The sequence below is a fragment of the Camelus ferus genome, chromosome 7 (assembly GCF_009834535.1).
Source record: "Camelus ferus isolate YT-003-E chromosome 7, BCGSAC_Cfer_1.0, whole genome shotgun sequence".
In the NCBI taxonomy this organism is placed as follows: domain Eukaryota; kingdom Metazoa; phylum Chordata; class Mammalia; order Artiodactyla; family Camelidae; genus Camelus; species Camelus ferus.
This window is the reverse complement of record NC_045702.1, coordinates 19,979,327-20,123,505: the sequence shown is the minus strand read 5'-3', so window position 1 is coordinate 20,123,505 and position 144,179 is coordinate 19,979,327. Positions and strand designations below refer to the sequence as shown.

Genomic DNA, 144,179 nt, shown 5'->3' with positions numbered 1-144,179 from the left:
AAATGGAAATTTTGTATTTTCTAAGTATTGTGCATTTAAGATGTGAGTTTTTAAGGTACATTTAAAGTTACAGTTTTATATGCTGTTTGACCTCATGCACCCAAGATGAAAGCATCGAAACAATTGATTTTAAGCATTTCATTGTTCTAACATTTAATTTTTTTGCACAATTTCCATATCTGTGCATTTAACACTATTTTTCTCTTAACCAATACAATTAACCTGCAGAAATTGTACCAAAAAAAAAAAAAAATCAAAGAATCTACTCAAAAGACTGTTATAAGGATCAGTCACTTTCAAACTTATGAATCTATAGAGCAGTTAATAAAACTGTATTGTGGGGGAAAAAATCCAAAATCACCAGAAGAGAATTTAAGATTGTAGAACATCAGATTATTCATGTACAAGCCGAGTGTGTGTATATTAAAATGTCAAAAACAAATATGCTTTTCCCCCTGCAATTGCATAGTTACCAGTTGCCATTTGTTAAACATAAAACTTTTTAAAATGTATTTTTATATTTTTACCTCTGAAGTTAACATTTCCAGTTCTCTTTATTCTAAGTTTTTTGTTTGTCTGTTTCTGAGGGGTGGGAGATAATGAGGTTTGTTTGTTTGTTTGTTTGTTTGTTTTGACAGAGGTACTGGGGATTGAACCCAGGACCTCATGCATGCTAAGCACTTCTTTCATTGAGCTATACCCTCCCCCAAGATAAAATTTTAATATGATACAAATAATGGAACTAATACTGAATGCACAGTACTATGCTATGAACAGCAAAATATGATCCAGTTTTAAATGACTGACTGACTGATTGATAAAGTACACTTGCAGGGAGATATGTCTTTAATTAAAATAGAGACTTAGCAAACATTTATGAGAATAAAATTATATCAAGTCTCTTGAGTGGTTATAAAATTGATACAATGAGATATTGAGTGAAGATGATAGATCCTAACTAACCCTGATGCAATGAAAACTCCCTTCAGCTATGGAAAGGAAGATACATGATTTAGGAAACCCAGGTATAGAGGAGAAGAGAGATGAGATTACAGGCTGCCTGGTGATAAAGACCTAGCATTGTTGTCTTCCTGTCCCTCTTGCAACTGGGGCACTGACATGCACGGTGGAACTTCAGTAAATGTCTATTGTAATAAACCAAATTTGTGATTGATAAAAAGCAGCCTTTGAGATATTTGAGAGCTTGTTCAGGCCCAGTAATGATGCAATACCTCAACTTCTTTATTAAGTCAGGAGAAGAGAAGTGATTAGAAAATCATAGGTTTTTACTGGTTTATGTCTTCAGTCATTCAAAAAAAAATTTACCAAACTCATCCAGAGTTCCAGAAAATATCCCCACTTCTGGATACTTAACAGATGAGTCCTTAACCTCAAGGACCTTATGAGGTCCAAGATTCACCTAGGCTCTGAGCACCTAAGCTGAGGGGTAGCCTGAGAAAGCAGGAGTGTTGAAATGTCTAATCTGAAATCTATTGTCTTTGCTTAAAATCTTTCCTGGTTTTCCCAGTTTTTAGGATAAAGTTTAAACTTCTTAGCATTGCTCACAAAGCCCTTCTGGAGTCAGCTTCTGCACACCTCCTGGCCTCATTCTACCTCAGCCCTTGTGTTAGAGCAGGCAGACAGCTAGATATGAGCAGAGAAAGGGGGATGCAGGCCAACCGGCAAGAATTAGGCAAAAACAGAGGGGCATGGGCCAAATGCAGGAAACCATAAACCACGTAAACAACAGGGGTCCCTGGGCAGAGAAAGAAAAACAGGAACCTCTGGGCTGATAAGTGGTCACACATTTTGGGGTGAGGAGTATTCTGGAGGCGGACAAAGAAAGGTGGGAAAAGGCAGGACTCGCCAGTGTCCAAATGTAACCTTTTGCTCATTATGCCCTCATTACCATAAAATTAGCCTTGCAGATTAGAAGTACCCATCATGCACCAATACCATGACACTTCTGATCCAGACTAAATACGGGCAAAAATCCCTCCTCCCTTCGGGAAGGTGACGTTGGGATAAAAATCAGGGAATACGACCCCAAACCCCTCCCTCCCTAATGAATATTCTGCCCATCTATTTTTACATTCTTTGTAAACAACTTGCCAAAGAAACTCAGCACAGCTGCTCTCCTGAGCCTGCCCGCTCTCCCCTTGGGAGTGTGCTATCTATCCCTTAATAAATCCTCACTTTACTTTCTTAACTTCCCTGAATTCTTTCTGCGATGAGACAAGAACCTGGTCACCAGCAACACTTTCAAACCCTCTGAAGGAGCGACGCAGCTCACCCACTTGCTCCTGTTCTCTGCCCTCAGCTGGGCCCTCGGTCTGGAATGCCTTTGCCTGGATTACTCACCAGATTAAATGGAACAAATCCAATCAACATTTCAAGTTTGATTTCAGTGTCTCCTTCCTGTGGATGAGTACGTGTGTGCACACAAACACACACACACTTACACCACAGCCAAGCCTGAGTCAACTGCCTCTTTTCAGTGTTCTTTCTCTTTACTCTCACATCCTCTGAGCATCTTCATAGAGGTTTATCAGTTAGGTTTATAATCATTGATTGTTTTGCCTCAACTGAGTTGCAAGAGGAAATCTATCTTATTAAAGTTGTATGAACAGCCGTTACTATGTCACCTGGCCATGAAAAAGTTCTCAATAAAAATCCTTACGATATCATAGATACCAAAATATAAAAGATTATTCTGGAAATAAGAACCTGACATCTGGACTCTACATACTCTAATTAGACCTTTTCCCATCTATGTGCACTTTACTTTGTTGAGTTAAATATTTCCATAAACCGTAGTCTAAAAGTCACAACATAATCTCATTCAAATTGAGGAAGAGACCAGATATTTGCACCAAAGTCATAGAGTGAGAAATAGATTCGATGCTCAGTGACTCCTAAATGTATTTCTCTTCGCCCCTCAATGCTCAGGCAGGGTTCTAAGTGACCTCGCCTGCCTGTTGGTCACTCCGAAAAGGAAAGCACACACATTCTCTACTGAGTTGATTAAACTCCCTCCTTGCAGAAGCCTGGATGAAAAATAACAAGTTAGAAAGCCTAGAGACATCATGCAGCGAAAGAAAGAAGTTGTTAAACCATAGAGATTGATTTACTTTAGATGAACTATTCTTAATATTTCCTTTGTGTTGCATAAATTCACAAGAATGTCATTAATTGAATAGAGGAGATAGTTTCTGTAATTCTTTTCAGCAATCATAAATGTGGCCCAGAGCTAAATTAAGACATCCTTTCACTACTCTGGGCATAGCATTTTTTTTCTGAACAGCTGGTTTCTCTTAATAGGCATATCCTTCCTGCCAGAGCAAGCAAATTTGTAATCCCCATCATGCTTGCTGTGGAACAGCCCCAGAGCACATAATCACGGAGTACATTCCCGTTGGTTTACAAGGATTTTTTTTCCTTTCAAAGTTTTACTTTTGGGAGACACACCATCTATTTTGTACTCCAGTTTTATGCCTTTCTTTAATTATAGCATCTGATATTTATGGTGAGGAGAAGAAAATACAGTCAAAGGTGTACACACTGCCTATTAAAAGTAGGTGCACTCACAAATCCTCAAAATATACCAAGTTCTCCGAGAGGCGATAGAAACGTATTTCAAATTACAGCAGTCTCTCCTACCACACAATGAGGGGACATTAAAAAATGGACGATGGCGGTAATAGATTTAAGATCTGATAAGCCCTGAAAGGCACTGACTAAGAGTGACGTGGCTGCCTGACTGTGACTTCATCACTTTGTTTCATGTTCATCACGAGCATTAGGTAATTCATTAGGACTTGGCTTTTTGAGTTTTCATTGGTTTTATTTTTCATTTTAGATAACGATGCTATTCATAATCTAGTTACGGAGAAGCAATATTTGGGCTTAATACTTAATTTTCCAAGTAAACATGGTTCATTGCAGGTTCGGATTGTGAGTTGTTGGCCCACAGGTTCCATTTGTTTGAGTTGGTCCCTCTGGGAAGGCATACGCTTACTTTGTAAAGGTGAAAACAGCATGCAGTGGAAAGGATATTGACTTCCGAGTACGACATATATTTGAATCTTAGCTTTGCCGTGAATATTGTTACCTCGAGGGGGTTAGGGAGTCTGATCTAATGGTCCGTGCTTTTTAAAGAGTGTCTGTTTTTTAAGTAAATGGCATAGGCATCTTGAGAGACATGGATGATTGTTTTGTGTCTGTGTGACAATAGATAAGCCTAAAAGTAAAATGTAGCAATGAAGAAAAATGTATGATTATTTGAAATGAGAATATATAGAAAATTACCTTTTCCACAAATGAAAGGAAAAAAAATTTAAACAGAATTTGCACATGAATGTTTAATCTGTTAAGAGGCAAATAAAAATGTTTCGTATCACTTAAAATACACAGTGTGATTTTTGAAGTATTTAGGAAAGGTTTATTTTTCAAAATACCTTCAAAAGTCAGAAAGAGAGCTGAAAAGAGTTTGATCAGCAAGTGCAGGTGAGATCAGGCAGGAATAAATGGAAAACATGCACAGTGGTGAGACGAAAACAGGTGATTAAAAAATGGATTTACTCTCTGCCCTTCTCTGGATAAGCCGATCTCAGAATGAGGTCTCTGGAGGTAAAGCAAAAGGCATTGTCAGAGATAAAGAGGGCAGTTCCTAAAGATAAAAGTTTTAATTAACAGAAAGAGAAAAACAGTCCTAAATTTGCATTACCTAATAAGATTCAGAAACTATAAACCAAAAACTCACATAAGGAAGAGGAAACGTGATTAAATCAACCATCATATTGGGATACCCTTTAATAAAACAAAATTTCTGTAAGGATAGAAGATTTGAATAGCATGATTAATAAAATTCAACTAAATTATATAAAGCAATCTGTTTATAAGTTGCCAAATACATATTATTTTTACATACACAGGAACATGAATCATAGGGAACAAATTCTGGGATATTAAACAAAAATTAAATTATACAGATTGTTCTCTGATCGCAGAGTAAATAGGTTAGAATTTTTTTTAAAAAAGTAACTGTACAATCACCATATAATTAGAAATTAACAAGCACATTTCTAAATAACTCATGAGTTATAGCAGAAACCACAATAGAAATTAGAAAGTATTTTTAACTGAATGCTTATGCAAATTCAATATATCAAATCTGAAGAATGTAGAAAAGGCTGTGCTTATGAAGAAACGTATATCTTTTCATAAACATTAGAAAATTCACTAAACAAAGTAGGTTAGCCTTAACCCAGAGATGGCCCCATTCTGAAACAAATGTCTCCTGGCATTCACATCTTTGTGCAGTCCTCTCCCTTGAATTAGACTGGTCCTTTGACTCGCTTTTAACCAGCAGAATGAAGCAGAAGTGAATTTGCATAATTTCTGAGCTCAGGTCATGGAAAGTCGTAGAACTCTCTTAGAACTCTCCCATCTCACACTTTTAGCTTGCTCACTCTGAGGCAAGCCAGCCACTGTGTAAAAAGTTTAACTATCTTGAAACCACCATGCTGTGAACAAGCCCAAACATCCACAGTGAAGACACAGGGTGGAGAGAGAGTAGGATTTGTGTCAGTAAAAGATTGAGTAGGTTTGTTTGACGTTACTTGTTCTTGGTGAGCCCATGATGGCTCTTAATCTTCACTTCTTCATTTTCCATCTCCTTTCACAGCGTTTATAGGATAATTCATCATGTCATTTAGGGGATATTGATCCCAAGGCTTCCTAATTTGCATTTTCCAAATTTAGTTTGATGATTCTGATAAGATTTCCAATTTGAATTCATAATTTTATAAATTAGAACATTTCATTTTTTCCCGTATTAAAACAACACTTCCAGTTACCGTGATCTCTCAGATTTCAAGAGTTTCTGAGAACACGTGTTTACAAGCTTGGAATCCCCCTACATAAGGGATCTGGGCTTAGGAAAAGGAACAGTTAAAAGTAATTAACTCAGTATATTTTGTGTGATTCTCCTATTTGATTATTTTTTATTGATGTAGGATTTAAATCTTTGTTCTTTTTTAATCACTTACTTTGGTGGAAAAAAGAGAAGGAAAATCAGAATTGATTACTTTTACATTCTCTTTGTCAACAGCACTGGGCTTTTGTTAAGCATACACCTGTGTTAAATAAATAAAATCTGTAAATCTATGCTAACTACCCTTTCCTCATTCATCTTAATGCTTAAAAAGAACCATAATATGTATAGTAATAAACTTTTCTTACTTTTGACATTGTTCTCAAGTGTCAAATAATTTGCTTTTTTTTAAACTTTAGGCACTAGTCACAGATAATTTTGATACTTTTTCTTCATTTTTTGTTGTATATATAGCCTTCCATCCTGTACTTTGATTTTTTTATAGCCACGTTTGTCAAAGACTTTCCTATGCAGTTCACCCCTATACTTCTGATCTTCCTAGAAGAGAGCATTTGGAGGAAGACCAGAACGCTGCCGTCTCAACGCATGAATAATTCATGCGGTACAACTTCAACCTGACCTTCGCTGGTGCTCAGTCATCTCTCTATTCAACCTTCATTGATTTTATGGAGAAAACTGAGGCCACATACACTTTCTTCTTCACATCCAAGAATTAATGTCCCTACATTTATACAACTTCCAGACTCAGAGAAAGAATAGAGCTATTATTATAATCATAGGGTGATAGAAATAAAGGAAACTTTGACGGTCATTTAGTCTGAGTCCTTTCAGTTTACAGCTGACCAACCTGAAGCCCAAAACCCTGAAGACCAGAGATGTCTATTCCATTATCCTTTTAGTTCATTCTTTCCTTAAAAACACAAACAAACAAACAAAAACCCTGTTATTTAGTTCTACCCTTTCTGGTCTTTACAAGATGCTTCTTTATCAAAAATCTCTTCCCTCTTTAATATATTTTCAGTGTGTTCGATTGAACTGGTAAATTTGTTCACTCTGTATGTCACTGTATCAACCAGAGATGCATTAAACCATAAGCAAGAAAAAACCTAATAGTTGCATTAATATATAAGACTTGTTTTTCTCACATTTCAGACTGTCTGAAGTGAGGGGGCCTCTCACATTGGTTCAGCAGCATGAGAAAGTCAGGACTGACTACCTGCAATTATTCAGTCTTTTCTTCATGGTCGTAAGACAATGAATGGCCTAGCTGCTGGTACCAAGGGTCTTCAAGGTGCAAGGAAGGGTAAGGCACAGTACTACTCATATCTGTACCTTCTTCCAGAAAGCAAAGTTCTCCTGCAGACTCCATTCGAACATCTTCTACTTGTATCTTGTCGGACAGAAGTACACCCTCTGGTAGTCCTGGATGCAGGAAGGCTGAGGACTGTAGTGGGTTTTGCTTTTGTTTTTCTTTCTTTTCTTTCTTTCTTTTTTTTTTTTTTTAACACAATCTGTGTGGTTTCATTTCTATAGACTTATCACAATAAAAATGGTTTTTCATAAGAATATTTCTCATTCAACTTTACACTGAATAGCCATTATGTGCTTAGCTTTGTGTTGCAATTACAAAAGCAGTGTGCTTTTTTCATTACTTGGACCATTGCTAAAATTGTCAGTGATACCACGTGATCTGTCAATAAATGAAAAATAATAGTTTTGCACAATCAGACCTTCTATAGATATTCACATCCTTGGCCACAGAAACTCTTGCTTTGGGACTTTGGTCTCTGCTATGTGATGTGAACTTATAGAAGATGTGCTCATAGTAGAGAAAATCTGCCCAGGAGACATGCTTTCAGAATGAGTAATTCAGTCAGATACGTCTCCACAAATCTTTTTCCTATTTAAAAAGGAGGGGAGAGGAGGATGTGGGTATAAAGGCCAGAAATAGCAACATACCAATTCAAATGCAAGATTCACAACTTGCTTGCAGAAAATTCTGATGATCATCCATTCTACATTCAACAGTTTCTACCACACATACTGAATTTTCCGTGGAAGCTTTGATTCATTTTCTCTAGTATAAATGTATGAATGATAAGGCAGTGCTCTTTGAGATAAAACATGCTTAATCCCTGAAAATATATTCACGTCTTTCATTCAAATCAGAGATGAATGCACACATCTGGGCCACTTCCTTGTCATCAAGAGGAAAAGAGAAAAACAGTTTCTTCTTTCTCATCTCCTAAATATATGTAGATAATGATACAGACATATAGATGTACATATAAATACATGTTTATATATTTTAGTGAATCCTGATATTTTTATTCTCTACTTTTTTGTTTAATTCTGTGGTAACCATAAACTTTTCATCTTTATGTGCTTCTTATTTACTAAGTAACATGCCTTGCTGACTGCACATATGTTCAGCGAATTTCTTCCCCCCCGGGTGCCAATGCTAACCTGTTTATTATATGATACAGTGTTATTCACTGTGGTCAGCATGCTGCAGATTAGAATGCGAGAACGTACTCATCCAACATAACTGCCACTTTGTACCCCTTTGACTGACATCTACCCATCTTCCCCCACCTCCACACCCCTGGGGACCATCATTCTACTCTCTGCTCCTATGAATTTGAGTTTTTTAGATTCTACATACAGATAAGGTGATGGAGTATTTTCCTTTGTGTTTCTGGCTTACTTCACTTAGCATAATCTCCCAGGTTCATCCAAGGTGTCACAAATGATGGTGTGTGTGTGTGTGTGTATGTATATATATATATATATATATATATGCAATGGAATATATATATATATATATATATATGCAATGGAATATTATTCAGCCTTAAAAATGATTTTTTTCCTTTTCATTATAGGCTATTAAGAGGTATTGAATATAGTTCCCTGTGCTATACAGTAGGACTTTGTTGTTTACCTATTTTATGTATAGTAGTAACTGCAAATCCCAAACTCCTACTTTGTCCCTCCAGCCCCCCTCCTTTTCCCCCTGGTAACCATAAGTTTGTTTTCTATGTCTATGAGTCTGTTTCTGTTTTGTAAATATGTTCATTTTATGTCTTTTTTTTCAGATTCCATATATAAATATCAAATGCTATTATTCTTTCTCTTTCTGGCTTATTTCGCTTAGTATGACAATCTCTAGATGCATCCATGTTGCTGCAAAAGGCATTATTTTATTCTTAAAAAACGGAACTTTTAAATACAAAAAGAACTATAGACATAAGTCTCACAAGGTTTACTGTTCTTGTGTATGAGAAATAAATAAATCAAAAAGGTTTGCCTGGAGGTTTTCTTCCTTCCAGAAACATTTCCTATTCCTTAGCCTAATGTGTGGATGCATTTGTGAAAATGTGACAGTAGAAGGATTTGGAACCATTGCGTCTTTCTTCTAAGACATAAACAAAAATCCAAAAGACATATCAAATGATACCCTCACTACTGCCAGGCAGCGCTGAATATAATCAACATTGGAAGGTAGTTTTTTACTCTGTTGATCACATTTCTTGAAAACAAAAGCATCTTTGTTATCTAAAACAATCTCTCATCTGAATAAGTTTTAATGATCTACAACTATAAAATGAGAAATTTTTCATAATGTTTCACTTGAATGCTCTTTATTTGGTTTAGGAAACCAAAGAAAGATATCTTCATAATTCATTTACATATTTTAATTTTCTATACTCAAATTCCTTCTGCCAACCCCAACAAATACACACACACAATCATTTATTCTCTCTGAATTTGAGTAGTTTTTTTCTTATTGAGGCTACTGTATAAGACTATAATCACAATTTCCATTTTTCTTTGCACCTTGTTTACTTTGCAATTTCTCAAGATAGTAATTGATGCTGAAAGTGGTCCTGGAATGCTTTAATTTTACCAGCTGGAGAATGAGACTGCCTCATTTATAATTCAGAAAAGAAGAAACTGCATGGTACAGTAGAAACAGTATGAAGCTTGGAGGAAGACCCTAGAATGTTAAGGTTATCGGTAGAACTAGAGTAAGTCTCTTCACTTCTCTCTATCTACATCTACCTTAGTAAAATATTGTAGCATTGAAAAGTGTTTTGCAAACTCTAAGAACTATGTAGTATCCATGCAGTACCTAGCATTTGCCTAAAAATATCCAAAGTATTGGAAAATAAAAGCAAAATATGCTATTTTCTTTCTGTAATCTTAGATCTTATTTTCTATGTAATAAAAAATGTATACATAAAACCTAGCCTCTTAACAATTTTTAAGTATATAGTACAGCACTGATTTACATGCAGATCACTGTACAGCAGCTCTCTAGAATTTTTTCATCCTGCATGACTGAAACACTATACCCATTAAACAGCAACTCCCCTTTCCCCCTTTCCCACTTCTCTAACTCCTAGCAACCACCATTCTACTTTCTGCTTCTGTAAGTTTGACTACTTTAGATAAATGGAATCATGCAATATTTGTCCTTCTGCAATTGGCTTATTTCAGTCAAGTTGTCCGTGTTTTGATAGTGTATGACAGGATTTCCATCTTCTTAAATCTGAATATTCCATTGTATGTGTGTATCACATTTTCCTTATTCATTCATACATCAATGGACATTTAGATTTTCACCTCTTGGCTTTTGTGAATAATGCTGCAATGACATGGGAGTACACATATCTCTCAAAGATCCTAATTTCAGTCCTTTTGGATTAAAATTTAAAGTGGGATCATTTAATCAAATGGCAGTTCTACTTTTAATTTTTTTTGTAATCTCTATACTGTTTTCCATACTGGCTGCACCATTTTATATAACTACTAACAGTGTACAAGGGTTCCAATTTCTGCACATCTTCCCCAACACTTGTTATTTCCTATTTTTAATATATATTACATGGTAATATAATTATTATACACTATATATATGTATGTATAATGGCCATTGAATGGGTGTGAGGTGATATCTCACTCTGGTTTTTATTTGTAGAGCCCTGATGTTTAGTGATATTGAACATTTTTTTCATATACCTGCTGGTCATCTTTATGTCTTCTTTGGAAAAGAAGGCCTTTTGCCCATTTATTAATCAGTTTTTTTTTTTTCCTTCTTTTTGCTATTGAGCTTAGGAGTTCCTTACATATTTTGAGTATTAACTCCTCATCAAGTATATGGTTTGCAAATATTTTCTCCCATTCCATACTTTGCATTTTCACTCTGTCATTTGTTTTCTTTGCTAAGCAGAAGCTTTTTGGCTTGATGTCGTCCCACTTGTCAATCTCTGCTATTGTTACCTGAGCTTTTGGTGTTATATCCAAGAAATCATTACCAAAGCCAATAGTGTGAAATTTTCCTGTGTTTTCTTCTAGGAATTTTATAGTCTCAGGTCTTACATTTAAGTCTTTAATCTATTTTGATTTTATTTTTGTGGATGGTGTAAATAAGTAGCTAATTTCATTCTTTTGCGTGTGAATATCCGGTTTTCCCAGCACCATTTGTTGAAGGGACTATCCTTTCTCCTTTATGTAGCCTTGATACACTTGTCAAAGATCATTTGACTATGTATGTGTGGGTTTATTTCTAGATTCTCAATTTTGTTCCACTGGTCTGTATGTCTATTTTTATGCCAGTACCATACTGTTTTGATTACTGTAGTTTTATAATGTTTTGAAGTCAGAAGTCAGTGTTTGTAGAGTTTAATTGGTGACATAAGTTTGCAAACATTCAAAAATAATAGATCAATATAATTAAAGATTGAGAGGAAATGAAAAATGCTGCAGAGATCAATACAAATCTATTATTATTACTTGGAAAAACATTATAGAAAACATGGATCCTACAATATGTGGAGAACTATGTTAAGTAAAACCCACTGAAGGTTAAAAGAGGATAGTGTTACAGAAGTTCAGAGATGGGTGTGAGAATCACAGATATAAGAGACAAAAGAAGATGTGTCAACAGAGGCATGGCCCCCTTTCTTTAGAGCATGTTCATAATTAACACACTCCATGGAATACTTGTCTTCTCTACATGTTTGTTCCTCCTGTTCCATACGTTGAAACATCACTCTCCTCATGGGCACAGCTTCAAGTGCAGTACTCTCAAGTTGAGACAGGTTCTCCTACATTCCAAATCACTCAGAAGAAAGAAGTGATATTGACTCCTTCATTGCTCACTATTTGCTTCTTATATTCTCTTTTTAAAAATCCAAACTCTCCTGAAGCTCATGCCACCAGGCTATGTCCCCTGACATGTTTTAGTCTTTGGTCCCTTAGTGTCTGCTACACTGTATTAGTCTACTAGCACTGCCATAACAAAACAGCACCATTTGGGGGGCTTAAACAACAGATATTTGGAATTCACAGTTCTGGAGGCTGGAAATCCTCAATCAAAGTGTGGGCAGATCTGATATCTCTTGGGGCCTCCCTCCTTGGCTTGCACATGGCCCCCTTCTCACTGAGTCATCACATGGACTTTTCTCTGTGTATGTATCCCTGGTGTTTCTTCCTCTTCTTCTAAAAGACAACAGTCATACTGGATTGAGACTGACCTTATTTAACCTTAATTTTTTAAAAAAATATTGAAAGAAGCAAGAAAACAACACAATACATATGAGGAGTAGTAGGGGAAAGGACTATTTGAGTTACTGTGGATCGCTCGTCAAAGATCATGGAGGCCATAAGACAGGAGAATAACACTCTCAAACCATAATTCCATATCCAGAATTTTTTTTAGAAATTAAGACATAGTAAAAATATTTTTCATGAAAGGAAACCAAGATAATTTATTACAATAGTTAAATATAAAAAACTATTTTTCCCTCTTCACAATATATACAACTATTTTAAAAGAAACTAATTATTGAGTTGATAATAAAAATATTTGTAGATGGCATACATATGAAAACTATAATAAAGTCAGTAGAGTATGGGGGTGAAAGAACCTACCTATCTGGTTGCAAAGTTTTTACATTTTAAATGAAGTGTTACAATGTTAATGCCAAGTAGATAGCACTTGTTTAGTTATGCAGATTGCAATATAATACAAAAAATTAACAAAAGTGTCCAATAGATAAGTTAAAATAGAATACCAAAATACTCAAATAATTCAAGAGAAGGCAGTAAAATGAGAACAAGAGGAAAAATTAGAGGATACAAATGGAAAATAAAGAATCATAAACCTAAACCCAGCCATATCAAAAATTACATTAAGTGTTATTGGTCTAAATACTTCCATTAAAAGGCAGAGATTGGCAGAGTTTTTTAAAAAACAACCCATTCACAAGCTGCCTACAAGGGACACATTTTAATATAAAATGAAAATAGATTGACAGTAAAGAGATAGTAAAAGAGTATACAAACGCAAACTATAAACACACGAAGGCTAGAGTAGCTATATTAATAGTAAATGAAATTGACTTCAATACAAAAGGTGACACCAGAAATAAAGAGTGACATGTAGTAATCATAGATGGTATAATTTATGAAGAAATCACAGAAATTATAAATTTTATGCCTACTTAAAAGAGCCCCAAACTACAAGAAAGATAAAAATGAAAAAACAAAGGGAAAAATAGACAATCTCACAACCATAGCAGAAGACTGCAACACCACTCATTCAGCAACGCAGGGAAATGCAGAACACCCATTCATTTCAAGAGCACATTGTAAATTCACCAAAAGAGACTGGAAAAAAAAAAAAAAAAAACTCTCCAAAATAAAATTTCAGGCCCAGGTAGTTACGCTGGTTAATTCTATCAAATATTCAAGGAAAAGTTCTACATAAACTTTTACAGAAAGAAAAAAAAAAAAAAAAAGGAGGGGACCTAAGCTGAATACCAAAATCCATCAACTATAATAAAATATAAAATTTTCAAAATAAGGTGAGTGCTGCAATGAATAATCTGTTTCCTATGCTATAAAACATGACTGATATCTGAAAAAGAGACTGAAATGTGGAGGGTATGGGATTCAAACTGTAGAAAATCAGAAATGAGACTCTTGAACATTCTCACGAGAATGTTTCCAACAAAATGAGGGATGTTGAAAAGGGTGGCAAAAAGCATGACAAATGTCCATTAAAATGGAAACGTTATTAGATTTTTTTCTAGTTATTTGTACTTTTGTCATATTTATTCCGTATTAGATGTTAAATTATTTCTAATTTATAGTTTAGAATTAGTTCATTATTGTAGATTATATCAATAAAGATAATATTGTAAATACACATATTCCTTCTCTCTTGTTTATTTATATCATTAATTCAGTCAACCAAAAATATTTATTGAGGGGGGTGGGTATAGTTAGTTCAGTTGTAGAGTGTGTGCTCAGCATGCATGAGGTCCTGGGTTCAATCCCCAGTACCTCCATTAAAAAAATAATAATAAATAAACCAAATTACCCCAAAAAAGTTTTTTTAAATTTTAAACTATTTGTTGAGCATTTGCTATGAGCCAGGTACTGTTTGATACATTGAGATACACAGGAAATAAAATAAACAAAATCTCTGCCCTCATGGAGCTTATGTTCTGGCAAGAAACTTAGCCATGGGAGCATAGCTTGTTATTCAGAAATCACACTGAGTTTAAAGAATAGTGGCAAACAGGAAATAAAAATCAATGATCATCAAATTTAATGACATGTCAGCAGCTGTCAATAGGGTGTTGAGAGAAACATGGATAATTATTACAGCCCATTACCAAAGAGCCTGAGTGTGCAGAATTCTGCTGGCAATATGTGCCTAGTTAAGGGAAAAAAATTAACCTCTACAAGTCAAGATAAGACTGTTATATTTACTGAACTACATACTGAATGTATCACAGTTACTTAAGGATGGTGTTGCAGTGCTGAATAAAGCAATCTTAAATATGTCAAGTGGCGATGTAAAATGGGTTCATTGCACCCTGGAAAATGCTTCGTAATAAAAGATGTACAAATCTAAGTTCTTTCTTGGGCAAGTAATTTATATTCATGAAGAGGATGCATAGCAATGATCATTAAATTAACAAATACAGAGGATTCTAAAGAGAAATGATCCTTCCCTTATGCCAAATGTGTCACCCAGCATCAGTGTCACCGCAGAGGTATCAGGAACGCCAGATAAATCTTCAGATGCCTCATCGTCTATGCAGTGGAAGCAATTTCACTTGGGGATAAAACTGCCATTTGGCTCAATTAGCTTCATACAGTCTAATTCTAGAAGGCAAGCAGGTTCTTTTTTCTACACTCCTTTAAACTTCAGAGGGTTTCATCACCAGAATGATTTCCCTGGACTTGGAGTATGTTTCATTTCAGCACTGAATGCAGTTTAAAACCAAACAATCTTTGAGGAAGATTTTAGCGGGCAGTTTAGGTCGCCCTGTTAGTGGGGATTTTTTAAAGCATGCATAGGAAAGAGGAGATGCAGCCATTGCATTGTGTACCATGCAGGATTTTAAAATAACCTGCAGAGGAGAACTGATATTTTGTCAATGGACCGTGGGATGAGTAATTTATATAAGGTCAACAAAGGTTTATAGTGAGCAGAAGACAGATATTTAAAATACCCTAGGACTTGCCATGTTTACTGTTCATTTCTCTATGAATTTTGATGTTCCTTGTAATGTTTACACATTAAGTTTTCCATTTATAGAAAGCACCATATACAAAGAGGGAAATTTAAGTTCATACTCAAATGTGTTTCAAGTCATAGGTAAATAATGTCTTGTTTTAAAAAATACAGTCTTGTTATCACAAGGTTTATGTAAAATACAACGTGAATTCCATTTTAAAGAAATATTAAGTAATATTTTGGACAAAATAGTTGAATTCTAACAGGCCAAAGAAATCAGATTATTTAATCAACATTATTAGTTTTACTTCTAATGGTTTTTAACTAAATATTCAAACATAATATTTTAATATTAAGAAACTAAATTTAGAAGTATACTCTCAAATGCAACTGTTTGTGCATCTGTTACTACTTTGCTAAGTTAAACAAAACTTTAAATATATATTTAAGGAGTGAAAAAGCAAAAGGCAGTAATGCAAGTTCAGTTATGTCTAGTGTCTCTGATTTTGAATTTCTAACTGAATACTTCCTGATATTGTTTAGTAAGAACGTCTTTCATAGTATATGTAAGTGTGGTCAGCTTTAAGAACATATATTTCATTTTCCAGGATATGCTCAATTTCAACTTGTGTTTAGCCTCCATTTTGACCATTAGCAATGTAATTTGTTCTTTGGATCCATTTACAATTATAGTAATTATCTTTTGAATGGAATAATTACTTAGTCATATGAAAGTTTTAAAATATTATGTGATGATATGTTTTCACCTATTTCTAGGGGAAAATTGATCTTTATTTTGTACTAAGAGCCTCTCATATTGTGTATGCCTTGTCATCCCAAGTTGTTCGCAGCAGTAAAACACTTCTGGATTTTCTCATTTCCTACATAATTCAGAAGAAGGAGGAAGGAAGCAGGGAAAAACACAGTCAGCTCGAAGACAGTTCATTCCGGCTACTCAATTAAGGAAAATAAAAAAATTGTCTACCTTGTTTCAATATGACCTCAAATGGAAAAAATAAATAAAAGACAGGAATTCACTTTGATGAGCAGACAAAAGAGATCACAGAATAGTTTTCCATATTTTTCACCTAAGTTTTTTTTTCCAATAAATTCAAATTCAATGATCATTTTAGTTTCTTTTACGTACAATACTGATAATGTGTTACTGCTAGTATTCTTATTGTGCCAAGTTTATTTAGGTATACAATAACAAAAAATGGACCAACTGTAAACTTTGTATTATAAATTATTAGCAGCAACTCATAATTTATACACAGGAAAATTATTCATAAATTACAAGAAATCATCACCATCTGCTTGCCCTATGAAAATTAAATTCACCATTCAACTGTCAGCCAAAAGGAAACTTTCCATGAAGAAAGTGCATATCACCTGCATATCATATTATCACAATCCTTCATTATGTCTCTTGTCTCTGAACTTCTTTATGAACTTCTGTGGGGAAATAAAACTTCCTTGGACCCTGTTCTTCCAAGTATACGTGTGTCTAGAACAGCCTCAAGGAAGCACTTGCAGAGAGAGGCCACGCCACACCGCCCGAGAGGAGACCTGGTGGTGTTCTAAGTACAGTCCCGCAGAAAAGACTCTTAATGGTCTCCAAAAGTCACTCCTCTTTTCTTAGCATCAAAGTAAGCTTTTACAACAAACATTCTATATAGAAAAATGCAAGTCTTTAATTGGGGAACCATCCTTGGGTTACTTATCTATTCCTAACTCAGGAATTTAAAGGTTTTTAAATGCACTTAAAATTATAATTAGTCTTTTATTGTATTAATTTTTGTCTTGTATAGTGCATCGATGCGGGAAAGGGTTGGTTGCATTCTTTTCTGTTTTATCTCCCTCTGATATCACTACTGTGAAACAAAAAAGGACAAAGAGTGTACCGAGCAGGGAGGGAGATCCACCTGTGTGCAGGCTCTGAGGAAGAGCAACGCAGCTGGGTTCTGGGGAGAGAGGGGAAGAGGGAAGCAGATGCTACAAGGCTAAAAAGCTAAGCCAGAGCCTCAGGGCTGGTAGGTCATGTTAAGTAAGACTCATGTCGGAAGAACAAGGGTGATGTCACTAAGTATTAAAAAAAAAAAAAAAAGACTTTTTATTTGGAAGTAATTTCAAACTTAAACAAGAGTTGCAAGAATTATACAAAGATTTTACCCTTGACTCATATTTCAGTCATTCACATTTTTGTCACGTGTATGACACCATCTCAGTGTAAACTGCAATACATCCTTCCCATTCCCCTAAATATCTCAGCGTATTTCCAAAGAACAAAAGAACTATCTTGCACAACCACAGTACAGTGTCAAACTCCAGGAACAGTAAGCGTTACAAAGACCACAGCCTGTATTCCAATTTAGCCAATTAACACGCTGTGAGCTGTATTCATTTTCTATTACTGCTGTAACAAGTTACCACATATGCAGTAGGTTAAAACAATGCACATGTATTTCTCAGAGTTCTGTAGGTCACAAATCAGGTAAGAGTCTCATGGGACCATAGTCAAGGCATGGGGAGACTCAGTTTCTTTCTGGAGGCTCTAGGAAGGAATTCTTACCTTGCTCATTTGGGTTGTTGGCCGAATTCAGTTCCTTGATATTGCAGGACTCAGATCCCTGTTTCCTGGCTGGCTTCAGGATGACAGCCATCCCCAGATTACAGAGACCGCTGCCATCTGTTAGCTTGTAGCCCCCTTTCTCCATCTTTGAGGCCAGCAATGATGGGTCGAGAATTGTTGTACGGAAGTTCCCCCACTTTTAAGGACTCATATGATGACATTAAGCCCACCCAGATAATCCAGTATAATCTCTCCTCATCAAGACCTATAACCTTAATCACATCTTAAAAGTCTCTGAGCCACGTAACATAATACATTCACAGGCCTGGGATTAGGAGTTAGCCATCATGGGGGTGAGAGGGGAGCATTACTATGCCTGCAACATAGGGCAGGAGCTCTGCCGCGTGGCAGCCAAACACCTTGCATGTCTCCACACAGTCCCTGCAGGCAAGGCTTGACCAAGGTCTCACCTGAGCCCTGGCAGACACCCGAGGATCCTCCTGGATGGCGGAGGGCTATCCAGCCTTGGGAGGCGCTGCCATGGGGGGTGTTCCTCATCCTTCTCCTTAGTTTCATCTGAGCCCAGGATTGTCTTCTCCCCAACCCCCACAACACAGCTGCAGGCTTTTGAGTGAGTTTACATAACTCCTTCACTCTAGCTTACAATGGGCTCGTCAGCAAGCATCACTCATGCCACCTACCTGGCCCCTTCAACTGGCTTCGTCTTGTGAGAAGAGGGACGTGGAGTGCCGACACACCATGATAACCTTGCACAAGCTGTGTGGATAATAAACCGCCGGAATCCGTTTGGGCTTCTTGTCTCCTTACTGGCCAAATCCCTGGAGGTGGGGCAGGTCACCTCAGTAGCTGCAGGAGTGATTCTTTCGGCCTCAGCACCCACTGTGCTGCAGCATAGGGTCTGCTTGACCACTGGGCATCCAACAACGTCCTGTGTAACGCTCAGTCCAGGATCATGCATTGTGTTTATCATGTCTCCTTAGTATCATTTAATCTGAAATAATTCTTTCACTTTCCTTTTCCCTGAAACATTAATATTTTTGGAGGATAGTTCTGTTTATCTTAGGTCTCCTTACGATTCGAGTGGGGTTATGCATTTGCGGCTGCAGTACTGAATAACTGATGTGTCTTCTCATCACATTACATCAGGATATACATGATGTCCATGTAGCCTTTATCAGAGATAGACGTTAATTTCGATCCCTAGGTTAAAGTGGTCCCCACTACGTTCCTCTACCATGTTACCATTTTTCCTTATGTGATGAGTAAGTGCCTTTGTGTAGCAATATCTTAATTCTATGCAAATACCCTTCTCCTCATCAACATTTTTACCTATAAGTTTAACACCTGCTGAACATTCATGCCTGAATTGTAACTGTGATGGTTGCAAAACTGCAATTTTCTACTTTGATCGTTGTTATTTGGAATTCTACCGAAAGAGCTGTTCCTTCCTAGTTAGTTAGTTAGGTGCTTGGTTATTTTCAGTTAAAGAAATCATGAGATGCTTGTTTCAGGCTATTTCATTCTGCTTTGTGCTTGGGACTTGTGGGGGAGTCTCAGCAGATTTGGTGTTTCGGTTTTCATCTTCTCTTCTTACAGTAACTGTATGGATGTGATATGCTTTTTCCTGCTCCAATGCATTTTCTGGGCAGAATTCCTTTTCCATGGACTTCTCTTTCCTGCCACTCACTACATGTTTATAAAGGATGCTTCCCCTTTCTATTTATTATCTACTTTCTGTTGCTTTTCTGAAGCAGCCAGTCAGGTGCACACTTTTTTGAGACTCTTCCCTGCAGCCAGAGTTATGCCTAGTATTTGAACAGTTAGTGTTGGGCTTTTTCTGGGATGATTTTGACTGTGCTTGGTCTCTGTCCTCAGCTTCCCAGGCTCCTGCTTGCCATTTTTCAGTTCACCCTCTCGTGCTTGCCATGTGTGCTGGCTGGCAGAGGCATCTTGGCTCCAGCGATACTTCTGTTGCTATTTGTGCAGTGGATTTTTGTGTGTGCCCCTTCACGTTATTGAATGGTTTTTAGGAGAATGTGCACAAAAATTGGATATAGATGGCCTGTGAACTTAGGAACAACCAGAAATTCACATAAGAACTTTAAGTAGAAAGCTGACATGATTCGGTTTGCATTTTGAAAAGATCCTTATTTCTTGAAGGAAATCAATTATAAAAGTCAAGAATGGATTCAAGAGATGGTTTCAGAGATAGTTATATTAGTCCACATAAAAGATTATTGTGTTTTGATCAGAGGTTCTGAAAGTGAAGATGGAAAGAAACGTACAAAATCAAGGAATGTTTTGAAGTTTTTATTCAGAAGATTCAATAAGACACCCATGTTCCTAGCAAAAACCAAAAGCCCCAAACATGCTCTTACCTCAAAGCTTTGGCATGGATTCTCCCACTGCCTGCAATGCATATTAACGTGTACAGGAGACAGAATAATAATCTCCCACAAAAAAGAAAGAGAAAGAAAAATACCATATGAGATCACTCATATGAGGACTCTAAAAAAAAAGAAACAAAACAGAAATACAAAACAGGAACAGACTCATAGACATAGAATACAAACTTGTGGTTGCCAAGGGGGCGGGGGGTGGGAAGGGACAGACTGGCATTTTAAAATGCAGAATAGATAAACACGATTATACTGTATAGCACAGGGAAATATATACAAGATCTTGTGGTAGCTCACAGAGAAAAAAAATGTGACAATGAATATATGTATGTTCATGTATAACTGAAAAATTGTGCTCTACACTGGAATTTGATACAACATTGTAAAATGACTATTACTCAATAAAAAATGTAAAATGAAAAAAAAAAAACTCCCACAAAAAGATACTCATATCCTAATCCCCCAAGCCTGTGAACACCTAACGTAGCAAACGCTAGTTTGCAGATTCAATTAGGTCAAGGATCTTCACCTGGGGAGGGTACTGTGGCTTTTTCAGGTGGAACCAATATAGTCACGAGTCCTTATAAGAAAGAAGCAGGAGGCATGATGGAAAGAGAAAGAAGAACAAGCCAAGGAATGTGCTTAACGTCTAAAAGTGGAAAAGGCAGGAACACCTTTTCCCTTTAGGACCAATGCCATTCTATACGCACTTGATTTTAGCCCATCAGAGCCAGTTTGGACTTCCGACCTCCAGAACTGTAAGATAATGTATTTGTGTTGTATTTGTGTTGTTTTAAGCCACTAAACTTTTGGTGTTCTGTTAAAACAGCCATAAGAAACCAATACTGCGTGCATCCCACAAGTTAACCCCTTCTTCACCTTCTCTCCAGCATTCTGCTGGAACCTTACCTCATCAGAGAAAGTTTCCCTGATGATCTGATCTCAGACACCCCTCTCATGCTCTATCCCTCTAAGCCGGCTTTATTTTTCATAATAGCTGTTATCAATTAATCTCTTGGGGTTTTTTTTTTAATTTTTTATTCAAGTGTAGTTGATTTACAATGTTAATTTCAGGTGTACAGCCAAGTGATTCAGTTATACATATATATAAAAGTATAGGTTTTCTTTTCAGATTCTTTTTCATTTTATTTTTATTATAAGAAATTGAATCTAGGTCCCTGTGCTATACAGTAGGTTCTTGTTTATCTGTTTTACATATAGTAATGTGTGTCTGTTAATCTCCAGCTGCTAATTTATCCCTCCCCGCCCTTTGTTCACTTTACCTTTTTTTTTGCAAGTGAGAACAGACTTGCTTTTGATCACCACTGCTTTTCAGCATCCTAAAACAGTGTCTGACACAGGGTAGTAAATATTTCTTGAATAAACTTAGAAAATAAATAAACTGTTGAATGGTAATGCCATTTTTTTGTATTAGATTTTTTATTGAAGTACAGTCAGTCTAAAATGTGTCAATTTCTGGTGTACAGCACAATGCTTCAGTCATACATGAACATATGTATATTCATTTTCATATTCTTTTTCAGTATGAGTTACCACAAGATATTGAATGTGGTTCCTTGTGCTATACGGTATGAACAGACTGTTTATGTATTATATATATTAGTTAGTATCTGCAAATCTCAAACTCCTAATTTATCCCTCCCCATCCCCCCTACCCCCAGTAACCATAAGTTTGTTTTCTATGTCTGTGAGTTTGTTTCTGTTTTGTAAATAAGTTTTTTTGGCTTTTTTTTTTTTTTTTAGATTCCACATGTGAGTGATATCATATGGTATTTTTCTTCCTCTTTCTGGCTTACTTCCCTTAGAATGACGATCTCCAGGTCCATCCATGTTGCTGCAAATGGCATTATTTTATTATTTTTTATGGCTGGGTAGTATTCCAGAGATTTTCTAATATAAATAACACTGGATAAAGAGAGGATTTGTAGGGAAATAGGTTTAGTTTGGGATATGATGAATCTGAGATGTTTGGCAGACACTGTTTTGAACTCAGAAGGGCTTTTTGTCCTGGACATACAATTATGGTGGTCTTAATCATATAGTTGGTAATTGAAATCCTGGAAGAAGATGAGCTTTCAAGAAACATGATGTGGACCCTTATTGGGCATCACCAAAGGCATTACCCCACTTGTACTTTCACACTTCTCCAAAATGACTCATTTTCCCCTCACCTCCACATAGGGATTTCCCCTTGATGTCTCATTCTTAGTTAATAGCACTACCTATCAGTCTTGCCAATAGAAACTTTTCCTCTCCTTCTTCCATACTTTAATATAGAATTATTGAGATTAGGGTAAAATAGGGCAGGAGTCCTTGTAAAAGGGAGCCAGGAGAATCAGCCAATTAATTAAGCACATTCTGTTGTCTCTACCTTAATGTATCTCAGATTGCCATCCATCATTTTGTGTTACTGTCCTCACCCCAGTTTCTGTATCTTCTCTTACTTGACTTATTATAATAAGTTTCTAACAGTCTCCTAGCTCCAACCTTCTTCTCGAATTTATCTTCCTATCACAAAGCTAAAATTTAAATCTGTCATTTCTTGACAATGAAAGAACTCCCTAATACACTGTACAAGATCTGTCACAACCCATTTCTAACCTCCCTTGCCATATTTTATTTCAAATCTCTCATTTCTTTCCTCACCAGATACCACCCCAAAGCTATTGCCTCAGTCCCCACATTGTGAGCATGACACACTTCTCGACACTTCTGTGCTTTTGCAAATGTCCTTGTAATTTCTCTCTCTACCCAGGCTCAACTTCTTCAAAATCCACCTCCAATTTGAGCTCTTCCATGAAAACTTCTTTCTACTTTTTAAGCCAATGTTGGTTTCTCCTTCCTCTCTCATCCCACAGCATTGCATACATTTGTCTAATAGGAATTCTCACACTCCTCTGAAATGGTTTATTTGCATGCCCACATACATGCCTTACTGTATCTCTGGCACTGCCAGTTTTTGTTCTTTTATTTAACTGGTCTTTGGGCTCATGTGTCTGGCATTGTGCCTACCCTATGTTAGGTTCAAAATAAAAATGTGATGAATGAATACAATCTCACTAAACTACAGCTTGGGAAATAATAATATAAAGGAACTCTAAATGTATTTCCTAAATAGCTCCTGATGCCAAGTTCTATATATTAATGTTTTATTACCTCTCTTTATTATCAAGAGACATTATACTCTGCAATATTGGTTAAAAAATACTTTGCAATAATCAGAGAGTAGGAAATGGGAGCTGGATATTTCAGGGTAAGGCAGATATAGATGAAGGCAATGTCCAGTTCATGGCCACGGTCACAAGAGACAGAAGTGGAAAAAATTCAAGATCATTAAAGTTGAGATCATGTATTGAACAACCATTGCGCCCCACCTCTCATCCTCTCATTCATTCCACCGTGTGACCCAGCCGTCAGTGCTGCCCCTGTTCTTAGGCTGGGTAGTTCTGAGGATACCTGCCCTTAGGACAAGTAATTTGTCTCAACTGTACAGCACTCTTTACTCCTGAGTCTGGAACCATGCTGCTCGGGGAGTCTGTGTGAGCGACTCCAGGCACGGAGCAAGTTCAAACTGTGTCTGTGCGTAACCAGTGGTGTGTGCTGGTCCTCAAGTAGATAACTTGAGGCTCATTATACACAGTTGCTTGGAAGACCCCAGCATGGTCTAGCCTCAGTTACCCAGGTGGAAACACAGGCAGAATGGACCCAGAATTGGCTTTCCGTACTGCTCTGGCTACTCTGCCCAATTTCCCACTCCAGTTCCCTGAAAACACTTCCTCCAGAATAAACTACCTGCTTACAAGCCCTTGTCTTAGTTTAAGCTCTCTGACAGAAACTCTGACCGGGAAAATTCGTATCAAAATTGGCCCTAGAAAGCAGACTCTTGAGAGGGAATTCTTGTCCTGGTCAGACAGTGGTAACTCGGGTAGTGACAACCCCTGGCACACAGTAGCCAGTGGTAAGCACTAAGATTCTCACAGATGGTTACCTGGGGTGATATATGGGTGGAAGGTGAGTGCAGGGGCTGTGGCAATGAACAATATGGGACAAAAGTAATTCGAAGAGTGTAGAATTGGCTGCTTTTGTTAACTGCTTCAGAAGTCTTGGGAAAAAATTGATAGGCTCAAAGTTAGTGTATTATAACCCAATGTATTCTGTGAAAATCAGAAAACTTGATAGAAGTGTAAAAAGTAATCTTTATCTTGAGGACCCATGAGGCAGACTTTGCTGAAAATCCTGCCCAGGATGTAATACTAATGTAAGATGGCATGTATGAGATCTACAGCTGACAGGAAAGTAATGGGTGCCTGAGATGAGAGGCCTTTGGGTAGATTAACTTAAGATGTGTGAGCCCCTAAGATCCTCTGGAATCCATCAAGTCAGCAGAATTAACTGTCTTCCCATTGCAAGAAGAGGAAGTGTACCTCATTTGGACACCCTGAAAGAACCTTACCTGAGGCAGATGTCTTGCTACGTGATCCTTGTCCTTCTCTAGAGCTACCTATGTGGAAACTTCATTGACTCCAAAGCAATAATGTGGTTGGATCATAGCACTACCTGCACAGGGAAATTCAGTGCTCGCTCTAAGAGAAAACAGCAGACATACCCCTAGTTATAAGACATGACTAATACGCTTTTGTTGCACACAGAACACGGTGGCAGTGGCTGTTGAGGATGTCAGACCAAGAGGGACTGAAATCCAAGTAGACAATAACACATTGACATGATTCAGAGTTTAACATCTTAACAAGGACACTTAGTGCCAGCCCGAATTTGTTTCTGAGATGGCTCCTTCAAGTTAGGACATAACATTGGCATATAGTAAATGTTGTAGAAGTGCCAGAATTGTCTTGGCAGGGTTATCAATGAGAAGCCCAGGGTTGTAAGAATGTTCGAATGGATTTATTATACAAGATTGGAGAACCTGCCATCTGACCACACTTCCCAGGAGGGCCCATAGAGCAAACCCTTCACTAACACGATGACGGAAGCACAGGGGCAGATGACTTGTCCATTTTGATGGTTTGCGTATGGCCATCCTAGAACTAAGATCACTAGTGTCAGCAGGAATAATAGGATTCTGGAATGGCAGAGGCTAGGTGCAAGACATTAACTGACAAAGGTAACATGCACGTAATGACTGGAATAGGCAGCAAGACTTAATTGACAACCAGGTAACTTGATCCATAAAGATCTATGACCAAGGATAATAGAGTATGGTGTTCCTATGGATTAAAATATGGGAAACCAATTATTTATCTTATTTAAAAAAAAAAACTTGAGACTTGTTTAGCAGAATGTTAATATAAGCTATCACACTGAAAAGTTGTGATCTCTCATTCTGTTATCAAATCTGAGGGAGTTCACAGAACCAGAATGCATTAATTATCAAGGAGGCAAGTTTCTGTAAAGTTTCTACAAGTATGTAAAGTATAGAACATCAGCATTGCCCCAATCTTTCCCCCAGAGTGGCCTTCAGCTGTTTCCAGAGGAACTGAGAAGGGGAATATCCATCTTGAGGGTCATCAGATACAAGGTCTGGTCTGACTTTGACACCTGGGAATCCCAAAGGCCATCATGGTGCCCATCAGGGTAGGGGCTTATGGAGGCCAGAAGATAAATCAAATCCTGGCCTAAGAAGCTATCACAGTGGGTCAATGCATCTGTAGACCTTTTCCCTCGTCTCCCAGTGTACAACTGGAATGGATATACTTTGGATCTGGCCAAACTCAGACCTGCACAGTAAGAGTCATTAAAGGAGAAAAGACCAACCAGAAGTTCCTAACATATACCATATGGGTACTCAGTCTGTTGTAGTGTGACATTTTAGTGGAAGTAGTTAAAGAAATATACTCTGCTTCACACAGATATATAATTGGAAAAGGCAGAAATATTTTTATATCCTTTCAGATAGTTACAGTGGCTGTTCTTTGATACTACACCAGAAGTCAGCAAGGAGTGGATTTTAAAATGTTAGCTGCAATGTGGAATCTGAAACCGTATCAATGGACTCTTCCTACTTAGATACTTAAAATTCCATTTGTCTGTATTGCACTTCAAATGGATCTTTTTACCCACTCTTGATTTTATAACATCTTCCAAATACTGACACATTTCATTATGTGGTATTTTAAAAATCCCATTCATGACCATCACCACCAGTCTCCTCAGAAAGGTCTTGAAGTTTTGAGAAGCTGTCAAGTGCCCGGCGCAGTTAAATGTTTTCCAGAATTCTAATCGTTGCATACAGGCTTGAATTTTCTCATTGGCAACAAATTCTTTCAACTACTTTTCTTAAAGTGACAGGCTCACTCCATTCTTTCTCGAGAAAATATCTGCCAAATACCCACCTCTTAGTAACCATAGAGGGTCTAATCCGTTGTTCTTTCAAGCAAAGCTGAGATTCTATGAAAAAGTGACTGGAGTGACTCAGTCTCACAGCACTTTACCTAGAGACAATCTTCATAGTTGGATATACAGCAGAAGTACTTCATGCATACTTCCCCTTTCATCACACAGATTATGGAAAATACTCATTAACACAAATAACATCTTATGGAAAGTAACCCTATTTTCAAAACACAGCAAAAGGAGTGACACTGTTTTACCAGATCAAAATGAATACTCCTGCTAATTCATCAGGACATCCTTAAGTGCTTATGCTATTTCATCAAGATGTTCCTAACTTTTTTTTTTTTCACTCTGAGTGCACAGTGGGGAGGAATATAATGTCAACAGGTGAAGTGCAGGCTGGGGCTGCTGCTTTGATCTGTGCAACCACACCAGCAGCGTTGCCCCTTGAAGTTGCGTCACTGGTGCAAATATCATCAGAGTGAAAAGGGAAAATAGTGCTTTATATTATTATGAAAATAGTTTGGGCCCAGAGACTCCCAGGGACGCACAAACTCCACTTTGAGGACCACTGTCTTAAAACCAGTGAAGGCTGAGGCACCAGATAGAAACAGAGTTGATGAGAGCCCACATGTGATCTTTATGAAGGAACCACACAGAATAATGATCAGAAATTGCAACAACACTTGTCAAGAATCCCAATGTGCAAGCAAAGGACATTTAGTCCCCAGCATTTTTTCCACCAAGATAGAAACAGACCTAGGTCCTAGTAGGCAAAAAAGGCAGTTACCTTTGAGAGGAGGCCAGTCACAGCTCTCCCTCTAAGTAATCTTCAACTTGGAGGCCCCGGGAAATTCATGTACAGCCATTCCTCCGTATCTGTGGAGAACTGATTCCAGAAACAACCACAGACCACGAAATCTGTGGATGCTCAACTCCCTTAAATAAAATGGCATAGCATTTTTATATAACCTATGTACAGCCTCCGGTATGTTTTCAATAATCTCTAGGCTATTTATAATGCCTAATACATTGTAAATGCTATGTAAATAGTTCTAAGTGGAATGTAAATGCTATGTAAATAGTCTCTGGAGCATGACAAATTCAAATTTTGCTTTTTGGAAATTTCTGGAAGTTTTTTTTTTTCAAATTTTTTTAACATTTTTTTATTGATTTATAATCATTTTACAATGCTGTGTCAAATTCCAGTGTAGAGCACAATTTTTCAGTTATACATGAACATACATATATTCATTGTCACATTTTTTCTCTGTGAGCTACCATAAGATCTTGTGTATATTTCCCTGTGCTTTACAGTATAATCTTGTTTATCTATTCTACAATTTAAAAATCCCATCTATCGCTTCCCACCCTCCACCCCCTTGGCAACCGTAAGTTTGTATTCTATGTCTATGAGTCTATTTCTGTTTTGTATTTATGCTTTGTTTTTTTTGTTTTTGTTTTTAGATTCCACATATGAGCGATCTCATATGGTATTTTTCTTTCTCTTTCTGGCTTACTTCACTTAGAATGACATTCTCCAGGCCCATCCATATTGCTGCAAATGGCATTATGTTGTCGGTTTTTATGGCTGAATAGTATTCCATTGTATAAATATACCACCTCTTCTTTATCCAGTCATCCATTGATGGACATTTAGGCTGTTTCCATGTCTTGGCTATTGTAAATAGTGCTGCTATGAACATTAGGGTGCAGGTGTCATCCTGAAGTAGGATTCCTTCTGGATATAAGCCCAGGAGTGGGATTTCTGGGTCATATGGTAAGTCTATTCCTAGTCTTTTGAGGAATCTCCACACTGTTTTCCACAGTGGCTGCACCAAACTGCATTCCCACCAGCAGTGTAGGAGGGTTCCCCTTTCTCCACAGCCTCTCCAGCATTTGTCATTTGTGGATTTTTGAATGATGGCCATTCTGACTGGTGTGAGGTGATACCTCATTGTAGTTTTGATTTGCATTTCTCTGATAATTAGTGATATTGAGCATTTTTTCATGTGCTTATTGATCATTTGTATGTCTTCCTTGGAGAATTGCTTGTTCAGGTCTTTTGCCCATCTTTGGATTGGGTTGTTTGGTTGTTTCTTATTAAGTCGTATGAGCTGCTTATATATTCTGGAAATCAAGCCTTTGTTGGTTTCATTTGCAAAAATTTTCTCCCATTCCGTAGGTTGTCTTTTTGTTTTACTTCTGGTTTCCTTTGCTGTGCAGAAGCTTGTAAGTTTCATTAGGTCCCATTTGTTTATTCTTGCTTTTATTTCTTCTAGGAGAAAATTTTTGAGATGTATGTTAGATAATGTTTTGCCTATATTTTCCTCTAGGAGGTTTATTCTATCTTGTCTTGTGTTTAAGTCTTTGATCCATTTTGAGTTGATTTTCATGTATGATGTAAGGGAGTGTTCTAGCTTCATTGCTTTACATTCTCCTGTCCAGTTTTCCCAACACCATTTGCTGAAGAAACTGTCTTTATTCCATTGTATGTTCTTGCCTCTTTTGTCGAAGATGAGTTGACCAAAAGTTTGTGGGTTCATTTCTGGGCTCTCTATTCTGTTCCATTGGTCTATATGTCTCTTTTTGTACCAATACCATGCTGTCTTGATGACTGTAGCTCTATAGTATTGTCTGATGCCTGGGAGAGTTATTCCTCTAGTCTCTTTCTTTCTCTTCAGTAATGCTTTGGAAATTCTAGGTCTTTGATGGTTCCATATGAATTTTATTATGATTTGTTCTAGTTCTGTGAAATATGTCCTGTGTAATTTGATAGGGATTGCATTAAATCTGTAGATTGCCTTGGGCAGTGTGACCATTGTAACAATATTGATTCTTCCAATCCAAGAGCATGGGATATCTTTCCACTTTTTAAAGTCTTCTTTAATTTCCTTTATCAATGGTTTATAGTTTTCTGTGTATAATTCTTTCACCTCCTTGGTTAGATTTATTCCTAGATATTTTATTACTTTGGGTGCTATTTTAAAGGGGATTGTTTCTTTACTTTCTTTTCCTGTTGATTCATCATTAGTATAAAGAAATGCAACTGATTTTTGAACGTTAATCTTGTAACCTGCTACCTTGCTGAATTCTTTGATCAGCTCTAGTAGTTTTTGTGTGGACCTTTTACGGTTTTCTATATATAGTAACATGTCGTCGGCATTTAGTGACACTTTTACCTCTTCTTTTCCAATTTGGATCCTTTTTGTTTCTCTCTCTTGCCTGACTGCTGTGGCCAGGACTTCCAGGACTATGTTGAATAGGAGTGGTGATAGTGGGCATCCTTGTCTTGTACCAGATTTTAGTGGGAAGCTTTTGAGTTTTTCACCATTGAGTACTATGCTGGCTGTAGGTTTGTCATATATAGCTTTTATTATGTTGAGATATGTTCCCTCTATACCCACTTTGGTGAGAGTTTTTATCATTAGTGGGTGCTGAATTTTATCAGATGCTTTTTCTGCATCTATTGAGATGATCATGTGGTTTTTGTCCTTTCTCTTGTTGATGTGATGTATTACATTGATTGATTTGTGTATGTTGAACCACCCGTGTGTCCATGGGATGCACCCCACTTGGTCATGATGTATAATCTTTTTTAAGTGTTGTTGGATTCTATTTGCTAATATTTTGGTGAGGATTTTGGCATCTATGTTCATCAGTGATATTGGCCTATAATTCTCTTTTTTGGTAGTGTCTTTGCTTGGTTTTGGTATCAGGGTGATGGTGGCTTCGTAGATAGAGTTTGGGAGTATTCCCTCCTTTTCAATCATCTGGAAGAGTTTGAGAAGGACTGGTATGAGTTCTTGTTTGTATATTTGGTAGAATTCCCCGGTGAAGCCGTCTGGTCCTGGACTTTTATTTGTAGGGAGGTTTTTAATTGCTATTTCTATTTCCTTTCTAGTGATCAGATTGTTCAAGTGTTCAGATTCTTCTTGATTCAGTCTTGGTGGACAGTATGTTTCCAGAAACTTGTCCATCTCCTCTAGGTTATCCAGTTTGGTTCCATATAGTTTTTCATAATATTCTCGTATGATATTCTGTATTTCTATTTTATTTGTTGTAATTTCTCCATTTTCCTTTCTTATTTTGCTAATTTGTGTTCTCTCTTTTTTCTTCTTTGTGAGTTTGGCCAGAGGTTTGTCGATTTTATTTACTTTTTCAAAAAACCAGCTTTTGGTTTGGTTGATTTTTTTCTATGGTCTTGTTAATCTCTATTGTATTTATTTCCTCCCTAATCTTTATAATTTCCTTCCTTCTGCTGCCTTTTGGGGATTTTTATTTTTCTTTTTCTAGTTCATTCAGCTGGTGGGTTAAATTGTTTATTTGAGATTGTTCTTCTTTTTTGAGGAAGGCCTGTATCACTATAAACTTCCCTCTTAGCATTGCCTTCGCTGTGTCCCATAGATTTTGAGTGGTTATGCTTTCATTGTCATTTGTCTCAAGGTATTTTTTAATTTCAGCTTTGATTTCCTCATTGACCCATTGTTTTTTTTAATAACATATTGTTTAATCTCCATGCTTTCCTTTTTTTCTCCTTTGTTTCTCTGTTGTTGATTTCTAGTTTCATGGCATTGTGGTCAGTAAAGATGCTTGAGATAATTTCTATCTTCTTAAATTTGTTGAGGTTTCTTTTGTGCCCAAGTACATGATTGATCCTGGAAAATGTTCCATGTGCACTTGAAAAGAATGTATATCCTATTTTTTGGGGGTGTAATGCTCTGAAAATATCCACCAAATCTAATTTTTTATTGTTTTATTTGATTTCTCTGTTGCCTTATTTATTTTCTGTCTGGAAGATCTGTCTAGCGATGTTAATGTGGTGTTAAAATCTCCAACCATGATTGTATTCCCATCAATATCCCCCTTTATCTCTGTTAGTAATTGTTCTATGTACTTACGTGCTCCAATATTGGGTGCATATATATTAATGAGTGTAATATCCTCATCTTGTATCACTCCTATAATCATTATAAAATGTCCTTCTTTATCTTTCTTTATGGCCTTTGTTTTAAAGTCTATTTTGTCTGAAATCAGTACTGCAACACCTGCTTTTTAGGCTTTTCTATTTGCATGAAATATCCTCTTCCATCCTTTCACTCTCAATCTATATGTGTCCTTCTCCCTAAAGTGGGTCTCTTGTATGCAGCATATTGAAGGTTCTTGCTTTATTATCCAGTCTGCCAGTCTAATGTCTTTTGACTGGAGCATTTAGTCCATTAACATTTACAGTAATTAATGATAGATGTGTGTTTATTGCCATTTTGAACTTATCTTTGCAGTTGAATTGGTATTTCGTCTTTGTTCCTTTCTTCTTCCTTTTGTGGTTTGGTAATTTTCCTTTGTGTTATCATGGATTTTATTTAATTTTTGTGACTCCCTTGTAAGTTTTTGGCTTGTGGTTACCCTTTTTCGTAAATCTATTAGCCCATTACTATAACTGTTTTTATTAAACTGATAGTAACATGATCTCAAACCCATCCTACCGAGAACAAAAAATTTTAAAAAGAAAAAAAAATTCTATATTTCCCTGCCTCCCTCTCCCACTCTCAATGATTTGTATGTCTTCTTTTATAATTTCGGGTTTATTTTATTTGTAATTCATGAGTTATCACCTTTCCAGTTGTGAATTTCTCATTTCTGTAGCATCCTGCTGCTTTTCTATTTAGAGTAGACCTTTCAATATTTCTTTTAGCATGGGTTTAGTGTTGCTAAACTCCTGCAGCTTTTTCTTGTCTGTGAAATTCTTTCTCTCTCCTTCTATCCTAAAGAATAGCCTTGCTGGGTAAAGTATCCTAGGCTGCATTTTTTTTTTTTTCCATTTAGGACTTTGAATATATCTTGCCACTCCCTTCTGGCCTGTAGTGTTTGTGCAGAGAAATCAGCTGAGAGCCTTATGGGGGTTCCCTTGTAACTTACTCTTTGCTTTTCTCTTTCTGCCTTTAGGATCATTTCTTTATCCTTGACTCTGGCCATCTTGATTACTATATGTCTTGGTGTGGGTCTATTTGGGTTCTTCCTATTTGGGACCCTCTGAGCTTCCTGTACTTGGATATCTGATTCCTTCTTTAAGTTTGGGAAGTTTTCAGTCATGATTTCTGCAAAAACCTTTTCAATCCCCTTTAATCTTTCTTCCCCTTCTGGGACCCCTATTATGTGAAGATTGGCACTCTTTATATTATCCCATAGGTCCCTTATGCTATTTTCATTTGTTTTTATTTGTTTATCTTGTAGCTCTTCTGATTGGGTGCTTTCTATTGTCCTGTCTTCTAGGTCACCAATTTTTTCCTCTGCATTATCTAGTCGGTTTTGCACAGCTTTTAGATCATTCCTCATCTCAGTCAATGAGTTTACCCATTCTACTTGGCTCTTCTTCATAGCTTCAGTTTCATTTTTGACATATTTTATATCTCTAAACACTATCTCTTTTAGTTCCTTCAGCACTTTGATCACTCCTTTTTTGAACTCTTGATCTAGTAGGCTATCGATGTCTATTTCATTGATCATTCTTTCAAGGGATTTCGCTCGTTCTTTTAATTGGGAAAGGTTTCTCTGCTTCTTCATCTTGCTCATATGTCTCTGGTACTGTGGCTTATGGAGTATCAGTTATCTATTGTGGTCCTTAAAGGAGTTTATTTATCTATCTAATGACTATGTAGGAATAAAACTTAAAAAGTAAAAAAAAAAAAAAAAAAGAAAGAAAGAAAAAAGGAGAGAGAGAGAAAGAGAATTTTAAAAGAAGCAAGAAAAAAAGGTTTGAAAACAGTGCATAATCAATTATAGAAGCGCAGTTTGAATCGGACTAGCTTTCGAGTTGAGACGTCTTTTTTTTCCCTAAAATCCCTTAAAAAAAAAAAAAAGAAAAAAGATCCAAGAACGATATTTGAAACCTATTTATAATCTATAACAGGAGATCAAAACCAAAAGAAATGAAAATGAAATAGGTGGATTTTGTTTTTAAGAAAATAATAATAATATAACTACTTTAACAGAGAAATTTAAAGTGGAATTAAAACTAGAAGCATATACAATTGTTTAGAAAGTAGAAATTAAGAAGGTAATAGAAAATAGAACAGATAAAAAAAAGATAAAATAAAGAGATATTTTAAGAGAAGGGAGGGGAAAAAAAGGCCTGAAAATAGTGTATAGTCAAATATAGAAGAGCAATTTGAATTAGACTAGCATTCGAATTGAGATCTTTTTAAAAACCCTCAAAAAAACTAAAAGGAAAAAAGATCCAAAAATGACACCTGAAACCCATTTATAATCAACAGCAGATCAAACCCAAAAGAAGTGAAAATGCAATCAAGTGGATTGTCTTTAAAAAACAATAATATAACTACTTTAAGAGAAATACCCAAAAGGAAACAAAACTAGAAGCACACACAATTGTCTAGAAAGAAAAATTCAAAAAGGAACCAAAAGTAGAAGCATACACAACCTTCCAGAAATTAGAAATCAAAAAGGTAATAAAAAATAGGAGAGACAGAAAAAAAAGATATGATAAAGAGAGAATTCCGAAAAAGGGGAGAAAAAAAAATAAGGCCTGAAAACAGCGCACAATGAACCACTTAAGAGTAAATTGAAGCAGAACTGCAATCGGGTTGAGACGTCTCCTCAAAAGCTCCAAAATAGGACAAAAACACATTTCAAACCTGTGTACAATCAACAGCAGGCGATCAAAACTAAGAGATAAATGAGACGACGTGGATCTTTCAAAATAACAACCATATCATTTTAAAAGCAAAATTCAAAAGGGACCAAAACTGGGAGGACACAACTGTTTAAAAAGCAAAAATCAAAAAGGTAACAGAGAATACAACAGGCAAAAACAGATAAAAAAAGTAAAGAACTAAAAAGGGGAGGGGGTGTTCTCCTGGAGACTGTGTTTTCTTAATGAGAAGTCTTTCTGTCTTCCCCCTGTTTCAAGAGCTCCGCTTGTTTCCCCGAGGCCCTCCGTTGGCGTGCCCGTCTGTGCTGCTCCCAGTGCCTGTCGGCAAGCAGATCGCGCCCCCTCCCAGCACAGCGTTCCTGCCGGAAAGGGGCGGGAGGGGCGGGGCGGGGGGCACCCGCCCTCTCCCGGGGGCAGGTCGCTCTCCGGCTCCCTGCAGCTGCGCGCTCCGTCTCGGGGGCGGGGTCACCCGCCGTCTCCCGGCGCCGGGCGCTCCGCAGCTCCGCACCGCCTCGCGCTCCACCCCTGGTCGGCGCTCCGCAGGCGGGAGCCAGGAAGACTGCAGAACAGTCCCGCCCTTGCTCTGTGTCCAAACTCAGCTCCTTGTTTGTTCTGGCGGCAGGAACTTTGCGAGGCAGCAGGGCGGAAGGATTCTGTCTGATTCGGACAGAGTTTTGGCATCTTTGTCTTTTGAAGAGGACAGTGTTCCGTGGGAGCCCCGCAGGTGCTCTGGTTGGCTGAGTGGGTCCGCAGACGTGAGTCTTGGTGTGTCTGTGGGAGAGGGTGAGCTACGTGCGTCCTCCGACTCCGCCATCTTGGCCTCCTTCCCCCTCAGATATTTTGGATCTGCATTTGGTTGAATCCAAAGACACGGAAACGGCAGATACAGAGGGCAACTGTATACTCTGTCCCCAGCCTTGTCCCATCCCTCTTAGGGCAGGGAACAGTAATGTGAATAAACAGTCACGAGCCACTCAACTGTCACAGTGTCCCCAAAGGTCAACCGGCAAAATAAGATCTAACATGAGGTAATGGCTCTGTCTTCCCCCCAGCAGGCTTGTAATTTCCTTAGCAAGAAAATGGATCATTTGACTTTCTAAAATGCCTCCACAGTCCCCAGCACAGCACTGGCCCTGTAATACGCCTTAAATAAAAACCTGATTCACTGATTTATCGATACAATAAGCAGCCGAGTTAACATGTGCATGGGGTGATGCCGGGGAGCATAACTGAGCAAGTAAGTCCCCAGGAAGAGATACTTAATGGGAACTCCCGCATAACAAAGATACGTGCTTACGATAAAATTCTCTTAATTCCATTTCCTTCATGTTTTTACTTGCAAATTGAATATTTTGTTAATGTATTTTCACAGGCACGCTAGACCACTTGTCCTGACCTGTAAGCACTGCTGTCGTTGCTCTTTCTTAGCTCAGCCTCACTCTGAGCCTTACAACCCTCTGATGTCCCAAAGCAGAGCAGGCAGGAGGGGGCTGGCGGCATCTCTCAGGCACCCTGGGCAGGGGAGGAGATTTGGGAAGCTGTTGGCAGGGCTGTGATGAAGAATGAGATGCAGGAGTCCAATGTTTCTCGTGTGGGACAGCAAGGACTCGAAATCTGTTTCCTAAGCATTAAGTGCTTCATGAGTGCCTCCCTCGAAGCCCCATTTTGCTGTTATGACACCTAAGACGCATTTCAAACTTGAGAATACATTCAGCGGTTTCATTCAGAGGAGTGTGTTTGTTGGCATTGAACATACCACTCAAAAACTGGTGCCAAATGGAAGTCAGACAATTCTTCAGCTAAGCTTCTTGCCTCCGCAGATCACCATGATAGATGTCTAGGACCCCGAGAAACTAACTTGTTCAATTTAATCCTCTGTGCAAACCACCTAGAATACCAGCTTGCCATTGTATGTATGTATCTGCGTACATATACCTGCCCACACATACATGACACATCCATGTTTACATATGTATACATACATCTACCTGCATATGTATACACACATAGAGTATATATACTGTATATATTATACCTTATATTTATTTATGTAATAACCTTCTGATTTTTCTTGTTTGTTTAATTTTCAGACAGTTCTCATTACGGGCCGTCATCATGGACAAAATAAGCTCTTTGAGGTGTGGTTTTAGGTGTGATGGAAATGCCCTCAGTTTCCTGAAATTCCCTCTGCTCAACCGCTCATAGGTGAGTGAAAGCTCTTTAACAGAAGCAAATATTTTATTTACAAAAGCCCGTGTCTTAAAATACAGAGTTGAGTTGGTCATTTCTAACTCCTTCGTACAAAGAGAAAAATGATGGCTGAAAGTGAATTCTCTGTTTGGGGGAGGGCAGGCTACTAAGGACTAAGATCTTGAGGGCACTGGGTACCATGATGCAGCGTGGAGGAGGATGGAATATCCCCAAGGGGACCAAGAAGCTTAAAAAAAGGAAAGGTCAGAGCTGCCAAGCAGCAGCTGCATGGATTTCACAGTTGTGTCAGGTTCTTTGAGAAAATGTAAGTTCTCTTATTTCAGACTTTCTACAGAACAGCCTTGCTGAAAGAATTCTGATATGTGTATGCCTTCTGCTAATTGCTTATTACACAGAACTGTCCAAATGCTGTAGTTATGGGGTTTTTCTCCTTGTTCACTGCTTTCAGGAAAGAAAAAAAAATGTTAGTGATTGGCGCGATTTTGATTTCTACATGCACACCACAGATTTGTGGGTTTGCTCACTCCTCTGCAACAAATTCTGCAAACGAACTGAAAAAATCCTCATTCCCTGGTAGCGCCGCCGGAAAGTGCAACCATGTGCTTGTTCACCTGCATTGGGAAACCAGGGCCACTTCCCTCCCTCCCTCTCACCCACCTTCCCATCAAATCTCAGCCCTGATCTTTATAAATAACTGATGCCAAGGGCCGGAGGCCTTTAAGAACAAAACACAGCATAAGAAAGCCAAGACATGTAACTGCCGCAGGGCCTCTGCGCTTTCTCCTTCCACAAATATCTCCGAGTGTAGATGTCAGAGGCATCCAGGGAACTTGCTTGGAAAGTCTTGGCCCAGTTCTATTTGCAGGACTTTATTGGTTTCTCTCTCCTTCTCTCTTCATCTCTTTCTTTGCTTTTCTCTCTTTCCGCCTCTTAGACAGCCTGCGCCTCTGCCTGACTGTGGCTTTCTGATAATCTCCCTCATCTTCCAGCTCTCAGCTTGTCCAGTTGCAAACTCTTAACCCACAATGTCTGGAATTGACTTCTGCTTTACCGACACCTCTGGAGTTTAGGGATCAGCTCCAAAGGGGCGCAGTCATAGGAAACGAGACACGAGCGAGCCAAGCACATTCTAGGCATGTCCTAGATGTTACCTCTATTTTTCTTTCCATGGTACGAACTAAGAAATGGAATGCATATGTAGACTATAAAAAATAGAATATATATTTGCATTAAAATTAGTATTTAATGGCCACAGAGTATAAAATCAATCAACAGTTACCACAAAGTCAGTCTTTCCCAGAAGACTCCAGGGTGTCCCCTCTGCCCGCTTTGTGGCTCTGCTTGGATCCCACTGCCCAGTCTGCACAGATGGAGTCGGGGCCATGACATCTGTGACCTCACATTCACAGCCCAGTGGCTCACAGCATCTGTGAGCAAATCATCCTTCTGTTACTGCACTCTGAAATTTTTTTAAGGTTGGCCATTTGACAAATCCTCGTGGAATTACCCCATTTTGAAGAATAATTCTGGTGATGTTATGCCCAAGTGATTTTTTTTTCTACTTCATTTAAAATATTCTCACAATCTTTTTTTTTTTCTCCTTTTAACTTTTTGTTTTTCCACTTTCGCATTTTTTTAGCTCTAATTCTTCCTTATCCTCAATTCCATCTTGAAGAACAGTTTAAGGTTTCCATCTCATTACTTTCTATCATTTTGCTTAAACCTTTTACTGCTTCTATACTAATGTTTTCAGGATTCGGTTTTAGCTCTCATTTTAAATTGAACCTCTTTTGTCTGAAACTTCAGAGTTGACCTTTAATGTTGAACTTTCTTATTCTTAACTCTGCTGTGTTTATGGGAATATGAGTTAATATCATAATCTCATTTAACTTTTCTTCTCTTAACGTTTTGTTCTCACACATTTTTAGAATTTATTTTCCCAATTGCTCCCCTTCTCTCATTCTTTTCTATACTGCTTCATAATATTTGGTGAGAACCTTGGTCCACTCTCGTGTAAATTGCATAATGAATCTAAATTATAAAAAATAAAATAAAATAAGGGAAGGGGAAGGTTTTACTACAAGAGTTCTCCTTATGTTTACTTCTCTGGCTTTTCCAAACAGATTTCCTAGACTTCACATCTCATAATAATGAATGTTAAACAAACACACTTTAAGACACCCAGTTTAACCTATGTGTTAACTCTTAAAAGATTTAAGTTCTTTCCAGTAGGCTTTCCATCTGGCCATCCAAGCCTTATGCAGAAAGAGGCACGTCTTGACACTTAGCTCTGCTCATATTGCACACACAGAACAATAGCCTGGGGGTTCTGCCAATTCAGAGCGCAGACAAGATCCTCGATTCATTGCCCCTGGCCTGAAACCTGAGGACACCAGGCGAGAGTGAACCTACTGGTGGTTACTTGTGATTAGGAACCCAGTAGAGGCACCAGAGACAAATTCTAGTTACACTTGTAAGAGCAATGGATTTTCTGGGTTGTGCCAGTTTCCTTCTCAGAAGAGTCACCCAGGAGTCGTCCGTGTGTCGGAGTCCGCTGACTCTTTTCACTCATTAGGAGAGTTAAGGCCGTCAAGCTTCTAATGAAAACTGTATCCAAATTCTTGCACACGGGTGTCTTAGTTTTACTTGGAATTATATTAGACAATCACAGGATGGAAAATATATCAGACCCTAAAGAGAGGAGAGGAGAGAAACATGTCACATCAGGCCCCGCTTGGTGGCTCTCTCTAGAAAAATGCCGAGATCTCAGCTGAGTGCAGATGTTTGCTCTAAAGGAGGACAGGATAGTCTTCCGGGGAGAAGAGAATTTATGAAAGGCAACCCCATCTACCAGGACCTAGATGAATAACCAGGTTATTATTCATCTCATGTCCCACTCTTTGTCTCCCCTGTGGGACCTGCTGTGCAGTTGTGTTTTATCATGGGCTTGACTTGAATTTCCATCATGGCCAATGGCATGGAACATCTTTCCTGGTGCTGCTTGGCCATTTGTGCATCTTCTTGAATGAAGTGTCTGTTCAAATTGTTTGCACATTTTAATTGGGGTTTTTGTCTTATTACCGAGTTGGAAGAGTTCTTAATACATTCTTAACATGAGTGATTTGCTAAATACATGATTTGAAAACGTATTTTCCAACCTGTGGCTTTTCAGTTTATTAAAAATCCAAAGAGGGTATATATTTTGGCCAGAATCCACAACAAGCCAGCTTGATTCTAATTTCACCATTATTTCCAACAAGGAGTAACAGAGGCAGAGTTCCCTCTGTAGAAAATTTACGGAATATTTAGGAAACATACCATGGATGAGGGGCTCATAGCGGGGTGATAAGAATCAGTAAGCATTGTGTTGCCTCTTAAGAAGGAACCCCTGGAGAAGATTACCAGCCCCAAGTGTTAATAGTGATCCTTTTGTTTTTTTAAACAGTTTGTAATGTAATGAATAAATCTTATTTTTTTTTAAAAAGCCCTCAATGCACTAAAATATTGACTGTACATGTAAACAAATTTAAGCTTTAATAGAATGCAAAAAAAGTAGCTTTTCAAAAATTTCAGTGGGCTGGTTCCTATGAACAATAGTTTATACATAAGCATGGATTTTGCTACATTAACAAAATCAGTCGTTCAAGACCATAACAATGACCTCGAAGTTGTTCTCATTTCTGCAGGGACATACCTGCAATCCATGAAGGGTACTGATATATTTGTGCTGATCTGTTTATATTCTTGTACTTCATTCCCCCTGAAGTAACTGGCAGGGCATAGCTGGGGATGCAGAGTGACATAGATTCAATCTACACCTTTGGCCTAATGCTTCTAACGTACTTACTGGATTTTTTTCCCCTCCAAAAACAAAATTTGTTAAAATGTTTTCTAATGCTCTGAAAGAACTTATATTCACAGTAACTGATTTATTTAAGAGAGTCCACAAATTAATTACTGGGGAAAATCCTATTTCCTAAATAATTAACTATAAAGGATATTGGAACTTATGATTTAGCAAGAAATTGTCACATTACAAAGAGAGAAGGTTTTACAATACATTCATTTTTTCCTCCTTGACTGAGACAAATGTGTATTTTTTCAATTTTATAGATGCAAGTTGCTTTTTAAGTCTCTGCAATGCTCTCTAATTTTATAAAATTTTATTTAAAAACCTAAAAAAAGAAAAAGCACCTGGGTACCTAACACAAGAACTGATCCAGGAGTTCTCTGCTTTCTGGGCTTGATGGTTGACTGGTCATTGCTTTTATCCACAATATTGGCATGGTTCCAGCTGCCTAGATGCAAAGGATAGCCTATCACAAGTTTTAAAAGGGCAGCTCATTGCTTCCCTCCACCGAAGTTGTAGACTCATTAATTTATTATATAGTCTGTCTGAAACAGCGTGCCACTGTTTGGGCCTCCTCAAGCTTATGGGTCATTAGAACTACATGCAGACTTTGGATGTGGCTATTCTTCAGATGACCCCAGGTCTACTTTTTTGTTGTTTAGTTATGTTTTTCTTTATTAAGATTATATATGCCTACATTTTAAATATTTTCATAATGTGGTTACATGAACTAGTCATTTCTCTGATCAATTCCTTTGCCCCATTTCCTTCTCTCCATAAGCAGCCACATTCAATTATTTCTTTTGTTGTTGTTGTTTGCAATGTCTTGTCTGTTAAGTTTGATATTGGATGCATAGTTGCTACATTATTCTTTATACATTATTCTTTATACTGTTTCTATGGCTGAAATATTCCATAACAGATTTAAAAAAAAAAAAACAACCATTAGAAAGGTCTACATGGAAGGGTAATATTTGACAGTTGTCTAAGACCATCTTCTACTTGCCTGATGAACAGAGGCTGATACAGTGATGTACATCAAGGGGTACAAATAGGAGAATCTGATCCTTCATCTTCTCCAGGGGATCATGTACCACTATCTTTATGTGCCTGGGTCCCCCTTCTAGTAACTAAACTTTTTTACAAAGTGCTATAAAGATGCCTATGGATTTGAGGCCAGTTGAAATTGTAACAGTCTGATCTCCTTTCTTATAAGTAAGTAATCTGAGGCCCAGAGAAGTGAGTTTATTAGCTCAAGACAAAGCTAGATGAGATATAACTGAAAGGCCCAAACCCAGGACTTCTGAGTTAGTAGCCTTTCTGCTATACTGTGGTGACATCTACAGATTTGCCCTCCACCATTCAGCTTCCCCTCATCCATCTAGCAACATCACTCTGACCACCTTGTTCTTTCTTTTTTACTGAAGTACAGTTAATTTGTAATATTATGTAAGTATTAGGTGTAGAGCATAATGATTCAGTATTTCTGCATTTTATACTCCATTAATCATTATTACAAAATAATGGCTGTAATTTGCTCTGCTATCTATTATATCCTTGTTGTTAATCTATATTGTATGTAGTAATTTATCTCTCTTAATCCCATTACTCCTAATGTGCCCCTCCACCTCCCTCTCCCCACTGGTAAGCACTAGTTTGTTTTCTGTATCTGTGAGTCTGTTTCTGTTTTGATATATACTTTTGTTTGTATTATATTTTAGATTTTGCATGTAAGTGATATCATACAGTATATGTCTTTCTCTTTCTGACTTATTTCACTAAGTTTAGTATACTCTAGTTTCATCCGCGTTGCTTCTGATGGAAAAGTTTGATTCTTTTTATGGCTGAGTAATATTCCTGTGTGTGTGTGTGTGTGTGTGTGTGTGTGTGTGTGTGTGTGTACACACATACATACATACCAAGTCTTCTTTATTGACTTGTCTCTTGATGGACACTTGGGTTGCTTTCATTTCTTGTCTGTTATAACTAGTGCTGCTATGAACATTGGGGTGCAAGTATCTTTTCCAATTAGTGTTTTCAACTATTCCAGGTACATACCCAGGAATGGAATTGCTAGGTTAATGGTAGCTCTGTTTTAAGTTTGAGCAACCTCCATACAGTTTTCCATAGTGGCTGTACCAATTCACATTCCCACCAACAGTGTACAAATATTCCCTGTTCTCCTAACCATTTATTATTTGTAGACATTTTGATGGTACCATTCTAACAGGTATGAAGTGATATTCCATTGTTTGGATTTGCTTTTCTCTGGTAATTGGCAACGGTGAGCATCTTTGCTGTTCTGACTGGTTGATTTCCATTATTCTATCTCCAAGATCACTTATGCGTTCTTCTGTATGACTTAGTCGGCTATTCATTCCTTCTAGTGTGTTTGTCTCAGCTTTTGAATTCTTCATTTCTGATTGGGTCTTTTTATATTCTAGTTTCTTGTTAGTGTTCCTTATTTTGGTAGATGATAATATTTTACCATATCTTCCAAGATAGGATTCATTCAAAGTAAATTTTTGAGAACTTACACCTCTAAGAATGTCTTTACTTTTTTCATACTCACTTGATGATTTCTAATCTATAATTCTATACTCAGACAAATTATGTCTTTCAGAATTTTGCTTTCTAGCTTCCAAGGTCATAGAAAATTCATAAGATTCCTGATCCTTTGTTTGTGATTTTTATTTTTAATTTTTCTAGGACTCATTGCTCAACAGGAATTTCTGTGACCCATAAATGTTAGCCACACATATAATTTTAAAGGTTCAATAGCCCCATTTAAAACATTTTTTAAAATAGGTGAAATTTAATATTTTATTTAATCAAATATATCCAGAATATTACCATTTTAATAAATAATAACATAAAACATAATGTACTTTACAATGTTTTTTTTTAATCCAAGTTTTTTTAAATCTGCAAAACGTGCATTGATAGTGTATGTCAGTTTGAAGTAGCTACATGTCAAGTATTCAATAGCCATGTGTGGGCAGTGATACTGGACAGTGCAATTCAAAAAGGATTTAGAATAAGTTCTTTGCTTCCAGTGTTACAGTATGTCTTAATGATTCACCTTGGTGGGAGCCACATTTCACCCATTTTTCTAGGCCTATTTTCTTGACAGTTAATGTGCACCAATCCTGAAAAAAGTCATTTAAATTATTGCCTTGATAATTCCTCTTTCCCTACACTTCCTTCTTTGTCTCTTTCTGAAGCGTCTGTTATTCGGGTAATGTGTCTGCTGTGCTAGTCCTCTTGTTTATTCTTCTGTTTTCCCATTTCTTTTTCTTAGTTCTGCTTCCTGGGAAATTTATTGAATTTTATTTTCAACACTTCTGTGTTTCTATTCCTTTCTTCTATCATATTTTTAATTTTGAGAAACTCTGTTTCCTGCATGACCATTTTAACTGCCTATGTTCTTGTTTCATGATTGGTAATAGCCGCATGAGCTCTTTAAGGATGTTCATAATGGCGTGTTTTAATCATCTCCTTTCTGTATAATTGGTTTCCTCCAAGTTTCTTTTTTCCCTTCATTTGTTTAGTCTCGAATTTTTCTTATGTAAGAAGCTTTCCTCAATTATCTGGCAACTCTCAGTTATCCATATTTAAGAGTAAGAAGTTAAGAGTTGACTCATTGAGTATGTGAGTTAAGCCTCTCAAACATTAACTTTACTGTAGAGTGAGGTGACAGACTCATTTAATTGGAGAACCAGTGATGTTGGTACATTTAAAGCTTTCCTCTTGGATTAGTCAGATTCTCCAGAGAAGATTCATCTATTCTCCTGTTCTAAGGGTAAAAGACTTGCTGTTAATTCTAGGAGCCAAGTAAGAGAGCAGGACTAGAGATTATTAGCGTCATACGTGCCCACATTTACTTAATCGAATTGTGATCAGTATGGGATTTCCATTTTCAATAGCAGCTGGTGTCCCCCATTTCAAAAACCCACTGTTTTACCCACTAAAAAAAACCAAATCTTTAGTATTCTGCTGTGGTAGGGGAAGCTGTATTATTTTTGCACTCTTTAGAAGTTCTTTTACTGTGTTCCACTTTGGCGTGGTGCTGTAAACATATATTGAGAAATGCTGTATAAATAAGCAATGTCTTTAGTTCCACATTAATCAATTAATTACATCACTGTGTAAAAGTTTGGCATTTGGAAAACTAGTTGGGGCCAGAATAGTTGTCAAAAGTATTTACGTGTGAATGTTCACTGTGTCTTCAGCATGCTTTGTCTGGTCAGATAGAGGCAGCCTAGCTAACCACAACCAGCTAGCGTGACGTGTGTGCTACCTCCGAACTTTAAGTTCAGCAAGTTTACATCTCACAGGACGGGGCTGCCACCCTCCTGCCCCACTCCCAGCGCCCACCCAGCAGGCAGTAGATCTTGAAATCATTCCTGATGTCTCAACAATAAATTATACCTTGTGAAGGAGTTTCAAGGTTTATCTATCAATGTCTATATTCATATTACTTTTGAAAAGAAGTGTTTTTTTTGAAGAGTCTAAATATTTAGATATGTCATAGTAAGGAATACAATTCATATAAGTGAGCGTTTTTCTTCAAAAAGTAATTTCTAAGGGAAACATGACATCCTTCTTACTATTATTTGTTATCAAAAACAGCTTAATCTAATCCTGTTCTTCATGCTTATAGAATACCTTTTCTAATACTTTCTGAATTCTAAATCTCAAAGCAAGATTGGTTGTAAATACTTACATACGACTTTTTATCTTCCAAGTACTTTAGCCTCACAAGCCTGAAAGATTTTTAAATATAGCTCCACTTTGCCTGGTATTTTGTTTCTGCTGGCTACTGTGTGCCTCTGATGTGTTAGTGATAAATCTAGGTAAATTTTCCTATGCTTCATTAGAGCAAGAGAGACCATGTCTGGGACCAAAATGTGGATCAGCCAAAAGCCATTGTGAAAACAAGTGAATCTCTACTCAGCAAGAAAAATGAGCAAACTATTGATAGACACAACCCAGGTGGATCTCAGGGACATTATGCTGAGTGCAAAGTCCACCCCCAAAAGGTCATATACTGTTTGATTGCATTTGTATGGCATTCCAAAAATAATGAAATTATAGAGACAAGAAGCAATTCATAATTGTCAAGGGTTGGGGTAGTCAGGGAGGGAGATGGGTGTGACTACAAAGGTATAACAAGAAGGGAGTCTTTGTAGTGATGGAATAGTTTTATGTTTTGATTGCACTGGGGCTTACATGAATCTACATATGTGATAAAATGACATAAAACGATATACACACTGGGTACCAATTTTAAATTACTGGTTTTAATAATATATTATAATTATGTAAGATGGAACCATTGGGGGAAACTGGATGAAGTTACCTAAAATGCTCTGTACTATCTTTGAAATTTCCTGTGAATTTATAATAATTGCAAAGTAAAAAAATTTTTAAATAATAAATCAATTTTTAGTAATTAAAACTTAAATGTATGAAACATAGACATTAGAAATACCTTTGAAATGTGCCATCAGTTGTGGGTAAATTGACTAATATTGTATCTAGAAAGAAAGTAACAAAACTCCAAAATTCTAGGTAGGAACAAATTTTTTTTTAATTTCACTACATCATGGTCCCCATTACCATGGTGCAATTCATTTATACAGTTTAAGAATCTCTGTATCATAATGTCTATATTAAATTTGGTTTCATGAGTTTTCTGAATTTGTGCCTCTTTTTGGTTTATTTTCTTGCTGTTGCAATGGTGAGGTTTCTGAAGGCTTTAAACTTGAATATTTGTACTCCGTAATGTGGCATCTTAGGATCCTGCACTTTTTAATTTATTACTTGTCATATAGTTTTATTACTTCTTGAAAGATTGTTTTCTTTTTCTTATTGTTTTGAGCTAAAGACTGTTAAAAATGGCAGCAAGCAGTCGTTCAGAATAATAACAACATTTTATGGAGAAGTTTGGAACCTTTATTCCATGCAGAAAAGTTATTCTGAAGTTTTAATGATACCCCCATCAATCATTATAATTATGTTATTGTTTGAACCTGCACCACTGGAAAACAACGCATGATATTTTCCCAAATCAAATTTTAATGAATAACAACCTGATATTTATTACATTGTTATTCTTGTAGCTTTGATTTAAACTTGAACCACATCAATCGTATATCTAACTGATAACTAAAGACATTCCCAGCTTAAAAACTGACTGTATTCCCTGTATAAATTGATTTTTAAACATGAAACTTACTCTCTCATAGCAACACTGTTACTTATACTTGACTCACAGATTAATCCACAAAGTCAGATTTAAAGCCATAGGTAGATGAATTATCATTAGAATGGACATGTATGCTATCATTAAGCTCTTTTGTTGATGTTTCAAAAATCAAAGAAATGTATAGTTTTCTCACCAAGATGTATTCAAACAAAGCAAACTGCCTCTCATATTTTCTCATATTCTGTTCTCTGTGTAACTTTCAAATTTCTTCCAGTCTTGTTCACACTTTGTTCAATTCTGGCCTCATTGTGCTGACCTCGAACTTTCACCGGAGGTAGGGCTTCCAGCCCATACCCCTGACTCTGGGCAAGATCGCCAGGCAAGGCCAGAGGTCGACTTGCCTCTTTCTGTCTCATTTTCTTCACCAGTTACCAAATCGCTGGCTCAGCTCGGAATGCACCCTTTGATGCCTGCTCTGTAGTAAATGGTGAACCCTCTTGAACACTTCTCCTTTAGAGTGAGCAGTGTTCCAAGGATGTTGGGGGTGCAGTGCCTCTTCTGGGGTGCCTGCAGCTTGGGGTCCTCAGCGTAGGCGCTAGGACCTACAGGGCTCTGCCAGAGACGCCTCCCAGAGTGCTGCCTGGACCACCTGGCAGCCTCCACCTGGCATGAACTTTTTGCAGAAACCTGCACCCCTCGAAGGCTGCCCGCCAGCAAAAGTGCTGCAGGAGCCTCACACCCAAGTTCGCTCTGGAGCACCTCCATCCCCATGCCCTTCTTGTGCCCTGGGGGATTCCTGCTGAGCATAGAAACCTCACCACTCTGCAGTCCATGCCACCAAATCACTTGTCCCTCCCTGCACTCCAGAGGTTGCCACGTGTCAGGCCAGCTCCTGCAGATCAGCTCCTGCTGAGCCAAAACTGTACACTTCTCTACTGTCCCAGGGAGGAGGGGGACCAGGAGAATGGGCACAATGAACTGTACCTGAAGATGCAGTTAGTCCTAAAAGTAGGGTGACACTCAGGCATATTTGTACATCGTTACCCTCTTCTTCCTGCCCAAGAACAAAGAAGCTGATATATCTGGGAAAAGAAGACTCAAAGGGAGTTTGCCTGGGCTAAGATGAGGGAGCAGCCGTTGGTATCCACATAGCTTGTCCAGCAGGCACTAAAGAGGTGGTGGTTACTGTGTTTAAGAGGGAATGTGGAATGCCCTCCAAGAAGCACTGATGGTTCCCTGGTCCTTTTGAGGGGTGTCCTTGGTTTGACTAGAGCAATATTTATTTCAAATGATGGGTGTCTCAACCGCATGTGTATTTAATGGGAGAGGAAGCTTTGTTTGGTCAAATCTGTTGGCCTCCTTTAGCATTATTTATACAATATAATGTTGACTATCTATCCAGTCCCCAGGTAAGTCCACAATTTTCTTTGTGTTGTATCTTCTTTCAGTCCCAGAGCAGAAAAAGGACCTATGATGTGTCTCTAAGATTAAATAAAATCCCAATTAGACAACGAATTGGTCAATGATAAAAAATAATACAAGCAGAAATTTTTTAAATGCAGAGTGTTTGAAGAGGGGAAGACCTGTTTAAGAACGCCTCAGTTTCCCATCACTAAAGATGTCCCAGCAGAAGCTGGACAACAACTAACCTGGAAAACTGTAGAAAGGATGCAAATCACAGAGGTCATGTCAACCCATGTGGTCTATGATTCTAAAAGCTGGGAGAAATTTAGACGTTAAAATGATGAAAGTGTAATTCATTGAGTTGTATTTTAGCCGATAACTCCACTTTCTGTCTGTGTAGCACAGATGAAGGTTCATTCTTTTCCTAAGAGTCAGCCTAAGCCCTTCGATCAAAATGTAATTCGTGTACATGGAGTAGACATTCAGAAAACATTAGATGACCTGAGAAAACAGTGCACCAAAAATTCTAAAACACAAAGGGATACCTACCCCTGAATTTTGACATTGACCTCTGGATATTATTCTATAGGATGAAGGTTTGGGATGGGAAATGGAAACATGAGTTAAGCTCTGAGGGAAATACTACTGTGTTTATAAGCATTTGAATTAAAGCAAGGGCTTTTTAAAGAGTTTTAAAACAGCAGTCAATGTGTACAATAGACGACAAAAGTTAAAAAAAAATTTAACTCCCAACATATTGTCTATTAAGTTTGATACTTAATTTTTTAACAGAAATAATTTCAACACAACCTTTTGAGACAAACTGCTAAAAGTTAAAGTTTCTTATAAAGTTCAAAGGGTTAGACAGGAACTAATCGTAAATCATTTACATCTGAACTTTATTGTCTATGTCATCCATATATTTTTCAGAGTTCACCAATGACCTGCCTTGGTATTTACAAAGCCCAGCACCTGCGTACGCTTAGAACTTTAGATTGCTGCAAGAGAAGATGTGATCACAGATTCAGAAGTGAGTTTGAATTCATTTTCTTTTGTAACATTTATCCCTCTTTTGCAATTGGCTTCAATCTTCTTGTTCTCCAAAATTCTTAGATGATGACATTTTATCTCTTTGTCTATTCAAGTGTGGCAGGTTTGTATTCAATTCTACATGAAATTAAAATGTGTCCCCACTCTCCTATGGACATCTATTGCTTTTATAAATGTGTACATCTGTCATGAATAGGTGAGCACTGGTTCATCCTTGAATAGATGGTATTGATTCACTAAACCCTAAAGATTTTTGACCTTTTTAAATAGTGATTCCCACTGCACAAGATATTTTATAAAGTGACAGGGATTTCTGTGCTTTGAGATTAAATCAGTACCATTGAAACTGAGCATGTTTCCTCGGGAAATTGTTGACTACATAGTATTCAAAAATTGTATCATGTTAAATAAGGGACATTTTGACTAATTTCAGTTGTGCTTTTTCTGAAAAGGAAATAGTGTAAAAATAAAACTCTGTGCTATTAATTGAAACTAAAATCAGCAAAGGGATTAATAACTTAAGTTGATATTGATATAAATGAGCTGTAAAACTGAAAAATGCTTTTAGGTATAAAGGAGGGATTAAACCAGAAAGTAATTAGGCTATGAATGATCCAAACCACTATGTAGAATTAAGACTTGAAAGTATATGTGATTTAGAGTCAAAAAGACCTGAATTCTATTCCCACCTCTGCCACCTGGTGAAATTGACTTTCCCTCCAAACACACAATTTCTTCTCAAAAAGAAAAGTATGCGTTGAATTAGATAATGGATAGAATCTTTTCTAGATTTGAAATCTGTGATTAACCAGGTCCACACTTCATTAAATAATAACCTATGGTACAGGTAGATTAATTTAAACAGAAGTTTTACATTCATTTATTCAAGCACTATTTATAAAGCAAGTATTGTGTAAAAAGCATTCTAATGGACATTTGAGATGCAAAGTTTGATAAAGGAAATTTGAGTTTGATATACCTGCACATCCTCCCAGCAGAGGTCTTCTGAAAATCTGTGAAAATGCAGGTACAGAGTTTTGGAGAAAGGTTGGACCAGAGGCTATAGACATGTGGGTGATCAGCATGTACATCTCTTTTGCAATCCAAATGCTTTAGAATAGTACTACAGTAAGCATCAAGGGTCACATTTAGTGAAGTAACTCAAGGACCCATGTTCTCTTAAAGTGGCTGAATCTGATAGCACACAGCATTGCCATAGGTTCTTCATTCTCAAGTACATATGACCTTTCTTCTACTCTTTTCTGTATTCTCCTTAACTATCATCATACTTCTGTCTCCCATTTTAAAAGTCTTGCCATTAATGATTTCTCAAGAGCATATGTATTTCGAAAAGAAAGAGTTGTTTTAGTAACTAAAGGGATTGGGTTAACTGACAAAGGTGGAATGTCAGTCATCAGTGATAAGCTCTTGAAGGAGGATTTCTATGAAAGGGGTATGGCCAAGGCCTTAAAATTATATCATCCAGGTTGACATAAACTATGTCAATGTGAAGAGCACTCTTGAGTTTGCATTTGCAAGTTGCAGTAAATCATGCTGTTCTCAAGATCAACTTGGTCTCTTCCCATTTACTTCCACTTTTAATACTGACATGCATGGGCAAATCACGTATATTCACTACACTGCTCAAGAATTTTCACTTTTCATGAAGGTTTATGTGCAAATATGACCAAAAATTATTTTCATATTTATTGGTACCACTACCAGATTGTTGTTATTAATATATTCTTTATATTCAAATCAATATAGTAGAGTATAATTCCTTTTCCCTCTCTATATCTCCTGTTAAATCAATCTGTCTCTATCTCACTGAGCATTTAGTTAAATATTCTCAACAGAGTTTACCAGATAAGTGAGAGTTATTCATTTATTAAACACATATAAGTTGAGGTCCTAATATGTACTAGGTACAGCTTAACCTTTTAATGATATAAAACTGGGTATATCAAGAATACAAAGAGTTGCATCACTGTTTATAAAAATTACATTGAAAAGTTAAATACAACCTAAAGGAAATAAATAGAAAATGAGTTAAATAATAAAATATCCATGAAGTGACGTTCTCCACCGTAAGTAAAATTGATGTATATTTAATAACTAGGAAAATTTACATGATACACTGTTTTGGAAATGTATCATGTTACTTAAGCAAGTATATGTAAATAGTCAAATATATTAAAAATATTTCATCAATTCGAAAATAAAAGTAAATAGAGATAACACACTCTTTAATAATAGACTAATGTTTTGAATTACAAGCATATATTTTTCCTTGTTCATAACTGGAATTTTTTTCCTCCCCCATGTGGTACTCCATTATTAAAACCAGGATGTGAGGCTAATATGGGGAAAGGGAAGGGCAGAAACCAATAGATTTATTAAATCACAGCACAAAGTTTTTAATTGGATTCTTTTAATTTCAGAGAGAGACAATGACCTAGAAAATCAAACTTGAGGGAAAGAAAATATTTTTCAGGGATTTATAAGGCTTGGTTTTTACTAACCAAGAATCAGACTTGAGGAATCAACCATAGCATAAATAAGGAACTCACAATATGATGTAAATTTCCATTCCACAGGCAGAAAGAAAGTCTTTCCAATCCTTGACATTGGATATGTCCTTAATGTCAAGATATGTCAGGATAAAACCTTAAAAATGGGACAGAGCATAAGGTACAAAAACCCTGATCTAAAAGGAATCAATATACCAAACCTTACAAGATGCACCAGAAGTAATTCTAGTAGGGAAGTTTAAATCAATAAATGCCTGTGTTAAGAGAAGAAAAAACTCAAATAAAAGAGAATAAACTAAGCCCAATATTAGTAGAAAAAAAAATAATAACAAAATCAGAGCAGAAATGAATGAAAGAGAGAGTAAAAACAATAGAAAAGATAAATAAAATGAAGAGCTGGTTTTTTGAAAGCATAAACAAAATAGACAAAACTTGAGCTAGGCTCACCAAGAGAAAAAGAGATGGGATTCAGTGAAATAAAAGTAGAAATGAAAGAGGAGACATTACAACTGATACTATAAAAATATAAAGGATAATAAGAAACTACTATGAAAATGTTTACACCAACATAGTGGACAAACTAAAAGAAATGGCTACATTTATAGAAATATCAACCTACCAAGACTGAATCATGAAAAATAGAAAATCTGAATAGACCAATTGCTAGTAAGAAGACTCAATCAGTAATTGAAGAAGAAAAATCCAAGGACCAGATGGCTTCACTGGTGAATTCTACCAATCATTTAAAGAACTAATGACAATTCTCAAAATCTCCCAAAAAATTAAAGAAGACAGAATACATTCAAATTCATTGTATGAGGCCAGTATTATCCTGATACCAAAACCAGATAAGGACACTACAAGAAAAGAAAGTTACAAGCCAAAATTCTGATGAACATAGTTGTAAAAATCCTCAACAAAATGTGAGTAAACTAAATTTAACGATACAATAAAAGGATTATACACCATGATCAAGTGGAATTTTTTTTCTGCAACAATCCATGTGATGAACCATACTAACAAAATTAAGGATAAAAATTGTATGTTCATCTCAATAGATACAGAAAAAAAATTTGATAAAATTTCACATCCATTTGTGATAAGTACTCTCAGCAAAGTGAATATAAAGGAAACATCCCCTACATGGTAAAGGTCATAAATGACAAGTCCACAACTAACATCATACTCAAGGATAAGAAGCTGGAAGTTCTTTTTTTCCCAAAGGTCAGAAACAAAACAAGGATGCCCACTCTTGCCACTTTTATTCAACATAGTACAGGAAGTCCTAGCCAGAGAAATTAGTCAAGCAAAATAAATAAAAAGCATCTAAATTATAAAGGAAGAGGAAAATTGTCTCTATTTGCAGATAATGGGAACTTACATGTAAAAACTCCTGTAGACTACCCCCCAAAACTGTTAAAAGCAATAAACAAAGTCAGTAAAGTTGAAAGATACAAAATCAATGTACAAAAATAAGTTGCATCTTTCTATACTGCCAATGAACTATCTCAAAAAGAAATAGAAAAAAACCCATTTACAATAGCGTGAAAAAGAATAAAATACTTAGGAATAAACTTAAACAAGGAGGTGAAAGATCTGTACAGTGAAAACTGTGACATTGAAAGAAATTGAAGATACAAATAAATGGAAAGATATTCCATGTCCTAGGATCAGAAAAAGTAAAAATTTTAAATCTCCATACTTCCCAAAACTATCTATGGGTTCAATGCAATATCTGTAAAAGATTTAATGACATTTTTCACAGAAATAGAAAAATAATCCAAAAATCCATATGTAACCACAAAAGTCCCTGAATAGCCATAGCAACCTTGAGAAAGAACAAAGTTAGAGGCATTTACTGCCTGATTTCAAACACTGTAATGAAGCTATAGTAATTAAAACAGCAATGCATTGGCACAAAAACAGACTTCGGCAAAAATAAATCAATGGAACAAAATCAAGAGCCCAGAAATAAACATATACACTAATATATGACAAGGAAGCCAAGAATACTCAATGGGAAAAGGATGGTGTCTTCAACAAATGATGTAAATGTAAGACCTGAAGCTATAAAACTCCTAGAAGAAAACGGGAAATCTCCTTGATGTTGGTCTTGGCAATGATATTTTGGATAAGAAACCAAAAGTATAGCAGCAAAAAGAAAAATCAGCAAGTGGGACTACAACAAACTAAAATGCTTCTGCACAGCAAAATAAACAACATGAAAAGGCAGCTTACAGAATGGGAGAAAATATTTGCAAACCATGTGTCTGATAAGGGGTTAATATCCAAAATGTTTAAGAACTCAACCTCAGTAGCAAAAAAAAAAAAAAAAAAAAAAAAATCTGACTTAAAAAATGGGCAGAAGAACAAGACCTTTTTCCAAAGAAGACATACAAATCATCAGTAGGGTACATGAAAAGGTGCTCAGCATCACTAATGATCTGGAAAATGCAAATCAAAACCACAATGAAGTGTCACCTCACACCTATGAGGAGAGTTTTATCAAAAAGACAGGAAGTAACAAGTATTAGCAAGGATGTGAAGGAAAGGAAACCGCATGCCCTGTTACTGGGAATGTAAATTGGCTCAGCCACAATAGGAAAACAGTGTGGAGGGTCTTCAAAAAAATTAAAAATAGAATTGCCATATGATCCAGCAATCTCACATCTGGGTATGTATCCAAAGGAAATGAAATCACTGTCTGTAAGAGATGTCTGCACACATATTCACAGTAGTATTAGTCATAATAGCCAAGATGTGGAAATCCAAGTGTACATAGACAGATGAATAAAGAAATAGATGAAGAAAATGTGATTTATATGTAATGGATTTATAATTAAGCCGTGAATAGGAAGGAAAATCCTGCCATTTGCAACAACACGGACGGGGGCATTATACTAAGTGAAATAAGTCAGACAGAGAAGGACAAATACTGTAAGAGCTCCCTTACATGGAGAATCTAAAAAAGCCAAACTCATAGAAACAAAGAGTAGATTGGTAGTTGCCAGGGACTGGGAGAGGGAAGAAATGAGGAATGTTGGGGAAAAGGGTACAAGCTTTCAATTATAAGATTAATTAAAGTTCTGGAGATCTAATGTACAAAGTGATGACTATAGTTAACAATACTGTATTTTATACTTGAAGTACTAAGAGAATAGATCTTAAATATTCTCACCACCAAAAAAGGGAACTTTTGTGAGATGATGGTTGTATTAACTAACTTTATCATGGTAATCATTTCACAACATATACATCTATCAAATCATCACATTGTACAACTTAAACTTAAAAAATATTATATGTCAATGAAACTAAATAAAGCTGGAAAAATAAAATACTAACTTCACTGATTCCCATTGCAGTAAAACTTTCAGTGACTTCCGATATTTACTAAATAGCATACAAGTCCCTCTGAAAACTGTGTACAATAACCTCATCTAAAATTAGATGTAAAATAATGCTGTGTTTTGATCTGGCCAAATAAATTAGAAAATATATTTTAATTGATGTATGTGAAGATTTCTTTGAAGATCCTGATTTGAAGAATATCACATGAAATAAATAGAACAAGTTAAGAAACTGGCACTATGAATGGAAATATGAGTCATATCAGAGAAAAGAACTATATTTGATTAAAATACCAGAGGCAAGTTTCTCTAAAACTGTAGTATTAAATAGAAATGCGTATGTCTAAAAATAAAAGAAGATAAGAAATTAATTATATCATGAAAAAGTATTTTATTTTTAAAATGTTTTATATTTCTCATTTTAGTGACTTTGAGTTTGACATAAAAATGTTTACAGGATGTGTTTTGTTTCTTGAATTTATATCAATTTATAATTTTGCACCCTCCTGCTATCTGTTCGCATTGTGTAGATTACACAGAAGAATTCTGTGTATGTGAGTTTCTCTTTATAGAGTCTTCCATCTCAATAGATTATTTTTCCTCTTAGTCCCTGAAGCCTTAGGATTGCTTAGTAGTCAATGTATATTTAAAATAACTGCCAAGTGTGAGTTTATCTTTGATCTAATATTTGATTTCTCCAATTAAACGACTCACATTTAGAAGAATGGGTTTTTGTGCCTTGATTGAAAGGTGAAGGTCATTTCAAACCCTCAGGAATAGCAAAGACAAAACTACAACTTCACTCATAGACTTTCTTCCGTAGAGATCAAAGTCCTTATTATCAATATCTTACTAAAGAGACTTTATGAAAATAGCTAAAATATAACAGTATGAGTTGAGACTTTCAGGCAATTGAAATATTCATCCTCAGATCAAGAAAGGTTTTATTATTGACTTATGTGTAGGAGCAGACATCTCTGATGAAAATAACTGACACGCTTGGGCATTAAATCCCTTAAAAGGAAAAGGAAAACTATTTTGTAATTTCCTCATAGGAATTTATAAGAACTGAACCTATCTGGTTGAATTCTTTCTCATTACTGCCCATTCTTAGTTACAAGCATCCATTATATATTTGTAAGTGGAATTTTCAGTAGCCTCATTTGGATGTTTAATGATATTTGCCTTATTTTCTTGCTCATGTTTGTGTCTGTGTGTATATGTGTGTGTTTCCACGTTCTTCACCAAATTGCAAGCCAGAAGACAAAGTACAATTTTTCTATTAATTGAGATTTCTTTGTTTTGTAATTCCATTAACAAATATGATACAAAAACAAAGCAGTCTTCCAAAAATTACATTGCTTCTTTGCCCTCTTTTTTTTAACATTCATTTTGTATTTTTTTAATTGTAGTATAGTCAGTTTACAATGTTGTATCAATTTCTGATGTACAGCATAATGTTTCAGTTATACATATACATACAGATATTTGTTTTCATACTTTTTTTCATTATAGGTTACTACAGGATCTTGAATATAGTTCCCTGTGCTATGCAGAAGAAACTTGTTTGTCTATTTTATATATAGTAGTTAGTATCTGCAAATCTTGAAATCCCAGTTTATCCCTTCCCACCCCTTTCGCATCCTGCTAACTATAAGTTTGTTTTCTATGTCTGTGAGTCTGTTTCTGTTTTGTAAATGAGTTCACTTGTGTCCTTTTTTTTTTTTTTTAGATTCCACATATGAGTGATATCATATGGTAGTTGTCTTTCTCTTTCTGGCTTACTTCACTTAGAATGACGATCTCCAGGTCTACCCATGTTGCTGCAAATGGCATTATTTTATTCTTTTTTATGGCTGAGTAGTATTCCGTTGTAGAAATATTCCATAGGTTACATTGATTCTTTGCCCTCTTTTATCATAACCCTCATCAGAATCTGAAAACCTACCAGAAGGTGATACAAGTGATAAACCTCATTGGAAAAAATGCTAACTTGGGTAAAATTGCATCTTTATGCTTGATTTTCCACAAAAAACCTGGCATTTTCTCTCCCCTAAAAAACCTAGTAAGTTGATAAAACCCCAGGTAAATTACCTCTGCATAACCTGCTCTCCTCGCAAAAATTTTAGAGGCAAACAACCTACGGTAAAAAAAATAAATAAATAAAATAAAACACCTCAGCAATGCAACTTTTTCCAGATTATTAGATATGTCAATTTCTTTAGGCCCTATTTTTCTTATCTTTAAGACAGAGAAAATAATCAACCACAGTGATTTTTGTAAGGCTTAAATAAGAGAACTGAAGTATCAATCACAAACTGTGCATTAACTAAGTGATTACCTGGCCGTGCACTGGGATCTTCTGGAAAGCATTAAAATTCGTAGACTCTGTTCTCAGAGATATAATTAAATAGATCTAGCTTGGAGCCCAGAATCTGTAGTCCTAAACTCTTACCCAGAAGTTCTGATGTGGTAACCAAGAAGCTCAGTAAAAATTCTCCTACTGCTTTCTGTGTTCCAAGTTCCCATTTATTTGATGTACACTCTTCTCAGCTTCTGATAGAAGTAGATTATTCTGATTGTATGTTTAAGCTGATTCACTCCCACAGCTTGCACTTTTTTGTATCCTTTTCACTTGCCCCTTCTGACCCAGAAGGATTATGACAGCGTCGGCCCTTGAAGCCTAAAGTTGCCTTCTGGGTGATCAATGCTGCTTTATCTTTGCAATTGACTTGAAAAACATGACCTGAAATTGAACATTCCTAGGGAATTTTGTGACAAAATTAATCAAGGCTCTGATCTACTGACAGCCTTGGTGTATTCCACACTTTCATTAAAATTGTGCCGTGAGTTACTGGGGTCAATATCATATTTTTTCAAATCTGTTTTACTCTTCTGAGAAAATACCTGACAAATTTAAATACCTCTTCCTCACTTCTGACAAGCCTTCAAACTGTAGAATTTAAGGAAGTGGAAATGTATCAGTTATATGAGGTATGGTTGTACATAACAAGGATCCCCAAGATAAGAATAGCCTGAGTGATAACAGCTGCTTTCTTTCTGTGTCAGAGACATCCAGACATAGGCTTCACTGAGCTGGTCTGGCAGCTTCATTATAAAAAAGAGCATAGGGACCTTAGAACTTTGCGTCCCATCACGCCAGCAAGTGGCTTTTGTTTGTAGGATTATCTCATCCTGTAAGATCGTTGGAGTTCCAGCATTTGCATAAGCATTTCTGTTACCTGAAAAGAGAGGGGAAAGCTGGAGAAGTGTTTCTCCCAGGTGAGCTGGTTCTCCTTAGGTAGCCTTAAGGAAGTCGCTTATAACAATTTCACATAGTTCAAGGCCATCATACTGAAAGAGAGGTTGGGCAGGGTGGTCATTTAGCTGGGCCCAATGCCATGCAGAATAAAACTGGAATTCTTTTACTAAAGATAAAGGAATAACGGATATTAGGGAGAAAACAGCAGTCTCTGCCTACAAGCCATTGTTAATCAAATACTGTTAACGACCCCATCACAGCAAGATTCCCAACCCAGCTATTCCATTCACTCTCTTCCACATAATACCTGGCCATTAAAGCTGGTACCATGGGGGCGGGGGTGGGAAATATGGATGGGAACTTACCCTGAATTCTTGTCTAAGAAATTGTTGGAGATACAACTGGGGGAACAGAATAAACCTATGTCTCAGTGATAATGGCTATTATTTTCTGATCATTTTCTATGTGTCAAGTGGATTACATACATTACTTTATTGAATCCCTACAACAAAACGAGGTATTGTCATCCCCCTCTTACAGATAAATGGGAACGTAGAGAGATTAAGTAACTAAAGCAGTGCTCTTGACCCCAGACTGTACTGCTATTGCTGGAAACAGCTGCTGAGTGGCTTGTTTTAGGGTTAGGAGTCACTCTGAGGCTGAAAGGCATACGCAAGTCTATACCTAAGAAATATTAATGAATGCCTCTTAGTTTAGGGATTTCTCTTGGAATTTGGGCATATGGGGAAAGCACCACGTAATCACCACTTTCCAGAGCAGTGTTTTCAGCAGGATGCTCTGCAACTGGATATTATGTGTTATTTTTTTTTTTTTAAGATGCTGGAATGAAAGAAATTTGAGAAATATTGGCTTAAGTCAAATTAACTTAGAGTTTTCAATGTACAAAAAAGCTCAGAGCTTTAAACATGCTATTGGTCTCTGTTTCCTCATTTTATACCTTATAGTCTTTGTTCAAATGCACATAAGGGAGTTAAGTATAGGCACAATTTCCACTTCTTAGTATTATGCCATTTCTTTCCATTTGACTAAAGCATTTTTCCTTTCTTTGCCTTCCGCTCTCTTTTCCTGGCCCCCACTTCTGTGTCTAGTTTTCTTTTTATCTTCTGTATTTACCATAAGATGATATGATACTCATTTCTCTGTTATTTACACTGTTCCTATTCAAAAACATATTATGGGCCTCCTTCCAGATCAATAAATATAGATCAAACTCACTTTATTACGATAACTGTGTAACACCCCATAGAATTACTGATAACATTCGAAATACTCAGAAATGGTTATGTGTCAGTTGCATCTCACTAAAGCTGGGGGTGGTGGGAAGCGATTGTTATGGCCTGAACATTGATTGGTTAGAATGGTTTCCACTCTAAAAAACAAACAAACAAGCAAACCACAAAAACAAAAGCAAAAAAAAAACTGGTTTACTCCAATTGACCCTCAAATCTGCTGAGCAATTTTCTAACTATTCCCATATGAATGGGTATTAATGTTTCCAGTTTTCTGTCACCACAAAAATAGGGCAATAAATATTATTATAGGGTAATATCCTTAGCTACTAGTGCTTTTATTTCTGTAAGAAATGACTAACAGAAATAGGATTGCTATATCAAATATATATATAATATATGTATATATATATTTTTAGTTACTATGTTTAATTATTACCTGACAACCTACAACTACCAGTGATGCAGGAGTGCCCTTTGCCCCTCTTTTTTGACAGCAGTAAGTTTTATCTCTATTTTTTGACAATCTAAAAGGCAAAATGTAGATTCTACGTTTTTTAATTTACATTTTCCTGCTACAATAGAGGTTACGCATTTTTTCGCTAATGTACTGGCATTTGGATTTCCTCTTAGCTGAGCTGCCTCATTATGTACTTTGCCTTTTTTTTTTTTTTTTTTTGGATGGATTTCTCTTCTTCTCATCAGTACATCAAAGCTCTTTGTAAGTTTTGTCACAAATGCTGTAAATGTTTCCCCCACGCTGTTGTTTTCAACTTCGCTTGTACTTTCTTTGGATTTATGTTCATTTTAATCATTACGTAGTCAAATATACCTCTTGTTTCAAAGTTTTTGGCTTTTCTTGCTTGCTTGAAAAAGATATTCTTCACTCTACAATTTTAAAATGTTTTTCTGTTTTCTTCCAAACTTTTTGTTTCAATGTTTATTATCTATGCTACATTTCATTATCTCTATAATGTGAGGAAAGAGCCTGTGCTTCTGTTTTTCCAAATGGATAAACTTTCTTGCCAGCAACACTTTATTAAATGATTCACTTTCTTCTGTAACAGAATTAAAATATCACGTTTTCTCATATGTTACCTTTCTGTATATACTGGACATACTTCTGGGTATTGCTCTATTCTACTGATCTGTTTATCTAGTCCTTTGCTATTATTATACTTCTTTGTTACAGGGCCTTTGTAGACAACTTTAACATCTGACAGGTCAAGAACCCTTTCACTACTTGATTTTTTCATAATTCATAATAACCGTAAGTCTCTAATATTTATTTGTCCATTTGATTTAGATTTGGTGTCCTGTTTCAAAAACAAACCAAAAAAAAAAAAAAAAAAACAACTAAAAAGCAGAAACATGTGAAGGGGTATTTTGTTAAATGTATATATTTATTTAGGAATCAAAAATTAATTTTTCACATCCTGGAACTTGGCATGACTTGAACTTTGTTCACAGCTCTTTATATCCCTTAGCACAAGGTGTAGATTTCAGTATGGAGGTAATAAACTGTCTTTTTAAGTTTATCCCAAAATCTTATATACTTTTGTCACTGTTTTATTTATTTTTTCATTTTCAATATAAATTGTTTCCAATGTAGATAGAGCCTAATGAATCTTGTAAGGTTATTTCTTAATCCAGTTAGCTTACCGTCTTTTCCCACTAATCTTAGTAGATTTATACCAAAGTATATAACCATATTAAGTCAAAACAAACTAGGAGAAGAAAATAACTTGTAACAAAAATGACAGATAACAGATACATTTCTTGACATATAAAAGACTCTCACAAACCAATAAGAAAAAACCCAGAAATGCAATAGGAAACATTATAAAGAATATGAAAAAGTAACCACAAAAGGCAAATACAAAGAAAAACAGCAATGGCCTATAAACATTTGAAAAGATGTGAAAACTCTTGACTTTAAAGAAATGCAAATTGAAATGAATTACTATCAGAATGGTAAACATTTTACAGTTTGCAACTGCATAGCTTTAAAAATGTCAGTAAAACCAAGATATTCTCATGGGCACCCTTAATGGTAAAATCAATTTAAATTAAACTTAATGTCAGTTGGTACGACCTATTTGGTTGCTGGTCACCTTGGTCCGAGCATGACCATCCCTGTACGGCAAGGGTAAAACACAAGATTGAAGACGCAGACAGGAATGAGATTGTACAATGGAAGAAGAGAGGTATATTCCTCTTTTAGTTTAAAAAATTCTGGAGGGACCTGCAGCGCGATGCATGACCAGAAGAACAGACACCTTTGCTATTAGATTGTCACGGAAACGCGGAGTAATGAGAATGTGCAGCTGTCTTCTTCATACAAATGCACCTCTGATGCCCAAATGTTATTTACATCAGTCAGATCCTTCTCCATCCTCTCGCTTTGTTTCGTGTTTCTGAGTCCTTTCTATTATTTCTCCTTGACCCTAGGACCTCAGGGCTCCATCTTGAATGAGTTACCTAGGGGCTCTGCTGTTGGATCCATTCAATGAGTTACTAGGTAGGATGAGGTACTCTGATACTAAAAAATAGACCATCTTTAAAACATAAAATCTTTCTTGACAGCATTAAATCAACTACATTCTTCTAGGAAATTTTTTTCAATTTTTTTCCAAAGCTACTCCTCACTTCAGAAATGAACATGGATCAGGAAGGGAGAGTGGAAATGAACCTTGTCTTGCCACATCATACGCCGTGAAATACGATATAAAAATGATGTTAGAGATCAGAATCTGGTGGTTCTTCTCTGGCTGTTTCCATGTATGTCAGCTCCTGATCTTAAAAATCTTGTGGCCCTAGGAAGATAAGTTATATTCTTTTTAGTAACTGAGCCAAGTATTGACCAAGGAAAATCTAAAAATCTAGCAGGAAAGGAAACCAGGGAAATCGGGACTAAGGAAATCTGGAAATCACCAAAGGGCAATGGCGTGGACAGGGCAGTTGGTGCTGACTGTTGAGGGGTTGTGGTGATTCCTTCTCATCTGGGAACAGCTCCATAGACGATAAGAGATGGAAAGTCGGGCAGGGTAGAGCAGAGGACCCAGTTTGCAAAAGCTGCAGTGCTCACTCTCTGAGGCCAATGACCCCCCCCTAGAAGAACCTCAAGTTCCCAACAATTAGGACAATAGTGGGGTAAATTGGAAATTCTTTCATTTTAAAATGCTTGGTTTTCTACAGGTACTGAAAGAAAACGTGATATTTCAAAACTTAAAAATTAGATCTACAGAGGGTATGATGGAGAACACTTGTGTGGGTTTTTCTCTTTTCACTCCTGTAGATACAAAATGCACTCACTGTTCAAATCACTATGGTGATTTGACTTATTTCCTGGATTTTGTGCCTTCCCAGAACCCATCATTCAGGTTCAGGTCAGTAATTCCATGTAATGAATGCTTGGAGCTTTTTTTGTTTGTTTTTTCCTTTTAAAGCCATTTTTTTTTTCTCAGTACTCTTGTCTACATACCCAGGAATGTAATAATTCAGGTTAAGGATATTAAGGATGAGCAGATGGAAGAGTACAGGGTCCCTAAATCATTATATAAAGCTGTGGGTCTTTGCTTTTCTATCCAATTGTCTTCAGAATTCTCTTCCCCACTTTCCAGTCTGTCCACCTGATAAACACTACTCATCATTCAAAACTCAGCTAACATCAAAATCTTGCCCATCTTTCATCTCTCACTCCTGTTAAATTGATAACAGTATCCCTTTTGCTATCTCTTCCATTCTGGACAGGACCTGAATCATGGTATTTATTATTTGAGGCTTTCCAATTGCAGAGTCAAAAAAAGCAAATTCAGCATATTTGAAAGAGTAATTATAAAATTATATATATACATAGTATAATAAAATAGAAAAGGCATGAATGTAGCCACTTTCAGAATAAAATCTGAGCTTAAAAAAAAAGATACTGAAGTCTCTCATCTGGGCTTCTTTTTCGTTTCTGTTTATTTTCTATCTCTGTGGACCAATCTTGTCTTTTTCTCCGTCCACACACTGCAGTATGACTGCCACACATTTCTAGTGGTTACTTTCACAGCCTAGCCACAGGGAGAGATTCGCTAGCATTCAGAGTTCAATGCCATCTTGAGCGTGACTGAACCATCTAGAATCAGTGGGGACACCAGGATCAACCAACAGTAGACAAACAGCAAAGTCACAATGTAAGTGCCAGGGCCCAAACCCTGTGAATAAAGGAAAAGTTTCAGAAAAATGGGTAACATTTTAAGCAAGAGACACACCCCAGGATTGTTTATGTAGTCTATAATATTTTTTAAACTTACCTAACTAACCTAAATAGAACAGAAATACTTTGAGGACCGGTACTGTATTTTATCATTAATATTTCACCACATCATTCTCAGTTTGTGCCACGTCTTAAGTGCCTAGGATTGTTTATAAAACAAAACTCTTTTTATTAAATGCTTTTGAATGAAACATTCATCAGAGTGCAAATGGATAGTCATGTTATCAGAGCTGTAAAAAAAATATTAATAAACAGAAACCTCAACTAAATAGAGTTGGGAGACCAGAAGGGGGAGCTCTGACACCCTCAACAGTAACAGAGCCCAGCAGGACTTCTTCTTTCATGGCAAGGACTCAACCAACAAAAAGCCATGGACGCTTTGTGTACTGAAGTCCTCCCAACTTCCTTTTCTTCTCTATGAAAAGTGTTCTCCTTCCACGTAGGGACTTGCATGTGGCTCGCCCTGGCTGCAGACGCTGAATTGCAATTTTCTGCCAATCCCAAATAAACCCATCTTTGCTATAGAAATATCTAGCAGTCTATTTGTTCCAGGTCAACAGAGTCTTAAGAAACTTGGGTCCATATAATAACCTTACATAGAACATTTGTGGGAGATGGGGCAAGACAGTATACATACCCACAAGACAGCAAACCCACAGAAGAGCATCTATGACCATGTACTGCAAAGCAAAGTATTTTATTTTATTGACATATAGTCGATTACAGTGTTGTGTTAGTTTCTGGTGTACAGCACAGTGATTCAGTTATATGTACAAATATATATATATTGTTTTTCATATTCTTTTTCATTATAGGTTATTACAATCTATTGAATATAGTTCCCTGTGCTAGACAGTAGGACCTTATTTATCTACCAAAGTGATTTTTTTTTAATGGGCTTTGGATTCAAGCAGACTGGAGTTTGAATAGAGGCTCTGACACTTTCTGTTTATATGATGTGGGCTATATTATTTAACTTGAAAACCTCGACAGTGTCATCTATAAAATAAAGATGATAATAATGTTCCACAGGTATATCTCAATATCAAATGAGAAAGTGTATGTAAAATGCTTTACTAGTAAGTAAAAAATCAATTTTTTCCCCTCTTCTTAACCTCCAATATAGCTTTCCTAAGTAAATTGCCCACTATGATGCTATGAAATGCTTAGAAAAATATGAGACTTACAAATTAAAGAGCAATAAGGCGATTACTGAGATTGAAAACAAATTAAGCATAAAGAATTTAAACACTTAGAACATGATGACCCTAAAATCAGTTGGTTCAAGTTCCTCATTTAAAAGAGGTATGTGACATTTACAGAACTGAAACAAAGCTCACAAAGATGCGTACTAGCTAGTGGTGGAGCTGGATTTCCTAGTGACCAATTCAGTGTTGTTTCTAAGAGTAAGTGAGGATAAAAATTGAACCTATAGAGGATGACTTTGGTAGTCAATTTGTCCTATTAATCTATATTGCCAAAATTCCGGGTTCATTTGGATGACTCAACCCAATACCCACCATTCTTAATTTTTTTAACTGAGCTGAATCCACTCTGCATCCACTTTGGTCATCCAGTCTGGTGGTTACACAGTTGACTTTTCCATCACTCAAAACTGCTCTGAAACCTTTAATCCTATAACCAACTCCACGATCATACCTTCTGATCCTTTCAGAGCTCTGATTCCCTTACCTCCACTTCATGTGTTCTTAGAGTCACCGACGTGTCCAGTGCAACAGTTCTTTCCATTTTTACCCCAGTCAGCATCTTCCCAATGTTTTCCATTCTTTCTCTTGTAGCCCAGATTCCATGAAGCTCTACAGAGTGTTTGCCAGTAATCTCAAAGTACTGTAATCAAGTCTTCCCTTATTGCTCTTTAATTTCTCATTTCCCACAGTGCTATTTCAAAAAACAGCAAACAACAAAAATAGAATCAACCTAGGAATATTCCTTCTCTGCCCCAATTCTTGGCTTCTGAGCTTTCTGGATAAAAACTCAAAATTAGGTAGATTAGTTCTGTTTGAAATGTATAGATTATAGCCTTAACGGGCCCTTTCAAGTTTCCCCTAAAAACTACTTCAAAGTCATATATCCAACTGTCCTTTCTGCAACCTCCGAGAAGCATCAAGCTTCCTGTATCATAGAGAAAGAGGCCATTAGCACAACCACTTCAATTCTCGCTGTTCCCCTCCCACCACATGTGACGTTTTCCCTCTCACGGGATGAGGTGTTTTTCCATTCAGTTTCCCCTACTGTGCTCTGTACCACATCTCTTTTGATTCTTTGAAAACCTCAGTCAGTTTTCCATCCAATGCCATGGAGAAATTATATAGCATGTAAACACAGTTAATATTTCTCATCTTAGAAATGAGATTATAGTTTCCTTTAAATCCTCTCTTTAATACCTTATTAATATGACATCAAGGAATATTACTCAACTATAAACAGGCATGAAATACTGATATGTGCTACAACGTGGATGAACCTTGAAAACATGGTGCTCAGGGAAAGAAGCCAGACACAAAAGCCACATATTAATGTGATTCCATTTATACAAAATTTCAAGAATAGGCAAATCCATTGAGACAGAAAGTGGTGGCCAGGGGCTAGAGGTAGGGAGGAATGGAAAGTGACTACTAGTGGATATGGATATTTGTGGGAGAAATAACCATGATCTAGAATTCACAGTGTTGTAAATATATTAAAAATCATTGAATAGTATACTTTAAAAGGATGAATTGTAGAGTATATGAATTCTAACTCACTAACACTTATTTTTAAAAAGTCATTACTCACAGATATAGAGAACAAACTGGTGGTTACAAGTAGGGAGAGGGAAGGGGGAGGGGCAATTAAAGAGGTAGGGGATTAACGGGTACAAACTATTATGTATAAAATGAGCCACAGGGATATATTGTACAACGTGGGGAATGCAGTCAATATTTTACAATAACTATGAATGGACTACAACACTTCAAATTGTGTATTGATACCTATAACTTACAAAACTGTACATCAACTGTACTTCAATTTTTTTAAAACAAAAAGAATCAGATAAACAGGAAAAAAAAAAGGGTCATTAGAACTTCTAATACCAATATCTTCAGACCAGCTTAGTAAATGGAACATTATTGTTTCCATCTGTAAGGAACAGACCCTTAACCAGCTTGCAACAGAACTGGCAGTAGAAAACATGACTACAATGAATCATTCAATAACTACCTAAAGAAAAATGAATCCAAGTAATAATAGACAATGAATACAATGTAAAAAATTAAAACCATTTCATTTTCCATGTCAAAATTAGACAACCATTTTATATATAAAAATTAAAACAGATACACCATATGCTATTTGAGCTTTGGGGAAAGATTATTATCTGTCATCTACATAATTCTTAGAAAAAGTTAAAACGATTACTTTAAATGAAGTATAATTTTAAACAATAGGACCTAAATAAGGTGAAATGTCTAACTAATAAAGTCCCCAGGATATTACATTGGACTTTATGTAAACTAACAGTTTTTATGAACCTACGTAAAAAGATAAAGTTTCTAGATGATGAAAATGATGATTAACTCAAAGAAATGAACTTGTTTTTTAGCATTCATTTGCATATTTATACATTTGAGACACCATTGAATGCCACTGTATACCTAGCACTGCACTGAATTCTGTTACTTACTAATGCTGCTTGTTCAGTGCATCATAGCTTCAAGGAGATAAAGTAATGAAGGGGGCCTCTTCCACAATGTAGACTCTCCTAACTGAGGGACATAGATTTCTTTTTGGCTTGGGAAATGAGGGACCACTTGTCCAATAAAACAGACATCAAGACTTCAAGGAATACAAGGCTGTATTCAAGTGAATCGATTTGCCATTATAGAAAACTGTAATGGAAAAGATTTTTTATATTTTACTCCAGCCCAAATGTCTTGAAAAAGTTTGTGTGTGTGTGTGTGTGTGTGTGTGTTTGAATTGTAGTATTCTCAATTCTGCCAGGAGGTTGAAATGAAGAGTTACCTTTTTAATCAGTGAAGCTTATAAAGTATTCATTCTCAGAACCTCCCTGTTCAACACGCTTCCCTTTTCCATATCTGTTCACTGATTCAACATGGGATTTAAACCTGGAATTATTTTTAGTTTACAAGATTTTTTTCTCCCTCAAGACTTTTTTTCCAACCTATAACTCTCAGTTCTCTTTCTTAGGCAAAGATTACATTTTCTTTTTTTGTCTGTTATTGATAGAATAGTGAGTACCTTAACCCAAGCAGATCAGACGTTCTCTTCTGTGCTGCAGGCATGTGTTCCTCAGGGCTTTCTGCAATCATGCTGGTGCCTGTGAACCAGTGATATTGTGAGGTAGAAAGAAGAATCATTTGGCCATCAAATGTTGAATCTGTACCCAAAATTTCACCGACAGTTTTGCCCATACAGAAACTATGTATATATAAACTGATTATACTTCAATAAAATAAGTTAAACACAAAATAAAATAAAAACAAAATAAAAACAAATTAATTCATCAGATGGTAACACAAGAAGACTTATTCATAAGCAAACAAACAAACAAACAAAAAACAACAACCCAGAAACTATATTTTAATCCACATAAAATTTGGACCTCAAGGGCTCATTGACTTAACATCAAAACCCCCCAAAAAAGATTTATAAATTAAAATGTGAACATATTTATCTATGACAAGAAAAGTCTTTGTCCCGTAATCTCAGATCAGTCATCACTCAGTTCTATCCCAGAAGAGAAAGAAAATATTAAAAATTAAAACTATCCAGTGAATAAAAACACAGGGAAATAAGGAAGTTTACTTTAATTCAGTTTTCTGATTGTAAAAGTGATACTTGGCTTCTGGGCAAGACATAATATACAAGGGTCAGATTTACCTTCCTTTCCTGTGTATTTCCTACATGTCATTCAAAGCTGCATTGGGATATAACTTCCCAAAATCCTCCTTATAAAGCCCATATTCTTCTTATCTCAAAGTATTTATTTTTATTTTACTGTTATAATTCTCCATTCATTTACCTTTCCCTAGCTAGGTTATGAGGTCTCTGAAGGTAAAGACCTTATCACTTACATAGTTGTGATGCTGGCATGGAGTTGGCTCTCAGTAAATATTAAATAGAGGAAGGGATGGAGGAAGGAAGGGAGAGAGGAAGGAACGGTAGAAGGAAAGAAACTATATATGTACAGTAATGCCAAAAAAAATTCATAGTCAACAATTGTACTTTTTCTAGATTCCATCATAATTTTTCCTTCTTTTGACCTTTATATAGCTCTAAAAATTACTAACTTTTCTAACAATGACTTTAATTTAGGCTAATTCTTGCTGACATTTAGGGAAGCACATTAATCAAGAAACTATCTTTAAATCTCAATTTAGAATGGGTTGCTTCTAGAAAGGTTTCCTGAGAACTGCTGATATAATTTTTATACATGGATTTTTTTGCAATTCAACTGCAAACAAAAATTTCCTTTGGGCTTTTTGTCTTTACTCATCTCCTCTTAATAAATCTCTCAATATGTGTGATAGACTGCCATTTCCAAATTACTGCTTTTCATTCAAGCCACACATCCTTTAGCGCGCACACACACACACACAAAAGCTCTTCTTACTTTCAAATTGTTATTTTTCTGAATTCCATAGGAGTATTTTTGCATTTAAAAATTGGCATTGAGATAGAGGAGTTCATGCTAAAATTCCTGAAAAAAATTAAATGGTTAACCATAAAATTTAAAATCCTAAACCACTAGAAGATAAATTTAACATTTAATATTTTAAAAGACAACTTTCTTAGCTTTGATGGTAAATTATTGAAAGAAATAATAAGAAAATGTTTAACATTTAGATGAAAAATAATAAAGAACTTCTTGAGAAAATTTCTTTATAAGTACATCAGACGGATATTTAATAATCAAAATGTAAATGTGATCAAATTAAATCCCAAAAGTTGATTTGATAAAAATTTTAAGAGGTGGGTGGGTATAGCTCAGTGGTAGAGCAGGTGCTTAGCATACATGAGGTACTGGGTTCAATCCCCAGTACCTCCATTAAAATAAATAAATAAACCTAATTACTCCCCCTAAAAAAATTAAAAGCATAATTACAAAACATACATAACATCAGTCAGTCTACATATAAAAAGTATATATATGTGAACTGAAATGCTTATAATGCAGGTAGAACTGAAAATTAGTGTAGCACTTCAGGAGACAATCTAGAAAGAGTTATTCTCCAGTGAAGACATACAAATGGCCAACAGGCACATGAAAAAATGCTCAATATTGCTAATTATCAGAGAAATGCAAATGAAAACTACAATGAGGTATCACCTCACACCAGTCAGAATGGCCATCATTGAAAAGTCCACAAATGATAAATACTAGAGAGGCTGTGGAGAAAAGGGAACACTCTTACACTTTTGGTGGGAATGTAGTTTGGTGCAGCTGTCATGGAAAACAGTATGGAGATTCCTCAAAAAATTAAAAACTTACCATCAGATCCAGCAATCCCACTCCTAGGCATATATCCAGAGGCATATAACCTTAGTTCAAAAAGACACATGCACCCCAATGTTCATAGCAGCCCTATTTATAATAGCCGAGACATCGAAACAACCTAAATGTCCATCAACAGATGACTGGATAAGGAAGAATCGTGGTATAATTATACAATGGAATACTGCTCAGCCATAAAAAAGAACAAAATAATGCCATTTTCAGCAATGTGGATGGACCTGGAGATTGTCATTCTAAGGGAAGTAGGCCAGAAAGAAAAAGAAAAATATCATATGATATCACTCATATATGGAATTTAAAAAAAAATACAAATGAATTTATTTACAAAACAGAAAGAGACTCACAGATATAGAAAACAAACTTATGGTTACCAACGGGGGAAGGAGGTGGGAAGGGATAAATTGGGAGTTCGAGGTTTGCAGGATACTAATATATATATAATAGATAAACAACAAGTTTATACTGCACAGCACAGGGAACCATATTCAGTATCTTAACTATAAGATATGTAACTTACTGTGAAAATGAATATGAAAATGATTATATGTATGTTCCTATACGACTGAAGTATTGTGCTGTACACCAGAAATTGACAAAACACTGTAAACTGACTATGCTTCAATAAAAATATAAATGACTAACTCAATAAATAAAATGAAAAAAAAACCTCTTCAGCAAAGTGAAAAATAATGTAATGTTAATTGAAAAAGTTGGATATGCCAAGTTCTACAGTGTTATACTGAAACACCATTATATATCTATGTTGAAATTATATATGACCATGGGCAAGATCTAGAAGAAAACATGAGAAATCTAAACGTTTGATTTGTTGGAACAGCATAATCATAGGTTATTTTTCAATTGATACATTGGTTTAGATTCCTGGTTATACAGTATACTTTGTGCAAGTTTTTTTAAACAACAGAAAGCTAAACTTAAAGAATTCTTGCTTGGTGAATTTCTTGATGTCAGGCTAGACGGTTTGTATGGCTATGGTTGCCAGATTTAGCAAATAAAACTTCAGGACTCCCAGTTAGATCTGAGTTTGAGATAAACTAAATATATTTTGTTTGTAGATTTTTTTAAATTTGGTTGACTTTTACAGCTGTTCACAAAAATGCCTCAAAAAGAATTGAATGCCCTACTTTTTTACTATAAATATTCCCCTTTAAATATTTGGGACATGATTTTACTACAAAAGTATTTGTTGTTTATCTCAAATTCAAGTTGAACTGAGTGTTCTGGATTTTATCTGGCAGCCCACCTTGTGTAGTTTAGGACCCTTTACCCACTCTAACCATTAACCATTCTTATTAAACAGTTATGCTCCAGTATGAGAAGTGAAGTTGGGGAGGGGGCAGATGAAGCAATCATTAGAAGAAGCAACTTTGGCTTTTTAGAAGATATAAAAATGTTTAATTTAACGTCATAACACATCGTCTAGGAAATCCTGACTTTATCCGTGAGGGTCAGGACTAAGAACAGATCCTGAAACAAAATAGAGATAAAGATGGACGAGATCAGAGTAGACAACAGGGACCATTATTTCCCAAATTTTCAAGCACAGGTCAACTGCCTACAGCTAATCTACAGAATAGAATCTGGTCTATCCCCAGTAACAATTCCTCATATTGTACAGTTTATATTTTTAAAACACCCAGCTAGAGAAAGAAATGGGAGAAGATCCAGAATGGTCCAGGAACCACTGTCACTGATGGATCTAATCAATTCTTGCCATATTTTTCACTTTTATCAACAATATGTTCATGGTCCTCTATGGCTGGATAAATGGCAGTGCATAAGTCTTTCTGGATTATAGCTTTATTAGCTAATGAGATGTTTTATTGAAATTTTATGTCCATTTCCTTCCTGATATATTATAAATCTCAGCATTTTTACTTAGAGATGTAAATGGCCCAGGCAAAAGGATCAGCTACAAGAAGAACTCTAAAGCAATAATCAGCTTGTGATGTTGAAAGCCTGGAATGAATGCTAGTGTAACTGAAGCTTAGGAAACGAAAGGAAGAGTGACAGAAGATGAGCATGGAGAGGTAGATGGGGGCTAAAATCCTGGACAAAGTGTTTTGATACCATCTAAAGAGCCATGGGCAGCCTCTGGAAGGATACAGAGAAAGGATTGATATAGTCTGATTTTGGAGAGCTGGCATGGATTAATTTCCATTAATTACGAGTGATTTTTACCATTCTCTTTTGTAACTATTGCCATGAACAAGGGCTACAGAGCAGTTATTCTAAACATGGAATTGTGAGTTTTTGGCAGACATCCCTCAACATTCAACTGGCTTGTATTTAATAGTCCTGTGCAGTATTTGAACTCAACTTGATACTTAGGCCAACATTTTGCAAATAACGTGTTGCTGAGTCCAAACTACTACAATAGCCTCTTAAATTAATTCGTGTTTCCATTTTGGCTTTTGCCCGCATACAACCCAGTCAACACCCATGAGTCAGTATAATTTTTAAACATCAGTCAATCAAATCACATAATTTTCCTGCTTAAAACTTCCAATGTGGAGACTTCCGGGTTTCTTCCCAGGATGTGAAGACCTGGAAAGAACATCACTCTCAACCATACATTGCAAAAAAAAACTAAGCAAACTTGAAGTTCATGGCTTTGAACCCATCAGGTGTAGAAGGCAAGGTATATTCATTGTTAGGCTTAAAACTGAATTATCTCAGTCTCTACTGTCCTACAGAAACTATCCAGCTTTCCACAAAATTATGAGGCATATTAAACAGCAACAAGGTACAACATATTGCCAAAAGGCAAAGCAATCAATACAACCATACCCAGGTATGACACAGATGTTGAAACTACTTGACAGGGAACTTAAAATAACTATATGACTAATGTGTTAATGGCTTCTTATTAATTCAAGATCAGATGGGAAATGTCACCAAGGAGTGGAAGGAAAGAAGGGAGCGAGGGAGGAAGGAAGGAAGGAGAGAAGGAAGGAAGGGATGAGGGGAGAGAGGGAGGTAGAGAGGGAGGGAGGGAAGGAGGGAGAAATGAAGTGAGAGAGAAAGAAAGAAATGCTAGAAGTGAAAAGTGGTAAGATCAATAAAGAATGCCTTTGTAGACATGACACAACTGAGAATAAATTCAGTAAATTTGAAGTCAGTAAACATCTAAAATTTTTAAAAGCCCTCAAAACTCAACAATAAAAAAGCAAACAACCCAATAAAAAATGTAATAAATGTTTGGACATTTCACCAAGGAAGATACACTGATGGCAAATAAGCACATAAAAAGAGGCTGGATATTTTTAACATAAATTAAAACCACAATAAGGATACTACCAAGTACATTTTAGAATGGCTCATATTTTTTTTAATTGAGAATGTCATGTACTTGGAAGGACAATGAATAGCTGGAACTCTCATGCATTGCTAGTGAGAGTACAAAATGCTACAGCTACTTTGGAAAATAGTTTGACATTTTCTTAAAAGTTAAGCACATACTTACCATATGACCAGCAATCCCATTTCTAGGTATTTACCTCAGAAAAATGAAAACTATGTTCATATAAATACCTTTCCATGAATATTCATCGTTTTTATTTTTAAACTGTAAAAACTGGAACTAACAGATATTCTTCAAATGGTAAATTGGTGAACTTTCATCCATTCAATACAATACTACTCAGCAATCAAAAGGAATGGACTCGATTCACACAGTATGGATGAATTTCACATGCATTATGCCAAGTAAAAGAAGCCATATCTAAAAGCTACATAATATGTGACACCATTTATATGGCATTCTGTAAAAGGCAAAACTACAGGTAGGGAAGTAGATCAAAGGTTGTCAGAGGCTGAAAGAGAAGGAAGGAGTTGATTCCAAATGGGCAGTGTGAGGCATCTGGGGGATGATGAAGTGTTGTGCTTCATGACTGCAGAGGTCAACACAGGACTTCATCCATTTGCCAAAATCCACAGGACTGTATACCACAAAGAGTATATTTTACAGTATCTAAATTAAAAAAAAAAAAAAACTTTCCAATAGCCTCTACAACACTTTAAATAAAATTTAAGTTCATTTTCACGTCCTATAAGGCTTTGCACATTGTTTCTTCTGCCTGTCTTCAACCTCATCTCATTGTTCACTAAGCTACTGTCTCACAGTTCTTAGTAAACTGCATCCTTTTCCATTTCATGCTGTTGCACGTGCTATCAAATCCCTGGAACATCCTTTATCGCAGGTCTTTGGTGGGTCCCTTCCTTCCCTCCACATCTCAACTTTAACGTCAACTCCAGAGACCTTCCTCAACATCCAGTTAAAGCGGGCTTTTCACGTATCTTTCCTTCCCTCTATGACATTTCCCTGTTTAGTAAACATCACACAGCTATCAGAATCTGAAATTATCTTGCTCATTTGTTTACTGAGTTCTGTTTTGCCTTATTTGTTGATTGTCTCTACCTCTAGAATACAAGCTCCAGGGAGGAAGGGGTTACTTTCCTTTTTCACAAATAGAAAATGCCTGGAATATAATTGGTACTTGATAAGTATTTGTTAAGTGAATGACTGAATTTTAAAGCTATTATGTAAAACCTTCTGACCCAGTTCCTCCAAATGTCTCCCAGGCAACCCTAGACTTTTATAAAAAACAAAGAAAAAAGAAGAAAAAGAATTGGCTTGTATGTAAGTACAGCATTTCTGGAATGGGGTGGATTGTTAATTAATTGAGCAAATCATTTTTAAAAAGGCTATTGAGCAAGATCGTAAATCTCTACAGTAGCCTTAAGGCACAGGGTTTTGCTATAATTTTGTCTGAACATGGATTCATTCATTATTGGACTGTGGGAGTGCTTGCTTGAGAACAAATACACTCAGATACAGATTACTTTTTATCTGAAAAAACAATAATACTATAAATCTCATTGTGAGAGACGTAAGAGCAGAAACTATTTTGTTTTCCCTATCATGGCATTTCAGATGTTTAGCACAGACCCATGCACACAGTAGTAGCACAATAAATGTTTGATGCATGCATTAAATAATGGATTAACACAATCCCTCTATAGACAAACCCAATGTACAAATGTACAGCATGATATAAAGAAATCACATTAGAAGAGATGGGTTCTCCTGCCAGGCTTTCCACTAATTAGTGGTGTGACCTTAACCTTTCTGATCCCCAGTTTCTGGAGAATAAAGGAGCTGAGTTAGATGGCTTCTCATGTCCTTTCCTTTTTTTTTTTTTTTTTTCTATGTTGTGTTCAGAAATTCATTGTAAGACAGCATTTAGAACCAGAAAGCTTTTTCCCAGCAGTCAATATTTTCAAGTGAAACAAAATCTCTCAACTACCCCCAAAGAAAAACCTGGTTTATCCTGAATTTAATGTGTTAAAACAAAGTAAAATGTATGTGTGTGTTAAAGAAAAAACAAAAAAACAAACAAGCATTACAACTATAGAATTGAATAAAACTGAAAAACAATAGAATTGAATATAGCTTATCTCATTGAACATAGTGTATCTTGAAAGCAGCTCCTAGAGGCAAAGTAATTTTAATTAGTAGAGAATGAATTGGTAGACGAAAACTATTTTAGGAATTCTGAAAATGTTCTGAGCATTTTCAAGGCCTTTTACATCCTGATGACACTGTTTTGCTTATTATATTATTATACCTACTGTTTCAAAATGTGTGACTTTTCTTCTTCTAATAATAATGTACCTGTCATAAATTTTATGCTTAACAATTGTGTTAAGTTCTTCTTTGACCTTCTAAATTGAAGAGAGAAAGATGAAGATGATTATACATTTTCCCAAGGCGGGAGGCAGGAGTGTGAAATGGGCAAGGAAGAAGGGATTAAAGACACAGTAACAGCACGTGTTGGGCTTAAGAGAAAGTGACTGTTAAACGAGGAATGAACTCAGCCTTGGGCTTTGGGGGAAAAGCAGTGGGATCAGTGGGATTACTGGGGACAAAGGAAACAAAAGGTAGGAAGGAGACATTGAGTCAAATCATTCACCCCTCCAGTGTCCATTTGCTGAGGACACCTTGGGTGGTTTCTAAGTGGACTAGAAGGTGGTACAGAGCTGCTTCAGGGCAGGTGATCAGAAACAATTCTCCCTTTCTTGTTCTTTAAACATGTGTACCTGATCCCTGCAAAGCTGGGCTTCCTGTCTTCCTGTGCTGTTAGTTTGGTCTGTTTGTCATCTCATCGATTCATAATAGCACTACCTCCTATTTACTTTGATATCATATAAAATATAGCCAACTTCCAGAGTCAGATAGCATTTTTGTTAACTTTTGAAAAATTTAAATTCTTGCGTTATCTCCCTCTAATAGATTATATGATGTAAATAGACAGAGTTCATTTACATCGTATAATTATGACTGTACAGCTGCCAGGCTACTGTGACTTCTAGAAGAAAACAGCCCTGAACAGTCTAAATGACAACCTCTTTGTTGACAAAGTAGCTTCTGATGATATGGAAATAATAGCCATGGTCCAAATAATACATCATTTGGTTGGAAATGTATTCCAAATGAAAATAAAAACAGTGCTACGTGGTCTGGTAAAAACCATAAGGAATCTAAATTTTGTCAGCTCCCTCCCTCCTCTTTGAAGGAGTCTCAGGTGATATTCCTCCCTGTGTGGACCACAGATCACCTGCACCCAAATCACCTGGGACCTTGTTAAATGCAGATTCCTGAAATCTACCCTCAGTTGCAGAATCAGAGTCTTTGCAGACGAGCCCGATAGTCTGAATTTCAGCAAGCTTCCTGCAGTCCATTTGTGTTCACGAAAATGTCAGCATCTCTAGTGGAAGGCAGGATCCCATTGTGTCAGAGTTTGGCAACCACAAAGAACACTGTCCTTCCTCTCTCCCCTCCACCCCTCGCGGTGCTTCCAGGCTTCTCTTGCCAATGACATAGATCAGATGCTTCCAAGTACTCGAAAGCCCAAAGGTTAATGAGGCATCTCATTCATATTTCATGATTGCTGTTTGCCCTTCTCTGCCTCTGGGACGCACAATGGAAAAGTGCAATCAATAGAATAATATCAGAAGCACCAGACAATTAGAAGATACTAGAAATAATCCATGGACTCCTCCTGTGTTTAAAGCAAATGCCCTGAATTAACAAATGATCTACAGAGATCGTTATTTCGCTAGAATTTCCCAGTGTGTGTGGAGGAGGCGGAGTAAGGGGTTGGAATAAATATACCAAACCCTAGGAATAAATAGCACCTACCAATTTCCTTTTTCAATATCCCATTCTCCAAACACCTGTTTTCATACTGTCTCCCTGTTCCTTGTCATTGAGACCATCATTCTGTGACTTTGTTCTTTGTGTTTACAGACTAGTCAGAGCTCTTTACTCGCAGGCTAATATGCTCACACATGCGACCATTATGGAAAAGACAGGAGAAATTCAATATGTCTGTAGTGAAAACTAATGCCTCTGACATTCACTTGCTAAACTCTCTAAACCGTTGCTACATTTTAAAGCTCATTTATTGGGTGAGATTTTTTTCTAAAACCTTTTGGGAGAGGGGTTCTTTATTAATTACTGTTCTTTGCATTTCGTCTTCTCTGGTTTCCTTTAGCTGATCTATAGAGCCATTTGTTTCCTGTTTTTAAGTTGATTTATAATAGTAATAGAAACCACTGTGGAGTAGATAAAGTATTCCAGAAATTTTGTATGCATTATTTTTAAACCTTAAACAGGTATTTTCCAAAAATATAGTATTTGGAGCTCTAAAAGTTTTTTAAAAAAATAGGATTTGGGGATTAGGTAATTTAGGAACTGCTTCCAACTGCTTCCTGCCTTTAGGATTCTCAAAACACATGCACATATTAAATCATCGGAGGAAGTCTACAGTGGAAATAAAAAGCTGCAAAACTATTTATCCTGGAGTTTCTTATGTTAACTTGACCGTGGAACTTTTTTTTTTTTTTTAAGTGAAATCACTTTGGAAAATGCTGCATTAGATCATATTTGAAAAAACCATATTATTGTTATTATAATCTTACTTTAAATAAGGAACACTGAGGCAGTAAAAAGATAAGATGTTTTGCCCAAAGCCATACAACCGAGTGGCAAAGCTGAATTCAAATAAATCCAACCCAAATATCCTCTTTGTTTCTGTCACTTCCACTATGTTCTTTCTCTTTAATTCCCAAATCATTTCTAAAATTCTGCGAATTCAAAGAAGGAAACTCATCTCTGCCAAAAGATATTGTATACCAAGGGAAAATTCTCATTTAGCAATTATCCATAATACCTGTAAGATAAAGCAATTTAAAATATTTTTCCTTGTTAGATATTGTTTATATAATAATGAAATGTAAGCCATTAGTATACAACATCATTTTGCTCTAGAGTCATTTTTAGTGTTAAATTTTAGGACAAAATTTCTGAAGTCACAGTTCATCCCAAGCAATTTTTAAAGAGTTGGAGACATTGAGGCAGAATTTAGCAAGAAAGCATACCTCAGAGCAGGTCATCAAGGAAAAGCTTCCTCAAAAAAAAAAAAAAAAAAAAAAAGGTTTGGGAGGAAGGAAGTTGGGAAGGCAGGGGAGGGAGGGATGAAAGAGAACAGAAAAGTTAAGTAATTAAATTTGGGATAAGTGAGATGGGGAGAATAAGATTTGGACTTCATGAGATCAGAGGACACAGTTCCTCACTTGTAGGAAACTCTCCTGCAGACATTTTTGCCCAGGGAGGTCAAAGTGACAATTACAAAAGTGTCAATACTGCATCGTTCATAATAAAAAAATTAGAAACAACTTATGCCCCAAATAAGGAAAAGTTTAAATAAATTAAGGTATGGAATATCGAGGCAGGTTTATATGAACAGATAGGAAATAACTACACGATAGTTTATTTCCCATTAAAACAGGGTCGCAGAATAATATGTAGAGCATGATCCCAAATTGTGAAGGGGGAAGGTGGAAGCACGGATGTGAAGGAGGTTGGGAGGGAGCACCTTGCTCGCACTCCCATATTTGTCATTGTTTATATTTAATAGCAATAGGCATGTAATCCCAGATTAACTTTACTTATTTAAAAGGGATTTTAAGGTGGAGGGATATAGCTCAGTGGTACAGAACAGTGCTCAGCATGCGTGAGGTCCCAGGTTCAATCCCCAGGACCTCCACTGAAAAAAAAAAAAAGGTGATGTGAAAAATAATTTTAAGAAACCAACCAAGCAGAAATTGTATGTAATGCAGGCAGTCGACTGTAGAAAACAAAGCATCATTTGTATCCAGACAACCCAAATTAAACTATAATCCTGCAACCCATTATCTGGATAGCTTTAATATTTCCCTAAATTTATCCAAGCCTTTACTTCATCAACATAAAATAGGGACAATTAACATATGTCTTTCAGTATTCCAAGGCTTGGAGGTGATGTATATAAAAAGTGCCCAAGAGATGGTATTTAATAATAACAGCAAATCACTTTGATGAATTAACAGTATATTGCATATTTTATTGTATGTTTTTCGGTATCTCGTTTCATTTATCCATTGCTAGATGCAAGTCCTTTAAAAAATACGTTGTGACTCGTACTCAGTTCTCTGTCTCCTTTGCCATATTTACTATCCACTACCTGGTATCATAGAATATTGCACATTGGGGAAATAAAATAGAATTATGCAAATTTTAGAGCTGGAAAGTATCTAAGTTTACCTAGTTCAGTTTCCAAATTTGCTACAGAGAGAGCAGTTGCTTGTCACAATTAGCTCATTTAATTCTTCAGATTTATAGTGTGTATCCGAAAGTATTGGCTCACATAAGTGTATACAACCATTATGCGATGCTTGAAATCTGTCCTCTTGGGAAATCTTTGCACTTAATTCACACGGGTGAGCTTCATTTCCTGGTAAGGAGGTGACAGTGTCAGAACACAGAATATTTGAGAGTAGGCATGTCTGAGAACTACCACTGCTTAAACAAACTTTGAGAAGGACAGAGTTGTTGGGGGTGGGACAGATGAGAAGACTGGTACAAGAAACAAACTTCCCTTATTTGGCTGTTCTCCAAATTCATTGCATCATGTGACCTAAAAATAACCTCTTGCGCCTGCTTCGGTGCACATGTATGTTAGACTGTGATGCTGTCCAAAGCCGTGAGGGTGGGGAGCGCTAAGGTGATGAAAAAAATCTACCTTCTTGGCGTTCCTGGTACCCACATCGATGCAGGGTCATTGGAATAGTATGGAATATTTTTCGGTAGCAGCATTTCAGTGTTACATTAGTACACTTCAGGTTTTGTGCATTTCACTGCAGATAAAAATGACAATGGAGGTAAATCTCTTAACAAAGTAGGTGTTTCATATTTAAGGGCCAGAGGGTTAACTCCCTATGAAGTGAATTGTTTTACTTTGGGCAATGAGCAGTATAGAAAGCATAGCCTTTTCTACTGTAAGATATTTTTAGTAATACAAAATACGTATAGAAAATAACGTAACGGACCAGGTGTGCTGAAAGAACAAACAAAATATTACAGATATAAATGTTGCTCCTCTCTCCTTTTCCAGTGGTAATCACTACCCTGAATTTGGCATTATTCATCTCTTTCGTGTTTTAATACTTTGACTATAAAGTGTATATCTTTAAACTACATAGTGACGTTTGCAAGTAGCCAAAGTACATATAAATTATATCATTCTTTATAGGGGCTTATATGTCTTGTATTATTTGTTTAAAGCTTTGTTTTCGAGATTTGTACAATATTAATACACATAGTTCCGATTTATTCACTTTAATTGCTATTAGTATTAAACACTTGTAAGAATATATTGCAATTTTTCCATTCTTTTATGGATGGGTATCTGTTATTTTCAGTTTAATTGCAAACAACTTAGTAATTCATATAAATTCATATATGTAGTTCTTATACATATAATTCTTATGTATATTTCTTACATATATAAAATTCTTTACATATGAGAACTATATTTTTATATATATATCAATACATATTGATATATAAATATATATATCTCCTTCAACTCATATATAAATAAATATCTTTATCTATATATCTATATCTATATCTATAGATCTATATCTCCTTCAGCTCATAGGCATGAGTTATCTAATTGCTAGTTTTAGGGTCATCTTGAGCCTTGCTAGATATTGCAAAATTGTTCTTCAAACTCATATTCTGATTTATACTCTAATTATATACATAAGAATTTTTTTGTTGTTCTAACATCTTCACCAATACATGACAGGGTCCAACTTTATAATTTTAAAAGAGTCAGTTTTCCTTTTCCTTAAGTATTTATTATGTTACTGAAATTTATTTTGGTTTTTTGCCATATATTTTGCAGATAACATCAGGTAAAAGAGAAATGAAAAAGGAAATTGGGATAAAGTACAAAATAATAATGATAAAACTTTGAAGGACTTCTAAGTATAAAAATGAGGAAATATTAGACATCTATCTTAAGGACTTTAACATAAGTTGAAATATAAATTCCCATTGCAAATTCAGACCAAAAGAACTCTCCCAGATGAAGTCCCTTAATGCTTTGTACACGGTACACACTTCCATGATAATTACAAATCTCTTATGACATTATACAATACAGACTAGCTAAAAATGGTAAAAGTAATTTTTTCCTGTGCTTACTATTTTAAAAACATGTTAGAACGTAATGATATGTTTGGGGTTTTATCTGAACGCTTTTTGTTTACTGACTTTGAATAGCTTTTTAGGCAACACTCACATTTCTTGTTTTCATCCTTCGTTTGTTATTCACAGTTACAAAACTCTTCTAAAGCTCTGTGATCTAAAGAAGGTCGAGAATAAGTATCTCCTTTCGCTGGACAATTAGGAGCCCATAACTGTGAACTTCCTATTGAATGCCAGACTTCATTCAAGGTGTTCTCACTTGGGTTTTTCACAGACTGATACTGATTTCCGTCTCCAATGCAGTGTCTTTTCATGTAGTAACACCTTAAGCAGAGGAGAGATTCGGAAAGAATTTGAATTTTTATCCGTTGAATACTTGTTTTCAAAACTTTCACATACTATCATTCCTTTCCTTCATCTCAACTGAGCAGGGCTAAATCATTTTCCCTCAGAATTATGTTTCATATTGTAGGTTCAGGATTTCAAATAAGAAAGGGAATGCGTCAACCATCACAATAATTTAGAGGAAGAAGTGTCAAGGAAGGTAAAAGACAGCCCCTCCCAACTTCCCAGGGGTTCTATGGGGGTGGGGGCAGGTAACCCTTTCATTAGTTTGCCATAGTCTATGGCCTTGCAGGTTGACAGTGTTGGTTTCTCAGCACAAAGATGGGGACAATCACATTAACCGAGCTTATAAAGCTAACATAAAAATAAGAATATGGAATAAGTGAAGAAATTCAAAATTGATACAGGCTCAAGCTTGAGCATCACAAAAATGTCAGGGGTAAGAAGAAACCATTTAAGAATCCTAATTATCTTCCAAGAGGTCCTGCAAGATGCTGTATCTATTGAAGAAATTAAAGTTAAATATAAAGTCCCTCCCATAAATAAAACTTCATGATATCTTCATAGATGAACTGTACCACCCAATTAAGGAGCACATAATACCAATGCTACACTCACTTCCAAAAGATCGAAGAGGCGGGAACACTTCCTGACTTATTTTATAAAGTCAGCATTATCAAAATACTAAAACTATACAAAAACATTACAAGGAAGGAGAACTAGAGACTAACATCACTCATAGCATAGATGAAAAAGTTCTAAATGAATTTCAGCAAATTGAGTCCAACAATATATAAAAAAAGATAATCCATCCTGGTTAAGTGGGGATTCTTCCAGAAATTCAAAGCTGGTTTATGTTCAAAAGTCAGTTGATGTATCAACTGATGAGTGGTAAGTAAAATGTGGTGTATCCACACAATGGAAAATTACTCAGCCAGGAAAAGAAATGAGGTTCATGCTACAACATGGATGAAACTTAAAGATGTTATGCTAAGATAAATAATCCAGTCACAAAAGACCAGTGTATTATATTATTCCATTTATAGGAAATATCCAGAAGAGGCAAACATGGACACAGGAAATAGATTAGTCATTGCCTAGGACTGGGGACTCAGTTGAGAGGGAATTGGAAGGAAATGGGGAGTGATTGCTAAAGGGTACAGGATTTATTTTTGGAGTGATAAAAATGGTCTAAAATTGGCAAGGGTCACACAGTTCTGTGAATGTGCTAAAAACCATTAAATTATATGCTTTAAATGGCTGAACTGTGTGACATGTAAGTTGCATCTCAACAAAGCTGGTTAAAAGTGATCAGCGTAATTTCCCATATTAACAAACTAAAAGAGAAAATCATGTGATCATCTCAATAGAGGAAGAACAAGCATTTGCCAAAACTCATTTCTCATAAAAACTTCAGCAAACTAGGACTAGGAGGGAATTTTCCTGCTTGATAAAAGGCACTTAGGAGAAAGCTACAGTTAACATCCTACCGAATGTATTCCCCCTAAGATTACATCTGTGTCTGTCATACACACCAGTGAGGAGAAAGTTAAGTCAAGAGCTGCACGTTGTCTGCTTAGAATCTTGATCCAGTTGGATGAGTTTTGAAAAGATGACACTGGATTTCTACTTCAAAAATATAATCGAGAATATTAGCATTTTAGGAACAACAAATACTTACAATCTGCTAACTGACATTCTTCTATTAATAAGTTAAGTGGTCTAAGTTGCCCAAACAAGTATACATTTTTCCCACTAGTTTGCAATGGAAGTATTTTTGATTGAAGTATAAAACACATACTTTGAAAAATTTATACTTTTTGGAAAAGTCTATTTTGGGGGAAGGAAGGAAGGGGGCGCTCATGACTGTTTTACCAGTGTGCTTGGTGACTAAGATGTATATTTTGAACTCAGTTTATATGGAGAAAAATACTGAAGGATAATGATTTTTACAAAAACAAAACAAGCGTTGTTAGCACTTTTTTATTGTTGTTATGATTAATCTTTTACAGTTTTGCTTTTGTTTTTTAGTAGTTGTTTGGGCCACCAGGAAAGATGTGTTTTCCTGAGCAGTTGGGTGTTTTCTGGTTCGGTTTTTTTTTTTATTTTAATCCCACAGGACACTATGAATTGTGTGATCCATTACATTTCGTATTTAGGTTGGTTGCTTTTAGTATCTATGCACAACCATGCACCTGAAATTTGTGTGGGAAAACATTCATCCTCATTTCATTTTATTTTTTCTACTCCGATTTTCACTCTGTCCCGATTTTGTCAACAATTTATTTTATATTTTAAGCTGATGACCCCCTGAGATCATCCTATCATGTGAGTTTCACATGCTATTACCTCAGAATCCAACCCAGTCTGCTGCCGTAAACAGTCCTTTTTACTCTCCCCAGATATTAGAGAAAGACAAAAAGAAGTGGAGATGTATACAAGCCCTTACATCTCTTTAAGGCAAGGATGCCTCTCAGTTTCTGTTTACAGCCAGTTGACTCAGGGTGTAGACAACCCTGCTTTCGTGTCCTGTGCTAACACTTTCTGTACAGCAATACCTAATGTAGGGCACTGCTCTGATTTTTTCCATTCCTTTAAGATAACACTGACATAGGGCTGTTATTATAGTAAACAGTTACTTCTCTGGAGAAAAGGGGGCTCTCTGTGCCCACAGATTAGGCCAAAATAAATACTTGTCTATTTCATGCCATTTTGTAAAAGCTTTGATATCCTTTCCCATATAAAGCAAGTATATTAATATACAGTTAAAAATCTATCTCTGTTTATGTTATATTGCTAATGTGCAAATCTGTACAAAAGTTAAAAAAAATCCAGAAAGACTTCTCTCCTCAATTATTTTCTGGAATGAAAAAAATAGGGCCAAAAATAAAGATGTCACCATTCTGCCAAATGATAATCTGAAAATCCTAAATATTGGTGGAAAGTGGAGCATCAAGACTCAAACGCTGCTGCTGGAAGTGTAAACTGGAACATACACTTCAGAAAGCAGTTAAGAAGTGTCTTGTAAAGTTGAACTTCCACATATCCTCTGACTTAGTAAGTCCACTTCTAAGAAGATAGCCTAGTCGTACTGTCCAATACAGAAGTCACTAACCACAGGTAAAAAATTTTTATATTTTTAATTTTAATTAGAATTAAATCACTCAGTTGTAATAAGCAGACTTAATGACCAGATCTTGGTCTCTAATACCATTTTTGAATAAAAGGAGCCAGGATCCTTGGACAGGTGGCTTATTCTAGAATTGGGGCAAGAAATATTCAAGATGAAATTGGAGCATCTTGAAGTGAGAGGAAGCAAGTGCTAAACACAGACACACATAGACACATACACAGACACACACACACACACACACACACACACACTCTGATGGGAGTTAGGAAGCAACTGAAAAAGCTGCTTTTTGGTCCCAATGACCAAAGCTGGAATAATTTGAGGAAGAAACTAAACTAAACTGAATGATAACCCAAAGTATAAAATAAATATCCAAGAGTCCATACTGATATGAATTGATTACTGAATCAAAAAGTAAATGGGGGAGAAACAACAAGGACCTACTGTATAGCATAGGAAACTATACTCAATATCTTATAATAACCTATAATGGAGAAGAATCTGAAAAAGAATGTGTGTGTATATACATGTACATACACAAACACACACATATATATGTATGTATAACTGAATCACTTTGCTGTGCACCTGAAACTACACAACATTGTAAATCAACTCTACTTCAATTGGAAAGAAAAAAATAAATGGAGGAGAAAAGTCAAATCTTACTTGCAGAAGAATTCTAAAGAATCCCATTTCATAAATGTGGGCTGCACATAGTGACTTCGTTGCAAAAAATACAGTAAGGAAAGGTGGGAGGTGGTGGGGAGGAAGGGAGGGAGAGTAAATTGCACAGAGGAGAAACCTGACAGACACCACCTTAGCCAAGCGAGCAAGGTCAGCGTCAGTCAGCAGGGATACGTCGTGCTGATGGCTTTTGTAGTGTGGACCCTGGGTGTGGTGTGGTTAATATGTCACTCTCCCTCTGCTGTCTTCCTCCCCCAAACTCATAACTGCAGCCTAATCATAAGGAAAACATCAGAAAATCCCAACAGAAAAACACTATACAAAACACATGACCAGTATTCCTCAAAATTGCCATGGTCATCAAAAACAAGGACAATCACAGGAATTGTCACAGTCAAGAGGCACTTAAGTTGACTTGCTGGCTAAGCGTGAGATGTATCCTAGATGGTATCCTAAGACAGAAAAAGGACATCAGGGGACGATATTATGAGTAAATTATAGCTTAACACAAGTGAGTATCAGTTAGGTATGGGCTTAATGTGTCAATGTTGGTTCATTAATTGTTAACAAATGTGCAGTACTAATGTAAGATGTTGAAAACAGGAGACAGTAGGTGAGAGATATATGGGAATTCTCTGGGCTATCTTAAGAATTTTCAGTAAGTCTAAAACTGTTTTATAAACTGAAGTTTTTTTTAAAGAAGAGATATAATCAGAGAAACAAATTACCAGTAAAAACACATGAGGAAATCCTAGATAACGTGTACTAGCCCCTTTCCCATTAATCTTTGCATCATAATAACAAATTTATTTCAACACTCCATGGATTGATTTTTCTTAGAAATTAAGTGCACAAAATTCATTTTTAAAAATTAAGTTAGCCATAGTTTATTTTCTATGTCCATGAGTCTATTTCTGGTTTGTAAATCAAATTTGTATCTTTTTAGATTCCATATATAAGTGATATCATCTGATATTTGTCTTTCTCTGTCTGACTTACTTCACTTAGTATGATAATCTCTAGGTCCACCCATGTTGCTGCAAATGGCATTATTTCATTCTTTTTATGGCTGAGCAGTATTCCATTGTATATATATAAATATACATATATATATATTTTTATATATACCACATCTCCTTTACCCATTCCATATGCATGCATATCTACAGAAAACAAACTATAGTTCATTAGAAAGTGGGGGGAGGGATAAATTAGGAATTTGGGATGAAAAGACACACACTACTATATATAAAATAGATAAACAACAAAGACCTACTGTAGAGCACAGGGAACAATATTTAATTTCTTGTAATAATCTATAAAGGAAAAGAATCTGAAATATATATATATATCTGAATCACTTTGCTGTACACCTGAAACTAACATTGTAAATCAACTACACTTCAATAAAAATAAAATTTAATAAAAATAATAAATAAATAAAAATTAAGTTAGATAAGAAATCCAGTTTCTCAGCGTACTAGCCACATTACAAGTGCTCAAAAGCCCCATGTGGGTCTTAGCTGTGATGACACAGAGTGTAGACAGAACATTTCCATCAATGCAGAAATTTTGGTTAGACAGCGCTGCTCTGGAGAAACTCTTACAAGTGTGTTCATATGATGTATAAGAATCTTCACAGGAGCATTGCTTCTGATTTTTAAAAATTATAAAAACAAAACCAAATGATGTCTATCAACAGAGAAATGAATAAATCATGACATAGCCACAAAGTAGAATCCTGTACTACAGTGAAAATTAATGAGTGTTCATACATCAACATGAATGAATCTTAATAATGTTGAGTGAAAGAGGAAAATTTCAAAAGTCTCTATTATGAACTCAGTTTTAAAAATTCAGAAACTACATTGCTTAGGAATACATTTGTATGTGGCAAAATTATAAGGAGAAATAAGAGAATAGTGCAGTCATAAAATTCAGTTCAGTCCTCTGGGATGGAGGACACAGGAGGCATTTATTGGAGAAATATTCAGAGCTTCAATGGCATGGGTAGAAGTCTTTTGCTAAGACTGGGTGGTGGCTCCAGATATGTTTGTTTTATTATTACACTTTACAATATGCATTTTATTACAGATTTTGCATGTATCTGTCAAAGCGTTCTCCGATTTCTCCTTTTGTTACACATCACTCATCACTTTCTCTCAAGTATGGATTTCTCATTCCCGTGATTGAGTTTTGCTCCCCCAGAGCAGTTGAAGTTGCTGGCTCTCACAGCCCTTACTGTTTGTTTCCTGACCCTGAAAATGGTTTTTGTGCTTCCAAATTTGCATTACTACATTTGAGGCTGGGTTTGTAGCCTAATTTAGCAGCTCAAAACTCAAAATGAATATTCATATAGCTTCTCAATTCAGGGGACATTACCTTGCAAGTCAAACGAGCAAGGCCAATGCTGACAATCTATTGTTTAATCTCATATCATCCAAATATTGACTTTTTATATAATGGAGCATCATTACTCGAAAGAATCAACAGCACTTAAAATGCACAAAACGTTCAGAACTCACCGAGTAGACTTTAGTAATATTCTTCTACAAAATACCATTGATGCTATTTGATTCATATTTCAAAATCCTCTCCTTGATTTACTTAACTAAATCTCCACCCACTCTTTCTAATTCTTTATTAAATACTAATTTGCTTTTATATCCTGCTAGGGTTTCAAAAAGAGTAGTCAGGTAGGAAAGCCTGTTTAAGGTTATTTTTTTAAGTTATTTCCCATGCTGGTTTTCTGAATTATTATATTATTGGTATTCACATTTTAAAACAAAGCATGTATTTAAAACCACCACAGATGGATATTCTGGTTATTTTTAATAATGCATACATTTTTGAATTATTTAACTTATTTTTAATTATAATGTTGAAAAATGCTCTGCTATTTAGAAATTAAATATTAGGAAAAACCAAATGAAGTTAATAGAAAAATAAGCAGTCTTTCCCAGTTAGCTAAACATTTCTTTTTTTTAAACCATTTTTATAAACCGAAGTATAGTCAGTTTTCAATATTGTGCCAGTTTCTGGTGTACAGCATAATGTTTCAATCATATATAAGCATAAACATGTACTCCTTTTCATATTTAAGCATTTCCAACTGATGTAAATTAGAAAGGAAACTCCATGGTGCAAAGGTGTAACCATTGATTTCTACTGCAATCACTGTTCCATTGTCTTTTCATGTACACACTGAAATATGAGCTACTTAGTAGAAATAGCTAATACCGATTTCCAAAATAAAATATTTGGGTCAATGAATTACAGTAATCAATATCCACTTTTAAATGGCTTAGTGTTAGGAAACTCCAACACCAGCCTCATTTCTGCTTTCACAATGTTAAGAAAATAAAAAGTCAAAACCTTACACTATTGTAAAAAAGTGGTGAAAGTTGACTAAACCTGTCATAAATCTCCATGAAGAACAAGGTCAGTAGAACTGGACAGAAGAACACTCAGGAGCGAGGTTCTCTGCCACCATCCACCTGGAAATAGGTAGAAATACTCCCCCTCATTTTTCCCTTTGTCTGTGCCTTGAAGCCACCAAAAATTTGCTCCAAATCCTGCAAACATCTGAGGTAGCCTAGGATACACTTTTACCCAGCAGTAACTCATTCCCTATACTCACTTAGAAACTCCAAATTCCAATCAACAGAAAGTGGCGGGAACTGGCAATGGCAGGATGAAAATCGGAAGGTGCCATTTCCACAGCGTGGGGATGGGAAGAGCAGACGATAATAGAAACAGGAAGAACCCTGGCAGCAGTGTTCACTGCAGATTGAACTTTCTATTTTCTGATTTGTCTTTGTTTTCAAAAAAGCCAGTATTATGAGTAGAAGCAACCACACTGGGTGAAACTGAACAGACACCTACTATGCAGACCGCCTCTCCAGCCGTCCCCCTACTCCTCACCGCCTGCCCCGTCCTGACACCATACAGCACACACTCCTCTGAGAACCATTTTTCTCCTCTAATCTGCGCGGTGACCACGGCTTTGATTCTATGTAACTCTGGTCCACGGGCCACCGACGATAGGACCACGGGGGATAAACAGCTGGGCCAATAAACTTGTTCCCCAATTAGTTTAGATTTGGGGAAAGTTTCAGATCAGGCAGGTTAGTTTCACCACAGAAGAGATGTTCTCTGAGAGCTAATGACAGCTACGTTTTAGGCTAGACCAGCGACAATAGCAGAACTGAGTGAATCCTAGGAGGCTGGCCAAAAAGAGGAGAAGGGTGTGGGGAAGGGATGGAAGGAGGGAGGGAGGGAAAAGGAGAAGGAGGAGAGATGGGAAGTGATCACAGGAGCAAAGATGAGAGATGGAGAAAGTCCCAGTGCCATTTCGTCCCGGGACCAGTGGCTCCCGATGCCCCTCAGTTTCCAAGATACACTTTAGCATCTTCATATTAATTTTGTTTTTGTTCTAACTTAAGCTACCTAGATGAATGTCGGCTACTTAAAGCCAATATAGTTCCAGTACCTCCATTAAATAAACAAACAAACAAACAAACAAATAAATGAACCTAATTGCCTCCTCCTCCCTCCTAAAAAAATTAATTAAACAAATAAAATTTTAAAATATTCCAAGGGCCCCTGTTATGATTTTCTCACCAGGGCTTGCTGTGAAATCCACATGGATCTTTTCCCACCACTAACACCTATAATATCGTAGGGTCTGGTGGATCTTATGACCAAAGTGCCAGGGAAGCCAGAAGTCTATGAGAAGGAACATAATTCTTCACACTCTTGCGTTCCCTGGCAAGAGTACGTTCCATCTCCTGGGGTCACTGCTGAAGTATTAAATTCATACTCCAACAAGGAGCCACTAAGAAAATTAATTTTGCTTATCTAGTCTTACATTCTGGCCTCCTTTTTCAAGCACTTGAGCTGACAGATAATAAATACATTGATAACTGACCCAAAGATTTAATAATATGCTTTCCAGGAAGTCTGTTGAGCTCATTCCTTCCGGCAACCATCTCCGTATCCTCCAGAACCTCTCTTACAAGAGTATGTGCTCTGCTTTGTTATCATATCCACACTCAGGACTTTCTTAAATGTAGATGATTCTGAAATCTCCATTTCTAGACCCAGTCTTATCCAGATCAAACCCACAGCCCCCTCCACTCTCTCCCATTCTAGGACTTCCCCACCACCCCATCCTGCTTCTCAAGGGAGGGAAATCAGACAGAGGCAGAGTGGAATATCACAGACAGCAGCAGATATCAAAAAAGTCTTCACCTATGTGAGATTACCTTTGAGGCTGGTCTGGATGAGTGAACTGAATTTTTATAACCAAAGAATGGAGGAAGGTAGGTCCAGGCAGAGAGAATTAAAACATCGAAGATACAGAAGGATAAAGTTTGAGGAAGAGAAGTGATCCAGGGTGATGTGACAAGCCTTATAATTTTCCAGTTAGATGGGCTATTTTTGCTGTTGTTTTGTGTTTTTTTTAATCTGAGAGACATTTCAAGGAACATAAGTCAACAGGCATAAGATAACTGGCCAGGTATTGTGTTTTACATATGGACTCATCCATATGGTTTTAAAAAAGGATTTTTTATTCCCCGGGTCATATATATGATATATCAGTTAATAATGTCTCATATAATACTCACCCCTTTTTGCAATATCATCTTATTGTAAACTCACATAAAACTTACTGACAACTATCACCTTAGTACTTTTTTTCACATTAATGATTCTGGCTTTCATTCTTTTTTTTTTTTCCTTCAAATTTGGTATTTCCCTAGTGAATTGCTTTCCATTAATCTTGATTAAACCTCACTCTATTGATTTCTGTCCTTCCTCTGACTTCTTAGAAACCTGCTGTATATCTGTTCTGTTTTCTGTGATATTAGCTGTCCCTCCTGGCACTGGGTAACATTTAAGAAAGTTTTAAAAATCCAGCAACATTGAATAAACCTCCCTTTCAAACGTTGGGTGCTATTTTAATTCAAACAGGATGAAAAAAACATGTGCATGCATATTTTACCTTAGGATGGAAAATTCTCTGTGTTCCAATAATTCGCTCTTGCCTCATTTGAGAGAATTATAACATTTAAGAATAAACTACTAAAAAAATCAAGCTTTAAGATAAGCCTCCCTTTGCAATGGGACAAAATAAAGAGAAAAGCTTATCTCCTAGAATCAAGAGGGACTTACTATTTGAGAGTTATGATAAGAAGCAGAATAAAAATAATGTATAATTACTTTTGATTTGTATGTGTATAGAATATTATACATTCATTCGTTCATGTAATCTTCATGAGAGTTCTAAGAACTAACACTCAAGTAATACAATGTGATGTGGCGAGGTGAAATTTAAACCCAGGTTTGTCCGACTCTTTTCTACTGTCACAGTATGTTTTACTTTTAATTAATTCATTCAACTTAATAACTATTTTTTGAGAGTCTCCTATTTTCCAACACACTGCTGGATGCTAGAGATACAGTGATGGACAGATACATTTTCAGGCCTCACAGATCTTAATGTCTGTGACAAGGCAAGTCCCTTAGACTCACCCATATTTTTTGCTGCACAGAAAATGAAATTGTCAGACATGAGCTCCTTCAACTGACCTTCTCTCCACCTCAAAATGTATTTATCGCCCTCCCATCTTCACTTCTCTCCCTTTCAGTTCAGAGGAAGAAATGTCCATCCTCCTCTCCTGGACCTCCTGCCAAATGCCAAAACTGGTTTGGATCCCAGGCACTCCCAACATTTCTGGAAATGTTTTCTGTCAATTATCCCAATTGACATCTCCCTCATCTTCAGTGTTTCCTTCTCAACTGATTGTTCCCTTTGGCCAACAATCTCCAAAATAAATTTTAAAAAAATGTTTGGTCTTAATATCTTTCTCAAGCTACTGCTTTTGCTTTTGCCTTCAGCAACAGCATTGACAGATTTTAGACTCGTTTTATCACTTTCATCCATCCTAGTCCCTCTTCATACCAAAACAATATGAATTTTGCCTCACCATTATTCCACAAGAAAGCAAAGGGGAGTATAAAGTACCCCAGTCTTTCACTCATAGGTGCAGTCATTCTGAGGAAGGTATTTTCCTCGGCTCCCAGAGTTTCCCCAGATGAGACCTCGGTCACCCTTGGTGGCCGAGCACTGCTCACCGGCTGCATTCCCTGCACCTGTCACTTCCTGCTTTCCTTCCCACGTGGTCTGGACATTATCCACTCAAGTCTTCATCCCAGGGTCCGCTTCTGAGAGAACCCAAATTAAGAAAAGACATTTTCAAACCAAGTTTCTGTGCATTCTAATGCTTTACTTTCCAAATATTCTCTTCCCTCCCATCCCTTCTGTAATTTTCTATTTTAAGCTATTTAGTTGTCTTTTGGCTCCTGTCCTAACTCGTCTTGCTGCCTCCACATCGTCTTCCTCTAAACCATCCCTTATATACTTTGAGTACACAGTTTCCTAAAATATAAACCTTCTTATGTCATTCCTTTGATTGAAAACTTTTGCTGTCTCCCTTATTGTCCATGAATGAAGTTAATGTCACTGACACGGAATTTTAGGTCCTTCCTAAATTTGCACCAACCTCCATTTTTGGCCTTCTGTCCTTCCATGCTCCCCATGGTTCAGCCATATTGAATTAATTACACTTTCCCTAAGCACACACCATTTACCTTCCTAATCCTTGCCTTTGCACTCACTGTTTCTTCTTCATGGAGTGCTCTTCCCTCTTTCCATCCCTCCCTCCCTCAGAAACATATTCATTCTTCAGACCCCATTCAGATGTGTCATCTCTAGAAAACATTCCTTTTTTTTTTTTTTTTTTCTGAACAGGGCTGTATGTCTTATGTGACGGTATAGCACTTCATGCAGATCTCTGTCATACCACTTAGATTTTATTCAAATTAATGTTTACTTATCTTTCCTCTTCACTAGACTATGAGTTCTCCTAAGTCAAACCATGGCTTACTGATCTTCTTGTTTCTGAGCACTGGCAGTGATATCTAGCAACAGTAATTGGATAAAGAAATTAACGTTAGACATTAAAATTAACTGGCATGAAGGGAAAGAAGCAAGTGGGATTATTTTAGGTGTTTTGCTGTCCTGTCTCCTCCACCCCCTCCTCCCCCACCACCACCACCTATAAACCAAAATTATTGAAGTAGACTTCATTTTAAAGCAAGTTTCAGGTACAGTGTATTTTTGAAATAAGAAGGCCATTCCAGCTCTAAAAATATTTCTCAGACTGCCTCTCCAATTCATGAAAATCTTTTACTAAAACACAAACCTTTTACTTCAATATTAGAGAAAAAATGCTAAAATTCAAGTGACTTGGAAATTAACAAATGTCTATAAATTAGTTGTATTGACAAAATAAATTACATCTAATTCTGATGTAAGGAGAGGACTGAAAACCAAGAAGGCAGTGAGTCCCTTTGCACTGAGAAACAAAGTTTATGTGCAGAAGAACTTTTATATTCTATATTTCTATGCATGTTCTTCTAAGTTCGGATTCTTGCTTCTGCTACCAAGTTATGTTTATTAATGTCCTATTCCCTTTGGACCATGCTCTCCTCTGCCAAGGGTAATACCAGATAAACTTGACTAGAGGGAAAGTAGACCAGTAGGTCTCATTCTTGTCTGATCACCAGAGGAGTATAAGAGAATTTCTCAATCTCTCCTCAAAGTTTAAGTTCAAAACTCCAGGTTTGAGGCCCAGATATCTGAATTTTTTTTAAGCTTTCCCAGTGATTTTAATGTTCATCGAGATTTGGAAATCTCTAGCCTGGCAAATATATGACCTGTTTTGTATTTCATTTATCTGAGTTAAGTAAGTACTTACTGAGTCTTGATTCTATGCTTAGCATAGAGGGATCGTATAGGTATTGTTTCACAGTGTATATGACCCTCCCCAGCCCGGACTCCTGCTCCCCTAGTGTTTTCCGTCACTGGACATTCATTGCCTCTAGCAGCGTTGTTATGGGTCAATCAGTTTGAGAGAGACAATGGAAGTCTGCCTAGAATATGAAAGTGATTTGAAAGAACGTACTGTTTGACACAGAGATTTCCTTTCCCTTTCCCTTTAGCCACCCACCTTTATTCAGGTGAGAAGGTTTCTGTACTGAAGGTAAGAAGGGGAAAGTGACAGATCACCCAGATACACTTAAATATTCAAGAGAAGAGGGTTTGGAAGAAAGGAAGATCCGAAGTCATCTCCCTGTTCTTAACAACCCCCATCCGGACACACACATACATGCACCCCTGTAGTGTTAAGGATTGTTAGAGGAAACATGGCAGCATGGCCAGAGACAGCCTCCAGGATTTCCCTTGACTAGTGGATAATAGAAAACCAAGCAAATTTTCCCCAAGTCCTGGAGAGGATCAAGGAATTACCTACCAGTCAGTGAGCCAGACCTGAGAATGTCCTAAATTCTGGTTGACATAGCTGCAACCTGTGTGGTCCAATGAGATGGGACAAAAGCCAGCCTGAATAGGTAATAACCAATTATCACACTCCTCATCCTCCCGAGATTTATGGGCAGCCTCAGACATGAGCGATATCCAGAAGTGAGGACATCTTGGATGGATTGAGGCCAGATTTTTACCAAATAGAAGAATGAGGGCAAAAATAAAATAACTTCTACTTATAGGAATTGAAAGAGAAATATGTCTCTTGCATAACTGAGTTTGTGGTCTAGTATTTATGCCAGTGCTTTAGCATTTACCTTATGTTGCGGGGGACTCTAAAAACAGCAAATTGCAGCGTCCCTTCCTCTAGATGCAGTGGAAGGAAAACAGGCTTTCAATTCAGACACACCCAGAGTGAATCCTGGGCTCCACCAAAAGCTAGGTGTTTATATTCACCAAGGCTCACTTCCGTCACCTATAAACTGGGAACGGTGTTTTAGAATTGCATGAAGGGTAGAAGTTAAAACCCTGGATACATGTTAGGAGCTCAATACATGTTGGTTCCTTTATTTCTTTAGAGTTTTTATTTTAATAAAGGCCATATTTATCTAAAAGAAAGCATAATCATGCCAAGGTATAATGACTCAATCTTGTAATTTCTGTAAAGCATAAAGCATGACTTTGGGATTTCCGTCCCTGTGTGAATCTGTGGGAAGAAAGCAATGTTCTGCTGCATGTGGGTGACAACTCCCGCCTGACATTAATATATCAACGAAGAGCTGCTGATTTCACCAGCTCCGAAATTTCCTAGATGTTTTGATCAGAGTTTAACCCAACTCACTCAGGTTACAGTGGCCACATAGAGCTAATCTGTAAACTCAGGGTATTGTTCTGATTATCATAGCAGGGGGAAGCTTTTTATGTTTGCTCAGAGTGGTAAGATTTTGTGCAACTGAATTTGAATTGTAAAATCCATTTCAAGCCCACCCTCTTTAAGTCCTGGTCTCTGTGGATGTAGCAAGTAAAATGAGGTTTCTAATTTACAGTCAGTGTTATGATGCACAAGGCAACCATAGCTTTCAGGTAAGGAACGTGGGGACTTGACACAGCAATTTAGAATTTTTACAGTTAGTATCATTTTCTTGTTAATGGGTCCGTTGACAATCATAATATTGCACCATAAAAGTTTGCGTTAACTTTACTTTGCTATTCCCTAATTTTACCCTATTTTTTCTTTTTCAAACAATTGTTGACAGTTATAACTGAAGAGAATTAGAAAGTTTAAGCAACTCAGAAACAGCCAAGTGGCGATCTCTGGGCAGAAGTCCACCCATAGGTGGTTTTATTTTCTCCCAACAAAATGTTTCTTCCTCCTGTTCTTTATTTTTTGTTGTTGTTGTAACTATTAGTTTCTATTTTTCTGGGTTTTTTTTTTAAATCAAAGTATGATTTAGATACAATAAAGTGCCCAAATTTTAAGTGAATGTTTGTAAATGTGTATACCTATGTAGACCACATACCAATTAAGATACTGAACATTTCCACAGAGTTTCCTCATAGCCCTCTTAAATAACCAAAGAACCCAAGATAATCACTATTCCACTATCTACCTCCATAGATTCATTTTGCTTGCTTTTCAATTTTGCATAGAGGGCATCATACAGTGCATCGCCTTCTGTGTGTATGAGCACAGCTGCTATGAATAGTCTTGTACATGTCTTTTGGTGGACATAAGTGCTCCTTTCTAATGTGTGTCTACCCAGGAATTAAATTGCTAAGTCACAAGTTATAAATAGTTTATAAATATGCTTACTACAACTGCCAGTTTTCCAAAATGATTGAATTAATTTATAGACTCATCAGCAATATATGAGTTCCAGCTGCTTCACATCCTTACCAATACTTGGTAAAATGTTTTCAGTAAATTTTAATTTGAATATATTGAGGGTCTGCATGCATGTTCCTCGGGCCATATAACTCCCTGTTGTCTTACACCTAGCCATTTCATATTCTCAATTTAAGTACAAGGGCCTTGCAGGCTTTTGAGTTAGCCAACTAACTACGAATTTCACCCAATATCTCATTTATCAGATTACAAAAACTGGTCCCAAGAAGTTTAACTGGTTAACCCAGCATCACATCACTAGTGACAAATTTAGAATTGGATCTCAGGCTGGACTTCTAGACCCAGCCTCTTTCCACTGCAAGGCACTGCCACCCACTGACACGCAGCCCCTATTATAACTCTTAGCTCTACTTGCTAAATCTCCATGCAAATAACTTTATAAAGGAAACACCTGTCAGTGATGTGCTTCACTTGGCGCCATATTGTTGGCACATATACCACTCTCTGCTGCTTGTCTGCTTGAACAATAAATGGAAAACATAGATTCAAGTATATGTTGTAAAAGAGGTAGCATGCGGTGATTTAAAACAAAGACTGGAATGGGAATTAGCTGACCACATGCTCGTTTTTACAATCTTCTTCAAGGAGGAAGGACCCTGCTAACAATGGCAATAGTACCATTATCATCCTGCCTCAAGGGCTGTATTACCAGATCCACAAAATCTTCCTGGAAAAGTGTGGTTTACTGGCAGGTATTTCTTCCTGGTCTCCGCCTTCTTTGTATGGTATCAACATTTGCTTAAAAGCAGAGAGGGGTATAAACAAAGTTATGTGAGTAAATATGGTATCATTTGAATCAGGCAAAGACTATTAAAGAAGGCTGAAGAGTAACCAAGGGCACTCTGGTGCTGTCTGTTGACTTTTCCTCAGTTTCCTCATATATAAAGTGAGTTAGCTAAATTATTTGTAAGATTGCCTCCGGCTTGGTAGTTGTATGAATGGATTAACCATAAATATAATTTATATGATAGAGGGAAAACATAAAACAAACCCAGAGTTTATTTATGAATATCTGGTTTGGAAAACGAACTTAATTATGTAAAATGGAGACACCTGTCACCTGATAAACTGGTATTTCCATTAATTGGCCTTTGGCATGAACTTGCTCTTATTATTATTCCATCATCAATCACCCTCTTCTTCCTCCTCACTTGCCTTCCAACTGTATTTGATTAAACAGTTCCATGTTTAGTATTTGACAAAGCAATAGTTTCTTTTCCTAAAGAGTTACACTGTATCAAAGTGATATATTCCTTACTGTTTTATCTGAGAAATATGGGATCAATTATTATGCTACACAAGGACAAAAATCTGAAAGTAATAAATCTATCTCAAACAATACAAAATTGTATTTATAGAGTCAGAAATGAAATCAACATTAGTCATCTTTTCTAAATGATCCGAAGCCTGTTTCTTCTCCCAAGAGGATCTGAAGCAATAGAATAAAAACTCAGGAAGAACTTTTGGGATTTCTCATACCTAAAAAAAGAATAAGTCCTGTTAAAAAAAAAAAACACAACTAAATTAAAATTACCAGAGAGTTTTTTGATTTGTTTTGACAGATTGGAAACTCCAGAGAACAGACATTCTTTCCTCACTCTGGGATCACCTTTTCCCCTTGTCATATGAGGATTCACGTTTTCTTTAATTAGAAATTGATCAGAAGCCTAATAAAGTCTGATGAGTGATAGCACTAAAAATCCCTTTTGCAAAATGCTGAACTCGATCCACTCACAAATGTTCTCGCGTTGCATTCACTCCATGCCCCCCGTCCATATCTGAAGGAAGGATGGGGGTGGGAGGATGCAACTCACTTTTCTTTGTGAAGGTTCTCAGTACATTTTTAATTACCAGGAGCAGTTCTGATGAGTAGGTCAGGGTAACTGAAGAAGTATAAATCATCTTTTTTTGTTGTTGTACAGAGTAAGGTGAATTAATTTAAAGATTTACTTGAGGGAGTTTAGAGCTTTATACAGGTGGAGGAACCTAGGCTTAGTGGAGAGAAATCATTTATGCCAACAAGACCTTTGGTTTGTGATTCACTCAGACCAAGATCTTCAGCCCTCCCCTGCACTGTCACATCTTCCTTGTAGTCAGGACTTCCTGTGACTCTGAATTTATTGTGTATGTAGGTTGATATATATATAGAGAGAGTATATATCCATACCATAAAGCTTCTACATAGAGAGCACAGATCATTCCTGCTCTATGGCTCCACATGTCCGGAGCTGTAGGTAAATTTCCCTTGTAACGCATAGGTAAAAGAACTCACTATTCTTTACCAACCAGGAATCAAACAAAAATTCCATGGAAAGACAGATTAAATGAAAAAGTCTAACCTAAAAGGAAAGTAGGCAGAGCACAGTTAATGCAAAAACAAGATACGGAGAGACACCCTGGCTAGAAGGTTCCACTTGGGTTCAGAAAGGGGCACACCCGGCATCAGAGTCACCACCAGGGCTCGGGCTAAGGCTGTTACATGCGCAACAGTAAAACAGAGGGACAGACAGGGGAAAGGGGGTCACGGCTAGACGGTAAAGTAAGTGATAAGAGACGAGAAGCTGTAATGTAATCACAGACAAACGTGTCAAGAGGCTGAATTAGACAGGACAGGCTTAGCTAGGATCAGAGGGACCGCAGCCAACAACGAAGAACAGCAAAGCTTATCTGAGGAAAGTACCTGAGACGACGTCTGTCTTTCCAAGGGTTCTATTTGTTGCCGTAGTTCATGGTGATGCTTCATCTGGGGAAACGACACACATCCCCTTGGCAGTTCTGCTCCAGCTCTTTCTTCCTCGGGAGGAGGATCACAGGCCCCGAGGGGGTGGTTTCATTCTCATCTAACCGAATCTTCTCTCCATCTCTGCTGAATGCCAGTCATTGAAGCCAGCCCAGAGCCATACCCAAGAAACTAGTGAAGGCTCTGAGTCTCCTTAAACTTTCATTGTTAGCTTCTGCCCCAAGATTAGGGCTCCAATCCAACAGCTGAGCTTTTACCTGAGGTTCTGATAGAAACCAAAAGAAAAAATAAATAAATTCAAAGAGCCGCAGAAGCCAGGTACAGCAAAATATGCAGTTCCAGGGAAAAAAGAATTTAACTAGCTGACTGCTGTCTAGTGGGAAAATTGCAGCTGGATCAGCATTGAATCTGAGTGAAACTAAAAAGAATGAAAAGAGAGTGGGTAGGCAAGAGATCCTAGTATTCTTTCCCAGGGGAATCAGACAAAAATTTTGTTAAGATTCCATTTAATATTTGAAGAAATCAGTAACACAAATATATTTTTGATTGTTGCTTACAAAATAAAGTGTGTTTACAATCTTTAAAAAAATCATTGACTTTGGATGTGAGGGCAATCTGGCTGCGACATCTATCACGCCATTGATCGCCAGGGTTGATTCGGCGGATCTGGCTGGCTAGGCGGGTGTCTCCTTCCTCCCTCACCGCTCCACGTGCGTCCCTCCCGAAGCTGCGCGATGGGTGGAAGAGGACGACCAACCCCGTTAGAGGAGGACCGTTCTTCTCGGTCAAGGGTATAGGAGTACCTGTGCTGCCCTGCTAGAACCTCCAAACAAGCCCTCAAAACAAACATTGACTTTGAAATGACTGAAACAACTTGCTCGTATCCTGATGCTACTTAAAATCAACTCACATGCCACTGCTTGTCCACATACTTCAGTAAAAGTGCAGCTGAGTCTTAGCGGTGGGGAGGGCTGCTGCAAATAATGAAGAAACTAAGGACTGTTTTCCATACAACACATCTCTCTCATACACACACACACACACACACACACACACACACACACACACACACACACACACACACACACACACACACACACACACTACTAGCTCAGCCTAAACAGAGGGAAACAGAGGAGAGCCAGGCAATCTTGCTGCTACGGCATGGAAAATGCCACGGCTTTGAAGCTTTGAGGGATACAGAGAACGTAATGTAGCTTTGGAACTTAGAGAATGTAGAATATCGGGGTAGAGATGGTGCAATCCTGGAGCGGCATGGATAGCGGAGGATGGAGGAGAGGTGATGGCACTTAGACAGCAGAGAAAGACAGAACCGGCAGTGGGAGCCAATGCCACCACGTCCGGTTGCATTCAGACTGGCCCAATGAATAGGCAAAAAGATTTATTGTGATCCACAGTAGAGTCCCACAGCGGTAAGGCCCTCTCGGGCAGCTGTGTGTGCTGGAAACTGCACTGAATAGGCTGGAGAGGGAATGAGGGGAACAACTTTATCACAAAATGGCAGAACAAACTTGTATCATGACTGAATACGTAGTATCTTCGGGGACCCTGAGAACTGGGGGCCGACAGAGATGACTTTATATATGTGGAGTTCCTTTAGTCAAACTTGGGGATAGAAGCCAATGAAAATTAACCATACAGAGAGTAGCTACAATCCCCAGTTATGGGAGTGTAAATTGGGAAAGTCATTCTACAAACATCTGGCAGTGCTTAGTGACATAAAGTGTGGGTACATCTTATGATCCCTTAATATGAGAAAAATTCCAATAGAGTCTTAGAAAATGTTCATTACAGCTTGGTTTGTAATAGCACAAATTTGAAAGCAATGCAGGCATTCCTTGTTAGATTATTGGTTAAGTGTAGTAAGTGCCCACCATGGAATGCTGGGCAGCAGCAGAACAAGGAATGACAAATGTGTGACAGCATATGGTTTGATCTCAAAAACAGAAGAGTGGAGAGAATACAAATAAACTAATGCAATAGCTAACACATAGGTAACATTTATTACTTGTCAGGTACTATTCCAAGCACTTTTTGTTAATGAACTCTTTGCTTCTTGCAAAAAACCTATGAGGCTATATACAAGGAAATCACAGCACAGACAGATTGACTCGTCCACGACAAAGCAGCTAATGTGGGGTAAAGAGCGTATTCAGAACCAGGCCACCTGTCTTAAAATCCAAGCTCTTAGCCACCACGTGATCTTGATATCTTCTGTCAATAAAAAGTAGAAAGCTACCCTGAGCTGAATGCATTACTGTAATTTAAAAACACATGCATCCCAAATTTAAAGTACAAATGTAATGAAGAATATACATACCATTCCAAGAATACGTAACCAAAAAAAAAAGAAAGAAAACAGAATGAATGTGCCTATTTTGGGTTGATCAGGTGGGGGCGAGAGTGAAGAATGGGATCAAAAGAGGAAGATAAATAAAATGAAATACACAAATAAATGACGGAAAATAGAAGTAAGGCTCAGAACTGATAAGGCAGATGAGAGACTTAAGAGAAAGCAAGGGGGCCTCTGCTGGAAGTGTGGGTCCAGCAGGGTCCAGGCTGAGAGGGAAACTTAAGTCTGAGATGAATGGTCCACCATGTAAATTGAGGTGGACTCAGTAACTGAGGGAAGCATTACTCCAGGATAGAGTCCTTTCCGTGGTTGGTAATTACTGTACGATACTCATTAAATGACTTGTCTACTTATTCACCAAAGCAAAATATATTTTTAATTGAAACATAATTAACATGACATTGTATTAGCTTTACGTGTACAACATAATGATTTGATATATGTACATATTGTTAAATGATCAACACACAAAAAATGTGTTTAACATCCATCATCACAGATAGGTACTTTTTTTTTCTTGTGATAAGAACTTTTAAAATCTAATCTCTTAGCAACTTTCAAATATACAATACAGTATTACTAACTATAGTCACCATGCTGTGCGTTACACCCCATGGCTTGTTTAATTTGTAGCTGGAAGTGTGTACTTTTTACCTATTTTGCTCACCCCTCACCCCACCTCCCCATCTCCTCCCTCTGGCAACTACCAATCTGTTTCTCTGTATCTATGAGTTTAGTGTTTTTAGATTCTACGTATAAGTGAGACCATACAGTATTTGTCTTTCTCTGTCTGACTTACTTCACTTAACCTTTTAGCATGATGTCCTCAGGGTCCATCAATGGTGTTGCAAAAGACAGGACTGTCATCATTTTACAACTGAATGATAGTCTATGTTACATCTATCTATCAATCACATTCTATCTAGTCACCCATTGGCAGGTGATTAATACTGTTTCCAAATCTTGGCTATTGTGAATCATGCTGCTGTGAACATAGGGGTGCAGATAACTTTTTGAGATACTGATTTTGTTTCCTCTTGATAATACCCATAAATGAAATTGCTGGATCATATGGTAGTTCTATTTTTAATTTTTTGAGAAATCTTACTGTTTTCCTTAGTGGCTTTACCGATTTACATTCCCACCAACAGTGCATAGGGCTTTCCTTTCCTCCAAATCCTTGCCAAAACTTATTTCTTGTCTTTTTTATTTCTTGTCTTTTTGATAAAAGCCATTCTAATGGCTATGTGATTTTTGATGTGCATTCCCCTGATCACTAGTGATGTTGGGCACCTTTTCATGTACCTGTCAGCAGCCATTTGTATGTCTTCTTTGGAAAAATATCCGCTTGGTTCTTCTGCCCGTTTTTTAATCAGATTGGGTTTTTTTGCTATTGGATTGTATGGATCCTTTATATATTTTGGGGTATTAATTTCTTATCAGATACATGACTAGCAAATATTTTCTCCCATTCCGTTGGTTGCCTTTTCTTTTTGTTGGTGGTTCCTTTGCTGGGCAGAAGCTTTTTAGTTTGATGTGGTCCCAGTTATTCAGTTTTGCTGATGTTGCCTTTGCTGTTGGTATCAGATTGAAACATCATTGCCAACATTGGTGTCAAGGAGTTTATCCCCTGTTTTCTTTTAGGAATTTTACGGTTTTATGTCTGAGGCAAAGCGGAGTACATTAAACCCAATTTAGTCAGAATAGTGCCCATAATTTACACCTTTGACATACTAATTCTCTTTGTTCTTTATGTCAAGGATAAAATGATAGTTTTTTATCTTGTATCTAATTTATAATGAATCTTTCTGATAGTAATAAGCATAACAAAGTAGAATTGACGACTCAAATTATGCACTAATATTTACTAATGACTGTAAAGTACTGGAAATGCTAAAAATTTCTTTAAAAAATAGATCTGCCAAATTTGGCTGAAGAAAATTGTGCACTTTTTGCACACAGGAAATAGTAGACACAAAAGAACACTGACGGTAGTGGAAATTTTAATCTCCAATATCAGACTAATGGATGAATTTAATCTTTGTTGTAAAATGTATGCATCAAATTGTTTTCAACTTAAATGGTTTCATTAAAATAAAAATAAAATGGAAAAATTTTGAAATGGCTTATCCCTGCTATATAGAAAAGTGATTAAGTAATTTAATTATAGTTAGCTCCAGGAAATTCTCAGTGAAAATCCGTCCATGATGATACAAAACTGACTTGATGTATCTGTAGTAAAGGGAAATCAGCCCTTCTTGGGGTCACAGCCAGGGGGTACATCAGGTTCTTATGTCCTCTTTACAAACATTAAGCTGACACCAGATACCACAGCCATTTGGAGGTGAGGTAGGGCAGGCAAGCCCACCTAAATGTACTATGTAAAGTGTATGTATGTATGTATGTATACATACTGGAAATTTTGATTAAAATTTTCAATTGCAGAGCAATCGCTGCTGGCTAAGGAGAACAGGGGACTCTGTGCAGGAAATGTATTTTGATATGGGCTTTAAAGGATGAATTAAGATTGTAATGGGTAGGGACCATGGGGTTAGGGGAGTGGGCATTCTAGTTAATGGGAACAGTCTAAGAAAATTAATATAACAGGAAATATATAAAGAAGGAATGATCAAAAACTCAAAAGAAGTGATCTTCATGGCTTGATCACAGGTTTTATTTTGGGAAATAGTAAAACATACAGCTGGAAAGTTAGGCTTGAGCCAAAGTTTGGAAATTCTTGAAAACCAGGCTGTGTAGTTAGAATATGATTAGGTAAACCATTGAACAATCCCAGGTTTTTGTTTGTTTAATCAAAAAATTCATGAAAATCAAAAGACACTTTCAAAATCCTGGAAAATTTAGAAGAAAGTGTTAGAAATTATACATTAAAAGACAGGATCCAATGATGTAATTTTGCACTGACTTATCCTTATGTCTTTATAAAATATCACACTAGAAAGAGAGAGCCCTTGTAAGGTACTTGTAAGGCAATTGTTACCCTCTTTCAACAAGTAGGATAAATTTACTGCTTAAAATCCAGCCCAACTTTTTTTTTTATTGAAGTAGAGTCAATTTACAATATTGTGTTAATTTCTGGTGCACAGCATAGTGAGATATATATATATATATACTTTTTCATTATAAGCCATTACAGGATATTGAATATAGTTCCCTGTGCTATACAGTAGGACCTTGTTGTTTATCTATTTTATATACAGTAGTTAGTATCTGCAAATCCCAAAGTCCCAATTTATCCCTCCCCACCCTCTTTCCCTTCTGGTAACCATAAGTTTGTTTTCTTTGTCTGTGAGTCTGTCTCTGTTTTGTAAATCAGTTCATTTGGTCTTTTTTGCTTGTTTGTTTAAGATTCCACATAGAATTGATATTATGTGGTATTTTTCTTTCTCTTTCTGGCTTACTTCACTTAGAATGATGATCTCCAGGTCCACCTGTGTTGCTGCAAGTGGCATTATTTTATTCTTTTTTATGACTGAATAGTATTCCATTGTATACCACAGCTTCTTTATCCAGTCATCTGTTGATGGCCATTTAGGTTGCTTCCATGTCTTGGCTGTTGTAAACCGTGCTATATAAACATTGGGATGCATGTATCTTTTCGAATTAAGAGTATCCTCCAGATATATGCTCAGGAGTGGGACTGCTGGATCATAGAGTAAGTCTATTTTCAGTTTTTTAAGGAAAAATGAGTACTTTTTTTTTTAAATGGAGGTACTGGGGATTGAACCCAGGACCTTGTGCATGCTAAGCATGCACTCTACCACTAAGTTATTACCCTGGGACTTTTGTTGGTGGCTGTCACATTGGTCTCAGGGCTCTTCCTCTCTTCTGATGAGCCAAGATAGCTGTGGTTGTAGTGGAGAGATGCCTGGACTTCTCAGCTCAGCCCCTCCAGAGTTTTGTGACTTGGGCCACTGCCTTAACCTCCTGGGCTTCATTATCTTTCCCTGCAAGTTGAAAAACTTGACCTAAGATAACTTCTAATTGCCTTCAAGCTTTGGCTTTTTATGTCTCTAGGACATTCCTTGAGTAAGCGACTCCAGCGTCTTCAGAACTGCTTTCCCCAGTGCAATGCAAAAAGTTCTTGACAACAGGTGTTAAGAGATAATGTCCAAATTTATAAGCACATAAAGCAGAAGTGGTTCTTTCTATACTCAGCTTAAAATATAGACCTTACTAATTTGCCTCATTTCAAATACCTTTAAGTATGTACAGCTGAGCTACCTGTGAGCATATCCTATTTTAGGTGTGACATCATTCTGCTGCACAGATTAGAAAAAAAAATCAAATTCTCTTCCTTTCTTTCCAGTCTGCTTTTAATACTAATCATGGCAGAATTAAAAACAGCAATCAATAATATAAAGGTTGAAATCAGAATACCTGGGTTTGACTGTCATGACTACCTCTTACTTAGTTACCTTGGCCAAGTTATTTAATTTCCCTAAGCCCTAGTTTCTACATTCGTAAAGCGATAATTTTGTGAGGATTAAACAAGATAATGGTAATAAAGACTTGACATATAATAAGAGCTCACTAAACAGGAAAATATAATAATAATGTTAAACATATAGAAAATATTGACAAGAAAAAGGGGATCTTTTTAAATACAGAAACATCCCTTAAGAAACTGACTCACCTGGGAAACTAACCTGCTGAGATTTGCCTTCATCTAATCAAGTGATTCTCCATGTTGACTTCATGAGCGAATCATTGGGGAGTTTTTAAACACTGCTGGTTCGCAAGCCCCACCCAGATACAGCAAATCAGAATACCTGGCTCACTTAGAGGAGGAGATGTGCTGGAAGGCTGAGTCGATACTCAGAGAGCTCTCAGATCTCGAGATCCAGACGTAATTTAAACTTTAGAGAATGCAAATCTAATTGGGTTGCCTCCTCCTATTAATACCTGAAATTTATAGACCTGGACTGATGTGTCAGTAAATTCGTAATACATTTCATACAGGAAAGCAGTGATTTCCCCCCCCAAACCTGGGATTCCTATATGTTCTGGATAGTCTTAGATAATTTCCATTTCAAATATTCTGATAAATGTCCAGATTTGGAGCTTGGAATCTGCTGTCATCTAGCTCAGACCTAAAGGCAGAGAGCAGGCCTAAATGATGGCCAGATTAGTAACAGTGAGCCACACTGGATGGTTTTGTTAGCTATGTTGGGTCACTAGGGATCTGATAACAGGACATGGGGTAACATAGAAAAATAGAGCTTTAAAGGTTTTTATTCCCAGTATAAAATTTAGGCTTTTTTTCCTTAGTTTGATAAAGAAATTTTGCACTTAGGAGGTTTTATTATTCTTAAAAATACACTTTAGTAGTAATAAGGCCCAAATAACTAAATTAAAGGGATTAAAATAAAGAGAAGAAAATTTTAAACTTCATATGACTGTTTCCACTTCAATTTTGTAAGAATATGAATTACAACAGTGTTATTTTAGTGACAACTTTTGTATGTTCAAATCACTTTCACTACGCATGAGCCATCCCCATGCCTGCTATGAAAGACTTTTCCATTTTTCCAGTGATATAGCCATCACTCAAAATGTTGAACTTCAATATATTGCTATGTCTATATTTAGAAATGACATGTGGTACAAAATGATATTATCATTTATCTTCAAAACAAGTAATTCTTATTAAGAATTAATTTTCACGTTGGCCATTGGGAGATCCTAGACTATGCCTCCTACAGCATTTTATTGATTAAATTGGCCTAAGTAAACATCACTATCAGTCAGCAAAAATCCTGATGTCATGTCTCAGCGAAGATTTCAAAACGTAATACCTTTGAAGAATGAAGCAATTTGCATAATAAGCAAAGAAATCTTTCATAAAAATCATAGCAAGTTTAACATCTTATTACACTGGAAATTAATAGGAAATATTTTCTTTAAAAAAAAAATCAGGAGTAGAAAAAGCATTGCTCAGTTCTAGCCTCAGATCTTTGTCTAATTAATAATGTGACCCCAGAGAGATTTCTTAAATTATCTGGGCCTCCACTTTCCCCCTCCATCTCTAAAATCCTTTCTAGCTTCAGTATTCTTTAATTCTTTCATTATATGTGCTGTCATGTTTGGCATTGAGAGAAGCAAAAGCTCATTTCCATCGTGTAAAAAGTGAGAGAGTTTCTCTTTGGTTATGTGCTGATCTTTAACACGACAATTTCGGTGTGCTTGGCACTCCTATTTCTCCATTAAAATGAATAAACTTACTTTCTAGCCTAAATGACTGTTCTGTGATTTGGGACACAAATTTAAGGAGATGTTTAATCTTCTATAATAAGGGACTCCCAAATACAGTGGCCTAAATCAGACAGTTCATCTCTTCCATGGATCACTCCAGCTGCTCTAGGGTTGGAGTGGGGCTCTTTTTCACAAGGTCACTCTGGCAGCCAGTTTCTTTCCTTCATGGTACTCCTCCATCCCTTTAGGGTGTTGTCCTCATCATCATTTGGGGGTTGAAATTTTCCTTAGTAAAGAAGTTCTAGTTTCAAAACCTCGGTTTCCAGATGAAGACATATTCATGGAAGGTAAATGATCTGTCCAGCATAATACAAATTCTTACAGTTAGCGTGACTCCAGTACTCTGTCACTGACAGCAGCAATGCTGGCCCTCCATCACTTCAGACTCAGACCAGCCACTACTTAAGTGTAAGTAAAGACCTTTGATTTTAGAGTGAAGCAGACATTTCTTAAATTCAAGATTTCTCATTGGAGGAAGTGGCATAACATTGCTTACCTATAAAATGGGTGTAATCCTGATTTCATGGAGTTGAAATTAGTTTGAAATAATGTAATGTAAATAAACATGCTTATCACGGAAGTAGACACAGAGCAAAGGCTTTGGCATGCTCCTCACCCTTCCTCACACAGATATGGAAGACCATACTCTTCTGTGCTCAAGTCCTGCACTGTGATGGTGCGACATTCCACCATGTTCACATCTCTTACATGACCAGCAATGGATTCAGATGGTCCTCTCTGGTTATCAAGCCACATTTGCATATATTACCTCATTGGCTACAACACTGTGAGGCGGGAAGTGCTGAGAGAATCACTTTCATCATACAACCATGTGCAAATCACTGTATCACACTTTCTATTTGCACAGCACTTTAGCACTTCTGCACACACTGCCCCATCTGATGATCACAACTTTGTGAAGAGGGACAAGCACATCTCATTATCATCATTTTATTGATGAGAAAACTGGGTTTGAGGGAAGTCATTAGTTTGATTTATATGTAAATACATATATAATATATATATTCTGATAAAAATCAAACTAATGACTTCTCTCTATTTATAATAGACTTCTGTAATAATGATAACATTATAAAAATGATAATATTATAGTCATAATAATGACATATATATAGTTCTGAAATACTCTTTTTTAATGAAAAAAAGTAAAGGGATAAATCTGTTTCTAAATTTCAAACATTGCTTTGTTTTGAAGTCTCAGAGAAAACTGTATCCCACATTTCGGACAAGATCTTGAGTGTTTTCTCCATAGGGACCAGGACACTCCCCACTGTGCTGTACCAGCAGGTGTCTAAGGGGTCAGAGCCACAGAAATCAGGGGTTACTTACCCTCAGCTCTTTTCTCTGAGAAGTTGTAGACAGCCACTTCTGTGACTGTGGAGCCTGCCTGACGATTCTGTCCCTCTCGTCCACTGGGAGACACCTCACCAGGAAGAAACCAGCAGTCTCAGTCCTAGGCGCCAGAAGTCTTGGTTCACCACACCATGGTGTCATGGTTTCATTGGGCCCGATCACCATCTCTTCTGCAGGACACACTGACCCTCTTAGTTCGTTGTCTCTGGAAACCCCATCTCCGGAGACTCATTCTTTTATATCCAGGAATGCTCTGGGCTGTGAGTCTATTTTTACCAAGCAGGGGTCTATTTAACAGAAATAGAAAATGTTAAGGAACTAATGGCCTTCGTTCAGGGGCTCTGTGACAGCAGGTGCAGTGTCTCCATGATTTTCTTGTGCTTTCATCATCATGGCCATATGATTGCCACTGTGGCTGCAGCCCTCACATTCCTTTTAAGACAAGATAAAGTTGGATTAGGGGAAAGGTCACACTGCAAACGTCTGCTTGACCACTTCTCTCGCTGGCCAGATCTCTGCCATGTGGCCACTAGTACCTGCAAGGAAAGCTAATCACTTCAGCTAGAGTAACATCTCCTCTCATTGATCTCAGGGGAACAAAGTCTGCATATTTGGATTATGGAGAACTTCCTTTTGATTTCTCCCTACTACTTTTTTTAAAAATCAAAATAGAAAAAAAAATAGGGAAAGATCATGAGTTTCTCTTTCTTCTCTGACGAGGACCTAGTGACACTCTCCCAATCACCTAAAATTTTCCTTGGCAAATATATACATACTGATATGGAAAAACTTGGAAAATATTTTGTGTATAAATGCAGGTAATACCTAGAAGAAGATCTGGAAAGATATATATTAAAATCTTGACAGTCATAAACTGTGAGAAGAAAAATTAGTTTCATTTATTTTGCTTTATTTAGTTTCTAATAACAACATATTTGTGTATTATCTGAATATATTCTTTATAAGAAGATACAGACTAAAAAATCCTGGAAAACTAAGTTCTTGATGTTTTAGTTACCACCTATCTTCTTCATAAATACTCTGTGTCCATAGAGGAGATGTTTCTTTAGAGAAGATCTACATGGTCAGTCTCTGTCAAAGTGATTTTAATGAAATCGATTCCTTAAAGAATTGTTGCCTTCTGTACACCTGGACATTTAAAAACATGATTTAAATGGAGCAAAACAAATTTAGTTCTGCCATAAACTCTTCACATTAGTTTCTACTCCTTGGAAATAACATATAAGGTACTAATAAGATTTATTCTATGATGTTTGGTCAAACTAATATGACATATAAGTGCCCATATGTACTACTGGAAAGAGGGCGGTTGTATGTAATGACTCTATAAATTATACCAAAACATTAGACTGCGATTGGACTTCCTGGCAACAAAGAGATGGCATAATAAGCCCAAAATGGAATGATGCTCCACGTGGGATTATTAAAGCCGCAATCTTCAAAAGAGTATAAGTGCAAAACTGAAAGCACAATTAGTCGCAGAAGAATACTGATTGTACCCAGTAGTTTTATAAATAAATGACAAAATCAGAATACATAGTTCTGTGATTAGCTATTAAAACATTATGTAGGCAGAATGTATGTCAAAATGTCATTATGCTTAAGAGAATATCACCAATGGGAGAAACGCATGCCTCATCACAACCGATAAATCACACTGCACATTCCCACCTGGGTACCATGCAGTTTGCTCCGTTTGAAGAAAGAAATTGCCTCAATTTGCTAAAAAATTTTTCAATTATATATATATGTATTTGTTAATGGAAGTATTTGGACACTTCAATATACCTTTCTATGATTTTAGTTATTTTTGGTAGGAAATCTCCCTGTTGTTTCCACGGGCTTTAGGTATTTTTCACTTCATCTGTGATGATCTGCAACTTCATTGCATGTATTTAGGTGTAGAAAGTTTATAGACCACAGAACGACTGAGTAGATTTCTGCCTAGTTCAGATGGTGTTAGAGGTGAGTTTTACCAAATCTTTATAATTCAAACACTTCTTAAGAGAATCAAAAACAAAGGAACGTTATCCAGTGCATTGTCTGAATCAATTATTAATATGATACTAAAACCAAACCAAACTATTACAGAAAGAGAAAACTATAAATGAATTTTATTTATAACTTTAGAAGAAAATATTTCCAATAAAATATTAGTAAATTAAATCCAAAGGTACATATAAAAGTGTATGTCATGATAAAGTAGAATTATCCCAGGAATACAAGACTGATTCAACATTAAAATTTTTTAATGTTTCCAACACATTAAAGATAAAAAGTAAAAAATACATATTCATCTAAATACAGAAAAATTATTTGAAGAAATCAATAACCATTTATGATTTTTAAATGCTTAATAAACACTGAATATAAGGAGAATTACTTTAAATGATACAGTGAACTTAGCAAAAAACTAAAACAAATTTCATTTACTGGTGAAATATTAGGAAACATTGTCATTAATGCTGGAAGTAAGATAGGAAAGCCTGCTATGATTACTTTCAGTCAGTATTCTTCAGGAAATAGTAGTCAACACAATAAGAAAAGAAGAAAGGAAATAGGAGATATATGGATATTAATGAACAGTGACATGGTAATGAGTGTGAGTCTTGTCCTACCATTGGTGAGAAACTATCACACTCAACAAATATTGGATGAAGCAACTGTTTCCAAGAATTGGACAACAGCTGTGTAGGATGTGGTCCTTGAGAGAAGGGAAAAACCTAATGAGCTCTGCTGTCAAACTACAGCACAGAGAAATGAAACCCAAACAGAAGGCAGTGGTGCTGGGCTGAGGACACTGATTGGAGTTTGGGCTTGGAGGGACCTGGACTTTGTCAGCAAGGAGCAGGAGAGGATGAACCCTGGACAACTCCAGGGGAACTCCATTTTGTTTTTAGCCCAATCCTGCCAGCTGTGCAAACATACAGCAAGTCTTCCTGAGGCTTTGCTTCAGCTCTGGGGCTGAGCAAGAGGGTCTGAGCTAAGTAGAGATTCTAAGAATAATACCTTTGTGGAGAAAATTGTGCAAACTTACTACAATATACAAATTAATTATAAATACATGAAGATATAGACCATGTTTACCAGGAGGTGATATTAAATTTATCCTCTTCCAGTTAACGTATAAATTCAATTTAATTCCAGTCAGAAGTTTCTGTGAAAATTAACATGGGAAAAAATAAAAGTGTTTGCAAACTCAAGACAATCTTTAGAAATGAAAGCAAAGAGGGGATGATCACACCTCAGAACAGAGAAGATGTTATGAAGACACAATAATCAAAAGACAGAAAGAAAAGGTGGATGAGTTTGACTACATCACACTCAAAACTTCTGTGGGGCTAAAGAAACTGTAAGCAATATTTAAGATCAGGGAAAGATCAGAAAAGAATTATCTAGACTGTATGCGAAATTCTTGGATATCAGTCACAAAAAATACATTAATCTAATGTAAAACTGAGAAAAATAAGAAAAGACAATTGGCAGAAGAGGAAATGCTAATGGAAAGTAAATATACAAAAAGTTGCTTAACCTCAACAATAATCAGGGAACCCCATTTTCTTTCCATCGAGGCAAATAAAAATAAGTCTGACAGTATAAAGTTCCGGTGAAGCTATGAGGAAGAGAAATCCTCATTCACTGCAGGTGGGAGTGGAAATAAGCATAGCCCCTCAGATGGGAACTAGGCAGAATCTAATGCCATGAAAACATTCATAACCTGAGCCCCTGCGATTTCATTTCTGGGTATATAACTGCTTCCTCCCCAATCCCCCCAAAAAACTTTATATATGTGCTCAAGGAAACATATTCAAGGATGTTTGTTGCAGCATATTTTTAATAGCAAAAATAAAGAGGGGAGACATCTAATTGTACATAAATATAAGAATGAACAAATTGCAGTGTCCTTATGATAAAATATTTTTTATAAATTCAAAAGAATGAACTGTATATCTATATATGATTTAAGCTTAACATAATGGCAGGTTATAAAAAGCAAATAACAAAATATGTGTAGTACTATATATACACACACACACGTAGATAATACACACATACATATATACAAAAACGTAAAACACAATATACAATGCCTAGGTGTGTATATTTTGTTTGTTTGTTTGTTTATGAGAAATGGAAACATTAAACATCACAGAATTTACCCTAAGTCAGAACTGTGGGTGGTGTAGCTAAATCTGTCATGTTTCATTTAAGAAAAAAAATGCTAAAAGAGATTTGAGATAAAATATTAAGATTTGTCAATTTTGGATGGGAAAAAGTGAATAGTTTTATATTAATCTTTATCCCCTTTTGTTCTTTTAAATATCTTAAAGCTTAAAAAAATGAATGTTTGTATAACAAGTGACAGAAATTTGTGGCAGTGAAAAATAATTGAGGAAACCGTGGGTCCTTGCAAATACTATCGCAAGTCCCAAGTCACTTGGGGTATCTGGCTCTGCTGCTCGATATAGCTTTGAAATACCTAGGTTTTCTTTTTCATGGGAAGAGATAATTTAGCGTGGCTTAAGCTTTAAAAAGAAACTTTTTGTTGTTCTACCTTAAATGACTCCCATCTGAAATATTTGTTGGTAACACAGAAACTGGAGAGAATTTTTTTGTTCCCTATTATCCGGCAGTGAAGTTTTCCCCGAGAATGTTTTGAAGCAAAAACCAGATACAAGGCCATGGTCGAACGGCACTGTTAAAGGGTTGTTGCTTGGACCGGTACTTAGTTAAAGCATTCCCCAGGGGCCATCAAAATAGAGCTGAGTTGCTATGTTCATTCAAACAAATGTCTTGCAATTTATATCTAATGAAATTTTCTCTAACGTTGTTTCCTTCACTCCTCCCTTGTTCATCAATTAAGAGGGAGTAGAATTAAGCCCAACCACAGCATAATGTGAGAAAGTTTCCCAGCATTCCTTAACTGAGGAGTAAGCAAATCACACATGGTTTTTCAAATGTCTGCAATATATCAGAATTGGAGAGAGGAAGTTAATGTGAACTTGGGGAAAATATTACAGCTAATATTGTTCAGTTGCAGACCCTGGATATGTTTTTCTCTTTGATCTTGAAATTATTGGTTACTTTTATGGAATTTGCCAGTAAAATAATTCCAGTTTTATTACTATCCACATCCTGTGGTTTTATTTCCTAATAAAAATATATGTGGTGTTAGTGTTGTCCTGAAATGTAATTGATCTCTGAGAGATATAATTTGCTATCTGGAAAATGGTCTTTTGAATTTCTATAAAGTAGTGTAAATGGATGAATGAAATGCAAAGGGAGACTGTAGTACCAAAAAGTAATAATAGAGATAAAAATTATTTTTCATTATTTTGGCATTGGGTAGTTTTAAGTTTAGTTTACCGAGTTTTTTTAGAATTGTATATTTCAATAGAAATCTTCAAAAATTAGTTTTGATGTTATGAGATCTTTTTCATTCCTCAAATTATTATGTTATCAGTCATTTTAAGTTGAAACCCTCCTTTTCCCCTAGAAATGCGAGCAGATATACTTGGGATGAAATTAGAGATCATAGGACATTTAACTGGGCAGTGTTTAAAAATGAAAATTCCTGATGTGTTTAGAGATCAGTCACAGGAACATGCGGAAACATCCCAGAGAACTTGAGATATTTACTGAGGGTGTGTGTGAAACACACATCCTAAGTATTATGAGAGGCTCACAGACTAAAGACCTAACTGGAGAAAAAAGATGTTATCAGCCCACATTGCAGCCCTCCTTCCCCCAGCTCCTCCCCTGTACCTGCCCACAAATCCCAGCCCAGCTGTCAATCAATTTCATCAGTCCAGTAAGGACACTCCTCTCTGTCTGTTTCACTTCCCTATGTCCTGTTTTGGAAAGTAGCCCCTAGGAGAAAGCTCATTTTTCATGCTTGCTTCCTCTCAAGAACCACACCCAGCACATCTGTTGTCCAATTCTTGAAAACCGTTGCTTGGCACATTTTGTGCAGTGTTACAGTTGTTAATGACAGCAGGGTCAATCTGATATTCATGATGACTTCAGGGTCAGAAGGGAAGTCTGTTCTCTTTCTTTCATATCCGTATGCCTCTTGTTTCCTCTTTTCTTATTTCCTCCCACACTGGGGCCTGAGCTACCTGAGGGCAGGGATTAGATATTTGCTTCAAAATAAACCTACAGCCCAGAGAAATGCATATTGAGTGAAGCTAAAGAGAACAAAAATTTAAATATTGTTGATGAACAAAGTTTTTTGCAACCCCATGTTTTTATTATTTCTTCTGAATAAAGATGACTCAGTTTGGAGTCTCTCTTTAGAACACGAATATATGTATTGGATGTAACAGCCTCCATATACAGATACATAATTCCTGATCCACAGTTCTGAAAACCACTAAAACCCCCTTTTTTTTCTTTTTTTTTTTTTTTTTTTTTTGCAAATGTTGTGCCAAAACCTATTTGGTAGCAAACTGGACCTCAGCTGGCCTGAGTGGTCAATGGTGTCTCAAAGCTCCTCCCATATACAGGCCCTAGTACTGATTGTTTTTTCATCCTGTAAATTTTGGTTTAATTGAACAAGAAACATTTCAGAAAAAGTGAATGTTTAGGTAACATTGAAAGTAAAGGAAGCATCTGTCATTATCAGTGGTGTAGAACATGGACGTAATGATGACCATAACGCATCTTACTGAAGAGAACAGCTTGGGAGCTGCCACTACATGTGATTTAAAGAAAGGAGACAAGAAGATGTTTTATGGTGATAGTGGTGACAAGAACCACTGAAAACTGGGAAATCATTTCAGAAGTAAAAACTGAAGAGCTTGACTGTGCGTTGATTAAAAGGTTCTGACAGCAAAAAACAAAAACAAAAACAAAGATGCAAGTGTGTCATTGGTCAGTTTGCTGGACAAGCAACCAACCATGAAATATTGATCATTTCCCATAATATGCTTATCAGAGTTTTTGCCTAAGCAGGTCAAACATATTTAACATTCTGTTTTTCCAAAACTGGACTACTAAGAAAATGTGACTTCATCAAAATCCATAGGTAATCAATCTTAAGCAACTGTTATTTTCATGGGGGGAATGCCAAACAATGCTAGTAGGGGACTTTGTTCTTAGAATTAGGCTAGCCAGATCTCATGCCAGTAGCATTTCAAAACGTTATTTTTCAATATAAGTGAATTAATGAAAATCATCCAAAAAGATACCATAAAACTAATAAAAATTGAATCATCAAGTCAAATAATAATATGTAAATTTATACATGTTTATCTGTACTGTATATTAAAAATTGCATTGTTAAAAGTAGGGATTTTTTTTAAGACTTTGAGCATTTTCTATTTTTCTAGCTTTCTTGTTGTGTCAGCCTATTTCACAGTAAATACAGCTAAAGAAACAAAGTAGAGAGAAAAGAGAAAATACAGAGCTACCAAATTTGTGTTAGTCTATAATACTATGAAGGTAAATTGTAGTGTTATCATAATATTCTGGTTAATTTCTATGAGGAAGAATTGGAGAAGCATTGCAGAAGTTTTGATTTATTCACCCACATGAAAATTGATTCTTTCCACTCCCTACCATTTTTTTATTTATGCAACTAACTATGTCTAATATTATTAGAGATCACAGCAAGTAGAGCATTCTAAAACTTTTTTGTGCATCATATTAGATTTTAAGGAAGTTACTGGATTTTCACTTATTTTGATATAATTTTGTTTGTATAGATGAAACCACCAAATGAATTTTTTCACTTTCTTGAATGGAAACCCAATTTAATAAACCCTGTCTTGACCCAAATTACGCTTTGGAAACCTAGAAACAATGGGTCTACTTTTTGATTTCCATAGTATAAATGACAAGTCTGAAAAATGTGTCTAATTTCATGGATTGTCTTCTAAGTTTATAAAATCTTTCCTTTCACACTTAATAATTTAATGAAAAATATATAAATCAGTTTCCTCTTTCTCTAATAAATGTTTACAAAAACATAAAAAGTATATATTCAAACATAAACAATATTCCTGTCAGTTGTTTAAATACAATTCCAAGTGATTGTTTAAGAACTGAATGCCTCCTCTACCCACTGGAAAAAAGTAGATTGTAAAAGCTGTTAAGAAAACACAAAATGATCTAATCCTAAATAATAATAAAAGATATATAGACCGTAGCAACCTTGAGATATGACTTTACCTTACTAAATTAGCAAAGGAAATTCTAATTTTAAATTTAACTTTGTTGGAAGATGAATATAATCCTGTACTGTTAAAAGGCTTTCCTGGAAAGCAATAGAACGACAGATATTGACTCATAAAAATGTTCACATGTCAATTATTTAAAATAATGGTGGTGAAAGTATAGCCTCATATGAGGTTATTTAGTATATGTGGTGAGATGGAAAGGTCACAGTAGCAAATGTTATCTTCACTATAATTGAAACGGTTAGTAAAAAAAAACCAAAATCTTGCTCTCACAGAGGATTTGAGAAAAAGACAAAGCCTTGCCTACAGAGAACAAAGTATTACTTGTGAATTTTCTCTGCATTTTTTAAGAAATAGCAACAAGGAAATTACTTTTCTTTATTATTATTGAAATATAGTCAGTTACAGTGTGTCATTTTCTGGTCTACAGCATAATGTCCCAGTCATGTGTGTGTGTGTGTATATATATATTTGTTTTCATATTCTTTTTCATTAAAGGTTAAGATTTGCAAAGGTTAGCCACTATATATAAAAACAGATTAAAAAACAAATTTCTTCTGTCCAGCGCAGGGAACAATATTCAGTATCTTGTAATAACCTTTAATGGAAATTACTTTTATACTCTAGAGCCACAATACCCAGTACAGTAGCCACTAGCCACACATAGCTAGTAAACACGTGAAAAGTGGCTACTTCAGATATTCCTACAAATAAAAACTGTGCTCTGGATTTCAAAGACTTAGTATAAAAAAAGAATGTAAAATATATGATGAGTAATTTTTCTTTTGATTACAAATTCAAATTATGATATTCGGCTCTATTGAGTTAAACTGTATTATTGAATTAATTGTGCCTGTGTCTATGTACATTTTAAAATGAGACCACTAGGTCACTAGACAAGATTATGTGATTAAAGAAGGCCCTTCGGCAAAGAATTGCAGATTCTTAAGACAGGAACCCAGCAAAGATGCAGGTGACTATATAGTGGATGCAGATTCAGGTAGGGCACTGACATCTTTTCCAGGGAGATTGTTTGATGGGATCCTCCAATATTAGTGAGACAGCTTTTGGTTGCAGGCAGCATGAAATTCAACTCCACTATATTAAATAAAACAGAATGCGTTGGTTCCTGAAACTCAAAAGTGTACAGATATTTCAAGTACATTTTTTAAGTTGAAATATAGTTGAAATAATATTATGTTAGTTTCAGGTATACTGCATCGTAATTTGACATTGACATACATTATGAAATGATCACCACAGTAAATCTAGTACCCTTCTGTCCCCAAAAGTTATTACATGTTATTGACCGTACTCCTTATGCTGTATTTCACATGTCTGTGGATTATGTATTCTATAATTTGTACCTCTTTATTCCCTGCACCAATTTTGCCTCACTCCCTACCACTCCTACCCCTCTGGAGACAACCCATTTGTTCTCTGTATCTATGAGTCTGTTTTCACTTTGTTTTGTTTTTTAGATCCACATTTAAGTGAGATTATATAGATTTATCTTTGCTGTCTTAGTTCATTTAGCAAAATACCTCTAGATTCACCCATTTTGTCTTCAATGGCAAGATTTCATTTTTAATGACTAATACTCCACTATATGTGTGTTTATATGTGTGTGTATGTATATATACATATATATATAATATCTTCTTTATCCATTCATCCGTCAGTGGACACTTAAGTTGCTTCCATATCTTGCCTTTTGTAAATAATGCTGCAATAAACACTGTTGTGCATACATCTTTTCAAATCAGTGTTTTTGTTTTATGCCAGTCAATACCCAGAAATGAAATTGCTGGATCACATGGCAGTTCTATTTTTAATTTTTTGAGGAGCCTCCATAAAGTTTTCCATAGTGGCTGCACCGATTTACAATCCCACCAACAGTGCATGAAGGTTTCCTTTTCTCCACAGCCTCACCAACTTTTGGTATATTGTCTTTGATGATAGCCATTATGACAGCTGTGAGGTGGATTCTCATTATGGTTTTGATTTGTATTCCCCTAATGATTAGTGATGTTAAGCATCTTTTCGTGTGTCTGTTGGCCATCTGTATAGCTTCTTTGGAAAAATGTCTATTCATATCCTCTGCCCATTTTATAGTCAAGTTGTTTGTTTTTCTGATGTTGAGTTCTGTGAGTTTTGCCATCATCTTCATTCTCAGAGGGAGTCCCAGTTGCCTCCTGCCTCTTCAGAAGGCTCTCCAAGGTCAAGTGCGGGTCTCATTCAGGCTCTCTTCAAACTGCTGCCTCTGCATAGAACTCAGAGAAAAATGAGATTTTACAAATGCCCTATAAGAGTGAAATCCCCTTTTCCTATAGCCCTCCAGCAGCCTGTACTCAAGCCCTGCTAGTTTTCAAAGCCAGACATTCTGAGGGCTTATCTTCCCCATGGAGAAACTCCAGGCTGGGGTGCTCAGTGTGGGGCTTGGACTCCTCACTCCTTGGGGCAGACCTCTCTGATTTTGCTATTCTGCCCATTTGTGATCACTGACCTGGGAGTGTGGGTCCTGGCTCTACTGAATCACCAGCCCTCCAATATGTCTCATTGTGGTTCCTTCCTTTTGTCTTTAGTTGTGGAAAATCTTCTCTGTTAGTCTTCAGGTTATTCTCATAGACAGTTGCTCTGTAAGTAGCTGTAACGTTGGTGTGTCTGTGAGAGGTGGTGGGTTCAAGGTCTACCTACTCTTCCATCTTGGCCACCTCTAATTCAGACCCGCCTTGATGCCGTGGCTCAACTATGTCACAAATATCCAACTTCCTTCTGCATACAAGAATCCCCTTGTGGTTCTCCTAATGGCAGCAAGATGGTTACCGGTAATAATGGGCTTTATGCTTCCTGTTTTAAGACCTGCATGTGAAAGTGTATTTGTCTTTTGTTGTTGTTTTTGTTGCTTTCATGGAATGAAGAGGAAGTTTCTTTTCCAAAAGATACTAAAAAAATGCCTCCCCCTCCCATCTCATTGGCCTTCATTGATTCCCAGTCTCATCTCTAAGCCAATCACTACTGCCTAGAGTTAAGATGAGCTGATTGAATTAAGGCAGTCATGGACCACCACCTGTATTTGAGAGCTTGGGGCTGGAGGTCAGTCCTGCCCAAATTGCACAACTGGTAAATACATAGTCATTAAGAAAAAAAGGAAAGTACAAATGTCCACTCTACAACCTCTGGCATAAACAGGGAGGCAAGAATTCTAATAGAAGTTTTAATCAACATCTTAGCATGGGGTAAAAAGTACCCACAAGGGAAAAATGAATATATAAGCTTTACGAGACATTTTTTAAAATTTGTACTATCCCAAATTTCTTTGCTTTTAATCCCTGGGGTGGGGTGGGGGTTGTTTTGTTTGTTTTCTCTCATAGTCTTAGCAACATAACCATCAAATTCAAGGGTCATAAATGCTTCTTTTTGTTCGTATCAAGGAAGGAACTAGCGAGGGGATACTGAGCTGAAAAGCAAGGAGGACACAGACCTGAGCAAGTATTAAGGATTTGGAAGGATGAACATTAAACCCCCTCTCCATGTTTTGCTTATCTGTCCATGTCCTAGTTAATCAAAAGGGGCAATGTCCGGAGTGGGCCTCACTTAATCCATTTAAAGAGACGAGGCCTCCCTTGAGTCCAGAGAACCCAGACAGCAGAGGGGAAGGAGATCTGTAAAAACAGCTCTCTGTTCTGGGACTCCCACACTCCCCTCATTGCTGCTGATCTGCTGATCCACTTTGCCGGCGTAAACTAGCACCCAGGCTCGTGGTAGCTCTCCCTTGGGTTAGGATCTCCCTGGCTCCTCGGCCAGGTATGGGGCACAGCTCTGCGGTGGGGGTTCTGGCTTCAGCAGAATTTCCTCATCACCAAGGTCAGAGGCAGCAAGAACAGACGTGGCTTTCGGTCTGTCCCTGTGAGGTCCCAGCTCATGCTGTGGATTTCCATCCTGGTCACGGTCTTCCTGATGCCTGTCTGTGGTCCCTGGGCTCCAGCATTACATGTGGAGACAGTTTTGTTGGTGGGGACGGCTTAGTCAGGCCTCACAACTCTGTCAGCCAACTCATTGCAATAAATAAGGGGGCACCTGGGGCTGCGATTCTGGAGGGAAAGGAAGTTCAGAGAGGTAAACCTGTATTGGACTCTACTTTTTCCCATGAGAGATGTGTTGATTCAAATCAGTGGCTGAGAGACTCAGAAGGTAAGAATGAAGTGGAGGCTGAGTGGGGCCAAGGGGCATTTTACTTCAGGAATAGTCACAGAAGAGAGGCCCAGCTTAACACCCATAGCTTTCAGATGTCAGGACAAAGATCTACACCTTTGAAAGAAGAGTGTTCTGGATATAGACCAGCTTTAAGGACTGAAGACCAGCTTTGATTCGGTTCATTTTCTGATTCACTTGATCCACCCTTAGCCTACCTGCTTGCCAGAAAAAAAAGGAAGTATTTACTAGAGAAAGATAAGGCCAAGAGCCATAAATTATCTCCACAATTAAAAAGAAAAAAGAAAAAAAAAACACTAAAAAAAGACACTTTTTTAAACTATAATTAAGAAGACTAAGAGGAAAAAAATGAGGTATAGATATTGGCATTACCAGAGATTTTTAAATGCTGATGATATGGACAGTATATTTAATAAGAAACAATATCTTTAAGATACAAAAGGAAAGTAACTACCAAATTAAAATGGCATACTTAGTAAAAAAAAATCCTTCACAAATAAATGCAAAATCAAGTCATTTCAGACAAACAAAACTAAGGGAATCCATCTGTAGCAGAACCCATGCAAGAAAATATTAAAGGGGTACTTCAGGAAGAATGATAATGATCAGAGTTGGAAGCATAGAGATGCAGGAAGGTGGGAACAGCAAGAGAGAAGTAAATATGTGGATAAATCTAAATGAACATGAACTTATTAACAATAGTGCTAGAGTCTTATAGGTTTGAAATATAAAGATAAATAAGGCATAACTTACAAGCACTAATTACAAGAAAGCTATTTTAGCTATAATAGCAGACAACATAGACTTTAAAACAAAAAGCATTACTAGAAATTAAAGGAAACATTTTCACACTTTCTAAGAATAAAAGAGTCCATTCACCACAAAGATATTAAAAAATTTAAATTTGTATCTATGTAATAACATGGCCACAAAATATATAAAGCAAACATTGGTAGAACTTAAAGGAGAAAAATGCACATCCTCTATCATATTAGGAGATTATCACACTTGTCTCAGTAACTCATAAAACAAAAGATCAACTAAAATAAAGAACTTAAGAGCTATTTGACCTAATTAGCATATCTAGAACACCTGAATTATAGACTTTGCACTCTTTCAAGAATACAAGGAACACTTACCAAAGTAAATTATATATTAAGTCAATCTCTTTCATAAGCAAAGATGCAAAAAAAAAGGAAAATTTGCAAATCAAGTCCTGCAATATATAAAAAAGATGATACATCAGAATCATGTTGGTTTTAATCCAGCAATGCAAACCATACAAGATCAATTTAATATTTTAGAACCAATTAATACAATGTACCACATTAACAGAATAAAGGAAAAATGATCATCTCAATAGGTACATAAAAAGTGATAGAATCTCGGATCCATTTATAATTTTAAAAAAGTTATAACATACTAGGGTAGAAGGACATTTCCTCTATCTGATAAAGAGTATCTATAAAAATCCTATAATATAAATCATATCAATAGTGAAATATTAAAAGATATCCCCCTGAGATTGGAAATAATACACAGATACTTGGGAATAAAACTGTTATTACTGTCACACCACCTGACTGTACAGGTAGAAAATCAAAGTATTGATAGCTGAATTATTATAATTAATGTTACTATAATTATTGTGTGAATATAACAAGAGCTTGGCTTAAAAGTCAATGTAAAAGTCCAATCTAATTATTTCAGAAAACCAAGGAATTAAATGTTTTAATTTTTAAATTTAATTTTTAAAGGTGAAAATAGAGGATGTACCATGTTCACAGACTGGAAGACTCAAATTTGCACACATCAATTCGCCCTAAAATTATTCCATGTATTCAATGCAATTCTAGTCAGGTTCTCAGAATGATGTAGATCAATGAAGTTAGAACACTCCCTCACACCATACACAAAATTAACTCAAAATGGCTTAAACACTTAAACACAAGAATATAAAAAGTAAAACAAATGAGCAACTACCACCATACAGAAACAGGCACAGACATAATAGAGAACAAACTAGTTGTTACCACATGGGAGGGAGTGGAGATGGGGACAAAAATAAGCAAAGGGGATTAAGAAGTATAAGCTACCAGGTGTGAAATAAATAAGTTACAAGAATATAATGGTCAGCATAAGGAATAAGTCAATATTTTATAACTTTGTGTGGAGTATAATCTATAAAAATATCAGATTATTGTGCCACACGCCTGAAATAATGTAATGTGGTGAATAAACTATACTTCAACAACAAAAAAAAAAGTCAGCAAAAAAATGCATTTCAATAAGAAGGAAACTCAAAATGGCCAATAAATATGCAAAAAAGTGATCAATCTGATGGATCATCAGGTAAAATCGACCTAAAACTGCAAAGAAGGAAGACAGCAGAACCACCAGAATGGCTAGAATTAAAAATGACTGAGAAGACCGAGCATTTTTGAGCAAAGAGATGTTTCAGAAACTACTGGGAGTATAAATTGGCACAAGCACTTTGGGAAATGGCTCGAGAATATCTGCTGAGGTTAAGTATACCCAGACCCCATGACCCAACAACTGCTACTCCTAGTCATTTTGAGGTTTTCAATATTCATTTTTACAAATTATACCCTGAATGCATATATGAAATGTTCCACATCAGAGACAGATTTCTTATTTATTACCTCACAGTCAATAAAAAGTGTGTTGCCCACTATATGCCTTTTGCCCCAGGTCTTAACTCCTGGGACCATGCAATTAAAGCTAACAGAACTTTTCCATACATGAATGGCAGGTTCTCCATAAGCCAGGGAAGAGAAAGAGATAATTTTCTCTTCCCTTCTGAAAGTGTCTCTTCCTGACACTTGGTATACAAATAATATCTCTCCAGGAGCCAGGACAGTCACATAATCTTGACTTCTGTGAGACCCAGAGTTGTGGGGCCTCACTGGTTTTTGAAATGTAAATACCCAGATAGATTAGGATAAATAAAGACAGACAAGTCTCTGGGTATGAAGCTAACATAGGTGCCTATCTCTTTGGCTTTGGGGGAGGTCAAAGAAGTTCCACTATACTTTGCATCAGAGCAATTATCTCCTTCATTAAGGAAACGAATGGCTATAGATCTAATCTTTACGGTATGTGAATGTATTTCTAAGATAAGTGAAAGCAAATGTCTCTTGTAGCGTATTTGTTTTCATGGCTAGGACTTTTACATGAAACATGAAAAATCCAGGAATTGTTTTACTTCTCCACAATTATATACCCAACAGAAGTGTGTACACATGTGTACCAAAGACATGTTCAACAATGTTCATGGTAGCTTTATTTTTCCTCTTTTCTTTTTTCTTTCCTTCTTTCTTTCTCTCTTCTTTTCTTTCTTTCTCTCTCTCCCTCTCTCTCTCTTTCTCTCTTTCTAATTGAAATATATTGACATACAACCTTTTGTAAGTTTAGAGTATACAACATGTTGATTTGATGCATTTATATATTCCAATATGATCGCCACTGTAGTGTTAGCATACACCTTTATTATTTCACATAATTATAATTTCTTTTCCCCCCAGCTTTATTGAGATATAATTGACATGTAACACTGTGTGGGCTTAAGGTGTACAATGTGTTCATTTGATACACTTATATACTGCAAATGATTGCCACCATAGTGTTAGCTGACCAACACCTCTATTACATTATATAAATACATTACTTTTAGGAGGTCAAAACTGGAGAACTCCCCAAATGTCTATCAAAAGTAGAGTAGATAATTATCTATTACATTATATTCATACAGTAGAACTCAATATGGCAATAAAAATAAAGGAAACTGCACTACATGCAACAACACAGATGATTTCACACATAGCTTTAAGCAAAAGAAGACAGACAGGAAGAAACATATACTCTATGATTCCATTGATATAAAATTTTTAGATAGGTAAAACTAATCTATGATTTTAGAAGTTGGGACAATGCTTAACTTTCGTAAGGAAAATGGGGACAGTGAGTGGGAGGGGAGCAAATCAGGGGGTTCTGATAATAGTATGCATTGATCTGGATAATGGTCACATGGGTGTGTTTATTTTGTGAAAAATATGGGCTGTTCAATTATGATTTGTATACTTTTCTTTATGTATATATATTTTAAATTGAAGTATAGTTGATTTACAATAACGTGTCAGTTTCAGGTGTACAGCAAAGTGATTCAGTTATACACACACACACACATATACATATTCTTTTTCAGAATCTTTTCCATTATAGGTTATTACAAGATATTGAATACAGTTCCCTGTGCTAACAGTAGGTCCTTGTTTTTTTATCTATTTCACATCCAATAGTGTGTATCTGTTGATCCCCTACTCCCAATTTATCCCTCTTCTGCCTTCCCTTTTAGTAACAATCAGTTTGTTTTCTATGTCTGTGAGTCTACTTCTGTTTTGTAAATAAGTTCATCTGTATCACTTTTCAGATTCCACCTATAAATGATAGCATATATTTGCCTTTGTCTGATTACTTCACTTAGTATGGTAATTGCCAAATCACCAGGTCCCTCCATGTTGCTGCAAAGGGCATTATTTCATTCTTTTTTATGGCTGAGTAGTATTCCATACACATACATACCACCACTTTTTTATTCAGTCATCTGTCAATGGACATTTAAGTTGCTTCCACCTCTTGGCTATTATAAATAGTGACACTATGAACATTGGGTTGCATGTATCTTTTTGAATTAGAGTTTTTGTCTTTTCTGGATTTATGCCCAGGAGTGAGATTGCTGGATCATACAGTACGTCTGTCTTTAGTTTTTTAAGGAAACTCCATACTGTTCTCTATTGTGAATATACTTTATATTCAAATGTTCATTTTTTAAAAAGGGGGAAATTTCTCCTAAGGGTTCCCACAGTTCTGTAAGAATTCAAGGTCAGCAAAAATTCCAGCTTCTGGAAATGCTAAAACAGAGAAGAGCAGCATAACGCAAGTGTCTGTGTTCCCCTCCCTGTCCTTGGGGTTCCTCTACGCCTCCACCTTAGTCCTCCTTTTCTCTCAAGTCTGCTTGGCAGAGGAAGACAGATGACGTAGTGAGAGTAATTAATCGTGTGGTTAATATTGTTTATTCCTAAATGGTTTTCCTAATGGAAAATAGATAGGATTTGAGGGTCTCTTGTTTGTTATTCCCAATAGGAATTAGAACGGAGCTGATAGCTTTGAGGCTCTGTACAAGCAGGGAAGGCATTTATACCGATTGGTGCTGTCTCTTCCACATCGCTTATTAAATAGTTTGAATATGACCTCTGGCTTAGATTTTTTTAAATAAATAAAAGGAAAAAACTTTCCTTTCAAAGCAAATAGACACTAATTATAAATTTAAATTTTCTCTAATGGAAAAATCCTAATCACTGAGAGGATAAAATAAAGCAAGCTGACAGTTTTCTACACCAAAGGGACTATAGGTGATCACTAGTAAATTGAGAGAGAGCACTAATGTTCCAAAGCAATTTTCTAAAGCCAGAATCATTCCCTCACACACCTGCGGAAGATTCAGAAGCCTGGGGGGGAAGTAAACATTTATTTCAAAAATAAACTTTAAAGTTTGGAAATAAAAACAGACAAGCTGTTTTCTTTTATCAGAAAATGTGGCTCTACACTACCAGAGGTACTGTAATCAGAATTTCAAAGAGCAGAAATAACAGGTGACAACTTACTCGGAGACACTCAAACCTACCGAACCGCAGAACAAGTGCAATTTACATCCATTAAACCTCGTATAAGCAGAGAGAGCTAGAGATGAAGAGACAAAGATTCTAACTCCAATTTTGCCACTGACTATATGAATTTTCTTCTCTGTAAAACAGGAACAAGCACTCAGTTTCTATCATGAGAAACTAAAGAGTAAGGTGAAAATTATTCCACAGTAAGTAGCTTACAAATTACATTTGTAATTATTACTAAAAGCTTCTGGGGACTCTCTGTGTTTCTGTCTCTTTTTCGTTGTCTCCTCATTCTCTCCCTTTATGTTTTTTCCTCCCTCCCTTTTACCTCTTTTTTTTAAACCTTTTTTCTTTTCTTTCAACCTTCACTATCACTTTCTTAATTGTCCATAGTATGGTATTTTAACTGACAATATATTATATATATATGTGTATGTATATAGATGTATTGTGTGTGTGTGTGTGTGTATATATATATATATATACACACACACCATATGGTCAGTTAAATATATATTATATGTAATATATACATATTATACATATATACACATTACATATGTATATAATATGTACATGTTATATAATATATATTATACAGTTAAATATACATACACTATATTTCTTTCTTAAACATCAACTAAATTGTTACTTTTACTTGTTTGCAACACAAAATTAATTTTGTTTCAACGAGTTACTTACTGGTTTACAAGAGAAAAAGTTAAAATTTTTTCTTAACCCTGGTCTAAAAGAATCATCCTTGGATTTATTGAAATAAAAGATTTTGTTTCTTGGTGAACAATATTTCAGGGTCACAAGGAACCAACCTACTAGTGATTTTCTTTTCAGGGACATTGAACATAACATCACTTCATTTCTTTTGGCTGCCCTGTATCTTCCCCTTGGGTGAGTGTGTATCTGGCCTGCCTCCCCTCCCTGTCTACTTTCTGAATATGAAATGAGATCCTAGGATGACTGATCAATGTTTATCAATCAATAAGCACTTTCTCAGCACTCATAATATGCATAGCTTCTGTTAGATCTTTGGAAAACTGGGGTTAAGAAAGAAGTGTTTTTTTTTCCTTTAAGTAACTTGCTTCATGCGTGTACCCAGAAAGAGTATAAATATAATCTTTTAAATAAGAATAGATGCATTTGGTTTTATTCACTCAACAAACACAGAGAACTCTTTGCTTGGTATTGTTAGACTGGTGAGAATACCAAGAAAATTAGGGAAGGAGTCCCATCCTCAAGGAAAGTACCATCTGAAAGGGAAGAAAGATAAGTCAACAGACAATTATGTTACAGTGCAGTGTAGAAAGTATCCTAGTCGCAGACGGGAAGCAAACAGAGAAAGGATTAACTCTGCCTGAGGGAGTCAAGGCTCCACAGAGGAGGAAGCTTCCCCGGAGGTCAAGGAAATTCACCAGGTGATGGAGCTAGAAAACAGCGCGTGAAACACGGGCTTGTCGCTTGTTGGCTTCTGTTCCTCAGATGCTGGTATCCTTCAGGGCTCTCCGCAAGATCCTCTCTACTTCCTGCCCCATGTGCCTTGTTAGAGTGGTTTCCTCCACCCCACAACGCCCATGGGAAAACTCCGCCCAAATTGGTGTCTTCAGCCTCAGAACTACTACATGTTTATCTATTGGCCAGGAATCTACGTTTAAAGGGCCTAGTGCCACTTCATGCTCATCAAGTCCAAACTAAACTTAACTTTGCTCGCTGTTTCTATGCATAAGGGTGCACCAGCCCCTTGACTGGTCTACTCTGATCCATTCTCAGTACTTGGGGCTGAATGATGTCACTAAAATGAAGATTTAGTCTGGATATTTTCCTGTTTGAACCTGTCAAAGCTTTTCCATTGTTCTCAGAAAATGTCCGAGATGGTTTTACAAGATGCTGGATTATCTGGTCATTGTTTGCATCACCACCCGCCCCGCAGCCATCTTTCTTGCTGTCCTAACCCCTCATCGTACATCCCCGGTGATACTGAGTTTCCCCAAGTTCCTCACATTTGCCACTCTGTGTTCTTTTCCTTGAACATGCTCTTCTCCTATAATCTGTCTTGGGTAAAACCTCATTCTCCAGATCTCAGATTAAAGGTTCCTGCCCCTGAAATGCAATTCCTGACCCCCACAATGCAGGCTGGAACCCCATCTTCTATGGCCCCCTGCACAGCTCTTCGTGCATGATTTGTAGTGACCATTTCCTTACCTGGTTATCCCCTCTTGACGGCAAGGTCCATGAAAGACTGAATATGTCTGTCTTGAATAGTGTTCTGTTCCTTGGCACATAAGTGCTCAACATGTGAGAAAAAAGATCAGAACCGATGAAAATACGGTAAAAATGAGAAAGAAAAAAAAGGAGGGAGAAAGCAGTCTAAAGAGTGCTGGGTGCACGTAAACCACAAGAAGGAAGGCTCGGCTCCACAGAGGGCGGACGACTTGATTCCAGGCAGAGAGCAAAGGCATTGAAACTGGCTAGCTGATGTAGAGTGAATTTTTAAAGCTTAGGTCTAAATTAAGGACTGGCTTAGACATCGCCAATTTCATGTCTAAGTCTTAGTCTCCCTTCTCATTCAAGTACTTCCTTGAAAGGAAGGATTATAATCACCTTAAGAGAGGACCCCAAAATTTTTGACTGTTCATCCTTCCTGAGAAGTCTTTTTTTTTTTCTCCAGTTCCTTCGCTTACCCTGAACTCTTGAAGGGCTTGGACCACCACTGAGAATTAACACTATGTATTGAGACATCTCTCTCACACACACCCGCCTCTCAAAAAGGGATGGATCGTTACGGAATCCGAATTGAAATAATAATACAGGCCGGCACTTGTGCGTCCCAGCTTGGTTAAGACATTTGTTCAAATAAGTTAGTATTTCTGTCTCAACTGATTGAAACAAATGCACCTACTTATGCAAAGGGAATAAAACTGAAGTAGGAGTAGGAAAAGACGTTGGTTATTTGTTAAGAGATCAACTTATTAGTTAAATAAGTACTTGATACATATCATTGGATTTGTTCACATAACTCTTAGACGTGATTGAATCTTCCATTCAGTTTTTCTATGATTAGTAATTAGCTGACATATTAGTACAAAGAAAAGTGCCAAGTACAAAGGGCTGTAATAGCTTTAACAAGGCTGACCTAAAATGTAGTTACTTCTTCCACAAACAGCATCACCCAAGTACGTGTCATTCTGGACAGTGGTAGGAAGCAGACCTAGAATTGTCTGACAGGCAGTCATTAAATTACTAGAATTTGCTCTTGTGAAATAAACTCAGTGTATTTCTTTCTTTAAAGTTCTGCATTGGCTCAAGAGCTAAATTTTATAAGTTATAAGTGTATAAATGATGGACTTTGGGTAAGTCAATAACTGAAAAACTGATGAATGTTCAATAATTGTGTGCAAGTAGATTTTTAAACATTTCGCCAGAAAAAGCAAACAGCTTGGGACCCACGTATCAGAAAGAGTCCAACAAGATGAGAGGACAGGGTAGCGTTCCCTCATGGAGGAGAAAGTCCTTCTGAGAATGGATGAAGCGTGGTTTAAGACAAGACTCTCTGAGAAGAATCCAATCCCAGGGTCTACAGAGAACAACAAAGGCCTGAACGGAACTTCCTCTGTGGGGCCTGTCGGTCCCAGGATCACTGAGGAACCGGGAGACGTGAGCGAGGACACCTGCCAGCCACTGAGGCGCTGACCTCTGAAGAAACCCCCCTCTCTTTCTAGAGAATCTATATCACAGACAGGCTGCTTTTGATTGAAACTGCCCCCCTCCCCAAACACACACACTCACACATACAAACTAGCTTAACTCACAAAGATAATTAATTATCTTATTTAACTGAAAAGCCCAAGATAATTAGCTCCCTGGGCTTCAGGTAAGTCTCAGTGGCTTAAAATACATGAACTGGACCCACTTTCTATCTCTCCATTTCTTTGCTCTGCCTCCGTAATGTAGCCTGCACTTTTGCTAGGCTCTCCTCTTGAAACCCCAAAGCAGCCTCCGCATCTCACAGAACTGCACAATCCCAGGGTTCAAGTCCAAGAGGGTCTGCTGCCTAGAGAATTCAAAGTCCCAGCTTTGAGTCTCACTGGAGACCTTTTGGCCAGACTGGAGACAAATGTCTTAGCCAACTAGTGGAGCCGAGGAGATGGGGTGTGTTGATTGGCTTAAGCCAGTTTAGTGGTTTAAGCCAGTTAGATTCTAACTTCGGAGTTGACAGCAAGTTCTAACTCAACTCACGTGGCTGAAAAATGTGGGGTATTGTTAGGAAAGAAGAAAAAAGGCTAGGTTCTGGAGAAGCATGCGAGAAATACCCTATTTCACATCACGTTTGTGACACCGAACACTTACTGTGTGCTTAGAATACACCAGCACTGTGTGAGCAGCCAGACTCGGGGAGGATGAGGTATACGGGGAAGTACAAGATGTGGAGATGAATATAGCATGGTCACTGACCTTAAGGAGCTTAACCCTCTGTTTGCAGAGACAAATATTAATAATTTCCTTGGCAAATCATGTCAGGGGCAATGACAAATGTGTGTCCTTCATACGTATGCACCGGGGGTAACTGCTGGAGAATTTGGCAATGAACCTTGGTCCCCGTCCTACTTTCACATCCCTGGTTCCCACATCCTCTGTGATAAGTTTCTTCTATATGGCATATTTTGGCAAAGCAGAAAGCATCCAGATTATTGTGAAATTGTTATAAGGAGATGGAGAAAGAAACAAATTTTTTCATTTTCAAATTTTAAAGGTTTTATGAAACCATTGATTGCCAAGGATGAGAGTACTCATCTATTTAAATCATATTCTATGTTTTCTTTCATAGTTCTCTTTAAATTTAATTTAAATAGCTGTCATGCCTTCTCTACCATTATGTCTTGCCTGCCTCCCCCCTGCTGATGGTGTTTTTAAGCAATGACAAAATGACATTAAAAATTCAATCAAAATGGCTATTTTTTTTCCATCACTCTTTGACTAGAATGATGTATTAAATGTGAAGAATAGCTTTTTTCCCTCAGCATGAGAAAAGATATTAGAATCTATCATCAAGATTCACACTTTTAAAATACCAAGGCTTGCTTAGGTTTTATAAAGTCACATTTTCTGTGACTGGAGCATTCCCGAAGTGTCTGGTTATCCCATGAAGTACTAAAAATTTTACAGTACTCTGCTGAGGTTTTAGAAAACATATTATGAGCATCTGTGATAAGAAACCTAGTAGAAGATGCTCCACCATTAGAAGAGAGGCAGGATTCCTCACTGTCGCTAGTGCCACTATCTGGGATTGAATGAGAGACCATAAAATCTGGTAAAGCCATTTTAACCCAGAAAATAGAGACGAAATAAATTCCTAAGGATTAGTAAAGGTAAGAACCCCAAGAAACCCCAAGAAATCCTTCTAAGGGAGGCTAGCAGAGGTATGCAGACCCAAAAACATAAGTGCCAACAGGGCTATCAGATTCTAGGTTGAGAACGAGTAACCAACAAGAGAATATGGCTCTCGGGACTAGCAGGGACATGAGAGCACAGGGAGGGAGGGGCTTGTGATGGGGACCTTTTGTGCCACATGGGCGTGCGGTCTGAGCAGATTGGAATCAGACTTCACATCTCTGCTTCTGAACCTGCAGCCACACGTGCATGTAGTTTTGACTGGCTGATGCCAGAAGCCAATAGGCCCCTGCAAGCTTAGTTCTAAGGCTCTGGAATTCACATAAGGTGGTTCTGTCCCAAGGAAGATTCCTGTTGGTGGAAGGCCAGCAGGAAAAACATGTACATTTAAAGACAGTCCTCTTTCTTCCTCCTAATTAACTCTAAGACATAAATTACAGAGTGATTCTTTCTTGTTTCCCAATTGTTCTGTCTGTGCCCAGAGTAAGTAAGCAATTGGACCGCTGCAGTTTCTTTCCAGTCCACAGTAGAAAGTTGTGATTCCAGTGATGCGGCCACCTTCACCTCTAGGTTCCCGGAGACGCCAACACATCCCTGATGATGTGCAAAGAAATTGTTCCTGTGCTTTTTATGACATCTACTTAAGGCTAAAATGTGTATCTCACGTGGAATCTTTCTCCCTTATTTTGCCCTAAAAGTGGACTACATCTGCCATCCCTTCTCAATATCTCTAACTTTGTAAAGTCCCACCAGCCTATAACCAGAGAATCTAATTCAATGTTTTGACAGGCTAGCCAGTTTGTTAGATTATTTGGAGTAAAGTATGTTAGTGACCAATAAGAGTTTAATATGTTTTCTAGAGCAAAAAAGAAAAAAAATACATATTGTATGTATTTTTATATAATGTATATATTTTTAACAGAGCTTTTTAATATTTGAACAAAAATATCATCAGGGGATTACAAAAGAATAGCCTTTCAATGTCCCTCACAGGAACCATGGCTGCCCACCTTATACGTAGAAGATTTCCTCCTCCGTGCCAATCCTGCTGCAATCCTTTATGTTTTCTTCTGCACTCAAGTATTTTCACGTTCATTTTATGTATGTGTGCCTACTTGTTTATTGATCTGCCTGCCCTTTAAATCCTTGCACCTCAGTGATGCCTTAAATTCTAAGTTACCAGGGAAAAGAGAATCTGCTCAATTCTCCTTAATACAGCATCACATTTAGGTAAATGTACTTAATAAGTGGTTTTGATCTCAAGAAAAAAAGTGCATGCAATATTATGTCACAGGGTTATTTCTTCATGACATCTTTTGAGGGTTCTGCTGTTCACCTTCCTTTACAATTAACTTTTAAAAAATTTCTCTTCATAGAAGCCCCAATATAGAGGACAACAAGCAGCAGTCCTTAAGAGTGAAAAAAAAAAAAAAAAAACAGTCAGGGTCCCCTCGTGTCTGGATGTAGCCCTGGTCACAGAACTCTGAGTTTCACTCCTCGGTATGCAGTACAGATCACGTCGTTTTATAGGACACGCGTCTCCCCTGAGGATTTAAGATGACAGCTTTCTACCCAAGCCACTGACTTCCGCATCTCTGGATGTCAAAAATGCACCTCTCTCTTTTTTTTTTAATCTCTTCTTTTACAAATGGGGGAATTGAGATCCTTGGAGGTTAAATGGCTTGCTCATGGGGACACAGCTAATTAGCAGACTTGCAGACATCATTCATCAGCCTTAAAAATGTCCTTCCAGTATGTTGTCAAGTATAACCTATTACCCTTAGGAAAGCTCCTTTCCGAAGAGCGAGGAGGTTCGTCAATACTACTCGCCTTCCTTCATAATTAACTTTTGTTTTATGTCTCTTAACAGAGTCCATAAAATAGAGGACAAGCAGCAGTTGGTATTTTTAACCTACTGTAGTTTCTGTATGTTATTAAACCAAATTTAAAACAATGTAAATTATTTAAAAGAAGTAAGCAAAGTCTCATCAACAAAATAAAACTATAGCTTTTTGATTGTGTTTCTTCCCAGACTTCTTTCTTTAATCTATTTATATAGATTTTTAGAAGGCTCTAGTATAGTTGTGTTTGTTATATGCATAGTTATGTGTCTAATTGTTCTGTTTTTTCCCTCAACATTATCTTGTTCATTGTTCTATCTTTCTACAAAATTCTACAAAAATATATACAAAATAACTGCACCATCGTGATACAAGAGGATAATGAACTTAACCTTTTCCCTATTTTTGGAAACCATGCCTGGGACAAATATCCTCACGCCAAGTGAAAGCTTCTGTGAAACAGCGCATGCAAATATTGAATGTTGTTTTGACACAACATACATTTGCTTTGCCAGGATAGGGCTGGCAACAGAATGAACTTGTCTTTGAGATGTTTAAACGTTTTCCTTGGATAGCCAACCATTTTACTGAACTGTAAACTCTATGGGTAAATATTTATGTCTCTTAGTTTAGAGTAGGATAGGCAGTTATACTTTATATTATTATATACCTAGAATTGGCCAAAATACATTATACACATTATATACTTACAATTTACTTAATATACATTAACCAGAACCTTCCCAGAAACTCTATAGGGGAGGTGTTATTATTCTATTTGATAAATTTCTAAATGGAGAACTGAGGCTCAGAGAGGTTCAGTGATTGCCAGAGCCAGTTTCCAGTTAACTGACTTCAAGCCCATGTTCTTGACATTGGACTGTCTTGCTACGTTGGGTACCATATCAACACTGAGCAGCAGTGAGAGGATTCAACGGCCAGTTGTTTGCTGGGAGGTGGGTTGGCAAAAGGCTTTATGTGCTGCGAATGGTTGTGACCGTGAGACATTAAATTTATGGTCCTCAATTAGAAGCTTTACTCTGTTTCAGTGTTTTGTCATTCCATACTTGTAAATAGCTTCCCGGGAAGCATCTGGGAGCCCAGAAAAAAAACAATAATAGTCTTTTTCCTTATAGTAAACACAAATAACTTCACTTAAAAAATGACAACAATAAGAATAATTTTACTATTATTAATAGCTCATATTCTGTAGACTGTGTCTGTTAGCCTCTCTACTTAAGCTACCTCAAACACTGAAATATATTTCCAAAATTATATGAAATTTTCTTTATACTTTTGTCTTTATTTCTCTTTGTTTCAAATTCTACTTACTTTTTTCAGGTGTTGTCACATCATTTGTTTTATAATTTTAGATTTTTTTCGCATAATCTGTGGCCCTTTCTTTTTGAACATTTGTGGTTTTATCTCTTACTTTACCTACAAAGCAATTCAAAGTTCATTATTAAAACAAGACAATTTTTCTGACATTTCTGGTTGGTATAAGAAGAAATGGATATAGAATATATATATATATGCTATACTGTACACCAAAAACTAGCACAACATTGTAAATCAACTATACTTCAATTTAAAAAAAAAAAAAGAAGAAATAGATTTGACCTTTTACAAATTTATATCAAAGCTTAACTAGACCTCTAATTTATATGCTTGTAATCCCCTATGTTTAAAAATTGTTCTTTGGAAGAGTAGGCTTCCAAACACGTGGAGTTTCCCTGGCTTTCACCTGGCTTAAGTGCATCTTAATATATGACGTTGTACACCTGATACGGTCTCTAAGGTCAGATCTGAGCTTGCATCAGACTCTACCATTATTTATCAGTATGACCTGTAGCAAGAAGCTGTTTAACCCCTCTGAACCTCAGTTCTTTCATCAAAAAAAAAAAAAAAATTGAAATACTTTTGTGGGATTTTTAGCATTGAATAATAGAACTTATATAAAACATTTTGTGCTTTTAGCAAAAAGTACTATAAAAGGGTAACCTGTTAAATAGTTTCCTCTTTCCACAGCTTTAGATTCATCTAGAATGCAGCGAAGCTTATTTCATCCCTCCCAGGGGACTTACAAGGCATTTTGGTTTTAAATACAAAGTGCCTTTGACCAGTGAGAAAGGTAAGCATTCTCTTTTGTGTTACCTGGGTCTGATGTCTGGTTTCTTAAGAAGTCAAACACTAGCCGACTAGCCGTCAGGTTCTGTTGATGGAGAAATGTGTACGAGGAAATGTTGGGATTTGTTTTATTTTATTGAAGGAAAAAGAGATGAAAAGATAAAGGCAGCTGGTTTTTGGATGGATGCTTGGGATCTGAAGAAGTGTTATAGGAACTTAGAGGGTGGAGCCTCAAAGCTGCATCAGATGGAGGTGGAAGGATGCCACTACTTGATGGGACTTGCTTAGGGAGACTTCTGACAGGCCCCTAGGCCTGTGCTTAGCAGACAAAATCTACTCATCTGCTGAGTACGGAGCTTGGCAATGGCACTGAACAGCAGTGGCAGAGTGATGGTGGGTGACCTGCTGTCTCCCAAATCGCAGTAGGACTGAAATCACCCTCAGCAGTGGTGGCAGCCACAGCCCAAAAGACCAATGCTCCTCCCTACTAGGGAGTTAGAAAAGTGATGGAGCTCTTTAAAGACTCATGAATTCTTGAAAAATTCCAAAGAAGAGGAAAAGATCACCATTAGAACAATAACTGATGTTGGACTTCTTGCCAATTTTTTTTTCCTAGTGGTGGGTGAGAAGGGAGCATCTTAAGCTTTTTATAATTAAAGCAAAAAAATGTGACCTTTAATTGAAGTGTAATTAACTTGCAATATTATATTAGTTTCAGGTGTACAACATAGTGATTCAATATTTTTATACATTAAGAAATGATCACCACAATAAGTCTAGTAACCATCTGTCACCATACAAAGTTATTGAAATATTTTTAATGTATTCCCTATGCAGTACATTACATCCCTGTGGCTTATTTATTTTATAACTGGAAGTTTGTGTCTCTAAATCTCCTTCACCTATTTTGCCCATCCACCACCCATCTCCTCTCTGGCAACCTCCAGTTCTCTGTAACTCAGAGGCTGTTTTCTATATTTTGTTTTTTCATTTCTTTTTTAGACTCCACATATAAGTGAAATCATATGGCATTTGTCTTTCTATTTCTGATTTATTTCACTTAGTATAATACCCTCTAGGTTCATCCATATTATTATGAATGGCAAGATTTCATTCTTTTTTTATAGCTGAGTAATATTCCTGTGTGTGTGTGTTGTGTATACACACACATACAAATATACCACATTTTCTTTATCCATTCATCTATCAGTGGATACTTAAGTTGCTTCCATATCTTTGTAGATTGCCTTGATGAGTGCGGTTATTTTAACAATAACTCTTACAAGCCACGAGTATAGTATATATGTCCATTTACTTGCTCTATCTTCACTTTCTTTCATCAGTGTTTTATAGTTTTCAGAGTACAGATCTTTCACCTCCTTGGATAAATTTGCTTCTTGATACTATTGTAAATAGGATAGTTTTCTTAGTTTCTTTTTCTAATAGTTTGCTATTAGTGTATAGAAGCACAACAGGTTTCTGTATATTAATTTTGTATCATACAACTTTAATGAATTCATGTATTAGTTTTAATATTTTTTGATGAACTCTTTAGAATTTTCTATATTAGTGTCATATGATCTGCAAATAATGACAGTTTTTCTTCCTTTGCAATTTGGATTCCTTTTATTTCTTTTTCTTAACTGATTACTATGGCTAGGACTTCCAATAATATGTTGAATAAAAGTGGCAAGTGGGCATTCTTGTCTTGTTTCTGATCTTAAAGGAAAGTCATTTAGCTTTCCATTACTGACTGTGATTTTAGCTGTGACTTTGTCAGATAAGATCTTTGTTATATAGGGTATATTCCCTATATACCCTTTTGTTATATGTTTTTATCATCAATAGATACTAAATTTTGTCAAATACTTTTTCTGTATCTATTGAGATGCTCATATGATTTTTTTCTCCATTTTCTTAATGCAATGTATCACATTGATTGATTTGTAGATATTGAACCATTCTGACATCCTTGGAATATATCTCACTTAACCATGATGTATGATTCTTTAAATGAATTGTTGGATTTAGTTTGATAATATTTTGTTGATGGTTTTTGCATCTATATTCATCAAGGATATTGGCCATTAATGTTCTTTTTCTGTAGTGTCTTTGTCTGGATTTGGTATCAGGTAATGTAGGCCTCATGGAATGAGTTTGGAAGCTTTCCTTCATTCTCAAATGGGGCCTGGCTGCTGGGGCAGCCTAGACAGGCCAGTTAGAGTACTGTGTTCCCCCTCATGCTATCGAGGAGGAGGGGAACACTGCAAATGGTGCTCTCCAGCACCACCAACCCAGGACAAAGTTCCAGCTGTTTCTTGCCTATTTGGCAGGTGCTATAGGGTTAGTAAGTAGACTTCTTTCACATTTAGTCTCAGTGCCCTTTAAACTGCTGCCTTTTCCTTGACAGGAGAGTTTGCATATGGGCCTGTCCATACTGTAGATCACTGTGCTGGGATGAATTCTTGTTGATATCATGTCTCCATCTCTCCTACTTATTTCTGTGTGGCCCCTTTATTGTTTGTTGTGCAGAAGCTGTTCAGTCAGCCTTCAGTACTTCTTCAGGAGGAATTGCTCCATATGCAGGTGTAGATTTGGTGTCTCTGTGAGTTCAGGGTCTTCCTATGCCACCATCTTGGAACAGAAGCCCCAGAATGTGACATGATTTACACTCTAAGTAATGTGAGGCAATTTATGGCTATTGCACATATCTGAAAAAAAAGAACAATTATTTATTGACCATATGATAATTGGAAAACCTTGTATTATTTTTGGCAACAGCATTGAAGTAATAAATGCGTATGTGATATTATTATTATTTCATCTTTGTGAGTCCTTTTTTCAAATAAAATCCTGTGCTTTGGAAAGTAGGGATAAACCATAGGAAGACTGACTCTCCTGTATTCTCTCCTCTAGTCCCTCCCTTTTCCTTTCTCCTATATCTCTTTGCTTGTTTCTTCTGTCTCTCCTTTGCATTTTCAATTCCTCTTTCTCTTTCTTTCCTTCTCTCCAAATTCTGGCTCTTCCTCAATTTCTCCTCTTTCCCTCTTAGTTCTTATTTTACCTTCCACAGCTCCCCACGTCCCTGGTCCCTGTGACACCTCTGTTTCTATTTCCCACTCGCCTTCCTTCTTACCACCCCTGCCATTAACTCCACTCCATTTCCCACCTGGCATTGACTTTTTCAAATTGGAATTTTCTTTAAATAGAATCAGTGATCTAGATCTAGTATTCCCTCCCTCTGTCCACAAGGAAAATCTCAGCACTCACACCATTGTTATGTGGGAAGTTTCAAATGTAAGCACTTGAGTATTTTATTTTCCAGGCAAGGATTCTGAAATCTGCATATGCCTGCAAAGAAAACTTGATATTTAAGTAAAAAGTGCCTAAAACATCTATAAAACCTTTTTTTTTTAATAGTTTGTCTTTCAGGTTAAAAAAACAAACAAACATGGTCATTGGTAACAGAAAAGGTTCTTTGGGGATGAACTAAAGAAGCTAAAAAGAAGCACATATTCAGATAAAGTGTCTTGTGAGGCAAAACCTTAACACTTCAGTATAATAAGATTTCATATTAAAATAGCTGAAGTAGAAAAAAGTATATGTGATATTCTGCCTACCCAAGTAATTATGACTTACAATCTCTTTTATTGCTTCAGCTCCAAGGCCTGACCTTGTTTACCCTTGGAACTTCTGTTCTAGAGGCAGCAAGAGCACTGTGTGGGCTGAGGACTGTCAGCAGGATTCCCGACTCTTACAGTGGCGTTGATTTGAATAGATGGGCAAAGCGTTTCCTTTTGCTGTTTCAGGGACTGGTAGTATTTTTCTGAGAGGCTGATCAACTAAGACAGTAGAGTCAGTTCATTCACATGCAGTGTGCTTTTTACCTTGAGACTTTTTCAACAAATCTCTAATAGGAACCTTGGAAATGTTTTCTAACCAATAAAATGAGTCCCTGGGAACAGAAATTTCCTAAGGAAGAGGGAACATGCAAGTAGAGGGGGAAAATAGGAGAGATGAAGCCTTACGCCTTCCTGTAAATATTATTCAGCTTTAAGATGAGGAACATTATCATGATAACCTCATGATTAAAGGTAAGAGAATGCAGCCTTCTCTATGGTAAAACTTGAAGAGAAGGACTTTTGAACACTCAAAATATACTGCCCATCGTTACCTCGCCTGATGTTTCACAATTAGAGAGTGATTCCTTTGGATAAGTCCCTTCATCTCCTGTTAGCAGAATATAATCCATTAGAAGTCATAAATCAGTAAAGAAAACCTGGGGACAATTTTCCTGAGAGTTGATTTTGCATCAACACTGTCATAAAAACATAATTTGAGTCACACATATGGTTTTAACTTTTCTAGGAATGACATTAAAAAGGTAAAAGAAAACAGAAACAGGTAAAATTAATCTTAGTAACACATTTTATTTAACCCAACATAGCCAAAATATTATCATTTAAACACATGATAAGCATAAAAATAGTAATGAGCTATTTTACTTTTTTTGTGCCAGACACAAAAGGACAAATATCACACAAGTCAGCATACAAGAGTTACCTAAAATAGTGAAACTCATAGAGACAGAAAGTAGAATGATAGTTGCCAGGGGCTTAGCAATGGGAAATGGGCAATCATTTTTCAATAGGTGCAAAATCAGTTTGGGATTATGAAAAAGTTCTGGAAATGGTAGTGATGGTAATTGTATAAGATTGTGAATGACTTAATGCCACCGATTATATACTTAAAAATGGCTAAAATGGTAAATGTTATGTTATGTATATTTTACCACAATAAAAAGAGAAAGAAAATTCACTGCTGTAAACCCTGTGTTAATACTCCAGCCTCTTGGCTTTGTATTTATTTCCTTTACTTTGAGAATAGCTTTACCATATTGCTTCATGATCACAGTTTAGGAAGTGTTATTATATTATTAATTACAAAATTACACCTTATTTGCTATACAGTTGAGTGCAAGGTGGTTTATGCACCAATAAGTGGGTTTAACTTTCACTTGTAATTAGAAATGCTAGGGCCAGCTGAGACTCAGTCAGAAACAATGGCTAAAAACTGAGTTCCTGTTACAGAGGTGGGTGTGTTGAAAAGGAGAAAAACAATTCAGTTTAGTGAAATAATTGTTATTTAAAAAATACAGTACATGTTGTGCTGAACACTGGAATTTGACACAACATTGTAAAATGATTATAAATCAATAAAAAATGTTAAAAAAAAATACAGTACATGAAATTCTGGCTTCTGATGAGGTTTTTTAAAAAATGCTTTATTATTAGTAAATGAACAAAAATTAGTAAATGAACAAAAAAATTCAGTTTTTTCCATAAGGACTCCCACCAGCATGGTAATCAGCCTATCAAGATGTGTGGGAATCCAAAGTGGAAAAAAGGAGCATTTTTCTAACTTAAAAGTCAATTAATTGGCAGATATTTACTGAGCTTTAGAATAACAGAATCTTGAAACTCAAAGCTAAAAGAAACCTTATATTTAAGGGTGAGAGAGTAAGTTCCCAACTTCCCTATCACTGCATGTGTCCTGCCCACAGAAGCAATGTGATCGTGGAAAGCCCATATTTAGCTGTTGAAGATACCTGTGGTCAAATCCCAACAGTAACATAATTAACTATAAAGCATGAAGAAGAAGTTAGACTTTTCGAGCCTCTGTTTACTCACCTATAAAATGGGAAATATTCACTTTTCAGAACTTCCATGAAGATTCAAGATAATTTACATGCAATATCTGACATTGATAAATGAACGTTATTCTCACTCTTCTTTTGGAAGTTGGATTAGGACTTACTCAACCTCTAGACCTACTATACCTTTGAGAAGAGTAAAATCTTTCTTTCTTTCTGTACCTTATTGAATAATTACAGTAATAATTAAATAGTTTGTTTAGTTACCTGTTTAACACCTCTTTCCCTTGTAACACCTTTCCCTTCTAATATTTATGTAACCTACATGAAGTCAGGGAACTCTGTGTTCTTCACAAATGCACTCCCAGATCTTTGAGAAATCATGCAAATAGATAAAGAACACTGGGAGGAAGAGAACCCTAAGGCAAAGATGGCAACCAAGGATGGAAACCACAATTCTGAGAGCAAGAGATTCATGCTCTAGCAGGACAGAGTTAGGCAGGGCCAAAAGTTAACAGGTCCACCTGGTTCAGTTGGACACCATCTCTACTCTGCTACTGTTGCAGCAAAGTGTGTTACAGCTCAGTGTTACAGCTCAGTTGGGACAGCAACCTGGATCCAGGCAAGAGACCAAGCAGCACTTGGAGGGTTGGAGAACTCAGGTTTATTACGCCAGTGGGCCCAGAGGAGTTAACACTCCAAGCTCTGGACCCCGTCTGTAGGTTTACACAGGCTTTTATAGGCTACCAGTCTAGACTTTGCAACATTTTGCAACATCATATGCAAATAAGGTATAACAAAAGTGACCAATT

The 144,179-nt window shown here is 36.6% G+C and overlaps 1 protein-coding gene and 1 long non-coding RNA gene across 3 annotated transcripts; one reads left to right on the top strand and one right to left on the bottom strand.

Moving 5' to 3' along the window:
• The first annotated feature begins 33,828 nt into the window (after nt 1-33,828).
• On the top strand, nt 33,829-142,896 carry LOC116664849. 2 transcript variants are annotated; one of them, XR_004321334.1, is made up of 6 exons: nt 33,829-35,238; nt 36,564-36,678; nt 49,080-49,179; nt 128,491-128,549; nt 137,616-137,718; nt 141,374-142,896. XR_004321334.1 is itself a non-coding variant. In XM_032483574.1 (3 exons), exons 1-2 carry the CDS (start codon nt 34,698-34,700, stop codon nt 36,676-36,678), a joined length of 642 nt encoding a protein of 213 aa, XP_032339465.1. In that variant the 5' UTR covers nt 33,829-34,697; the 3' UTR covers nt 49,080-49,242. The 2 variants fall into 2 exon arrangements, 1 of the variants encoding a protein (XP_032339465.1); XM_032483574.1 differs by lacking the exons at nt 128,491-128,549; nt 137,616-137,718; nt 141,374-142,896 and having other exon boundaries at nt 33,829-35,228; nt 36,568-36,678; nt 49,080-49,242.
• On the bottom strand, nt 93,881-110,726 carry LOC116664850. Its single transcript, XR_004321335.1, has 3 exons — nt 110,715-110,726; nt 100,855-100,946; nt 93,881-93,892 (listed from the first exon to the last, which is right to left on the bottom strand). It is a non-coding gene; the product is annotated as an uncharacterized LOC116664850 (long non-coding RNA).
• Nucleotides 142,897-144,179: the final 1,283 nt, after the last annotated feature.

Coding starts and splice junctions, on each gene's coding strand:
- LOC116664849 (XM_032483574.1), top strand. CDS start 34,698: ATGAGAAGTCTTTCTGTCTTCCCCCTGTTTCAAGAGCTCCGCTTGTTT. Junction 35,229..36,567: donor GGCTGAGTGGGTCCGCAGAC/GTGAGTCTTGGT, acceptor ATTTTCAGACAG/TTCTCATTACGGGCCGTCAT.